Source organism: Hemicordylus capensis, chromosome 3 (assembly GCF_027244095.1).
Source record: "Hemicordylus capensis ecotype Gifberg chromosome 3, rHemCap1.1.pri, whole genome shotgun sequence".
Lineage (NCBI taxonomy): Eukaryota > Metazoa > Chordata > Lepidosauria > Squamata > Cordylidae > Hemicordylus > Hemicordylus capensis.
This window is the reverse complement of record NC_069659.1, coordinates 323,504,130-323,648,308: the sequence shown is the minus strand read 5'-3', so window position 1 is coordinate 323,648,308 and position 144,179 is coordinate 323,504,130. Positions and strand designations below refer to the sequence as shown.

Genomic DNA, 144,179 nt, shown 5'->3' with positions numbered 1-144,179 from the left:
GTAGTTGGCACTGGCGCATGAGCAGTTAGTCTGAGTTAAGGGTGCACTCCACACGCGATTTGGGTTTTTCATTGTGCATTGGAGCCTAGCCTGATTTATGTCCGGGGTTTAAAAAATCCACTTTCTGCATCTTTTTTTTTTTTTTTTTTTTGCAAATTAGAAATATCCGATATGCCTCATAACCCACAGTACCTCACCCCACTTAATCCCATGGCAAAGCCTGCTCTCTGGAAAAGTTCCTCTCTGTGAAGAGATCCTGGATCTTGGCGTGAAGATAGATTGGGGAACAGAGACCGGTGCTGCCATGGAGTCTCAGAGAGACAATTCTTCAGGCCATATTTTCTCTGGGTTACTGCCGTCAGAGAGACTGTGGTTGTAGTGACTGTTCTCAGTGCCATGTTTTGGGCTTCTGTTCTTATGCCACAAACTGAGGCTGGTTGAACAAAGGAATTTGTAGAAATCCTTTGTGCTGTAAAAATAGATCTATTGAGTTGGCCATGTCTGAAGAATGGGTGACAGAGATATTTTTGCCTCTTTCTTTCTTTCCTAGGATCTTTGATTAGATGGATTCTATTCAGTGGCAAGTTTTGTCTTGTTTTTCCTATAAAGGTCGGTGGGTGCCCACCAACTTGCTTATAGTTCCTACTCCCATAAGAAGATTCCAGAACCTCTTATTAGGCTCTTTGTGCTGCAGTTGTCACACCAGTTTTCTTTGGCCATATTTGGACTTTTGTGGTCTTTAACCTGGGATAAGAGGTTTTGAACCTCTTGATTAATTAATTTAATGGCTGGGGAGAATATCCTAGTCAGGCTTAGTGCCCTTAACTAGAACTTAGAAACACATTAAGGAGGTAGTTTTCCCCTCACATTATTGCATGCTGGAGTAGGTTCCGCAGAGTGTTTGTGTAACAAGCTGTGTGTGTGTGTTTCCACTCATGGATCCTCCAAAAAACCGCATTTTTTCTGGTTTAGGAACATAGGAACATAGGAAGCTGCCATATACTGAGTCAGACCATTGGTCTATCTAGCTCAGTACTGTCTACACAGACTGGCAGCGACTTCTCCAAGGTTGCAGGCAGGAATCTCTCTCAGCCCTATTTTGGAGAAGCCAGGGAGAGAACTTTGCTGCTGTACAGTGGGACCTTGAGTCATTGCTTGGGATAGGGAGTGGGACAGGGAGACACACAAGAGTGAGGTGTGTTAAATGAGGACCGCTTCCAACACCACCATCTTGAAGGATAGCAGGGATGAACCTCCAGGGAGAGGGAGTTCCAGAGTTTCAACAGAGCAGTGGAGGTGACTCTGTCCTAGATAGCTACCAGATCTACTCAGACGATGATATGATGTGTATCTGCACTTTTCCTGGAGGCCTCAAGGGTCAAGCAGGATCATGTGGGAGCAGAAGATTCTTTATTTCTTCTAATGCCAGAAGACAACTTTTAGAACTTGACCATTCAAGTTCTAAGATGAGCTACTTTCCTTGGAGTCCTTGGGAATGTTCCCATTTGTGTTCTGAATATTCCCATTTGCCTTCAGCATTTAGCCAATAAAGCCCTCTTCTGAGACTGGGGTAGAGCCCAGCTGTAAATATTGTCTGTTTGCATTGTATTTTGTTTTATTGTGTTTTAGCATTGATTATTGATCATTGTATTGGACATATTTGCTACCTCTATTCTTGCTGGCCAATGGCTGTAATAAAATTGATGATGATATTGTCTGCTTGCCCTGTCAAAACTCTTTCAGCATGAAGAAGGAGCTTTTCCGTGGTAGCTTTGTCTTTAAAGAGCTCTTTTTTAAAATAGAGTTTTCAATAGAGTTTTTCATCGAAGTTTTTCCACTATTATTTGTGTTCAGAAAGAAGGCACAACAATTATGGATCTGCTTAAACTGGTTGCTTTATGACATTAGTTTTAATGGTGGGCTTTGATATGGGAAATATTAATCCTTTTCTAAGTACTTTGGTTATCAGTTAGGGAGAAAGGCAGAATCTAATTTCTGGAATAAATAAACAAATAAGCTGATCTCGTATAAAGTTCCATGGGTGTGGCTTCTTGGGATATGTATTCTAGCAAGCAGCACTCATGTCTACCCTTCTGGTGTGCCAGCTGATGATCTGCATGCTTTTAATGATTCCCCTGAAACAATATCTCTCTCAGCCAGCTGCTCGTTGCCTGATGACATATGGTGGGCATAGCAGTCTCTCTGACCCTTCTGTTTTCATTAACATAATTCAACTAAACTGGAGCTCCGTTGAGTAGCATCTTTTACAAGCCTACCCTTCTATGTGTGTATTTATGTATGTATGTATGTATGTATGTATTGATTTTTGAAATTTGTAGACAGCCCCAAATTTCCATCTCTGGGTGATTTACAATAACATAAAACAGATTAAAAATGAAAACCTTAAAAACAATTTAAAACCACAGTACAGTTAAAAAGCTTGGGTGAAAAATTAAGTCTTTAGAGACTTGTAAAATGTTGTTAGAGATGGAGAGGCTCTTATTTCATCAGAGAGTGCATTCCAGAGTCTCGGGGTAGCAACAGAGAAGGTGCAGCCACAAGAGGAAGCCGGTGGCAATTGTAGATGAACCTCTCCAGATGATCTCAATGGGCCATGGGGCTCATGGTGAAGTAAATGTTCTCTTAAATATCCAGGGCCTAAGCTATTTAGGGTTTAATAGCATATAGCCAGCACCTTATATTTTGCCCAGAAACTCAATGGGAGCCAGTGTAACTCTTTTAGTATAGGACTAATATGGTCTCTCCGTGATGACCCAGAGACCAACCTGGCTGCCACATTCTATACCAACAGCAGTTTCTGGACTATGTACAATGGCAGCCTCATATAGAGTGCATTGCAGTAGTCAAGTCAGGAGATTGCCAGCATACGTACCACTGTTCTGAGGTTGTTTATCTCAAGAAATGGACACAGTTGGCATATCAGCCGTAGGTGATAGAAAGCACCTCTGGCCAATGCCTTAACCTGCCTGGGACACCAGGGAGAGGTTTGGATCCAGAAGAACCCCGAGAGTGCATGCCTGTTCTATCTGGGGAAGTGTGACCACATCCAGAACCAGCCACCACCCTCTCACTTACTTTGCCCAACCATGGAAGTTTAGAGACAGGCTATAGTTGCTTAACTCCAATGCAGGCTTCTTCAGAAGAGGTCTAATGATTGCCTTCTTAAGACAAGAAGGCATCCTGCCCTCCCTCAGAGAAGCATGTATAATATCTACCAAGCCTTCTACAACAACCCCCCCCCGCCTGGGAATATAAGCCATGTCGGCCAAGGGTCAAGAGTACAAGTGGTAGGCTGTACCATTCCAGCTTGTCCACATCCTCAGGAGTCTCAGACTGAAACTGATCCAGCCTAACTGCAGTAATGGTGGGGTCTGCCTGAAGTCCACCTGAATATGAGATATTTTATTCACAAAGATAACATATTTTAAAGTTCTTGTTCATAGCTTTCAAGGGCTCTGCTAAGTTGTCTTCATATAATTTGCCAAAATATATATTGCTAGTTCTAATGGATGTCATGATGGATGGATGGATGGATTGTGTGTGTGTGTGTGTGTGTGTGTGTGTGAGAGAGAGAGAGAGAGAGAGAGAGAGAGAGAGAATGAGAATAAGGTTTGTACTTCGCAAAACCCTGTGCTTGGAGACATATTGCATCCTCTCTACAAGAGGGGTTCCCAAGCTGTGGTACTCCAGATGTTGTGGAACTACAATTCTCATCATCTTTAGCCACAATAAATTGTGGCTGAGGATGATGGGAGTTGTAGTTCAGCGACATCAGGAGTCACAGCTTGGGAACCCCTGCTCTATGAGATACCCACATCACCAAGAGAAGCCCAGGATTTGCTCTTATTGTTCCAGTGTCTGCAATAGTAGCACCTTGCTTCTTCTCATAGGAGTGAATGACAACCATTTGTTTATACAGAAGACAGTAAAGAGTTGTACTCTGAAGTACCATTGATGTTGGGTCTATCCCTGCACCATCCTCTGCTGATTCCAGCCACTGGGTGGCTTCCTAAGACCTTCCAAACGTTGTTAAGCTGGGAACCTGAGGTTCCTGGTGAGTGTATGCTCCCAGCAGGTGTGTCATTTGAACACGTCCAAGTCCAGATCCTGGGCCATGTTGTCGAGATTCTTTCCACTTCTGCCTGTGTTCTATAACCATGATTTTAAGTTGGGTGGAAGAACTTGGGAGAATCTTGGTAATGTGGCACAGGAACTGGACTTAGGCGGGTTTGGTTGACAGGCCTGCTGGTAGGTAGCATGTGTTCATTTCAAAATGAGCGCAGGTAGTAAAGTCATTCACCCCAAAACAAATGCATGCATGTGCAACATAATTTTTGAGAAATTACTTATGCTCTATAAACCAACCTTAACTGAGAAACTGAGAAATATTTATCAATAACTAAAGCATAGGCTAAGAAAACAGTAAACAGAATAACAGTATCTTATGCCGCGAGAGGGAGAACCTCTCAATTTGAATTCAGGACAGCAAGTGAGGAGCAGACAAACAAACTGCCACTCCACCCCAAAGCCAGTACATAGACACATTCAAACATAGACAAGCATGTCCCACACAAACAGCTGAGACAATGTCTATGGCAAAATCCAAACAAGACGGTGTTAGGCATTTATGTCTGTGTGTGCAAGGAGGGCCTGTATATGGCAAGGACCCATGTGTGAATGCAATCATGGGTCCTCTTTTCTCTCTGCACACAGTCATACATCGTAATTTGCATCTCTCTGTGAGATACATCCACTGAGAGCTTAAGATTCAGAAAGCTGTATTCACACCACGCATAATTAATCTATGGAATTCTTTGCCATGGGATGTGGTGATGGCCATCAGCTTGGATGGCTTTAAAAGGGGCTTAGACAGATTAATGGTGGACACGTCTATCAAGGACTACTAGCCTGATGACTGTGGGCCATCTCCAGCCTCAGAGGCACGATGCCTATCTATACCAGTTGCAGGGGAGCAACAGCAAGAGAGAGGGATTGGACATATGTCTTGCCTGTGGGCTCCCCAGAGGCATCTAGTGAGCCACTGTGTGAAACAAGGTGCTGGACTAGATGGGCCTTGTGCCTGATCCAGCAGGGCTTGTTTGTATGTTCTTATGTTAAAGGGCAGAAGCTCACTACTTCATAGGAACCTTGCTGGATACTTACAAGATCTGAGAGTGGGCCCATAACCCCCCCTTGATAATTAAACTCACATGTACCCTCCAAGAATAATTGCCCCTAATATTTTAATGTGGAACCTATGAAGGTTGAAGCAGCAAAGAGCTAGGTGAGACTAGGAGCTCTTTTACCTGCTCTGTACAGGTGCCTCCACTGTTGCACTTTCCTTCTGGAAAAGGTCATGGAGGAGGGAGGTGCTGATGATATTTGGGGATCTGAGCAATTAATTGGGGACCTGTGCCCCATGGGCCACTCCCTGCTCCTTCAGCCATGAGTGTTGTAGTCTACCTTTCATAGATAAATGTTAGGTTCATCTTATGTCGGGGCTTTTAAGAGTGGTCAGTGGTCCATCTGGTGGACCACTATGGAAAACAGGATGCTGGACTAAATGGGCCTTGAGCCTAATCAAGCATGCCTGTTCTTATGTTCTTAAAATGCAAATCTGAATGAATTTGAACTCAGAAATGTAAAAAAAATATCATTTCATTACTGTGAAATGCTGTTTGCACTCATAACTCATTGGGATGACAGACTGGAACAGAGGATTACATCTGTTCCATCTTCCTGCATTCATTTATGTTTATTAGTATGTCAGTAACGTACACATTCCTCTTTAAAATATGTTAGACTTCAGAAATTATGTCTCATTACTCATGTAAATGAAGCCTTTATTATCTTTCTTCAGAGCCAATCCCATATTCCCGTTTGGTTGTACCTGCCCTTCTCTTGATTGGCTGGCTTGTGGGTTGTGCCTTAATGGTTTACTTTGTCTTCTCTTAACAGAGGGTAAGTGGTTGTTATCTTTCATGCTGTGGGAGTGCATGAGGGATTGTAGGCTTCAAAATTAGAGTTTATTAATTATTATTTCTGTTATGCAGGGAAGAAGCCTTCGTGAAAGAGCCTCGCAATTGAACGAAGATGTCTATTTTATTAAAAGCACAGAATGCAGATTAGATGTTAATAATAATGATAATGATAATGATACATATACTTTTTGTCTGTAATTTGTCTAATAATAACCAAAGCAGTTTTTAGAATTTATGTAACTTTGAATTAAAATTGCACTGGATGGTTGGTGACAGAACCAACCTTAGTCAAGTATCTCTGTGTTCCATGTATTCAACCACAACATGAAAATACACACACACATACACATACACACACACAAGAATGAATATTTAAGTTCTATAACTCTGAACAACTGAGTTGTCTTAGTGATATTTCATTAAACATATTTCATGAACAATTCTCTCTTCAAAGCTCCATAATAATTTGCCTATTACATAATGTTAACTACATATTCATTTTGTTTAAATGCAATCACAGAAATTGGACACTTATTTAGAGGACAGAAGCCTGACAAAACTCTATTCTTGTTGGTGAAAGAGTAACCACATTGGAGCACTGTAAGATATTCCCCTTAGGGGCTGGGGCCGCTTTGGGAAGAGCACCTGCATGCTTGTATGAAGAAGGTTCCAAGTTTCCTCCCTGTCATCTCCAAGTTAGGGCTGAGAGAGGTTCCTGCCTGCATCTTGGAGAAGCCACTGCCAGTCTGTGTAGACAATACTGAGCTAGATGGACCAGTGGTTTGATTGTTATAAGGCAGCTGCCTATGTTCCTAGGTACCTCATTAAAACACACTCACAGTCATGTCATCATGAAGATAAAATACCCTGTTCAACATCATCATCATCATCATCATCATCATCATCATCATCATCATCATCATCATCTACACCACACCAGCGTGGTGTAGTGCTTGGAGTGCTGGACTAGGACCGGGGAAGACCCGAGTTCAAATCCCCATTCAGCCATGATACTAGCTAGGTGACTTTGGGCCAGTCACTTCTCTCTCAGCCTAACCTACTTCACAGGGTTGTTGTGAGGAGAAACTGAAGTATGTAGTATACTGCTCTGGGCTCCTTGGAGGAAGAATGGGATATAAAATGTAAATAACAACAACAACAATCAAAGACCTCAAATTAGATCCTACTAGAGCAAAATATTGAGACTATACTTGGCAAGAGCTAAGATTAGTTTAAATTTATTGAAAATCCCATTTTCAGGTACAATTTTCAGAGGTGTGTTCAATCGTCTTAACTAGGGACCTGATAATATTTTCTTAAGATGGGTTGTTTGGTTTGAATTTCGGAGTTATGAAGCAAAATATCTGGTAGATCTCTTCCCAGCTGTCCAAAATACTCTTCAAAATTGGTTTTGTGTCATTTTGTTCTTCTGATACTTTAAAACTTACTGCAAAAAATGTGGTTTTTGCATAGTATCTTTTCATTATTTGACTGGCAGGACCTTCCATGAGTTACTTCCATTCACAGGGTGAAAACTTTGGATATAACCCTATGCCATTTAGGATTGCCAACTTATCATGAGAGGAACTGCACTTCCTCAAGGGGAACTGGCAATCACACAAACCTCCTCATGTTTCCAGGATGTCACCACAGATTGCTGTCATATTTTTGCTCTTATTATAGTAGCCTTAAGGGGTAGAAACTTGCTTTTTAAAACCAAAGTCTAAATATTATCATGGGGCTGAATTACATATAGGAACATATCAGACCATTGGTCCATTTAGCCCAGTGCTGTCAGAAAAATATGTAGGAATTATGTTCTCTTATAGTCTAAAGTCTAGGGGAAATCTAGGCCTCTGTTCTCTCTTCATGAAAGACCACACTGACAAACAGAGGCATTAAATATTGTCTTTATTTAGATTACTTTGTTTGGAAAATAGAAATGAGCTAAAGATTAGCCATTTCGTTCAGAAAATCTCACGCTATCACACACTCGCAAATCAGCTTTCCAAGTTGCATGATGGTTTGCTTAATTAAGGATAATACAATTTGCAGCAGCTTTTATATATTTATTTATTTATATCATATTTCTATACCGCCTGATATGTACATTTCTAGACAGTGTGCAAAATTTAAAATATTTAAAAGTTACAAATTAAACTACATAACAATAAAAATAATAAAAGAAAATAGATATTAAAACAAGTTTTAAAATTATTAAAGTTAATTCTAATTAAAAGCCTGCGACATCCAAAGGTCATAGACTACATAACACAACCATAACACACCGCTCTGAGCTCCTTGGAGGAAGAGCAGGATATAAATGTAACAACAACAACAACAACAACCTTTTAACCTGGGGCCACTTTGCAGCAGACTGAGAGACTCCAACTTCAGATTCTCATATTTAAGATTTTTAAGGCCACACGATGTGATTGGAAGATCTGTGATCAGGATTTCCCACATTAAAATGATGATGATGATGACGACGACGACAGCAATGATGATTGCAGCAACTGGGGGAGTATGAGAAATTGGATCAGAACCATGGCAGTGACGAGGATTTAAACATTTCTCCCTGTACCTTTTTAATTAATACCATGTCCTGAAACCACTATTTTACCATGGCAGAAACAATATAGGACTATATAGATACCGATATGCTTTCCCCAATGGAGCAAGTAGCAGGCTTGCCCCACTGTAGCAGCTTGACATATGTGTGTGAGATTTTAACTGGGAGAACAATGTGGGGGGAAAGGGGGAGTGGGCGACCAAGTTGCAAATGCGGTTCAGTGTTGGCAAGTGTAAGGTGATGCACACTGGGACGAAAAACCCCAACTTCATGTATACGCTGATGGGATCTGAGCTGTCGGTGACTGACCAAGAGAGGGATCTTGGGGTTGTGGTGGACAGCTCATTGAAAGTGTTGACTCAATGTGCGGCAGCTGTGAAAAAGGCCAATTCCATGCTAGGGATCGTTAGGAAGGGGATTGAAAATAAAACTGTTCATATTATAATGCCCTTATACTATGGTGCGACCACACTTGGAGTGCTGTGTACAATTCTGGCCACCACATCTAAAAAATGACATTGTAGAACTGGAAAAGGTGCAGAAGAGGGCAACCAAGATGATCAGGGGCCTAGAGCACCTTTCTTATGAGGCAAGGCTACAACACCTGGGGCTTTTTAGTTTAGAAAAAAGACAACTGCGGGGAGACATGATAGAGGTCTATAAAATCATGCATGGTGTGGAGAAAGTGGATAGAGAGAAATTCTTCTCCCTCTCACATAACACTAGAACCAGGGGTCATCCCATGAAATTGATTGCCAGGAAATCTAGGACCAACAAAAGGAAGTACTTTTTCACACAACGCATAATCCACTTGTGGAATTCTTTGCCACAAGATGTGGTGACAGCCAACAACCTGGATGGCTTGAAGAAGGGTTTGGATAACTTCATGGAGGAGAGGTCTATCAACGGCTACTAGTCGGAGGGCTATAGGCCATCTCCAGCCTCAAAGGCAGGATGCCTCTGAGTCCCCATTGCAGGGGAGTAACAGCAGGAGAGAGGGCATGCCCTCAACTCCTGCCTGTGGCTTCCAGCGGCATCTGGTGGGCCACTGTGTGAAACAGGATGCTGGACTTGATGGGCCTTGGGCCTGATCCAGCAGGGCTTTTCTTATGTTCTTATTACTTACCTCCAGCGGTGCAGTCCCAAGTTGATGACCAGCAATGTGTCACTTCTTCCAGGCCAAGCACATGTTCAGCACCTGAATTATGATCCCTCTCCATAAAAGCATCCTTCTGTTGAGACCATTGGCCCTTCCTGTTCAGTGCTGTCCACTGCAACCAGCTGCATTTCTTCCAAGCAAAGCTTCTTCCATTGTTATGACTCTTCCCTACATTTTCTGTAACTATCAGTTTCTGCAGTTGAGCAGTGTGATTGCAAACTTACAGAATATTTGTAGTTTTTAAATAGCTAAATATTCTTGAGGTAATGACACATTGTTAGGTAAGTTTGTTCTGCATTTAATGAAAGCTGGGAGCAAATGAAGCTACATTACTGTGGCTGGTACTGCATTTACTGTGGCAGATTTCTGCACTGTGTGGGAGCTTTTGGACCAGACCACCTCCAAGGTCATTGTTTTATAGCTGCTTCCCTCACAAGTACAAAGCAATCTTATATAGATTTCACTAAGAGTTTATTCAGAAACAACTCTATTTTCTCCTTCTCCTTTCCCTCCCTTTTCCTTTCTGACTCCATCCCCCAAACTCTCTATAGGATCTCCACTGGGACAAACCTCTAAACAACAAAACATAAAAGATACTGGAGAGAATACAACAGTCCCTTCAGTCTCTAATCTTCTGTGATCTGCCTGACTTTGAGAGTCCTCATATTAGCAACAGGCTGCCACATGGTGGGGCTACAAGGTTTTGGTATTACTTGCTGAAAAGGCACATCTTGTGCTTAACCAGTAGATGGCATTACCTTTGCGCTGAAGGCTGTTACTTCGCAGCAACAGTTACAAAAGGCTGTGCTTTGACGTTTCCTTCTCAGTATCTATAGAATCTGGAGGATGTAATTAAAACCACAGAAGCCAAAACAGAAGAAAAGAGGCAAAATATTTTGCAGACATGAATGTTTTTTGTGTTCTATATGACTTTATGTACAGAAAAGTGCTGATAAATTCTGAAGACCTGAAATCCAAAACTAGATCATAGCAGCAAATAATTGACATCTCAGAGATTAGCAAATCTAACCTCTAAGGCAGGATGTTCCATGCATTAAATAACATCATGTATTCAATTCCTCCTTCCACTATATGTCACACTTAAATGATATACTGGACACATAAAAGAAATTCTTAACCTTCCCTCCTTTTGTTACAAGTATTCCATTTTAACCAACAAACAGCCCAATCTCCCCCTTGTTACAACTTTCCTACCCCTTCATCATGTGCCCCATGCTTTACTAATGGTCTCCCCCAACTCCCTCCCACCACACACTGTATACATTAACCTATGTCCACATTCATTAGTTTCATCTATGCCAAGCAGAGATGGGGAGCAATTACGGTGCCCTATGAAGATTTGGCTCATTTTTTTGGCTCAGTTTGTAAAGGCATCCAGTCTAGTGCTATCTATACTGTGATGCAATTACATCAGCTGTTTGGAGAGCAAGGGTGTGTGGATGGCCCTGGGCAATGAAAAAATCCCACCCCCAGAAAATTGTATGTACTGGGAGAGCTGATCCTTTTGCCTGACACAGCCCCAATCCAGATTGGGGCCCCTGGTTGCTGTGATTTGACCTGGGAAAACAGCAGCTCCCAGAATCCCCAATAGATAAAGATTCCTTTATTACAGTCATTGACCAGATAACAATCATCATACAGTTTAGCAAACAAGGAGGAACTACATCAAGGTAAGCCTCTCTTGATGTATTTTGCAGGCTATAAAACAAGATTTAGCCACAGTTAAGGAAATAAAGTCATTATGATCAGACAATAAATGTTGCAGATAAAAGAAATCTGTACGGCCGGAATAATTTACTAAAAAGGGAGAGATAAAAACTGTTCCGGACATCCTTATAAAATAAACAATAAAGCAAAATGTGTCCAATTGTTCAAGGGCACCTGTGCTGCAAGGGCAGGCCCCCAATATGGATCGCGACTGGGGCAGTGGCAAAGTGAACCGCTCTCCTCTGACATGCTATTTTACATATGTAGCTACACAGCATGTGTTGCCAATGGGAGCTTTCCTCCTCAGGTTAAATAGCAGCCCAGAGGTGGGGTATGAATCTGATTTGGGACCATGCTGGGCAGGGCCAGTCCAAGGTGAAGGACAATATGACATCCTTCCATCTGCAGGTGAGTGTGCACCATTCTCAGGCCATGTATGAGATACTGTTTCTTCAAGCCCAGGCAGCAGTGGCAGGGACATTCCCAGCTTGTGTTGCAGGGGAAGAGAAGAAAGAAGAGGGAAAGGAGAGGCTACTAGTCTGAAGGCTATAGGCCACCTCCAGTCTCAGAGGCAGGATGCCTCTGAATACCAGTTACAGGGGAGTAACAGCAGGAGAGAGGGCATGCCCATAGGAACAATAGGAACATAGGAAACTGCCATATACTGAGTCAGACCATTGGTCTGTCTAGCTCAGTATTGTTTTCACAGACTAGCAGCAGCTTCTCCAAGGTTGCAGGCAGGAGTCTCTCTCAGCCCTATCTTGGAGAAGCCAGGGAGGGAACTTGGAACCTTCTGCTCTTCCCAGAGTGGCTTCATCCCCTGAGGGGAATCTCTTGCAGTGCTCACACATCAAGTCTCCCATTCATATGCAACCAGAGCAGACCGCAAGACCAGCTCTCCTCTCCATCTCTTGCCTGTAGGCTTCCAGCGGCATCTGGTGGGCCACTGTGTGAAACAGGATGCTGGACTAAATGGGCCTTGGGCCTGATCCAGCAGGGCTGTTCTTATGTTCTTATGAGAGGAAAATGGAGCGCATGCCCCAATCCGGTGAGGAATGGCAGTGGGCAGCAGGGAGGCCCATGGGCTGATGCCTGTGGTGGTAGAGGACTGCCACTTGCTGCCCCCACCCCCCTCCTTATGATCATGCCTCAGCCAACCATGTGGAACTATAGCTCAGTGGTAGAACATCTGCTTTGCATGCAGAAGGTCCCAGGTTAAATCCCTGGCATCTCCAGGTAAGGCTGGGAAAGATGACTGCCTGAAACATTGGAGAGCTGCTGCCAGTCAGTGTAGACAATGCTGAACAAATCAATGGTCTGATCTGGTAGAAGGCAGTTTCCCCACCCTGCCTCACGGAAGGGCCACCTCTGAACATAGGGGCAAAAGGTTTAGACTCTCTGCTCTTACCATGGTTCTAACCTGGATCAGACCCCATGTACATGCTATTTGGCACAGAATAAACGCATGCACATGTTTGAAGTCATCTAGTTTTACCCTAAGTGAATTTCTGCACAGGGATTTGTTCAGGCCTTCTGTTTTTTCTGGATGTTTGTAAGCCACATGAGAGTAGTAGTGATTCACTGTGCTAAGCCATACTAATCTACACGGTAGCCTGGAAGAGTTATGAGTTCGCACAGTGCATGCTGGGAATTTGTATGGTGGTTTCCACCACCTGCTATGGGTTTCCACCACCTGATATCATCTTCCTGTGCTTGTTCAAACGTTAAGTGCTAAATTTGTAATATGGGGAGTTCTTCTATAAGCAGCTTTATATAGATGAATGAGAATGATTTCAGCCTTGAACTATGAGATATATTTAATTTGTACATTGTGTGGCACCATGTAGCATCACTGGGATACTTCTGCTCCACTGCCATCTTTCCCTGTCAAGATTAAAGAAAGCCCGTGGGCTTCTTCCAGTTATGCTGGGATGAGGCACTTACTACAAGTTCTAACACATGCTACATTGGGCTGCTCCTGAAAACTGTTTAGCAATGGCAACTCTGCCGAAAATGGCAGCAAGGCAGTGGACAGGGTTTGGGTTTCTGACCATATTACTCTCATTTGTGCAGGTTGCCAGTTATTTTCTGGACCCAATCCAAGGGGGTGGTCATTATGAGGGAAGAGAGCTGGTCTTGTGGTAGCAAGCATGACCTGTCCCATTAGCTAAGCAGGGTCCACCCTGGTTGCATATGAATGGGAGACTTGATGTGTGAGCACTGTAAGATATTCCCCTCAGGGGATGGAGCCGCTCTGGGAAGAGCAGAAGGTTCCAAGTTCCCTCCCTGGCTTCTCCAAGATGGGGCTGAGAGAGACTCCTGCCTATGACCCTGGAGAAGCTGCTGCCAGTTCATGTAGACAATACTGAGCTAGATGGACCTATGGTCTGACTCAGTATATGGCAGCTTCCTATGTTCCTATCTTTAAAGCTCTATGTAGTGTATGACTTGGATACCTAAAGGACCAGCTCTTCACACTTGTAACCTGTGCACTCGCTACAGCTGACTGGAGAGGTTCCCGTTGACTTTCCTCCCAGAAAGGTGACTGAGCTTTGATAGCAGCACCCAGGCTCTGGAATGGAATTCATTCTTGAAGGAGACCCAACTGGCTGCTCAGTAGCATGCATTCAGACAGCAGGAGAACTGAAAATGGTACTATCTGATCACATGTGTGAGTATCAGTTTCCTCTTGTGACTGAGGAACTCAGGACAAGAGTCAAACACAGCCCTTATTCTAATTTCCAACAGGCTTCCTCAGCTCATATTAACAATTACTCAGAAGCGAGAGCAGAAGTTGAAGGATTTTCAGGACATACTCCTAGAAGTTCCCTTGGGGAATAGTGGCTGATGTCCTGACTGAATTGCTCAGCAGAAGTCCCATTGAGATCAAGTAGTCGTTTAGAGTGACTCCTTAGGAGTACTATTGAGTACCTTGAGTCTGGATGTCAGCCACTGAGTCTTGGAACTGTCCCTGCTTGAAGGCAGACTGACTTCCCACATTCACCCAGATGTAGATCTTCTAGTTAAGTTTTGAAACAGACAGTCTCCTCCTCTCCCTGCCCTCTTTGGAGCTCCTAGTGTCTGCCTCATTCTCCTGCTTGTTTCCTCCCTTAACCCCTGACAACTTAGCCCTTTTATATGTGAGCTAGCATGGTGTAGTGGTTAGAGTGCTGGACTAGGACTGGGGAGACCCGAGTTCAAATCCCCATTCAGCCATGATACTAGCTGGGTGACTCTGGGCCAGTCACTTCTCTTTCAGCCCAACCTACTTCACAGGGTTATTGTGAAAGAGAAACTGAAGTATGTAGTACACCGCTCTGGGCTCCTTGGAGGAAGAGCGGGACATAAATGTAAATAATAATAATAATATCCACCACAGCATTTTTTCACACTGGGCTTTTAGCTCACGTCTCCTCTGGAATGGTGGGTGTGTATTCACTTATCAGATTTACCCCGAAGTCCCTGAGAGCTAGAGGAAGCACTTCACACACGATTCGGGGTTTTCATTGCATGTTAAAAGTACAGCTCAATTTATATCCAGGATTTTTTTAAAAGATCAACTTTTTGTGTCAGGTTTTTTTGAGGCAACTTTGAACTCCCAATAAAGCCTCATAGTAAACTTGCAGTAAAGCCTACTGTGAGAAAACTGCCCTGGGGGACACCCCCATAGGTGAACTCGGTCACCCCATCACAGCAGGTTGTATGTTATTGTTCACAGGTGACTTTATGTTGGTGGCTGTCTTGGTTGCTGTCTTGGCTGTTATCTAAGGCTTTATGCCATTTGTTATAAGCTGCTTCTTGGTAACCTATGTGGACATAGAAGATGGAGGATAGAAATGGTTTCAGAAATAAATACATAAAGAAATAAAAGCTTAATACTCTACAGTGTCCTGCTGAAGGAAGAGTGGGGAGAGGCTGGCTCCATGCTACTCCAGAATGTGTCAACGCTGCTAGTTAGTGCCAAGGGACTTCATGGCTCCTAAAGATGGCATCAGAGCTAGTGCCAATTTACATAGGAACAAAGGAAGCTGCCATATACTGAGTTGGACCATTGGTCTATCTAGCTCAGTATTGTCTTCACAGACTGGCAACAGCTTCTCCAAGGCTGCAGGCAGGAGTCTCTCTCAGCCCTATCTTGGAGAAGCCAGGGAGGGAACTTGAAACTTTCCACTCTTCCCAGAGCATCACCGTCCCCTCAGAGGAATATCTTCCAATGCTCACACTTCTAGTCTCTCATTCATATGCAACCAGGGGAGACCCTGCTTAGCTAAGGGGGCAAGTCAAGCTTTCTACCACAAGGCCAGCTCTCCTCATCATTCCCCATCATCCCCAATCATTCCCCATCATTCTCAATGGAAAATTGGTGCTGTAGGTCTGATGCAATGCTTAAGAGCCATGGGGCTCTCTGGACGTGTTGGCAGCGTGGGCACTGCTTGGACTAGCACAGAACCAGTATGCACACCCCACTCTTTCTCTGGTAGGACGCTGCATGATACGCAAGTCAAAATCCCTGTGATACAACATTGGAAGGACATGCTTACTCTGGATAACCAGTAGTGGATGATGGATATGTGTCCTCCAGCACAGTCTGAACAAGGGTTTTTTTGGTTTGCTCTTTTTTTTTTTTTTTGCAAAATGAAAAAGAAGAGGAATTTGTTGCCATTTGGCTTAATTTTACTGAATTATATGGAGATCAGGAGGGAGGGATGATATATATCTTTGTGGTTTTTTTTCCTTTTCCTTTTCCATTCATTATATATGAATTTTAGTTGTATTACATATTATTTGAAATAAAGATTTTTTTTAATTGAAGTCAAAATCCCTGTGAACTTCTCTCCATTGCAGAACGGCTGCTCGGACATGTTAGTGATAGGGGAGAAATCCAGTTCTGCCTTTATTTTTCATTGCTACCCTACCTGTGCCTTTATTAAGTGCCAATGAGATGGGAGACCAGTGGTTTTCCTGTGAGAAGCTGCTTGGAAGTCATGGCAGAAGGAGACAGAGGAGGGAGAAGCATCATTGTTGCTTTTTTTTGGTGTTTTTTTGGCATCAGGTGGGTTCCAAAATGTATAAGCCCAGCACTGATATTTCAATAAAGCTTGTCTCCCCTCATTCCGCCACCCACTAACCTGACTACAGAGTTACTTTTTCACAGTCACTCCTTGTTCTTCTAGCTCTATTCTCAGAATAGCCCACGCAAGGTCCTCCTTTCAGAGCAAAGTTATGTGCATGTTTGGCTGGTGCCTCCAGTCCTACACTCAGCAGCAGCCTGGACTTGGTCCAATAGTTCTTTATCATCTCTGCCTGTTTTGGCATTCGCTCCCAGCCTCTGTCTGCTTGTAACATTTTTTGTTCAAGGCCACTTTGGCTGCCGAACTCCCACCAAAGTAGACGAACTATGTTTCCATTCAAATGAGCAGCATCCTGATTCTCCACCAGCATTAAATCCTCTTGCACGCTCTCCACTTCCCTGAGCAGTGAGAAGTTGCAGGAGTGCCACTGCCTGGGTTCTGATTTCCTTTTTAGGAGAGAGCATTAGAAAGGTGTCTTGTGTATTATCTGCTTTATTTACAAATGCACACACAGAACATAGGTACATCATGTACAACCCTACAGGCCAGTAGACTGGCTACCTCATATTAGATCCTCAGAGGGGTATCCTTGCATCTGAAGGTGCCTTCAGTTCTTTAATTAGGGCTATTCACACATTACATTACATGTGCCTATCCTCTATTTACACTATTCATACTCATTCTGCTTGGCCTGCCACAGTCCTGGGAATCCCTGCTGGCTTCTCCATAAAATTTGCATGCTCCAGAGACCTTGAGGTAGAGGGCGTGCTTGTGCCCCCTTTAACCCAGGTTAAAGCCTGCATATAAAGCCCTGGCTACCAGGGCTTTTTACCCACCTTAAGTGGTGCACATTAAGTGGTGCAGCAGGGAAATGATTGACTAACAAGCAGAAGGTTGCTGGTTCGAATCCCTCTGCTACTATATCAGACAGCAGCAATATAGGAAGATGCTGAAAGGCATCATCTCATACTGTGCAGGAGGAGGAAATGGTAACCCCCTCCTGTATTCTACCAAAGACAACCACAGGGCTCTGTGGACGCCAGGAGTCGAAATTGACTTCACAGCACACTTTACCGTTACCTTTACCAAGGGAGGCAGTGCTGGGCTCAGCCTTGATCCAGGTAGGGCTGCCCTAACCTGGGTAGGGCTGCTGGTGTGCACAGCCTTACTGTCTCATATCTCACCCTGGTAAAATACTGTTTCTATGTTGCCTGTTGGGGAAAGTAAATCAACTGAATTCTATAGCATGTATTCCTTCCAGGGTAAGTGTTTATCGCATCATCAGCTGTGATGATACAAGATTAAGGAAAGGCGAAACAACATCTTCCCACTTTACCATAGGTTGCAGTCCTAGGGGCATTTATTTCTCAGTAAAGATGCTAGGATCAGGCTGCAAGCATTCATTTTGTCAAATATTCTTCTTTAAGAACGATGTTATGACCAGTGGACTAACATGCCCTGAATCTGAAATGAGTGTAGGACAGTCTATTTCAGAATAAATTAATAGGGCAGATAGTGAGGGTAAAAAAGGGCCTTCAGAAATATGTAATAATCTCTTCCTCCCTCCCTCCCCCCTCCATCTCCCTCCCCTCACCTCTCTCTCTCTCGCTCCATGTCCATGTGTACATACATACACTAAAGAAGTGCTCCTTGGTGTAAAGTGAGAGAGTTACAGGAACACAAGAGTGCCCTCATTTCCATCTGTGGAAAGTTGGAGGATATGATAATTATGAACTGGGGTATGGTTGAAAAATATCTTTGGGAAGCGGGGAGCGAAATCAGCCACAAGAACTGATCTTCAATCTTGTAACAAAGCTATTTCAGACATCAGCACCAAATCTGTGATCAAAGTAAATGTCATTCTTAGGTTATCACAGCCTCCATTACCAGTTTTCCTATAATCCGATACCTTGAATCTTGAAGGTTGTACCATGAAGCCTTCTGTCATTGGCATGGAGGTTGGCTAGTGGAATCAACACACACCTTACAAAATATGATAGTCCATTCCTAGGATTTCTGAACCTTTTAATATCAAGGAGTGTAGCAATCTTGAAACTTTAAATCCAAGATGGGAAACAGCTTGGCATCGGCAAATAAAGCAAGCAAGCCACATTTCTGTATCTACCACAACCTTTTTCTGTATTTTTGCCACATCTTCTAATCATGACATGCTTTCATGCACTAGTTTTTACCCATCCTTTGGTCCATGTTTCATGGCAATCACAGAGTATTCAGCAATGCCAGGCAAATCTTAAGGCTATTCACATGAGCTTGCGCAGCGCTACCTGGATAGAGCTGCCTGTGAAACGCTGGGATCAGGCCCGATCCTGGCACTGCCTCCCCTGATAGCCCAGGTTTTTTTACCAGGGAGTTTACCTGCATTAAAGGGTGTGAGTGTGCCCTTTTACCCAGGTATGGGATTGTGTGTATGCTTGGGCTTCATGACACAGAGCTGGGCATCTAGAGTGCCCAGCTTGAGGGGAAATCCCTCAATGTACTGCGGTCCTCCTGCATCTTGAGATTCCTGGAGGTTGGGACTCACTCATTTTCCTGGCCTCTGGCTAGCTGCACTGCTCAGAGCACGTGCAGGTGTGGGGTTGCTTGATCTGCATGCTGAAGAGCAGCAGGATGATCGTCTGGGGAGAAGGTAGCTTCAACAATCCTGCCTCCCCACTGCTTGCCCTCCCAGCCCAACCAACAGTTGTGAGAACAACGTTAATATCAACCTATATTACAGATCTACTGTGTGCTTGTAAGATGAAAACCTTGAATCGCTTAGTCTTCCAATTGCTTTAGGGTTATATAAAACACCATTCTACAACAAGTAAACCTTAGTTCTGAACATTAGGTCTTCATATATTAGCTCACATAATCCTGCCCACAGTGTGCCATAAGTTTACGCATCTGAACAAAAATCATTCTCCCCTCTCATTTCTTTCCCCATTTTCATTACAAGTTTCTATTTTCTGTCATAATGAAAGTAGTTTCAAATTGAGCTTAACACGATCATGAACACTACATCATGACTATTCCTGGACTGTACTACTTCAGTTGTGGGGCGGGGGGGGGGAGGGGATTCACATGAATGAATGTTCTCCCATAAATATTTTTTAAAAGAAAAAAGAAAAATAGATGTCAAGCTTTCTATACTAGCCGACCCCCGACCCCTATACCCATTTTATGTGGTTTAGGGCTTTTTAACATGAGGAATCATGGTTGGATGATCTTTGTCTGTCGTTGCTCAAGGATTGTTGAACAAAGACAGACCACCCCTGATTGTTTGTGCTTGTTGAGAGCAGTGTGCTGTTTTTTATTTCTGTTTAGCTTGAACATGGTTAGCCATCGGTATGCTGTGGTTTAATGGCCTAATAAAAATACTATTTAATTAAAAAATCCTGCCATCCCATATCTGTAGTCTAAAGAGGTACAATCCAGGAACAATTTCAGTGCTTATTCTATTAGAGTCAATTGGACCTCTGTCTATATGAAAGGGAATGAACAATGATGATAATGGTGGTACTGGAGTGAGTCACGCACAATCTTGCTGTGCATGACACATTGATGCACAGAGAAGTTTGCAGATATTTAGAGCCTCTTCTCAATAGAAAGAGCCATAAATTCTACCTTTCAAAGGCTCATCTGAGTGAAGTAAATGTTCTCAGATCAGGTTGCTTCATCCAGAATGTGTCACCTAGCTTCCACAGAGAAACACAATCTCTTTCCCATCAGTGACATTAATACTTAAAAGTGTGAGAATGTGCACTGGGTTCTACTAAGCTGTTTTTCTGCCCATGAGCAGTGATTTTAGTGCTGAGACTTTTAATGCCTTTAACAGGAACTCTCAAACGTTGCTACAGTCAAACTTCCTAAACCAAGATTCAAGTTGTTCAAAACTCTCTACATTTAACTAATGCAAGAAAAAACCCTGATGATTTATCTACAGGTGTTGCTTGTGGCTTCAGAGATGGAGGATTCACAAGTTATCCCCCCCCCCAAAAAAAAGAAAAAAAGAAAAAAGAACATAATAGGTCTGTTGTGTCATATTTTCTAGGGCTTATATCCTTTTAAGAATGAAGAGATCCATATGGTAGTGAGAAAGTCAAATGAGTAGAGAATAGAACAGCCTTCTGGAACAGAATAGGCATATACTTGAATAGAAATTTCAAAGTATAGATTTCCTGACAACCCACGAGGCCTACTTTCCCATTCAAGTGTCAAAAATCTCATTGTCACGGCGACAGCTCATTCCTGAGCTAATAAAGAAATGCAGCATTTTAAATGCAGCCCACTAGCAGTACTGGCTAGTCATTTCTTAGGTTAAGTGGGTACTGGGTAAGCATATAAGTAGAGTTGCCACCTCTTACTCATACACACAATATTGCTGTCAATCTCCAGCAAGAAGGTGGGTCCTCTATGGCTCCTCCCAAGGGTTACCAGGTCTCACTGTTTGACCTGAAGTGTCAGTGTGTTAGTTGAGCTTGAGCCAATGGTTCTCAGCTGAGGACTTTGGGCTCTAATTTGGGGTGGTGGGGTGATGGTTGGAGGCCAAAGAGGCAAAAACACCCCCTGCTTTACTTCTTTGCTACCTCCACCAGTTTCACAAGTGATCAAAGAACCTGCCATGTACTGAGTCAAGACCATTGGTCCATTTAGTGCAGTATTATCTACACTAACTGGCAGCAGTTTCCCAAGGTTTCCAGGGTTTGAGGCAGGTGTTTCCCCCAGCCCTACCTAGAAATATCAGAGATTGAACCTGGGATCTTTTGCATGCAAAACAGATGTTCTACCTTCGAGCTATGGCCCTGTGGATCCTCTGAGTGGCTGCTATTTTTGTTTCCCATAAGTCTCATATTAGGAACCATGCTACCTGATGACTGGAAAGAGGCAAGACTGCCCCAGATAAGACCCCCATTTCCCCCTTGCTCCTAAAAATTGCCCAAATGCGGCATGCCTCCCATCTTCACTGCCTGTAAATGCAAAGCATTTCAGTTCAGTTGTAGTTTAGCCTCTAGTTAGGGCCAATGTCAAGTAAATTCTCCAGAAGAGAGCCATAAACAAGAGAGAAGGCTGTTTTCCTCAGGGCCTAGCTTGTCCTTCTAAGGTCAATATGAAATAAATTACTCTAGTGTTGGTAAAAGATGTTAATCAACTGGGCATCAGCTTTCAGAATTATTTGTTGCTTTGTATATGCAGTATTTCAAATAATGTCATTGTTAGCAAAGAAACTTGACAGTGCTGGGGTGGAGAGGTGGGAAGCATTGCTGGAGGAAGATTTGTAGAGATTAATGAAATGAGTGACTTCACCACAGTATAAAGTTCAGTATCAAGGAAGAGTCATGTGTAAACAACACTGAAGAGGCTAATTGGAATCTTTGGCTCAGAAGATGATACTCTCGCTCCCCCTCCCCCTATTTTTAGATTCTGTTGAAGTGCATGGCTGGATTCCAAAGAGTATTAAAAGCATAGATGTTTCCCTTGCTGATCCTGTTGGATCTTCTGTCTCCTGCTCTCTAGGCTAGGGGTATGTTTATACATATGGCCATCATGGGAAAGCTGCTGGAAATAGCTCTGTGCAGAGGCGTAACTATAGGGGGGGCAGGGGGGGCATGTGCCCTGGGCGCCATCTTTTCGGGTCACATGGGGGGCGCTGCCATGACCAAAATTGCTTTTATTTTTTTAAAAAAAATTTTAATACAAATTTCTCCTGCTCAGTGCAGCAGCGCTGCAGCAGTCAAGGGAGCGCGTCGGCGCCCCCTCCCCCATGAGTGGTCCCTTCCGTGCCGCCCACGCCCCCCCCCCATTGCTTTGCTGGCGGCCAGTCAGTGGCCTGGCTTGGCGGCGCCGGGCGCCGCAGTGGGCGCCTTTCATGCTGCTCACTGCGCCTGCCCTTGGCTGAGGCTCGCTCGCTCCGTCGCTCGCTTAGTCTGGAACAGCCAGAAAGAGGCCCTCTAGTGGTTTGCCAGCCAGAGGGTCTCTAGTCAGTGACACACGCGCGACTCGGCCAGCGTGCCGAGTCGTGCTGCGCATGCGTGCGGTGTGTCCGTCCTCCTCTGTTCGCCTGCACGTGGTGGCGCGGTCGCCGTCGCGGAGGAAAGCGTGGTTGCTGGGGCTGGGGCTGCACTGCAGCAGGCGCAGGCAGGATGACGAGGACACACACGGACACCCGGCATGGAAGAAAGGATTCGGCGGCGGGCGGGTGGAAGCAGCAGACCAAATGTCAGGGTGAGAATGAGTTGCAAAAACTACAGAAGCCACATGTGGGGGGGGGGGGACATATTAAAGAATCAGGCTTTTATTTAGCTGCCCAACTATGGTCTCAGGTGCCTAACAGGTGTTAATGTTTGCATTATACGCTCCTCTCTCCACCCCAAAGGAAAGAAAAACAATCATAAAGATTCTTTGGCACACAATCTTAAATGCATGCATGTATATGGAACTGAGAGTCAATTCCCAAAGCCTGGGTAGTACAGCAGTGTGAGTTGACTCAAGCAGTGTAACATAGCTGCCTGTGCATTGTTACAAGGTGTTTCAAGAGAGTTTTACCATGAGTTCTGCTTGCCGGCATGCTCGTTTTTGCACTGTGAAAGCTTGCCTTGTGACCTCAGTTTACGCTGAAGTGCTCCTATAACAGCTCCATCTCAGAAAAACCTGCAGTGGTATCTGTGCCTGTGGTATCCTGCTAAAGACACAAAGTTTGGCAAGAAAAATGGGGGAGGGGGTTATATGCCAGGACCTTTGGAGATTGTCTCTTGCTTGTGAGGAAAAAACTAAGTATAATGTGGTATGTATCATCATTGCATCATAATTCTGTTGTTTGAGATACAAGCCAACTCCACAGGGTTATTGCTTGTGAGGAAAAACCTAAGTATAATGTGGTGTGTATCATCATTGCATCATAATTCTGTTGTTTGAGATTCAAGCCAACTCCACAGGGTTGTTGCTTGTGAGGAAATACCTAAGTATGTAGTGCACCACTCTGGGCTACTTGGAGGGAGAGTTCGCATTTTTGGTTATTTATCGCATTTTTGGTTATTTATCGCATTTTGAATTTTTTTGTAATTTTTTTAATTTTTAAAATAAAAGTTTTCTGAAACATGTGTGTCAGTCAGATGAATGCTGGGGGGGCGGCGGGGAGGGAGGCGCGGCGGGGCGGGGGCGCAATTTCAGTGCTTGCCCCGGGCGCCATTTTCCCTAGTTACGCCTCTGGCTCTGTGTGGTGAGTGCTCTTGGAGGTGAGCCATGCTGTGGTGGGTTTTTCTTTGGGGTTGCTTGTGGCATCATCATGTATAACAGCCACTGGGATGGTTCAAATGATACTGAGCCCGATTGGTCCAGTGCTTGTGATTACGAGGTATATATGACATTAGTGAACACATGTCCCCTCCCCAACAGTGCACCATTTGTTAATAGAGGGGAGGGGTGGTTGTCCAACCTTCCCCTTATATATGCACTTCAAGTGCTAACTTAAAGTAATATTTGGAGTGTATGCAGAGGGATGATTTGGATGAACCACACACAATTGGATGAAGGTATGCTGGGGGTGGGGGCGGACATGCATGTATATGGAATGCTCATATCTTAAACATGTTGTGTGGGCTGGCCAGACAAGTATTGTTTGAGCCAATCCACTGTGTGCCCAACCATGGGGGCACCATTTTCATTTTCTGCCTCAGACATCAGAAGGACTTGAGTCATCTCTGTCTTGTCTCAGTGGAATTAAAAAAATATATCTACATGTGTCTGCAGCTTTAGGCTGCTTCCTAATTTCATTCATTCATTCATTCATTTATTCAACATATTTGTATATAACCCCTGCTAACTAAGCAAAGAGGCATCTTTCAAAGTGGTGATTCTCTTTATATTTCTCAGGGGGAGAGGAACTGGCCCTATCCAATCCCAGCACAACATCCCTCCAGTGGCTGTTGTTGGTATCTGCCTTATGTTTCTTTTTAGATTGTGAGCCCTTTGGGGACAGGGGACCAGCTTCTTGATGTATTATTTATTTTTCTATGTAAACCACTTTGAGAACTTTGGTTGACAAGCAGTATATAAATATTGAAGTAGTAGTAGTAGTAGTAGTAGTAGTAGTAGTAGTAGTATACCACCCTAAACCTGTGTCTCTGGGTGGTTTACGGTAAAACAATACAAATTACAACAGAAAACAGTTAAAACATTTCAACAATTTAAATTTTTTAAAACAATGTTAAAGACTATTAGAACAGTATTTAATTAAATGCCGGGGTGAACAGATGTATCTTTAAGGACTTTTAAAAAATTGTCAGAGATGGGGAGGCTCTTATTTCAGCAGGGAGCACATTCCAAAGCTTTGAGGCAGCAGCGGAGAAGGCCCATCCCCGAGTAGCCACCAGACGAATTGGTGGCATCTGTATATGGATAGATCCTGCAGTAACTGTGGAGTCTGGTTCAGCATGACTACAAGATATTTGGCAGTTATTCCCACAATCAGCCAAAATTGGGCTAGCCCGATTTTGGCTGATCGTGGGAGCGACTGGGCTCGCAAGCGAGCCCGGTGGCTCCCAGGCAGTTAACCCACCTAAATACCCCTCCCCTATTTTTAGGTAGCTCCCAGGCAGTTAACCCGCCTAAATACCCCTCACCTATTTTTAGGTGGATCCCAGGTGGTTAACCCGCCTAAACACCCCTCCCCTATTTTAGGGGAGGGGTATTTAGGTGGGTTAACCACCTGGGAGCCACTGGGCTTGCTTGCGAGTCCAGTGGCTCCCATGATCAGCCAAAATCGGGCTAGGGGAGCCTAGCCTGATTTTGGCTGATTGTGAGAATAGCCCCCAAATATCTTGTAGTCATGCTGAACCAGACTGCACAGTTACTGCAGGATCTATTGTAGAGGTGCCCAGCAACCTCTCTTGTGGGATTGAATTGGATCACTTTCAGTTTGTTACTTCTGAGGATGTGGACAAACTGGTTCAGACTATATGCTCCACCACCTGCTCTCTTGACCCTTGCCCAGCTTGGCTTATTTCATTTGATAGTCATATTATCAGAGAGGGTCTGGTAAATATCATAAATGCTTCTCTGAGGGAGGGCAGGATGCCTCCTTGTCTTAAGGAGGCTGTTATTAGACCTTATTTTAAGAAGCTTGCATTGGATCCCTCAGAGTTAGCTAATTACAGACCTGTCTTTAATCTTTCTTGGTTGGGTAAGGTGATTGAGCGAGTGGTTGCTTCTCAGCTCCAGGCACTTTTGGATTACTTGGATGATTGCTTGAAGGAGGTGGGATGGCATGGTACTGTTTTACAGTGGTTTCACTCCTATCTCTCTGGCAGATTCCAGATGGTGTCACTTGGAGACTGTTGTTCTGAAAAGTGAGAGCTAAAGTGTGGGGTTCCACTAGGCTCCATACTGTCTCCAATGCTTTTTAGCATCTACATGAAACCACTGGGAGCTCATCAGAACCATCATCAGATGATACCCAGAACTATTTATCCATACCAACTTCATCAGGAAATGGCATGACCCACTTAAGTGCCTGCCTGGAGGTGATATGGGGCTGGATGAGGGATAACAGACTGAAGTTGAATCCAAACTAGACGGAGGTACTGTCTGTAGGGGGTTGGGCTCCAAGAGATGGTTTAGATCTGCCTGTTCTGAATTGGGTTGCACTCCCCACAAAAGATCAGGTTCATAGTCTGGGAGTGCTCCTGGATCCCAAACTCTCCCTGGTTTCTCAGGATGAAGCTGTGGCCAAGAGTGCTTTTTATCCGCTTCGGCTGATATGCTAGATACGTCCATTTCTGGAGACAAGTTACCTTAAAGCGGTGGTACATATGCTGGTAACCTCTAGGCTTGACTACTGTAAGGAACTCTACATGGGATTGCCTTTGCATATTGTCCAGAAACTACAATTGGTACAGAATGCAGGAGCCAGATTGATCTCTCGGTTTACCCGAAGGGACCACATAACACTGATTCTAAAACAACTGCACTGGCTGCTGATCTGTTTCTGAATGAAATACAAAGTGCTGGTTCTTACCTATAAAACCCTTAACAGCTTAGGTCCAGGGTTCTTAAGAGAGCACCTTCTCTGTTGTGAACCCTGTCAACTATTAAGATCATCTGGAGAGGTCCAATTAGGTTTGCTGCCAACTCTTTTGGTGGCAACTCAGGACCGGACCTTCTCTGTGGCTGCCCCAGGGCTTTGGAAGGCACTCCCTGCTGAAATAAGAGCATCCCCTTCTCTGTTTGCTTTTAGGAGGACCCTGAAGACGCACCTGTTTTCCCACACTTTTAACTGAAATTTAAATTTTATATTTGAATGTGTGTTTTTGTCTATTGTGATTTTTATCCACTTTTATGAATTTTAAATGTTTTATATTTTATATTATGTTTTAATCTGTACACCGCCTAGAGTTTTCTATAATAGACAGTATATACATTCAATAAAACAACAAATAAATGAATAAAAAATAAAGCATGGAAGCCAGACAGCAGTCTGACCCACTTGCTCATCTGATCCAGCATGGGGTAGGTGGGTAAATCACGGCTGATTGCAGAGCTACTCCATACCATCGCATTGCCTTGCTATGATAGCATGCCCTACCCTTTCTCCTGCTTCATGTTGTATTAGCAGTTAGAGACAAATATGTTTCTAGCAATTAATCCTCTAACTAATATCTATCTGTCTACAAATACCTCAGTTAGTACTAATGTTGCTTTCTCTGTGGGACATTCATCAAATACTAATTACAGGCTTTGGATTTCAAATTAAATTACAAATTAATTGGAGAAATCAAACCCATTCAAAGTCCGGTAATGATCACATTAATTCTTGACATTTTTCCACATGCAGTTAAATTCCAGATATGAAAAATGGCAGACATTCATTGTGTTATTTCTTCTCCTTCCTGTGAGTACATAATTGGTGCAGTAAATGTACCTATACATTTAAATTGTCTGCTGAACTGAGGAACAGGGGAGCGAGGGTATCTCCTGCCTGTTGTCCTCTTGATCCTGGTGTCTGCCCTTTAGCCCTTGCTGTAGCAAGCAAGGCTTCAGGTGTATAGCACAGCATTTTATTTATTTATTTATTTATTTATTTATTTATTTATTTATTTATTTACCCCTGCTAACCTGGCAAAGAGGCACCTTTTAACGTGGTGATTCTCTTTATTTAGCAGGGGGAGAGTAACTGGCCCTATCCACCCCCAGCACAGTACCTCCAGTGACTGTTGCTGGTGTGTGTCTGATGTTTCTTTTTAGATTGTGAGCCCTTTGGGGACAGGGATCCATCTTATTTATTTATTATTTCTCTGTGTAAACCGCCCTGAGCCATTTTTGGAAGCGTGGTATAGAAATTGAATAATAATAATAATAATAATAATAATAATAATAATAATAATAATTATTATTATTATTAAATTTATATACCACCCGACTCCAAAGGCTCTAGGCAGTTCACAAAAATAAACACAATAGAAACAGAATAAAAACCAACCATTAAACAACAACCGAACAATTTAAAACATTCAAAGGTTACAACAATTAAACAAATATTTAAACAGAAAATAAAAGTTTTAAACATTCAGAGATTACTAAAAGCCTGGCCAAAAAAGTGTGTCTTAAGGGCTCTTTTAAAGGCTGGTAAAGATGTTTCATCATCTCATACTGCACTGGAGGAGGCAATGTTAAACCCTCCTGTATTCTGCCAAAGGAAACCCCAGGGCTCTGTGGGCTCCAGGAATCGAAATTGATTTGACAGCACACTTTACCTTTAAAGACGTTAAGCCATGAATGTCTATAGGGAGAGCATTCCACAGCCCAGGAGCAACTATAGAGAAGGCCCGTTCCTGAGTCACTGCCAGACGAGCCAGTGGTATATGGAGATGGACCTTTCTTGATTATCTTAATGTGTGGTGAGAATCATGCAGAAGAAGGCGCTCTACCAGAAAACCTGGCCCTAAGCTGTTTAGGGCTTTAAAGATAATTTCCACTTTTTATTTTAATTAGCACTTTGTATTTTGCCTGGGAACCTATTGGCAGCCAATGCAGTTGCTTTAAAACAGAGAAACATGGGTTTCTTTGAGAAACTCCGGAGACCAATCTAGCTGCTGCATTTTGAACCAACTGAAGTTTCTGAACTACATACAAAGGCAGGCCCACATAGAGTGCATTACAGTAGTCAAGTGTAGAGGTTTCCAGAGAGTGTACCACAGGTCTGAGATCATTATCTTCAAGGAACAGAGGTAGCTGCCATATCAACCGAAGTCGGGTTAGGGAGGAGTGTACAGAGGACAGGAGGAAAGGGGGAAATGGGTTAGATAAGCCATGGCTGAATCTGCCTAGGAATGACATGGGTACTCTACAAATCATGGAATATGCCCACCTTTATGCTGATAGGCTAGCACAGTCCAGAAACAGCCTCTTACAAAATCAGAATTCTACTGTGTTTACTCTTTGTAAACTGGTTGTTTTTAACCAGCACTGGGTCAGCTCCTTACATTGTACTTCTACAGGTTGCACAGGAAGCTGCTTTTTACTGTGTCTGACCATTGGTACAATCTAGCTCAGTATAAGAACATGACAGCCCTGCTGGATCAGGCCCAAGGCCTATCTAGTCTAGCATCCTGTTTCACTCTGTGGCTTATCAGATGCCTCTAGGGAGCCCACAGGCAAGAGGTACGTGCATGCCCTCTCTCCTACTGTTGCTCCCCTGCAACTGGTATTGAGAGGCATCATGCCTCTGAGGCTGGAGGCGTCCCGCAGCCACCAGGGTAGTAGCCACTGATGGACCTGTCCTCCATGAATTTGTCTAAGCCCCTTTTAAAGCCACCAAACTGGTGGCCATCACCACATCCCATGGCAAGGAATTCCATAAATTAATAAGTATTGTCTATGCTGACTGGCAGCAGCTTTTCAGAGTTTTAGTTAGATAATTTCCAGACCTACCTGGAAATCTCCGGGACGTAACCTTCTGTATTCAAAGCAGACTCTCTCCTTCTGAGATATATTCCCTCCCCAAAATGCTGGAGATGTCAGGGACTGAACTCAGGGCCTTATTCTACCACTGACCTATATCCACTATACTGATGTGAATGCTGAAATTCAACCCCTCTCCAGTGCATTCTGGGCTTGGAGATTCAACATAATCCATCTGAGTTCCTTGATTACAAGGTTTTGACATTCCTGTTCTAGATTTGACTGCTGTCTCCTATAATTTGAGTCACCTCCATTTTCCTTTGTAAAAATTTCATCAAAGATGACAATATAAAGATCCAATAAACCTATCATCAGCATTTCAGAGTTGAATTGTGATTGCTTGGGTTTTAACCTTTTGATATTTTTGCCCCATTCACACATGCACCTCTTTATTTTCTCCATACTGTCATGTTGGCAAGTTCCACAGCTATGTGGAGAGAAAAGTTAAATGACAGTAACTGGAGATAGTCACACAGGAATTCTTGTGCTAATCTTGTGGCTTGTGGGGAGAAAGATCAGATTTTTAAATTTATTTTTTGGCTGAAAGTTGTTCTTTACCGATATACACAATCATGTGGAAGATAAGAAGCAAATTTCCACGTATGAACTGGCTCTTTGTTCCAGTCCTGAACCTTGTAAGTGAAAATGTGGGTCAGTGTAGACACAGCAACTAAAATGCATGTCTCATGAGGTAAATATCACATGTTCTTCTGTGCTTTCCCTCAGAAATCTGCTTGCCCTTAGAGGACCTTTTTATGCTTCTATTTTAAAAGGTGTGAACAAAGTATTCAAAGACACTTTGAGGACTTGGTTGGAGTCATTCGTCCTTGATATGTTAAAATACTTTCTGGTTTGGTATTCATTTGTAATGTATAAGATTCCTCTCCCGCCAATTACTGGAAACAATCAGAGGCTGATCTCACACGAAGCCTAACCCAGGCTAGGGAAGCCCAGACTGGGTTAGGCTGTGCGTGAGAACTGCTAGGATTGGAACCAATCCTGGCTGGTCTGTACAGCCTAGCCTGACTTTGTAGCCCTGCTGTTAGCCAAGGTTAAGGGAATGAGCGCCCCCTTAACCCAGGCTACCTGCTCATGTGTGAGCTCAGGTTGCTTCCAGCCCAAAGCACCTCTAGGTGTACTCTAGAAACGGGTGCCTAGAGTGCCTGTTTCCTAGGGGAAATACACATGTTGTGTGGTGCATTATGGGATCCCTTGGGGGCCTAGTCCTGGCCTTTGGAACTGCACACAGAGCCATGCAGTGCTGCTTGTCTCATGCTCTCAACCCAACACTCTCAGCAACATGGCAGCAGTCGTCTCAGGGGGGAAGGTGAGTTTAAGCCCCAGTCACACAGATGTCCAGTGCACATGCGTGGTGGCCTCCAAAATGGTCGCCACCAGTGTAGAGAGGCCCAGAATGGGCCCCAAACAGCCTGAACTGGGCCATTTGAGACCAGGGGCAGGTCAGTAGAGGTGGGGGATCTGCCAGAGACCCTCCCCATGGCTGCTGCAGCACCCTTTCAGAGGCAGTGAGTGGTTTGCATTAAAAAAAAACAAAAACTTTAGAACCCCCAAACCAGCTTGAATTCAAGCCAAGCTGGGGGTGGGGTCTGTTTGGGGGGGGCAAAACCGAACATGCCCAGTTTAGTTTGAGTCTGGTTCGGACTCGAAACAAACCGGGCAAGCCGGATTTGTGCACGCCCCTATTCCTCCCTGGCATCTCCGGATAGGGCTGAGGGAGCCTCCTCCCTGTAACCTTGGAGAAGCTGCTGCCAGTCTATGTAGACAATGCTGAAGTAGATGGACCAACGGTCTGACACGGTAGCAGGCAGCTTCCTCTATTCCTATGTCGTTCTATGTTGTTGGACTGCTGTCTTAGGAAAATTCAGAATTGCACAATGGTATGTAAGTTTGATTCATGCACATAGCATGCGCTGCTACAATACATATTTGTGCATTTATGTTGTGCACACATCCTCTGTTGTCCAGAGTCACATCCCATGGCATTTAGAAGCCTACATAGGGTGAGAGAAAATCCTCTGAACTGGAAATTTGACAGCACTATTGCAGCAGTGTGTTCTATTTTTTTTTTTTTTTAATTGGAGACTCTGGGGAATAGCAGTGGGGTCTGAAGGAAGTGTATTTGGCAGGGGGAGAAGAAATGGCTATGCTTGATTTACATCTGGGTTCTAGAAGAGCCTGGATTACCCACTTTACTTTTCTCATGAGTCACTTCTTGCATCATTTAACATGATACAACTTTTGCATGTCTTCAATTTTTGAACTGCACAAATCTTCTTTTAGAACTGGACATTTTGTGGGGAGAGGGGGAACTGCATTTTTTTTGCTGTCTAATTGCATATTTTAAAAAGTCCTGAAGAATTGTATCTCTTAACACAGAATTTTCTGTGGCCTCTGCCCCTTTACTGGTACGCGCCCCCCCCCGCACCGGGTAGATAGGCTCTACTCTTTTACCCCTGGGCTCTGCACAGACTAGAGGTGTGCATGGGCCATTTCCTGTAGTTCAGTTGAAATTCGAACCAAATTCAGACCAAACCACAGGTCCATGAACCAGTTCAGTTGAACGAACCAGCTGAGCCAGTTGGTTTGACCAAACCAGTTCAAACAAGTTTGACTGTTTGTGCAGCTTTAAGGGTTGCTTTTAAGGGGAATCCAGGGAAGATTCCCTTTTGCTTGTAAAGGATCCCCTTTTTGTTTTACAAAGGGCTTTACAAAGGCCTTCAAAGGGAATGCAGTGAGATACACCTTTGAAAAAAAAGTGATAAGGCGCTTACCCATCCTGCCTGGAACAGCTAGGTGCTCCCGCGCTTGCCTCCAGTCATGCGGATTCCCCTTTACAAACAACTTTTAAAGCTGCATGAACCAGCAAAACAGTCCACAACAATCTAGGCCAGATTCGGTTTGATCTTGGACTGGTCCACCTTTCTTGAAGGCTGGTCCGGTTCGCGATCGGTCCTACAAACTGGCCTGGTTCGTGCACCCACCAGTTTGCTTCAAACTGTGCACACCCCTAGCACAGACCTTTGTATAACCTGACCCTCCAATGTAGGCTGGGGTTCAAGGGAAGTTCCAGCTCTTGACAAGTTCCAGACCATTGTTGTAGGAAATGACTGGATGAGGAGACTGGGGGGGAAACATCCCTTTGCTTCCGAGAGATAAAAACACAGCAAGCAAATGAATAAGGGGTTTTTCATGTAGCAATAACATTTACATATTTATGGAACAGGTTTTCAGTTGAAGTGCTTAGAAAATGGGGATGACAGATGTAACCAAATGTTCTGATTACTTTAATTGCTCGCATGCTAAATGATTTCAGCAGGGTCACTAATCTCTTAATTAAATATAGTACTCCATCAGACGCTTTCAGCCTTCAACCAAAATCCCGAGTGTAACTAAGCAAAATTGGGATTGACAGATACTTACAATTCCAAAACATCCTCCAGCAAACTCCAGACAATACTTTAGCTAATTACTGATTAATAGCTGGTGTAGTGTATTCTCTGAGCGTATGAGCAAAAAGCTGGCCACAAGGAAGTCATTTAAAATTTAAGTAGGGGGTGACCAAACTTCTCAGTAAGAGACAAATCCTCCTTGTAGATATATTGAAAATTATTATTTTTTTTAAAAAAAGAATAAAGAATAATGAAAATTAGATTGAATAAAGTATATTCTAAGAATATGCATTGTGGTTACTTTTATCTCTCTCTCACTTGAGCAATATTATTGACACAAGTGAAATATTTATTTAGTTGTTTAGTACAGAAGTCACTTGGTGTGTAGAACCAGAGCATTGGTTAGAAAATGAGATGCTGCTGATTGCATTTAATCCATGCTTGGAGACTCTTAAATGGTACCCAATTTCAGTGGAACCCTGAACTCCCTAGGTAGCTTTATGCAAGACACACATGCATGTTTTAAGTCCTTCCTCCCCACCTGATTAAATGCCGTCAAGTCGATGTCGAGTATAGATTGTATCCAGACAAAGTCAGTCATGGCTAAACATCACTGAAATTAATGAGATGTTAGTTGTGACTTTTCTGTTTAGCAGGGGAAGAGCAATTGTCCCTATCCAGCCTCAGCACATCATCCCTTCAATGGTTGGTCTTGTTGTAGCAAGCATGACTTGTCCCCTTTGTAAAGCAGGGTCTGCCCTGATTTGCATTTGAATGGGAGACCATGTGTGAGAGTGCTGCAATATATTACCCAAATGCCTATCACTCTAGGGATAGCACCTGCATGCTTGCATGCAGAAAGTCCCATGCTCCCTCCCTGGCATCTCCAAGACAGGCTGAGAGAGACCCCTGTCTGCACTCCTGGAGAAGCTGCTGCCAGTTGTTTGTAGACAATGCTGAGCTAGATGGACCCATGGTCTGACTCGGTAGAAGGCACCTTCCTTTGTTCCTGTGGTGCCTCTTTTTAGATTGTGAGTCCTTTGGGGATAGGGAAGCACCTAATTTTATTCATTAATTTTTCCTGTGCAAACCACGTGGGGAACTTTGTTGAAAAGTGGTATGCAAGTATTTGGAGTAGTAAAAAGTCCCAATATCTTAACATAATGTTCAGTGTTACATCTCCATAACGCTCTGCTCCAGGACAGCTGTGGACTCATAAGCAGCCTTGACACTGTTCAGAACCAGCAGCTGCACAAGTTGTGCTATTGCAGTTTCCCCCTTGGTGGCAAATGGGGGAAACTGTGGTAGCATGGCTTGTACAACTACTGGAAGTTTTTCACACCCGGCTTTTAGTTCGCATCTCCTCCAGAATGGTGTGTGTGTGTTCGCATATATCGGCACGTCACACACAATTCAGGCTTTTCATTGTGCATTAAGCGTGTAACCCAATTTATATCCGGGATATATTTTTTGGCAACTTTGAACATGCAGTAAAGTCTTACAGAAAGCCCATGGTGAAGCCTGCTGTCTGGGAAAGCTCTTGGTTCTGCACAGCATCAGGGCTGCTTAGGAGCCTGCAGCAGCCGCCTCAGGGCAGAGCATTACAGAGACTAATGCGGTGCATCATGTCACTCATTAATTCCAATGGGACTTAGTCACAACCAACTTTCTCTGGATACAACCCAAAACATATTACTGAATACTATTATGCCAGCAAAAATGGCCAGGAAGACCCAAAAGAGAGGTACTGATTCCAAATTAAGGCAACTTCTTTTGATTTCATCAGCATTACATTTTTTGCCTCCCATTTCTGTTGTTTTCTGCTCAGAGTAAGCAATTCAATCTCAAGGTTGCCAACATATGTGCGAAGTGACCCTCCAGGGATGTCTCACACCTATTTCCATTTAATACAACCTCCCCACTCTTCTCCATCTGCCCATCTGTCTCAGTCTACTCAGCCTCTTAACACTTGGTTAACCCTCTCTGCCATCTCTTGACACTCCAACATGGCAAGGTATAGAAATAAATGTGACTCATATTATATCTTGGAAGCAAGTGATGGGGGAATGAATAATTGAATAGCAGCACTACTTCTGAGAGCATGCAAGTGACTAGAAACCACTAATTCCAGCCAGTACCCTGCTATGCAGCATGGAAAAAATTTTCTGGGAGCTACAGGATTGTTGTGCATTGTGTGAGGATCAAATTATACTAAGGCGGAAGTGCGGACATGACCCTGGAAATCAGGCAAGTCCAAATCTAAAGATGCACTTTCTGAAGCGTGCTCATTGGCAAAGCATGGGTCAGCCTTCTCAATGGTGGCCCCAGGTCTCTGGGACTCCCTGTCTCTCACTTAGGTTTGCACCCTCCCTGTGTGTGTGTTTTTTTTTTAATTCAGTGGGCCTTCCCCTATGCATTTCTCTGTGATTGCCCTGTTTTAATGAATGCCTTGTCCAGGATTTCTAAGATTTTAGAGGTTGTATTTTTAGATGGATTATGTTATAAGCCACCATGACTTCATTTGCGAGGAATGAAGGCATATACATCTTTTAAAGAAACAAATAAGTGGTACTAAAGTATATAGTAGTACTATGGTTTGCCAAATCAAGATGAAATTTGCATATAGGACTGAAGAAAAATGGCAACCTTGTAAATAGGTGACCAGGCACATTCATCTCACACAGAAGCATTTCCCCATCTCTATTCAGTCCACATTGAGATTTATGATGGTGTCATAAATGCAGAACATCAGCTTCAACGAATCAGATTATCCATTCATCACAAGGAAGCTGCTACTGCAGACACAGAAAAAAATGGCTGCCATAAGCAAAGAGTTCCATGCACTAGCAACCCTTACTGTATGTATGTAAAAGTAATGAATATTCAACTCAGTACTGTAGAATGTGTGAATTTGTTACTGCAATATGTGTCCTCCCCATACAAGTAAAGATGGACTGCAACCATTATAGGCAATAAGGAGCATGTAGTTTATATTTAATTATCAAACTGTTTCATCAGATGACAAATTTGAAAAGTAAAATGCACCCAAAGTGTTCAAATGCTCAGAAACAGTCCCATCCAAGTCATCGGAGGTATCTGGTATTTATTTATTTTGGAAACCCCAATAAGCTTCAGCACCAGAAGCAATATGTTCATTGGCCATCTGCTGGAAGGCAATTGAAAACTATTGTAGCAGATTTTGTACTATTAGGAGTCCAGATATGTAAATGGTTACATCTGTAACATTTACTGGAGGAAAAGGTCCTGTTAGTTCAAAAGAACATCACACACATTAGGTATATAGTTGCCAGTATTTGTAGAACTGGTCTCTAAGAGTTCATCTCAAAATTAGTCATCAGTTTGTATACCCTACTAGTAGAGATCTCTGGTTTGAAAGTTAACCATTTGTTGAGTGCTTTGTACCCTGACACCCCAATGACATCTACTTGTAATAATATATAACAATTTGTGTCCCATGTCGTTCAGAATTAAATATAAAAAGCATGATCTTATATATTATTACAAATACTATTTTTTCTTCCCACCCCCTCAAAAAGAGACCAAGTTTTGAGATAAGGCAGGAATATCTTAGAAAAAAGATGGATTTTCTGAGTATACCTGTAGAGATTACAAGATATGCTTAAAAAAATAACAGATTATCTACAGTATCATTTTGACTGGAAAGCAGCAAACAAAAAATTTGGTCAATATTTCATCACTTCAGTAATGTACTGTTAATCTTTGGGTTATTCTCATGTGAATGGTTTCAAATAAAAATGGAACAAAACAAAAGAGGCCTTAGAGTGGAGTCTACGGGTTACATGCACCCTGCATGGACAGAGGCCCTACAAGTGTTATGTAATAAAGGCAGAAGGGAGAAAAACTTTCCTTCACTACTCATTTCATCAAGACAAAAGCAGCAGAAGCAGTGAGGAAGAAGGCCTATTTGGTGGCTTTTCCTCCATCAAAAGTGGAGCGGCTAAACAGGGCGTGGGAGACAGTACCAAACACATATGCCCTGATCCTGCGAACAAAATGAGTACATGTCAGCATTATTTTGAAGGCCATTGCAAATCTGGGTGCAGATCCCCACCTGCGTTGCTGGTTTGGCTGGGTGCATCTTTTTTATTAATGAGGTTTTATGTGGGGCCATCAGTTGTTACATGTGACTAGATGGGGTCATAGCTGTTATTGCATGAGGTTGTCTAGGTGTGAATGAAGTTTTCGAATGCACTCAGTTGGAGTGTTTGCACACACTGAATATGAGGGCGTCAGCAGATCTCTCTTTGATCTGGCCCTGCAATTTCTAAGGCCTTCTCTGAAAAACAAGGATGTTAACTGAATTCAACGCTCTTGATGCAAACTCTTGACTCATGGTTCTGATCTCTGTCCACGCTAACATGTCACTTGGTATAGCTTTCTTTTGTCTGATCAGATGTATTAGTACACATTCACAGGACAGTAGGTAGTTAAGGCTGCGATGTTAAGCACACTTCCAGGGAAGTAAGTTCCACTGAAGTCAGTGGGACTTGCTTTCAAGCAAGTATTGATGAACAAGCTAAGACATAAAACCTGCCGGCCAAATGACAATCAGAATTAAACCGTAACATTGTTGAAAAGTGAAGAAGCCTTAGGTATGCAGTGGTTTTTAAGTTTCCCGAGTTTAGTTGGAGTAGTAGTTGGCATTTGCTGCTTTTAGCATCTTTTTTTCCTTTCCTTTTCCCTTTTCTGGAGAATGCATTGCTTTGGTGCACTTGATTTGAAGTCTCTGTTATTGTTCCTTTTGGAGCCAGTTCACACCTGCCACCCTCAGAATGTTCCAGACTTCTGGGAAGCTTGTCCTTCTCAGGTTGTACTCTTTGTACCTTTGTCACCAAACACGGCATTTTTTCACAGGATCCATGTATTCTGTGTTGGTGCATTTAAAGGCCTCCGAAAACTCGGGCGTGTTCTGCAATGTCCCTAGGACCCTTTAAAAGAAAATGACAATGCTTTGGTACTGCTGGTTCTGCTTCAAATATAAGCATTTAAAACGTCAATCTTGCTTTCATCCAGTTCTAAAATGCTAGTTCTAAAGTGTTCCCAAATAGATCAACTACTTTATTATTATTCGCTCACATGCTGCGCAATGCAACATGGGTGGTAGGAGCCGCGCCTGCACTGCTGTGTCAGTGGAAACCCTGTTGATGGAGTTGCTCACCTGGCACAGAGCTGCGCAAATGCAGCTCCACAGTGGGAAGCCTGTTATTTCCAATAGGTGTCTCATTGCGCAACTGCATTTATGCAACATAAGCAGGGTCTGCCCTGGTATGCATTTGGATGGGTGACGTAAGATATTCCCCTCAGGGGATGAGGCCCTTGTTCAGTGGTAGAGCATCTGCTATGCATGCAGAAGGTCCCAGGTTCCATTTCTGGCTTCTCCGGGTAGGGCTGGGAGAGACTCCAGCCTGCAACTTTGGAGAGCCACTGCCAGTCAGCATAGGCAGTGCTGAGCTGGATGGACCAATGGTCTGACTCCATATACGGCAGCTTTCTAGGTTCCTATTATACGCTTTTCAACAGAAGAGTTGTTGAACGTGTCATTTCTTTGGTACTAACAACATACTCGGCCTTGACTACAAGGCAGAAACAATATTTCTTGGGCTTCCATAAAGTTTATAACTTGCCACACAGAAACAATTTCTGCTACAGGCAAAATGTCCTATACTTGGGTAGCACAGGCAAAAGGGGTTGTGTCACACATGGGCCAGGGGTGTGCAGGATTGCACCTTTAGCTATTCCATTTTTTGTTGTTGTTATGAAGAACTTCATTTGTCTAGCTATTCATTCAGGAAAATCACTTCAATTTTTTACTCAATTATTATTTCAGTCATTTTTGCAACTTTCCATTCTCCATAGACTCTAATGAAGTGAAGCTGTTCCATTAGAATTTATGGGGAAAGAGAGCACACAGACAGACAGGACAAGTTTTCACTTTTCTTGGTTTCCCCAACATGTTTCAAGAAAAAGCACTCTCAAAATAAATATAGAAAGATCTCAAAGATGAATAAATCACACATTAAGCCAGTGTCTTAGCAACTGCAAGAGACTAAAGCAAACATGATGACAGAAATTATTCTTCTGCAGAGTTCAAGAGTTTGGAATAGGACTCCCGAGGGAGAAAGTCACAGATTTCCTGATATAAATTCAAGAACACACCCACATGGAAATACCATTTTTATGCCAGCTCTGGGAACAGTTGCTGCTTTCACTAAATATTTCATTATGTGGGATCTAAGCAATAGTTGTTTGATAGTGAGAATTTGATAGGCACAAAAAGAATTTGATAGGCATCATCTCTTTCAGATATTATGTGAAGAATATCAAAGCATAAATGGCCAGAATGGAACAGAGCATGCATACACCATTTTGAAGGTAGTACAGGACTGAGGAATCTTATAATATTTTTGTATTTTCCATCCATTATTAATCCATTTTGATTTAATGAAACAGAAAACACTGATAAACATCCAGAATAGTCATGACTAAGCCCCACTGAAATCAATGAAAGAAAGTTAGTCATGCTTAACTTAAATCCCATTCATTTCAATGGGACTTAGTCGTGACTAACTTAGTCATTCTGGTAACATCTCCAAGATTGATTTCTGGTGCACAGCTGAAATCTATAAACAGCTAATTACTATAGAATTAAAAAAAGAAGAGCCCTGTGGCTCCTTAAAGATTAACCAACTTGTGGTGTGAAACCTTGTAGGCTTCACTGTCCAGGAAACTGAGAGCCAGCATGGTGTAGTGGTTAGAGTGCTGGACTAGGACTGGGGAGACCCGAGTTCAAATCCCCATTCAGCCATAAAACTAGCTGGGTGACTCTGGGCCAGTCACTTCTCTCTCAGCCTAACCTACTTCACAGGGTTGTTGTGAAAGAGAAAGTCAAGTATGTAGTACACCGCTCTGGGCTCCTTGGAGGAAGAGTGGGATATAAATGTAATAATAATAATAATAATCTTGAAAACACTGACCTGAATTTGCCTGGGCTGTGTGCGTCTGTTTTGATGGCATTGACAGCATATTCTGGCCTGTATGTTCCACACCATATCTTCAAAAACAAAACAAAAAGGATGGTTACAAAAAGGATCATTTAAGAGCAGTGCCACTTTTATTTTACTGAGGCCTAGGGCCAAACTACTGTTAAATGAGTCAATGAGGCTGTTCACACAACCGAAAATGAAGTAGGACAAGTGTCCTACCCAGGTTTAGGAACTGTGTGTGCTCTCAAGTTTTGGCTATGTGGGAGCAAACAACTAGGTCGGAAGAGGGGGAAGTGACTGTGTGGGAGGCAGGAGCTGGGCAGGACTGATTTTCCTCCTACCTTGGTCAAATGCTGGGTAGGATGGTTCTGTCCTACCCAGCTCCTGTCTCCCACACAATTACTTCTCCTTCCTCCTACATACTTGTTTGCTCCCACACAACTGAAAACTGGGAGTGCTCAAGCTCCTAAACCTAGGTAGGACACTTGTCCTACCCACTTTTCGGTTGTGTGAATAGCCTCAGTATGTAACTTGACTCATGAACAGCAGCCACAAAAGGCCAAAGCTCAGATCAGGACAATGATTTGCAGATAGGGGGCATTTAACTCTTTACTTTTGCATTGTTTGCCTGCTAAAAATCACACCACCAGAGCAGTTATTTAACCTCAAAAGTAAAGAACAACCCCCACTCCTGCAATGCAGTCAAGATCCACTTTGCGTTCCACATGGCTGCAACTCATGAGTTAAGTTAAGCACCTATAAAGCTGATGCTTTCAACACCACCTGTAGTTTGGCCCTTGTTCAAGCTTATGACATGAAAGTTAAAACCAGGACAGTGGAAGAACACATTCAACCAGCAGCATGTTACAAGGTATCTTTTTAAAAATGTACAGGCCCACATGCAACTGTGCTTCACAGAGTCCCCTCCTGGATGCACTCATGTGCTTCGCTGCAATTAATTTCATCTGACAGGCCACTCTCCTCTCGGCCCTGCCATGAAGGCTGCTCGACTTGGCAATTCTGCCAGTTTATATTAAAGAGAGCCTGCTGTCTCCAACCTAACTGTGAAATTGTAACTCAAACTAATTCTCAAAGCTTTCAGTCAAGCAGAGTATAATACCTGTGCAAAGTTCAGAAAGAACAGCTGCTTATGGGTGAAGTCAAGACCAGGAAGCAGTTTCTCTTCTCCGTTCTCTTTTACGTAGTTCAGATAGGCCTGCCAAATGAAGAGGTAATGGGGAAAGGTTATTATTTCCTAAGAGTCATAACAAGCTTGACCGGTGGTGAGAAGGAAGGGTATGGCTTTACCCTACTAAGTTTACCCCCGCCCCCGGTCATATTATTAAAATGAAATGAAATGAAATGAAATGAATAATAATGATAATGATAATGATAATGATAATGATAATAATAATAATAATAATAATAATTCGATTTCTATACCACACTTCCAAAACTGGCTCAGGGTGGCTTACACAGAGAAATAATAAATAAATAAGATGGCTCCCTGTCCCCAAAGGGCTCACATTCTAAAAAGAAACACAAGATAGACACCAGCAACAGTCACTGGAGGGGTACTGTGCTGGGGGTGGATAGGGCCAGTTACTCTCTCCCTGCTAGAGAGAGAGATTCCTGCCTGCAACCTTGGAGAAGCCGCTGCCAGTCTGTGTAGACAATACTGAGCTAGATGGACCAATGGTCTGACTTGGTATATGGCTCACAACACACACACACACACACACACACACACACAGAAAGCAATAGCCAGTTTTCACCTTTACCTACCAAAACAGTCATGCCTCATTCTTTGCATTGTGGTTCAGTGGGACAACTCCAAAAGTAGGCAGTCCCTACTTCCAATAGGCGGTGATGTCATCAGCTCTCATATTCTTTGATAGTGCTGGGAAGGCAGGCAGGAGAGTGTGCAAATCTTCTCCCGGCCATGGCCCCCTGGAGGCCAGCTCCTTGTTGGCGCTGGAGAGCGAGGGGGAACAGTGGCATGTGTGCTGGTGGCTAGCGGGGCACCAGTATTTGGTTTTGGGTCAAGGCAGGCAGGTGAGAGGACTGGCCAAGGCAGCTTGTGTTCTTTGAACACATCCACCTAATTACAGATATGCTTCTGGGTTGCAAAACACTTCAACTCCAATCAGCTGATTTTTGCTGATTTATTAATATTGCTTGTTGAACTAACCTTTAGAGCAGATATGCTGGACAGCAGGGAGAACTTTTGGATCTATAGGTTGAGGATTTTAACACCTTATGGCCTCAATTTGGAGGACAATTAATGAAAATTAGCTCAATGTCCATCTGTTAGTCATTCCCACCTATCTACCTGCCACAGAACTCTTCTGCCACAACATTCAACAGTCATCAACCTCGCACAGTAGAGACATGCACAAAACTGCGTTTCTTGGCTCAGTTCAAATCCAGACTGGATTAGAACTGGACTGGGCAGGCTCGGTTTTGTTCCCTCCAGACTGGCCCCTGGTTTGGTTTGAGCTCAGACCAGTTCGGAACTGGTTTGAAGCCCTACTGGCAAAGGGGAATCTTTTTACTGCAGTAAGAAGGGAAGCCTCATTAGGGAAGTCTCCCCACCCCTTTATTGGTAAAGAGGAATCCTCGCCGGATTCCCCTTTGCCGGTAGGGCTTTGAGCCAGTTCTGCACTGGCCGGCCTGGATTGGTTTGACCCCGAAATGAACTGGGATGAGTCCGGTTCAAGGTCGAACCTTCAAACTTAACCAGTTCAAAGACGAGCTGGCTTGATTTCCAGCCAGCTTGCACATCTCTATCACACAATACTACTTTTTAAGCCAGCAATTGCTGATGAGGGCAGGAGCTGAAACATCCAACCCACATTCTCCATTTATCTCTGTGGTCAATCTGCTCTGCAATTTTAAATATATACATCCCTTGTGGATCCAGAGTCACCCATTTGATCTGTTGTTTAGTCATTTTTTTTCATATATCTCTCTCCCTCTCCACCTTTCCACTATGAAAACAACATCCAAGTCAGCTCACAAAAGCAAAGTGGATAACATGATGTGTACAACTTTGTGATGATGCACTTCAAGGCTGCTGCGAACTTCAAAGCAAACCCTGATGCTGCTATGATTGAGCAGTTCTGGAAGCAGCTCTTCTGGAGTTTCCTCCATTGTCATGAACCCAAAAGGAGCTACCAGCAAAAATGGCCAGAAGGCAATGTGACATAAATGTGAAAAAGGAAAGTAACGCCACTCCTAACAAATGAGATGGAATTGTGCACCACGCAGAGCCTTTGGATAGGGTGGTATAGAAGTGTAACTAACAGACAGACAAATAAATTTGTCTGTAGTTGAACTTTTTTTTTTGCCTATCAGTGCTTGAGGCAGGTCACATTCCAATAAAACAAACAAACAAACAAACAAACAAACAAACAAACAAACAAACAAACACATACAATTGATTTATACAGATAAATAGTACTTAAAATAAAGACCAAATGTTAAAATCTCCCACCAGTGTAACTTCCACAACTAAATTCTGGCTCAGTTATATTAAGAGCCTTTTTATACTTCATGTCCATTGTGAAAGTACACTGGCATTTGAGCATTGATTACAGTGTGAAGAAGAGACAAACATCTCCAGGCAAACAACAGGAGATGAACCAAAGAGCCACAGCTCAGTACTCTTCCAATGAATTATTTCTAAGGGTCTGAGATGTCCCCCACACCCTGCTTCATGCTTCAGGAGTTTACCCAGAGGCATACAATAGTGCCGCATAAAGTGTGAAATGGCTCTAAGTCTGGTATTGCTTTTGACATGTTGGAGAGTTCTGAGTACTGTTATGACTAATTTTCAGCCTTGAACATTTTCAGGTAAAAACTGGGCTTCTGCGGGATGTGGAAACCCTTCACAAATGGCACCTCCCTTTGCACCTTTCAGGTTTCCTTAAGCCAGTTCACAGCCACAATATTATCCTTCTATCCATCTGTCCATCCCTCTATCTATCTAATTTACATACTGCCCCATCCAACCATCCAAATGGCTCTGGCACAGCAGCAAAAACAAAGCCCGTGAATCGCTCATTTTAAAAACCATCAAAACAAAACAATTTTAAGACAGTTTTAAATCATTAACCATTAAAAAATTTAAAACTAAAAACCCTGGAAGGCCAGGCCAATAAGCCACTGCACTGGAGTTAGTTTTAAGACTTCTTCACTACACGATCTCAGCCAGACAGGGATCACATAGTGATCCTAATATGATACTATTACTGTGCTACTGGCCTGTCTCACTGCAAGATATGGATGACATACAACTCCTCCAAGACAGTGTAAAGGGAAATTTAAAAGCAAATTAGTGCTCCTTTGAGGAAGACTACACATAGCCTGAAATACGTTGGGACCCATTAGTCCATTAGTAAGCATTGCTTCCTGCGTTTGAAAGAATAACTAAGGGCAGATATAAAGTATTAAAACAAGTTAAATAAATTTTAAAAATAAGCATTAAAATAAGTATTAAAACAAAAATAAATTATTTAAAAAGATAACATCTCTTAGGTATCCTATGCTGGTATCATTCATCTTGGCTTACAATTTGTCTGAAGAATGTACAGTGAAAGATAAAAGACTTGTAATCTCTGTATGGACAGCAAAAACAGTATGATCCTTACTGGAATGTACTTTGTTCTGGACATTCAGCTAACTTGACTGAGTGTTCTGTACTCTTTAAATTAAATTGAATTAAAATATAGGACAGGAATCCTCTCCCCCCCGCCGCTCATGACCACACTTAAGAAAGGCTAAAAGCCATTAACATGTTATTAAAATTATGTTTAAGTGACACAACTCCCTTATTTTTCATTGGAATTAATTTTTCTTGTTTCACATTGCAGTGATAGACAGGGAGTAAACCTTCAATTTTCCATAACTATCCCACCATCACGAAAAACTCTTCTTCCAAAGCTACAAATCCAGAGACTATTTCTTGTTAGCATCAACTGTGAAGTGTGTGTGTGCGCACACACACACACACACACCTTTCTATAAATGTCCAAGCAGCTTTCTTCAAGAGAAAGATACACACCGTGAGGTGCTGGGAACAGACTTTCTTTAAGTGGTGGGGTGAAGTTGTGTGGCAGAGTGAGGGTCAACATTAAATATGAAAAACTGGTCGGTCACAGCAAATTTACATAGATGTTGCACTAAGTGAGCATAACCAGTTGCTGGGAGCTTCTTCCATAGTGCTGTGAGTTTGTTGTTTGGTCACTGTTAAAGGCACTATAGCAACAGTTTTCCCTTGAAGTGACACAAAAACTCAATGTTTCCTATGGCCATAGATGTTCCCTTGAATAGCCAATTCACCTGCAAGCAGTGAATGGATAAACCCATAGGCTTTAGGGTTGCTTGTGGGGGGGGGGGTGCTCCTCATTTCAGCACTTATTTCTATTAGCCTTAGACCCCTCATAACCTTAATCTGGTCCTGCCTGCAAGGTCAGGATCTGAGATGAGGTCTTGGCAGACTGTGTGTCAGAAATAGGAGTTGGAGTTTTGGAAGAGAGAGAAAGAGTGTGAATGAGCAAGCAGAGATACTCTAGCTGGAGTCAGTTGTAAGTGGGGGTGGGAATGGTCTGGATGCAGCCTTGTGGGGGTTATGCTCACTGGAGCATCTCCTGCTTGTAGCAAGAGTGCCTGTCTGCCTCCATTCATGCACTGCTTTTTTAGTTGTATACATGCTACAAATAATACCTGGATCACCTAAAGCTCTCTCATCCAAAGCAACTATAACCAGAAGTGCTAGCCCTGGAACTAATCCCACCGGCCTAGAACAGCCACTACAATATGAATGCTTTTAATGTCCAGCTTTATTTCATGGTTTCAGACACCTTTAAAAGGCTCCTTTGCTGACCTTCCTTACAGGGTGTGACATGCAGTCAATTGCAAAGAACAGCATTCCACACACACAGGGGCGGAGCCACCATTGGGCGAAAGGGTTCAAAGAATCCAGGCCGCCAATGGGGAAAGGCTGTGGCTCAGGCTCCATAGGAGCCCAGAGCTAAGTCCCGCCCTCCCACGCCCGGGCTGCCGAGAGCCCGGGCAAACCCTTTGCCGGTTATTTCAGGCAGCTCTAACTGCCCAATAGAATGTATTTCCCTTCCACTCTCTCTCTGGAGGGAGAGAAAAGGGAAGACGTCCTGTTAGGCAGATGACCATGCTTGAAATGAAGAGCTGAAAGCCTGTTCCGGCTCTCGGCAGCCCAGGCCACGCCCTCTTGTCATGTGCCTTGTCATGTGTGAGGGGGCATGGCCTGGGCTGCCGAGAGCCGGAAAGGGCTCTCAGCTCTTCATTTCAGGCAGGGTCGGCTGCCTAAAAGGACGTCTTCCCCTTTCTCTCCCTCCAGAGAGGGAGACGAAAGGAAATACGTTCTATTGGGCAGTCGGAGCTGCCTGAAATAATCTGCAAAGAGTTCACCTGGGCTCTCGGCGGCCCGGGCATGGGAGGGGGGCATGGGAGGGGGGAGTTGGCTCTCTGGGCTCCTACAGAGCCCGAGCCACGCCCCATGCGCGTGACGTAACGCGCACAGGCATATTCAATTGGCACTGCTGAGACGCAGGCCGCCGCTCGGCTGGCTCCGCTCCTGCCCCACCCCCACACCCCGCTCACTGAAAAGGCAATAGTGAAGAAAGACTTCTGCTAACTGAGCAAAGAGACCTTTTTGAGTGGTGATTCTCTTATATTTAGCAGGAAGAGAACAACTGCCCCATCCAGCCCCAGCACAGCATCACTGCGGTGGCTGTCGCTGCTGCCTGTCTTATGTTTCTTTTTTGATTGCGAGCCCTTTTGGGAGAGGGAATCGTTCTATATATTTATTCTTGATTTTCTTTGTAAACTGCTTTGCGAAGTTCTGCCTTGAGAACCTTTGCTGAAAAGTGGTATACAGGTTGAGTATCCCTTATCTAGACATCCGAAATCCAGAATGCTCCAAAATCCGGACACCACGCCGTAACAAAAACAAAAAACAGAATGCCTCACTTACAGATTCCCAATTTTGCTGCTTTAAAACATGCAGTCAAAACTTACTTATTTCAGAAGGCTGTTGTTAGTGACATGGGGTTTGTCTGTAATTCTCTCTAGTTGCGGCTCTGTTTTTATTGTGAAGCTTTTTAATATTTTTGATGTTTTCGCTTTGATGCTAGAAGGAAAAGGGAAAGCCTCCCTCCTCCACTCCCTGCTCAGTTTGGCGCCTGCTCTATTGGCATCTGTTTTGGCGCTTTGTTGGTGCCTGCTCTGTTTGGTAAAGGTACAGTACAGGGTAATGTCAAAAATGTCAAAAAGGCCTGTAGTTATCGTAAATGCAATGCTTATTTGTTTTTATACTTTAAATAAAACCTAAAAAGATAAAATACAGTAACCTTTCGTGTTTAGACTTGGATCCCATGCCCAAGAAATCTCATTATGCAAATATTCCAAAATCCGGAAAAATCCAAAATCCATAACACTTCTGGTCCCAAGCAGTCCGGATAAGGGATACTCAACCTGTATACATATTCACAATGTGGTGTATGTTGCTTTAAATGGTATTGCTCTCCCAGCACACCTAAATATATATGAAAGAGATTTATGCAGTTTGTCCTGGTGAAGAAGCATTCCTTCTACCCAGAATGCTCTACTTGGCCAGACCATTTTGGGTCCTGGTTATCTCTCCTCTTTTAGTTAATAAACTGCCTTGTCACTACAACGGACTTCTGTGTGTTGGACTCCCTGCTGTTACATTACACACTGTAGTAGCAGTAGCAGCAAGAATGAATGAAGAATAGGGGAAAGGAAAAGAGAATGGGAATGGAGCAGGAGAAGGAGAGGCAGAGAGGGAGTACAGGCTGGCAGATGCATGGGTAGAACTACTCTGGTAAATAAAAATTTTCATTTTACAGAGCCATGTGAAAAAGAACCTGACAAGGGACTAAAGGCCATCTGACACAATTTGGAGGCTTTAATAAACCAAAAGCAACGCCAATTTGCGGTTCTACTGTGGTGGCATATAAATAATTATTTTTTAACACCAGTATTTGAGTGAATCTGTCCCAACCACAATAATCTGAACTCTGAAGATGGAGAGCAAATGGACATTTCTCACCTTGTATGATTGTCTAATGCCACCATTATCTGCAATGTTTTCGCCAAGCGTGTTGATTCCACTGAGCTACAAAGAGAAAGAAGAAATGAAAATGCCGCTGGCGTACTTGTAGAAAAAAATAATCAGTTCCAGGAAGCACAATGATTCAGTTTCAGGTCACATGGACCACCGAGAAAATTTAGATGTGGAAAATGAAGTTTGAAGAAAAACTTTTAGAAGGTATTGACTTCATGAGGGGATTTGGTAGAGGGCTAAGTAACAGTTATCACAAACACTTGGGGACAGTAAACTCTGAAATAAGAATGTAACTTACATGATTATTTTTGGAGCCAGTGTGGCATAGGTGGTTAGGTGTCAGACTAGGACTGTGGAGACCTGAGTCTGTCACATACTCATTAAGTTCACAGGGTGACTTTAGCTAGTCACTCTCTCTACTTCACAAGGTTTTTGTGAGAATAAACTGGAATGGGTAACAACCCATATGTGCCACTCTGAATTCCTTGGAGGAAGGGCAGGTTAAAAATGTAATAACTATAAATATTCTTTCTGGCCTCAGTATTTTGTGATGATGTTGATGTCTATTGAAAAATAACATCAAGGCATAATAACAAGATAGAGTTGTGAAATGTGAAGATGTGTGCACTCAGATACACTGCACATCACAGTATACCAAACAATGAAAATTTCGCTAAACTACTGATAAACAGGACACACTAGCTGACATGTTCTGCATTGTAATGCAGGTGTTTCTGAGTCACCTATACTGCTACTGGTTCCTAAGAAACTGCCGATCATCTTGTGAAATAGCACAAATATGTAAAGTGCACCTTGGGAGTGCTACTTACATAAGAACATAAGAACAGCCCTCTGGATCAGGCCCAGGGCCCATCTAGTCCAGCATCCTGTTTCGCACAGTGGCCCACCAGATGCCGCTGGAAGCCTACAGGCAGGAGTTGAGGGCATGCCCGCTCTCCTGCTGTTACTCCCCTGCAACTGGTATTCAGAGGCATCCTGCCTCTGAGGCTGGTGGCGGCCTGTAGCCCTCCGACTAGTAGCCATTGATAGACCTCTCCTCCATGAAGTTATCCAAACCCCTCTTAAAGCCATCCAGGTTGTTGACTGTCACCACATCTTGTGGCAGAGAATTCCACAAGTTGATTATGCATTGTGTGAAAAAGTACTTCCATTTGTTGGTCCTAAATTTCCTGGCAATCAATTTCTTGGGATGTGAGAGGGAGAAGAATTTCTCCCTATCCACTTTCTCCACACCATGCATGATTTTATAGACCTCTATCATGTCTCCCCCCAGTTGTCTTTTTTCTAAAGTAAAAATCTCCAGGTGTTGTAGCCTTGCCTCTTAATGAAGGTGTTCTAGGCCCCTGATCATCTTGGTTGCCCTCTTCTGCACCTTTTCCAGTTCTACAGTGTCCTTCTTTAGATGTGGTGACCAGAATTGTACACAGTACTCCAAGTGTGGCCTCACACTTCTTTCCAATAAATACATTATTTCCAATATACATTCTTTCCAGTATAAGTATTGCTCTTTAGGTGTGGTGCACAAGACCACTAGCAGTTCCTTAGGAGCCCATAGTAGTGAGAGTGGCTCAGAACCATCCCTGTTGATGCAGAACACATGTCCTCTGTAAGGAACTAGTCTTTGGTACTACACAGAAGCTGTGAAAGAGGCATTTCCATATTGGGATCATTAAGAAGGGATTTAAAAATAAAACTGCTAATTTTATCATGCTATTATACAAATATATGATGCAGCCACATTTGGAATACTGTGAAGAGTTCTGGTCATCATATCTCAAAAAGGACGTCATAGATACAGAAGAAGGAAACCTAAATGACTATGGGGTTAGAGGACCTTCCTTATGGAGCAAGGCCTTGTAGTTAAGAAAAAAGGCGACTGAGGGGAGACATGATAGAGATTTATAAAATGATCCATGGTGTGGAGAAAGTGTACAGAGACAAGTTTTTCTACCCCTCTCACAACACTAGACCCAGGGATAATCCCATCAAACTGATTGCCAGGAAATTCAGGACTGACAAAAGGAAGTACTTTTTCACACAGTGCATAATTAATCTGTGGCATTATCTGCCATGGTATGTGGCAATAGCCACCAGCTTGGGTGGCTTTAAAACAAGCTTAGACAAATTCATGGAAAACAGACCTTCAATGGCTACTCGTCTCGATGGCTATATACTACCTCCAGGCTCAGAGGCAGGATGTCTCTCTGAATATCAACTGCAGGGGAGCAACTACAGGAAAAGGAGTATGCCTTCATCTTCTGCTTTTGGAAATCCCAGAGGCCACTGAGAGGCCACTGTGGGAACAGGGGAATGGACCACATAGATTTTGGGCTTGCTCCAGCAAGTCTCTTCTTTATGTTCTTATGAGTCACAATGTGGCTTAGATACTGAGGGTTAATATTGTTTTAGGCTATGCTAGTAGGAAGAGATTGCCAAGGTCTAGGAAGTTATAGTTCAATTCTATTTCCAGTTATTAAAAACTGGAAAGTTTTTATTCCTTCTGACCACAAACCAACATGCCTAAATCAATGGGTCAAATCCTACAGAGATGTAAGTATGCTTAGATTAATTGAATTTAGTGGGATTAAGTGAATCTAGCTCTGCTCCGGATTTAGGAGCCCTTACCTAATGGCGCAGTGGGGAAGTAACTTGCCTAGGGAGCAAGAGGTTGCTGGTTTGAATCCCACCTATATTGAGCAGCAGTGATATAGGAAGATGCTGAAAGGGATCATCTCAGACTGCGCGGGAGATGACAATGGTAAACACCTCCTATATCCTACCAAAGAAAGCCACAGGGCTCTGTGGTCGCCAGGAGTCAACACCAATTCGAGAGCACAACTTTACCAACTTTACCTGCATGTTATTTTCTGTTTTAAGTGCCAAGAACAGTATTTATTCTACTCTGGTTGCAAACTGGCATCTTTAGAGATGACAACAATTTAAGTATGACCTTTGTGGGTTTGTGTCTTGGGCTTTGTATAAGGAAGCAAACTTATTCTCCAGCAAGTATATGCATATATGTCTAGATTTTCGAGAAGGTGGTGTTCAGTCTCCCAACTTCTTCCCCAAACACAAGCATTTCAGTGAACAATGAAACAGATAATATACATATCAATGTAAACATAAACATTCATTTCAATAAGCAAGAAGGGACATACATGTTGTCCATCAGCCAGATCCCATGTGAAGTTTCCATATTGGTATACGATGCACTGAGTTTGGTCCTTAAAATTTTTAGCAGATTCTTGACTCCACCACTCTACAAGGTCCCCATTCTCATTATAATTTCTACCTGAAATAACACATGCACATAAGGAAGACGAACTGATTTTCATGAATATATTGGCTGGCATCAGGAAAATGATTCAAAGTAGTCCCATTGAAATTAAAAGGACAAGTAAGGCATTTAATTTCAAGGGGGCTATTTTGAGTAATTTCCTCTTCATGTCAGCCATTGGAAATATGAAGTTGTGTTATACTGTGTCAGACCATTGGTCCATTTAGCTTAATATTGCCTAATCTTACTATCATCAGCTCCCCAAGACATGAGACAAAAAAGGTCTTTCCCAACATTGCTAATTGAGAATCCCTCCTAGACACTGAATCTGGGACTTTATATGCCCCAGCATGGCCACTACTACTGAGCTTTGGCCCTTTGGGGCATTAAAAAAGAAATAGGCAACTCCTTTGCTTGCTCAGGGGAGTCTGCATCAAATGTGCTCATTTCCAAGCCAACAGTATAGTATAGTGTAGTATTGTATTTATTACATTTCTATATACTGTCCAAAACCTGCATCTCTGGGCGGTTTACAATTAAAATTTAAAACATCAAATCACTTAACAATTAAAATCATTAATATGTCAATGGGATGTTGAGTTTCAGTGAAGCTATTTATATTCATCTTCAGAACTATGACCCACCTATTTGCATAATGCCTATTTGCATAATGACTCTAGAATAACTAGTTTGGGGTGGGTGAGGAAGGAATAGCAAAGAACATTATTAGGGGAGCAAAGATTTTGTTATACTTTAAATACTTACAGAGGTAAATTATGTTGTTAGTTTATTTACCTTATTCATTCATTCAATCATTTATTACATTTCTATATCATCATATATCAATTGCTCATGGTGGTTTACAAAACAAAAATAAAACCAGAATTACATCTGAATTAAAGTGGTTATTAAAAAATGTCAACAATTTAAAACAGCTGAACAACAATAAAAACCAACACAATTAGTCAAAAGCTTAGTCAAAATGTGTCTTGAGCACTCTTTTTTAATTAATGAAACTTGCTTGACATAATGAAGCTTGCTTGCCAGTTCTGGATGGGGTCACACTTCCCCAGAAGGAACAGGTATGTAGTCTGGGGGTGCTTCTGGACACAAAACTCTCCCTGGTGTCCCAGGTTCAGGCAGTGGCCAGAGTTGCCTTTTATCAGCTTAGGCTGATATGCCAGCTGCACCCATTTCTTGAGATAAATTACCTCAGAACAGTAGTACATCTGCTGGTCACCTCCAGAATTGATTACTGCAATGTGCTCTATTTGGGGCTGCCTTTGTAGTTCGGAAACTGCAGTTGGTCCAGAATGTGGCAGCCAGGTTGTTTTCTGGCTCATCTCGCAGAGACCATATCACTCTTATCTTAAAAGATCTACACTGACTGCTGATAAGTTTCTAGGCAAAGTACAAGGTTTGGGTTATAACCTATAAAGCCCTAAACAGCTTGGGCCCTGCGTATTTAAGAGAACATCTTCTTTGCTATGAACCGCACTGCCCATTGAGATCATCTGGAGAGTTTTGACTGCAGTTGCCACCGGCTCATCTGGTGGCTACTCAGGGATGGGCCTTCTCTGTTGCTGCCCTGAGGCTTTGGAACACACTTCCTGCTGAAATAAGAGCCTCCCCATCTCTTACAACTTTTAAAAAGGCAGTCAAGACACATTTGTTCACCCAGGCTTTTAATTAGATATTGCTTTAATTGTGTTTTTAATAGTTTTAACATTTTAAATTTTAATTGTAATGTTTTAATCTTTTTATCTGTTGTTTTTATAGTTTTGTTGTAAAGCACCCAGAGACTTGCGTTTTGGGCAGTATACAAATGTGTTAAAGAAATAAAGAAATAAATTTCAAACATATTCGGGAAATGGGCCAGATTCCTCTTAGAAAATACTAGGCCTGTTCACACGACCATTTGGGGGTGGGTAGGATGAGCACACCCTATCTAGATTCTGTTCCCAGCTTTGGAACGAGGTAAGAAGAAGAACCATCCTTCTTAGCTAGGGCTAAGCAAATGATCAAGCTCCCTGCCTCCTACCTTGTTTCTAACTCACACACAATCAGAAAATGGGAGTGCGCGCAGCTCCCAGTCTTGGATAGGAGGCTTCTCCTACCCAAGTTCTGAAAATGAGCCTATGGTTTCATCCAGCCCAATTGCTGGCTAGGATGGAAGCTAAGAGGTTGGCCTGGCTCCTGGGAGGTCGGAGGAGTCTCCTATCTACCGAGCTACACTGGCTGCTTCTGCTTGTTATGGGGTAGAGAGATGAGTGAATGAGGTTTCTTTATACAACAGAGGCTTTTAAAAAGAGTTAATTGAAGTTATAGGGAAATTACGGTTTTAATTTCTGTTTTCATTTCTTTTATGTTGTTGTAAACCACCCAGAGGCGGACATTTGGGCTGGTGCACAAATATAATTAATAAACCAACCAACCATGACTGTATTGTCTAATACTTTGCTGTTAGGTTCATCCATGCAAAATACACTGGGGCTATTCTCACGAGCAGCAAAAATTGGGCTAGGATAGCTTAGCCCGATTTTTGCTGCTCGGGTAAACCACCGGGCTCGCAGGCGAGCCCGGTGGCTTACAAGCAACTAGCCCGCTTTTGTAGCCCTCCCCTAAGCCTGGGTTTGTGGAGCAAGCGCTCTGCAAACCTGGGCTTCCCGATTGTGAGTAGTCGTGGCGCGGCTCCACGACTACTCATGAGTAGATCCCCGGAGGGGAGGCAGAAAGCCTCCTCCCGGCTCCAGGGGTCTCCCCAGTATGCCCTGCACACTCACGCAGGGCATACTGGAGCTTCCGGGGCCATGCGGCCCCAGAGCTCCTCAGCCCCCGCCGGCTCCGTCATGGAGCTGGCAATCATGTGGTCGGCCAGTCTGGCTGCCCAGGGCCCCCGCTGTGCTGCAGAAACCAGGTCTCACTGATCGTGAGACCCGGCTCACTGTGTGATGAAATAATATTTACTCTTCTTTTGGATTAATCTCTCTTTCTAGTCCTCTTCAGATGTGAGCGCTGTGGGAGCAAACACTTGTGAGGGCAAAAGCCAGGAGGAAGTCCCACCACCCCATTGTCAATCACCCCCTTGTGTCTGACAAACATACTTACAGCACTGTTGGTCTGAAGGGGGAGGCACTGTAAGTGTGTTCAATGGTGATTCCATGAGCTGCGGCACCTCCCCCTTCAGACAAACAGTGTGGTGTGAGGGGGTGCTTGATAACGGGGCGGCGGGACTTCCTCCTCACGTTGGCCCTCATAAGTGTAAGCACCTGCAGCAGTCCTAACATCTGAAGAGGGCTCCAGTCAGCTGCTTTGCTGGCTTCAGGGTGAAGAGTAACTAAGGTACTTGATATCTACAAACATTCTGCAACTCAAAAGTAGCCAGCATGCACATCTCATGCCATTTTGCCTTTTCCATTCCATTGGAATCAGCAGAGTAGCTGGACAGGACTAAAGTGTGCCTAGATTAACCCTCCCAGAAGGATGCAAGGAAAAAGGCAGAGAGTAACACATTTGGCACTATTGCATGATTGAGATTCTACTCATCTGCTTTGGACATCAGGATGCGGGTGCTGCTTCTGAGGTTATTTTATGTTGTTCATGTGATGCTTTGGTTATTACTTTGTGAGTGGTTTCTTCCATTACAAGAATTGACAAGATGCAGCAGGTTTGTGCACTGATTTGTACACCTGCTTAAAAGAAGTAACTCATTGGCTGACACAATGAGGGAAATTATTTAGAGTAATCCCATTGAAAATCATTTCAATGGGACTTCTTTGAGTAATTTTCCTCATGTCATTTTGGTGCATCCTGTAACATGTGACACCAATCTCAGTCTGTGGGGAATTTTTCAAAGAACTTTTTTCCACAGTGATTGCAAATATTTGGCGAGGTAGTAGTGCTTGTCACCTAATTGGTGTAGCAACATTTCCGGTACTGGGTGGATTTTATGTTAATGTTAAGCTTTTATAATGGTGGAATGTTTGTGGTTATTAATCTCCTTCTTATGCCTTATAATTAAATACAAGCTTGTCTTTCTCCATGTGACACACAGCATAGATACAATAATACGGATTGTAAAATATTAGCTGCTTGTCTTACCATTATCATCAAAGCCATGAGTGATTTCATGGCCAATGACCATGCCAATGCCGCCATAATTCAAGGATTTAGGCTGAGAGGCACCAAAGAAAGGTGGTTGCAAAATGCCTGCTGGAAAGACTGCAAAGAGAGGTGACACCAGAGATACAGCTTTAGCATTGTGTACTTTTGCAAAATTAAGCATAAAGTAAAACAAAACAGATCGAAGATCCTCAGACCAGATTTGGATTAGTAACTCATGACAGCATGTAGGATTGATCCCCCTAATCTGTCCCCCACACCCATCTTGCTCCTCAATCTACCGGGTGCCCTTTGCATGCATGCCCAGCAGCCTCTTCAGCCTCCTGCAGTCCAAGATTGCAGGGACATGTGTGTGAATGATGTGGTCATTTGGGCAGGGCCAAGCCTATAGGTCTTTCCCATGGAACTGAAAACACCAGTGCTCATCCAGTGAGCCACATGATCAGCCCTGCCTATCATTCACACATGCAACCCTGCAACCTGAGACTGCATCATGCTAAAGGAGTTCCCACATTGCTCAGAGTAAAGGACCTACTCTACTTTACCTTGCACCTTCCAAGCTCACTTGCCTGTCCTCTCCATTCCTGACCTGTGCAGAACAGGAGGAGACCTAGTCTCGCAAGCATGAATTGTCCCCATTTGCTAAGTAGGGTTTGCCCTGGTTTGCATTTGAATGAGAGACTACATGTATGAGCAGTTTAAGATACTCCCTAAGAATATCTGCTGAAGCTTCTGCATGCTGGCATGCAGAAAGTTCCAAGTTCCCTCCCTGGCATCTCCATGATGCCTGAGAGAGACTCCTGCCAGCAACTGTGGAGAAGCTGCTGCTGGTCTGTGTAGACGATACTGAGCTAGATGGACCAATGGTCTGACTCAGTATGAGGCAGCTTCCTATGATTTCCCTCATATCCCTATTCCCTGTGTCAGGTTTTTCCTCTTTGTGCTTGGCCCTAGTTTTCTTCATTTCCACACCTCTTCCATGCTTCTCTTCTTCACTGTATTCTCCCCCACTCTTCTTTCCCCCAGGCTCTGGTTCTTTGCCCATTACCTACTCTTTCCAGTTCCCTACAGCCTGCTTTCAGAAACTTATCTGGTCTCTGAAGCTTCAGCAGACATTTCAGGATCTGCTAAATTGGACCGATGACGTTTTTCCATAATCACCCAGCTCCCAGAGGAACTGATCCAGATGTTGCAACAAACAACAGTTAACTTGTTCAACTCTTTCCTCACACTAACCATCAAAAGTATGGTTTTGATGGCTTTCCCAAAGTTTGGGCACTGCTCTTGTTGGTTGCCTACATAAGAAAGGCTGAAGCAGCTACTTAAAGGCAATGAAGACTCTTGGAGTGCTGCCATTTTGCATTATCATAATCTGCTACAATTGGCAAATACAGTGCAGCCTAGCCAGGAAAAACAGGAGACTGCCATTCCCCTTAGGGAATAAAATGATCAGAACTTGAGGTTAAATCCGATACAGCCTCTACCATGTTTTGGGTTGGAGAATAATGTTATACACAAATACACACACACACACACACACACACACAACACAAACACACACACACACGTTAATGGTGCCTGCTCTGTAATTTGATGAATTGCTTTGTATTTCAGCACTTGAAAATGTCAAAACAATTTGATGTTAACTGTGTTACAGAAACCTGACTCTAACGGATGAGACATTTATCCTAGGCTAGTTGATAAAAAGCCAATGCTTATTGTAACACTGACAAAAATTGAGCAACCTCAAGCAATGTGAGAAATAAAAAATATCCCTACGAGGCCCTTGTTGACTAGCAAGATATTTGTCCATATCAACAATAAATATAGCTGGCTAGGGAATTGAAATTCTTTTCCTGGCTGCCAATTTAAAGACTGTCAGGGGAAACAAAATCAAGATTTTCTAAATACTTGTAACTCAAGCTTGACCACAAAGACCTTTGCTATAATAAGTTTATGTACGTAATGTGGGCACAGCAAAATTAGCTTTTTTGAATGGAAGAATAAACATTCTTCCTAATCTGTTCCTTCATTTTCTCTTAGTTTTGCATAGCAAAATATTTCACTTTGTTACTATCAACATCTTTTACCACTGCCCTCAAGGACTGCAGCCTCATTCTAACCTAAATTATATCACTCACGGTATCTGTTCATTTCCACCCATTTTCCTCCACGCCAACTGTGTGCAGGATTTGTATACCTGTATACCATACTTGAGTTTGAGCTTGTCCTCATTAAGCTATAATTGCAAGCAATATAATTTGCAGGGCTTTCCTAGGATGCATTATATTTCCATGTAGAACAGAGAGCTCTATGACTTAGGAGGACTAAAAGTGGTGCAGATGAATCCAGATTCTAAAGCACACTGGACTGCCATCCAAATGCCCCAACTTTGGTTGCAGTTCAGAGATACAGTGAACTGTGGATCTCCTATGTGAGAAGCATAATCATTTGATGTATATTCAGGGATAACCTAAAAGTTATTTTCTTCTTTCACAAATTTAAATAAGGAGTTGCTCCTCAAACTTTTCCTCTGTCTTTACCCATGTTAGTTACAAAAGCAGTCATGCCTCATTCTTTGCATTGTGTTCAGTGGACCTACCCTAGAAGTTAACAGCTCTAAAACACGCACACGCATGCACATGCGAAAAATCCATCTCAGTGAGCAGAGCTGTGTCTGTTCAGGTTGAACTACACTTTCTGCTGCGTTAATCAAGTGTGAAATATAATCCCAGAATAGTTTTAAACTGCCACTTTCATTTCTGGAGTTATTGCTGAGGGCAGTCAAGCATGCACAAAAACTGACATTTTTTGCACTAACTGAATAAAAATCCACCACACATGGGATGGCCAACCGGACCGGTTGGCACCCTGATGATCTGAATGCTCGGCTAAACAGCAATGCAAGACGGAAGTCATTCAATATTTAAAATATTGAATAACACATTTAATTTTGCCACTCTCTTTCTTGCGTAAGCATTAAATAATTCCTCTTTTGCTAGGTATGACAAGGATTGCAGCATCTCACCCAGTGTTTTATTTATTGATAAATTACAGTTGAAAATTACTCATACTGAGGTTAAATCCAGACAAAAAGACGGACATGTTGCTAGTCAGCAGAGAAGTCAATCGAGATAGGGTGATTCAACCAGCTGTGGATGGGCTGTACTCCCCTTGAAAGAGCAAGTGTGCAGCTTGGCGGTGTTGCTGGGCCTGGCTCTGCTTTTGGATGCTCAGGTGGAAGTGGTGGCCCAGGGTGCCTTTGCACAGCTTCAGCTAGTGCACCAGCTGCTGCACTTTCTCAAGAAGGCAGATCTGTTCATGGTTACCCTTGACTTAGTCACATTGTGGCTGGATTACTGCAATGCACTTTACATGGGGCTGCCCTTGAAGAATATTCGGAAACTTCAGTTGGTGCAGAATGCAGCTGCCGGGGTTCTCTCTGGAACTGCTCGCTTGGAGCATATTACACCTATTCTGAAAGAGCTGCACTGGCTGCCAATTTGTTTCTGGATACAATTTAAGGTGCTGGTAATGATCTTTAAAGCCCTTAACTGTTTGGGACCTGGATACCCGAAGGATTGCCTGCTCCCAAGGGTTTCTGCCTGTTCAACAAGGTCATCACGGGAGCCTTTGCTCCATGCGCCAATATTGAGAGAGGCTAAACTGTTGTGCACGTGGGACAGGGCCTTCTCTGTTGTTGCCCCCAGGCCCTGGAATGTTCTCCCAGTGAATGTCCGCTCTTTGATGTCTGTGACTGCTTTTAAAAAACAACGAAATACCTTTATATTTTTTCAGGCTTTATTGTATTTTAACTTTTGTAAACCGCCTTGGGATGCCTTATGCCCCTGCTAACTGAGCAAAGGGGCACCTTTTTAAAGTGGCAATTCTCTTTATTTAGCAGGTGGAGAGCAACTGGCCCTATCCATCCCCAGCACAGCACCCCTCCAGTGGCTGCCGCTGGTGTCTATCTTATGTTTCTTGTTTAGATTGTGAGCCCTTTGGGGACAGGGAGCCATTCTATCTATCTATCTATCTATCTATCTATCTATCTATCTGTAAACTGCTTTGGGAACTTTGGTTGAAAAGCAGTATATAAATAGTAGTAGTAGTAGTAGTAGTAGTAGTAGTAATGAAAGGCAGAATAAAAACTGAATAAATAAATAAATAAGTACTTTTAAAAAATCCACATGGCTTGCTTCTTGCTTAGCTGGCAATGTAAGTGCAAATGGCTATACCAAATTATGATTATTAATGCTACAAAACAAAGTTAAAGACTCAGTGGATCTGTTAAAAAGAAGTGCTTGGGAACAGGGGTGTAGAGAGCATTTATATTGTCTCTTCTGAGGGAACAAAACATTTACAATCCCACTTGCAACCTACTGTTTACTAGTAGGGCTGTGCAAGAACCAGTTGGATCTGAACTGGTTCGAAATAAGCAAGAGGCTCTTTGAAATCTGAGCCTAAGTATGGTGTCCCCCAAGGCTCTGTATGCTCTCCAATGCTTTTTAACATCTACATGAAGCTGCTGGGAGAGATCATCAGAGAATTTGGAGCTGGGTGTTACCAGTATGCTAATGACACACAGATCTACTTCTGCATGTCAACTTCTTCAGGAGTTGGCATATCCTCCCTAAATGCCTGCCTGGAAGCAGTAATGGACTGGATGAGGGAGAATAAACTGAAGCTGAATCCAGATAAGACGGAGGTACTTATTGTGCGGGGTCAGAACTCTAGAGATGATTTTTATCTACCTGTTCTAGATGGGGTCACACTTCCCCAAAAGGAACAGGTTCACAGTCTGGGAGTACTTCTGGATTCACACCTCTCCCTTGTTTCTCAGGTTGAGATGGTGGCCAGGGGTGCTTTCTATCAGCTTCGGCCAATACGCCAGCTGCGCCCGTTTCTCGAGATCAATGACCTCAAAACAGTGGTACATCTGTTGGTAACCTTCAGACTCGACTTCTGTAATGTGCTCTATGTGGGGTTGCCTTTGTACGTAGTCTGGAAAATCCAGCTGATTCAGAATGTGGCAGCCAGGTTGGTCTCTGGGTCATCTCAGAGAGACCACATTACTCTTTTACTGATGGAGCTACACTGGCTGCTAATAGATTACCAGACAAAATACAAAGTGCTAGTTATAACTTACAAAGCCCTAAACGGCTTAGGCCCTGGGTATCTAAGAGAGCGTCTTCTTCACTACGAGCCCCACCGCCCATTGAGGTCATTGAGGTCATCTGAGGAGGTCCGTTTCCAGTTACCGCCAACTCGTTAGCTGGCTACACAGAGATGGGCCTTCTCGGTCGCTGCCCCGAGATTGTGGAATGCGCTCCCTGCTGAGATATGATCCTCTCCATCTCTGGTAATTTTCAAAAAACACTTGAAAACCCATCTTTTCGCCCAAGCTTTCTCAGCTTCTTAAATGTTTAGGTTTTAATTTCTGGTTTATTTTTAAATTTTTAAATTGTGTTTAGTTTTTGTACATGTTTTTAATTTGTTTTATGCTATTGTTAACCGCCCAGAGATGAAAGTTTGGGGCGGTGTACAAATTTGATAAATAAATAAATAAAACTGGTCTGCTGTGAACTGGGGCGGTTCAAGTGGTTCAACTGTGAACCAGAATGCCCTTCACAAAAGGGGGCTGCCGCTCCAGGCAGCTTCCAGGTGCAGCAGCATCCGCCCCCCATGCACTCCCTCCACGCATTCACGGGAGGCAGGTGAGTGCCAGTTCCCTGCTGCCACACCTGGAAGATGTCTGGAGCAGTGGTATCACTGGTAAGGACCTACTAAATTACTTTTAAAGGTGCTTCTCACCCCCCCTCCCTGGCACCACCCTCACTGGCCTTTAAACCCTCAAGCCAGTTCACAGACCCATGGTTTAGTCTGAATTCAGTTTTAATTCAGACTGGACCACCTAAATCAGTCCATGGGCACCCTTATCTATATATTTAATTATCTTAAAGATACCCGCCACTAATCCCATGTGTGGCAGCTCTTGCGAGAGTTTGCGAGCAGCTGCCTGGATAGCAATGGGGATGGGACGGGGGAGTAAACAGCGGGGAGCAGGAGGTGGCTGCGGGCCAGCCTGGCCACCAGGAGGAAGAGGAGGCAGTGGCAGTGAGCCAGCCCGGCCACTGGATGAGGAGGAAGAGTAGGAGGAGGCAGCAGTGGGTTGGCCTGGGCGCGAGGAGAAAGAGGAGGGAGTGGTGGAGGTGGGCCAGCCCGGCCGACGGGAGGAGGCTGCCACTGCCTGGAGTAGGTGGGTGGGTGGGAGGAGGTAGAAGGCCGGCTTTCCAGCTGGCCCGCCATCCAGAAAGTGGGGGGGGGACAGAAGTGGGCTGGGGGGGGAGAAGAAGTGGGCCAGCCGGCCAGAAAGCTGGGCATGTCGAGGGGGGGGGACAGGCAGCGGTGGTGGGTGGGCCAGCCGGAGGTACAGATGCTCTGTGCCCAGCCCAGCTAGTTTACTAGTATTCCTCCTCATCCAAAGTATTTTTCAATCAATATGCTTATTAGGGGGTTGTTAAGGAGGCTACTTTAAAATTAGGGTTTTTCTACTCTTCCAAAGTGTTCAGTAGCAATTCTGATCTATATCCAGTGTCAAAACTGGAGAACAAAAAAACATTCTGGGATCCACTCTGGATTAGTTCGTCTTGGATAAAAGACCACGCTTTTGTGAACTGCATCACCCTTTCTGTCTCCCACTTATTTTTTGATGTGTGGAGTCTGTCAGGTCGATATTTTCACATTTTTCAAAGGCAATCAGAATGGAAGAGATGCTTTCTTTTCAAAAGGAGAATCATACTAAAAACATTTGGCTTATATCACAGGAGCAGAAATCAAGGAAACCGCAAATAAGAAAAAGATTTTAAGACACCACACAAGGATATAGCAAGACTTCCTGCTGCAGATCAAGAATGTGAAGTATCAAAATGGGAAGGTACAATAAATGGGATAATTCAGTATTAAGATGCTGAGCAGGAAAAGGGCGGACTCACACATAACATGGAACCTACTAGTCGATAGGGATGTGCCCGGACCGGTCCGGAGGCCATTCTAAAGTCATCCGGACCGGTCCGGACCTGGCCGGTTCGGTTCAGGTGGGAGGGTTGCTTTAAGAGCAGGGAGAGGGTTTACTTACCCCTCCCGCTACTTTCCTGCTCTGGCGCCCATAATTTTAGTAGTAATTGGGGCGGCAGGATACCTCCCTGACGCCCCTTCCCCCTTTCGCTATGAAAAGCTCGTAGGAGTCCTCTGCGCGCACGTGCACGCCACAGAGACGTGAAGACGTAGAGGACTCCTGGGAGCTTTTCATAGCGAAAGGGGGGAAGGGGCAGCAGGGAGGTATCCTGCCGCCCCAATTACTACTAAAATTATGGGCACCAGAGCTGGAAAGCGGTGGGAGGGGTAAGTAAACCCTCCCCCTGCTCTTAAAGCAACCCCCACCCCAGTGCTGGACCACAGTTTGGCGGTTCCGTGCACACCCCTACTAGTTGAGTCAGTAACTGACTTGTCCTTGATTGTCTCAACCCACACTAAAACAGGAACCTGAGGTTCAGTGTAACCAAGATTTGAAGTTGTCTTACTAAACCAAATGCTGCTTGACCTGAGGTGTGCGATATGCTTGAACCCATGCTCTTCATGAGCCTCTGGTTTATTCCAGGTAAGCCAGCCCCTTTTGAAATAAAGGCCAATCGCTGCAAGGTAGCTGATGCAGGAAAGGCTTACCAGCTGAAGCACAGTACAAGGCAGCCTGGGATAGCATCCAGGGCCTCCCTGGGAGGCAGGGACAGGGGGCATACCTCTGATTCAACTTGGCTACTTCCAACACACAAAGGTATGTGACAGTCTGCATTGCCAACTTCAAGTTCCCTCCATATCTTGGGCTGGGGGAATATCTCAGGTTCCTCACTATGTGTGAACCTGGCCAGAGTGGTGGGTGAGGAAACACAATAGAATCAAAAGTCCACTTCCTCACCCAGTTGACAGAGCTGGTTCAGATGTAATGCTAAACCATGATTTATTACTACGTGGATGAGCCTAAGGAACCATGGGCTCATGAGCTCCCTCCTCCCTCACTTCTCATAAACAAAAGAAGAGTGAAATATTTTGCTTTCATTTTAGAACAAACCATAGTTCTGTGTGACATGCAAATTATGGGAACTGCAGTTTGTTAACTAATCAGCATTAGAAGAAGCCAGGATATTAAAGTACAGTTTGATTCTGATTTGGTAACCTGGCTTGTCCTAAGTTAACATATGTAAAAGAAAGCTGTGGTTTGTTCTTCAATGAGCACATAAGCTTTTCATTCTTCAGCCCTCTTGTGCAAGACAGGAGGGGAGGGGAGGGGAACACAGAAGCCTGCAACTCCCCTAAGCTTATTCATGTAGTGCTAAACCATGGTTTAGTGTTACACCTCGCTTCTAAGAGAGGCCCAACTTACCAATTTGATTCCTGCTTGCTGAATAAAAGGCATTGACTACAGCTGCTCCACTTATCCACCTATGGAGAATGTGAGAGACAGATGGAAGGGTTAATGACAAAATCAGTGGGAGGAGAAATTTAGAATGGCTTTGAATTCTTCTAATCTGGATGGGGAAAGTCACCAGTTTCCCATGTCAGGGATCTACTTCATGGAAAGGTCTTGAGCACAAGCCTCCTTGAAATGAATGTGTGCTATGCAAGAGCACACAAGGGTAGTATCCCATTCTATTACAAGACTACTCATTTGAACCAGCATTCTGTTCACCAGCATACTTGTCTATCAGTTCAGTAGTGAAGATGGGCTGGCAGTATAAGTGAAGGCTGTACAATGAGCACTGTTTTTATATTACATCAGTCTTCCTCTCTGAGATTTGTTTTGAGAACAAGCACATGGCTACATCATCCTGGCATCTCATTTTAGAAAAACCCTGGGAATATAAGAACTATTTAGGATGGATAAGACCAATGGGTGATCTAGTCCAGCAAAACTGTTTTCTCTTTTCCAGGAGTGTAGAAGAGCAGCAAGATTAGGTTAACCATCCCCCATTGCTTGCTCCCAGAATAAGTAACCAGCGGTATACTGCCTCCGTCCAAATATGAAGGGTGTTCTTTAGCTGCCATAGCTGGTAGTGACTCAAAGACCTAGTTTTCATACATTTGTCTAAACCAAAAGTTCTCAAACCTGGTTCCCCAGATGTTGCTGGACTGCAGTTCCATCATCCCCAGCCACAATGCCCTTTGGACTTTGTGTCTGGGGAAGATGGGAGATGTAGTCCAACATCATCTGGGGAACCAGTTTAGAACCATGGTCTAATCTGTTCTAAAAAGATTTCTTTTTAGAACTCACTGCTGGGTCTGGGAATGCTGCCAGGGCCACAGGGATGTGTGTCTCTGCCATCTCCCCCTACCCCTTCCGGCCTTCCCTCGCTCTTCAAAGAGTCACTTTGGCCCATTTTCGGGCCATTCTACCCTTCTTCCAGTGGGGGCAGCCACTGTGGAGGTCACCACACATGTGCCCTGGCCATTTGCATGGCCTGGAGGCCAGGGTGCATGTGAGGCAGCCTCTAAAATGGCCACCAGCAGCAGTTAGGGATGGAAAGGTTCCAAAATGGCCCGAAACTGAAGAATGGAGGAAGGCTGGCAGGGGAGAGGGTAATGGCAGATACTGTTCTGCGGCAGCACCCCTGGACCGAGCAGTGAGTATATATATATAACCTTGGAACCTGCAAACCAGCTCTGAGCTGTCCTGGGGGGTTCAGCTCGGACTGGCTCAACCTTGAGCTGGTCCACACATCCCTACTACAATATCTTTTTAAAAGAATACTGGGGCAATCAGAATTCTACAAAGCACTCTAGATGTGGTGCACCATAGATTTATATAACCGCATCATGATAGGATATTACCCCTGTTAACTTGGCAAAGAGGCACCTTTTAACGTGGTGATTCCCTTTACTGGCAGGGGGAGAGTAACAGTACCTCCAGTGACTGTTGCTGGTGTCTGTCTTATGTTTCTTTTTAGATTGTGAGCCCTTTGGGGACAGGGATCCATCTCATTTATTTATTATTTCTCTGTGTAAACTGCCCTGAGCCATTTTTGCTCACGATCCATGAGACCCGCTTTTTCCCACACTGTGGGGAGAGCCCTGGGTGGCTGGATTGGCCGCCCACACTATTGCCTGCTCTGCTCTGGGGGTCTACTTGTGAGTAGGTGCGGTGCGAAGCCACGCTGCGGCTACTCACGATCCAGAAAACCAGGTTTGCAGAGCACTCGCTCCGCAAACCTGGTTTGGGGGCAGGGGTTCTTGAGCGGGTTACCCGCTCTAGAACCACTGGGTTTGCAGCCGAGCCTGATGGTTCTGATGATCTACAAAAATCCTAGCCCGATTTTTGCAGATCGTCAGAATAGCCCCATTGTCTACACACAGACTGGCAGCAGCTAACCATGTTAAAAACTCTAGCTGCTGAATTTTTTACCATATGAAGTTACTGAACATTTTTGGAAGGAGGTCTCATATATATGTTGGATGGCAACACATTAAAGGTCCATTAAATAAAACATTTAGGAAACCTGTTTAAATGGAAGAAATGTGTGCCGATACTATGGGAATTCTAAACCCAGATTATGATCTGCCTAAAATTTTATTATTATTATTTTTAATTTATTTAACACATTTATGTACCGCCCCATATAAAATATCTGGGACCAGGGAGACCTGAGTGCAAATCCCAATTCAGCTATGAAACTCACTGGGTGACTCTGGGCCAGTCACATATCTCTCAGCCTAACCTACCTCACAGGGTTGTTGGGAGGAAAAACATAACCATGTACACTGCTCTGCGCTCCTTGAAGGAAGAGCAGGATATAAACATCATAAACTAAAAACCCGATGAAACAGGTGTGTTTTAAAAAGTCATTTAAAAACAAGCAGAGATGGGGCAATTCCGATTTCATTTGGGAGTGTGTTCCAGAGCCTCAGGACAACTCTAGAGAAGGCTCGATTTTTGGTCGCCACCAAGGGAGCTGGTGGCAACCGCAACCAGACCTCCCCCAATGATCTTAATAGGTGGCTGGGTTCATGAAGAAGAAGGTGCTCTCTTAAATACCCTGGGCCCAAGCTGTTCAGGTCTTTTTGGTAATAACCTGCACTTTGTATTTTGCCTGGAAACTAATTGGCAGCTAGTGTTGTTCTTTTAAAATAGGAGTAATGTGATCTCTACAGGGCATTCACATGTTAATTGCCCAGAGCCTAAAGGTGGGAAATGCGGAAAGAATCATATACTTCTTATGTCACTCTATTTTTTGAATGGTTTTTAAAGTGATCATGTGCTAGTCATCATCTGTGTAAGACGGTGGTGGCCAATCAACATCATTTACCTAGCATTTTAAAAGGATATCCCTAACTGTCCTACCCAGATGGCAACAAGCACACAATCACTTTTTGCCGACACATAGCCAGTTCTCAGGAGCACACGTTGGTCTGGAATCCTTGCTGGAAGCTCCTCCTAACCAGCTTTTGATCATGTAAATGGGGTTAGTGTTAATCAGGGTCAAGAGCCTGGGAGTGGGCCCAAATCCTGGTTAACCATAGTTAACCATAACTATGGTTAACCATAGTTAACCAAAATCCTGGTTAACCATAGTTAAGCCTTAACCATAGTTAAGGTCGCTGCTGCTTGGCTTCAGTTAAGGCCTGAGGGAGAAAGCAGAGTAAATTTGATCCCAAAAGGAGATGGGTTGGATGATCCTGTGACTCACTCATAATTTCTTAAGCACAGTTAGGAGTATGTCTGCCTGGCCTCAAAGAAGTTTCCATTCTAGTTATTTAATAAGAACAGTACCACAGCATAAGGAAAAAATAAGACCTTTCCTTTCATGCTTGCTGTATTACCAGAAATGGAATGCAAGACACAGAAACACCCAACTTTGCTTTAACACCACCAGGAAGTTTTTCACAAGGGTCTTTTGAAGCAGAGCATTATATTGACAGATTGAACAAGTACGTACTCTTCCTTGTCCACCTTTTCTCGAAGCTTCTTCAGTCTTTCTTTCTGGTTAAACTTTAAGTTCTGAATAAGGTTCTCAAAATATTCATCTTCTTTGTAATTCAGCTTTAAAGAGAAAGAGAGATGGCTGTGTCATTTGCGAGAGTGAGCTGAAGGCCATTGTGGCTGGGGATGATGGGAGTAGTTGTCCAACATAATCTGCAGACCCAAGAAGGGATGTGCAAACAGGTTTGATATCAAACATGTTCGATGTTGAACCAATTTGGTGTGACTGTTTGGTCTGAACCCAGACGGAACCCTGCCCCCCCCCCGGGGTTTGCAAGTTTTTTGTTTTTTGTTTTAAATTGTTTACACTTACCCCCTCTGGGGGAGTTGTCCGAGGTGGCGGGGAGTTCATGGAGGTCCCCCCTCCCCCTGCTGGCCTCCCTTATTTAAGAAGTCAACAGTTACCCCCTCTGGCAGAGTTGTCCGCAGAGGCCCATTGCGCAGGTATGGCAGCCTCCAAAATGGCCACCATGCCGAGGGGGAAAGGCCAAAGAGTGGACAAACTGCCAATTTCTTAAATAAGGGAGGCCAGCGGGGGGAAGTGGGTACTTCTGTTGATGCCCCTGCCACCTCAGACAACTCCCCCAGAGGGGGTACGTGTAAAACAAAAATTTAAAAAACCCTCACAAACCCCCATGGACTGGATTGGGCAGAGTTCAAGTGGGTTCTGGACTGACCTGGCCCAGTCCAATTTGAGTCCAGTTCGGACTGAAACTGAACCAGACCAGCCGGTTCAGTGCACACCCCTAGACCCAAGTTTGAGAACTCCTGGGCTAGAGCACTGGACTTGACTTGGGAAGGCCTCAGTTCATATCCCAACTCATAGTTCCTGAAGATTACAGAGTAGCCTTAGGCATATCCTCCCCCCGCCAGTCTAGCCTACCATATCAGGGGCAGGGGGCTATTAGGATAAAAGTGGATGGCCTGATAGGTACTGTTTTGCACTCCTTGGAGGAAAGGAAGGATTGACATTTTTTTTAAAAAAATTCTGGCTTGAGCATGGAATTCCATAAACTGAGCTCCTTATTAAAGTAGAAAGTTAGAGGTCTTTGAGGAATTATGTGGGGAAGAAACAAAAATACTGCAAAATCTTCCCCCTCTCTCAGCCCAGTAGAATGAGAGTGCTGAGCCCTGAGACTGGATGAGTAGCTTTCAGCTCACCTAGCCATGAATGTCAGCAGTCTAGCACTTGCGTGCAAATGTACCGATAATGCTCGGAACACTTGGCACTTCGACAGCATTTTCTACCTAAGGTCAAGGTGGTTTATGTAATCTTCAAAGTAATCCTCATAATATTCTAAGGAGAGAAGTACCCTGTTGACCTGCTGATCGACCACATTTGTTATTAAGCTATCTGACAAATCTGTAAATATCAGGTAATTACTTCAGTTTACTGGAAAATTCCTTAACATGTGCATTTATCTCTCATTCTATTTATATTCCTTGATTTATACCGGGAACCAATTATTAAGGCCTTTTTTCCACAGCAGTAGCTTACAACTAAGCCACCTAAGGGCACAGCGGGGAAATGACTTGATTATCGAGCCAGTGGTTGCTGATTCGAATCCCCGCTGGTATGTTTCCCATACTATAGGAAAGGCCTATATCGGGCAGCAGCAATATAGGAAGATGCTGAAAGGCATCATCTCATACTGCGTGGGAGGAGGCAATGGTAACCCCCCTCCTGTATTCTACCAAAGACAACCACAGGGTTCTGTGGGCGCCAGGAATCGAAACTGACTCGACGGCACACTTTACCTTTAGCTGACAACTAAAGCTACTACTGGAATGTCCAACTATACCAGTCATAGTTTGATGTTACTTAATGAGGCTGTTCACATGCGCAGTCCTACCCAGGCTTGGGTAGCCCTACCTAGTTAGAGCTGCTCGTGTGAAGCACCGGGATTGAGGTGCTGCCTTCTTGAGTAGCCTAGGATTTTAACCTGCCCTTTCACCTGGGTAAAAGGGTGTGAGTGCATCCTTTTACTCAGGTACGGGGTTGTGTCTATGCTCGGGCTGCACACAGCCTGAGCAGACACAGAGTCAGGTGTCTAGAGTGCCTGGCTTGAGGGGAAATCCCTCAATGCACCACACTCCTTGTGTGGTCCATTTAGGGATACCTGGAGGCTGGGTTTCATTTTCCTGGCCTCCAGAGTTCCATGCTGCTCAGAGCAGTGCAGATCATGTGAGCACATGAGCCGCACACCTCACAGAGGACAACCAATCGCTGCCTGAGCCGCATTCCAACCGAGCCACATGCCACACAAAGGACAACCAATCATCTGGGGGTGGGGGAGGTAGGTTCAACCCTGCCTTCCCCCCTGCCCGCCCTCCCTGCCCCTGTAGCAGTTGTGAGAACAACCTTATTTTATATGGATTTACAACCAGAAATCCAACTTCTGAGTGCCCATGTGAAGGGAACAGTAAAAATTATTTAGAGATAGGCTGATAAAAACAGTGAGCTCCATATTTTTATGAAATGCGGTGCCCTATGTGCAAATGCTTTGAGTGAAGGGAAATGGTATAGCTAAACAGTTTTTTATCAGCATAAACGCGAGTTTTCCTATTAGAATCAGTTCATTGTTATTTGCTTTTGCAATAGACCATAATAATATAGTGACAGAACATCAATTAAAATGCTCTGTTACAAAAATGGCAGAATTCTAAAATTCCAGATAATTGTTAACATCAGGTACACAGCGCTCTTTGATGGAATCAGTTCCCACATTCACCTGTGAGTCCTTGAATGATGAGATACTGGAGACATCTGCAGACATGCCAAAGACGTGTTCGCAAGTCCTGTCCCAGCTGTGACGTACTGAGAAGCTTCACACTGCTATACACTTTCCAAGCTTACATCATTTGGCTAAAGAGCAAATATTGTAAGTATGGTGGCTATTTCCGTGATTGGAAGGCTGGGAAGTCCAAGTCTTCCAATCATAGAAATGGCCACCATCACACTTATAGCATTTGGCATTCAGACAAACACCATAAGGGTGGAGAATGTGGGGACAGTGATGCTTCTTAGTGTGTCAGTGCCCGGATGGGGCTTGCCATCGTGGTCACAGGATGCAGTGTGAGAGTACAGAGTCCCCCCCCCACCTTTTTTTGCATGTCTGAAGAGGGCTGAGGTGATGTGCATGTATGAGCTAGCCTTTAGGGCTATGGACAAGGATGTACAAAGAGCCCCAGGAATGCTTGATCAGTTGTACAAAGGGACAATGAGCAGCTGAGCTAATACTCCATATTTGATCTTTCATTATATGTTTTTGACTTAGTGATGGGTGGGAAACATTGCTGATGCACTTTGGATTAAATGGCTGCAATCCGATGAGGCAGCCCCATCTGTGCCCTTTGGGAGGGGAAAGTGCCTTAAGAACATAAGAACAGCCCTGCTGGACCAGACCCAAGGCTCATTCAGTCCAGCATCCTGTTTTGCACTGTCGCCCAACAGATGCCCCTGAGAAGCCCACACACAAGAGGCAAGGGCATGCCCTCTCCCCTGCTGTTGCTCTCCTGCAATTAGAATTTAGAGGCATTTTTCTTCTGAGGCTGAAGTGTGCCCAAAATCAGCTTTTTCACTTGTAACAACAACAACAACAACTGTAATAATTTACTACATTTTTTATACCTCCTTTCTGCCTTGACAAAGGCACCCAAAGCAGTTTACAATATTAATAGTAATAGTACATGCTACTATTTGGGGCTAAACTCTTTTCAAAATCTTTGTTAAAAATATGTTTTCATATGTACTTACTTCTTTGTATTCTTCATTGAGCATGGTATCATTCGTCATGATCTCATCAGGGTAACCGATTCTTTCCCTAATAGCTACAGCCTAAAAATTGTGGAATAAATGAAATAACGTGAATATAAACATCATAGAGTTGGACTGAATTTGCCCTCAAACACAGGGGTTTTCTGTTTCCTCCTCCAGATGTTACAAACCAAGCCCATTCAATGGACAGATTTCTCTGCAACTGATACTTTGTATCTGATGCCAGTTTTAAAAGTTTTACTATGAGCAATGGGAGAATCAAGACATCTTTGACACATCCTTGATATGAAGGCCGCAGTAGAAGCCACTGGAGTCCACTGAGACAGTTCATAAGAGGGAGGAATGGTGGATTTGAGCCTTGTTGCTCCACAGTGTGCACACAAATACCCCAACAGTGGCAGGAATGGATACTGCAGCCCATCTGCCCAGAAAGAATCAGGTGACTTGGGGAACCACTAAGATACCTGCTGGACCTATAAAAAAACTCTCCTGGGATTGGCTGCAGTCTGAGCTTCTTATCTCTGCAAGAAGGTGCTAAGCAGTCTCACTCCTGTATCTTCACTCAGGGAAGATGTGACAGTCCTCACCCTGAACTTTAATACTGAGCATTTATATCAAAAGTACAACTTCCTGTATTTGCTCATATAATTGATGCTAAAGCCACACAAAGTCCTTCCTTTCTTCACTCTGAAGCGATTCTCACGATTGCCAAAAAGCGGGCTAAGGGAGCCTAGCCCACTTCTTGGCAAGTGTGAGAACCACTGGGCTCCCAGATGAGCCTGGTGTCTTCAAAGCAGTTAACCTGCTTAACTAGCCCTCCCCTTAGACGAGGTTAGCGTAGTGAGCGCTCCAGTAACCCCGTCTTTTTGATCGTGTGTTGCCGCAGTGTGGCTCCACACCATGGCAACACATGAGGAGACCCCCGCCGGGAGGCTAAAACAAGCCTCCCGGCCCAGGGCATCCTGGTCTGACTCAGTATATGGCAGCTTCCTATGAACCACCGGGGGCCGCACAGCCCCCGATCCCCACAGCCCCGCTGACTATGTGACCAAGCCTGCTCTCCCTGCAGAACGCCCTCCAGAGAGTCTCACCGATCGTGAGACTCGCCTCTCTGTCTGCTCCAGCTGTGTCTGTGGCTTCCAAAGTAAGCGCTAATCTATCAAAGGAGATCTGATGCCAGTCAGGGTAGTCAATGCTGGGGCTGGATGAACCAATAGTATGATCTCCTATTTTTATCATGTTTACTTATAAAGCTGCTTTAAATTAACAAAGGTCCACCTAACCCAGCACAGTCTGTGGTTACCAGCTCTGAATGAAGCTAATCCTAGATATCCCCCCTGCCAACTTTCCCCTAGTATTTTTCACAATATTAAGCCATTAAACTATCCAGCATTGTTTTCAATAGTCACTTGGAGATGGATGCTGATTTTTGGGGACTCCAGGCCAATCCTAGAAGGTTGGCAATTCTAGGGACATAGGAAGCTGCCTTATACCGAGTCAGACATTCACAGACTGGCAGCGGCTTCTCCAAGGTTGCAGGCTGAAATCTCTCTCAGCCCTAACTTGGAGAAGCTAGGGAGGGAACTTGAAACCATCAGCTCTTCCCAGAGAGGCTCCATCCCCTAAGGGGAATATCTTAGTGCTCACACTTTTAGTCTCCCATTCATATGCAACCAGGGTGGGCCCTGCTTAGCTAAGGGGTAAGTCATGCTTGCTACTACAAGATTAGTTCAATATTTTCTACACTGACTGGCTAAGACTCCCTGAGGTTTCAAACAGGAGTCCCTCCCAGTCCTACCTGGAGATGCCAGGAAGTGAACCTGGGACCTTCTGCAAGCAAGCATGCAGCTGATGTTCCACTGAGCTATGCCTCAATCCCCTAAGGGGAGCGTCTTACAGTGCTCACATGTAGTCACTCCTCCAAATGCAAATGAAGGAAGACCCTGCTTAACAAAGGAGACTAGGAGGCTCTTCTCATGATTAAGGAGAAGAGCCATGAGGGGTTTTGCGAGGAGAGCAGGCTAAGTCCACTCTCCTGTGTTTTTATTTAATGTTTCAAATTTTCTGAAAGTGTGTTTTATTTTCTCTTTTTTGTAAATGTAAATGTGTTGTATCATTTGTTCAAAGACTGTAAATAAATACTAAACTAAATCGGGCTAGGCTCTCCTAGCCCAATTTCGCTTGATCGTCAGAATAATTTCAATATATGCTTGCTATGACAAGACCAGTTTTCCAGTCCTCGTCCTAACTGTCAGCAGCATTCAGTGATTTTAGGTAATTCATAACTCTTTTGCCTAAGAACTTTTAACTGAAAATGGAGTTGGCCCTCCACCTTCATCCACTTAGTCAGAAATATGCTTCTTCACTGAGTATGATGCTTTATATCTCTTCCAGGGGAAAATAGTTGGGCACATGCAAAGGTGAGCACAATGCTGCAAGCTGTCCTTCATTATTCACACTTTTACTGCAAATAGCGACTAGTTTTTGTCAGGTATAAAAAGCTGACCATCATGAATAAGCCCATATGGTATGTGAAGAATGCTGCAATTGTTTCCCTCACAAATGATTCTTTTTCGTGGATAGTTTCTGCTGCTCTGTTCTGGTTTGGGAGAAAGAAAGAAAAAGACTTTTATTGACTTCCAAATTATAAAATCTCTGTTTAAAGGAACAACTTGCCTTTTCTTCTGCTTTCTTTTTGGTTTCTGCATCCATCCAAGGGAGATCATCTAGTGTTCCTATAAAAACTTCACGGATCTGTGTAATCATATCTTGCACCTGAGACATACAGTACAATAAGATTAAATAATTTTGATTATTCATAGGTCACATTCTAGCATGCTATGTTCCATTTGCTGCTGATGAAATATTGGTTGTTGGTTTTTTAAGGTTAAAGATAATGGCCAAAGGTTAAGCTTTTGCCAAAAAATGTTACCAAGCACTCCAAGTGATCCAAGTGGAGAACAAATTGAATTTGAATCTAAACAAGATGGAGGTACTCATTGTGGGAGACCGGAACTTAGGAAGTGGTTTAGATCTGACTGTTCTGGGTGAGGTTACACTTCCCGTGAAAGATCAGGTACGTAACTTGAGAGCTGCATCAATTTCTTGTGACAAATGACCTTAAAACAATGGTGAATATGCTGGTAACTTTCAGGCTTGACTACTGCAATGAGCTCTTTATTGGGCTGCCTTTGTACATAAACTGTACAAAGTTTATGCACAATAAACTTTGTACAGAAACTGCAACTGGTGCAGAATGCAGCAGCCAGGTTGGTCTCTGGGGACACCCGTAGAGACCACATTATTCTTATTTTAAAAGAATGACACTGGCTGCCAATTAGTTCCCGGGCAAAATACCAAAGTACCAAATGCTTTGTTATTACCAACAAAGCCCTGAATGGCTTGGGCCCAAGGTATTTAAGAGAGTGCCTTCTACTTCATGAACCCTGCTGCCTATTAAGATCACTGGGGGAGATCTAGCTGCAGTTGCCACCAACTTGCTTAGTGGCGACCTAAAACCCGGGCCTTCTCTCAAGTTGCCCCAAGGCTCTAGAACACACTCCCGCATGAAATCAGAATCTCCCCATTTCTGGTTGTTTTAAGACAACTTTTGAAAACACACCGGTTTCATCAGGCTTCTTGTTTCTGATGTTTTAAAATTTTATTTATGGTAATTTTAATCTGTTTTATATGATTCTTAGGTTTTAGTTGTTGTTTGTTAAATTGTAAACCAACCTGAGATTTTATGTGGGGCGGTATATAAATGTGTTAAATAAAGCAAGCAAACAAGCAACAAACAAACATTTCTATGCATTCTGTGAAGGACATTCACTGAAGGCATAGACATTTATCTATTTTATGTTTAGCTGTGTTTGTATTTATTTTGGAAAATTGTTGCATTGTTTTTTAAAAAGCATGTTTAAAACTTGGTCAATTTCAGCCAAAGGTTACAAAGTCAGCCAAGGAAAGAGAAACCTAACATTTGGGTACAACTGAAACCTAAAATTAGACCAAAAATAGAAATCAAGGGGACAAGAAGAAAAGAAACCAGTACTTTCCTCTTGATGGGCTAAAGGTTACAGGGGTGATCAAGTTTTAGGACATAAAAGTCAGGCCAGAAAACATGCCAAGCAGTCAAAGATCCAGAAAGAGACTGAAAAAGAAAAAGCTGAGGGGGAAAGGATCAGAAGAACTGTAAGACCTTGGTTAGTTATGGAATGAATCAGTTATGGTTGGATGCATTTATCACTTGTTATTTTATACTCTATTCCTCATATGGTTTTTTAAAATATGCAGTTAGTAAAACCTTAACTTGTTATAGATGATACACTTTGGTATCTGAGTGGTTTGTTTGTTTCCCTCCCCACGTTCAAGAGCCATCCCACTCTACTTAAGGTTACAGTGAGACCTATCAAGGTTTTGGGGTTGTTTCGCCGAGACAGTCATAGAAAAAAATGGTTTCTACCAGTAAAAGTCATAGGAAGAAAGATGTATAAAGATGGTTTTGCTCATCTCCTCTCCTGCTTACAATGTAGGCCAGTGCCAGATGTGACATCTTCACAAGAAAATGACGATGCCAGTGTAACAGTAAATCAGTGCTACAACTTGGTTTTAATGTCAGGTATGGCTTCCACCATAGAATCGTGAGGATGGCTGTTTGGTGGGATTGCTGGGAATTAGAGGTCCTAATCTCAACTGCACAGATTACAAATCCGTGGAGAGACAGAAAAACCTTTTAAATCAGTTTAAGTCTGCAGCAGAGAGGCATCCTAAGACTTCTCTGGGAAAATGTAATGGTTGCTAATCCTTCCTGAGCTGCTGCCTTCTTATTCATTCGGTGGACCATGGGATGCTACAGCCTGACAGGATGAAACACTTCAATATGGACATGACCTCAGTCTGCTGCTTAATGCATACATCATCACCATCATTATCATCGAGATGGGTCTCACAATCAAGGCAGAAACAATGCTAGTTTGGGATTTCCCTGTGTCATGTCATTCCTGCTCCTAATGGAGACACTTCCTGTACTCCTACTTCTAGCATTCCAGGATGAAGCAGGAACCCCCCTACCCCCCAGTACATGACGACATGTCTCTGTTTTGGTATCCAGCAGCCATCCGATTTCCCCATTCCAACCTGAAACTAGCTTCTGTTGAACTGTCTAGAGTGCATGATCTGAGTGAATGAACTGATGAAAACGGTTAATGGTCTGAGAACATTACCGTGTGTTTACTGTTTCCAGAAAATGCTTCCATCACATACAGCTTTCCCACAGCATTCTCCATATTGCCATTAACGTAGTTTGCACAACGGCGCCAAACAGCAGTGTCGGAGGTTGTGCCATAGAGCACCTGTTGAGTATAAATGTTAGATAAATTAAGGACACCAGCAGCAAGACAAACATATGAGCTTTAGAGAGGCATCATATCTTCATGGAGTGCTTTGAATTACTACTACTGTTTATGGACGTTAAGTGGTAATTGGTGAGGAGCATGGGTTAAGTGAGTACATGTGACCCTCTCCCAGGTTCCTCTTTGCGGGAAGTGCTTATTGATCCAACAACCTAGAATAGCATAAAAAATCTGTCCTCAGTAGAACAGGAATATGCATTGGTAGCAATCTGTTCCAGCCATCATCTCTGGGAGAAGAGGGACCCAGTGTGAAACCATCATCCATTCAAAGCTTTATCCTATCCATCTTAGGTAGAAAAGGACCTTATAATGATCAAAATGATGAAAGTCTTGCCAGATCTGATGGAACTACCCATGATACTTTATACATTCCACAATTCAGTGTTGCTTTATGAGCTCTTCCTTTTCTCCTCAGTGTACTTTACAGATGCTTTCAGGAAATAAAGAGGGCAGGATTTAGTCTTAAATGCAAAACTCCAAAAGAGATCAAGGATGGCCTGTGAAATTTATGAAAGAACTGTCTTGAAGGGAAGAGGTGTCATACAGATTCATAGCATGTATCTCCCCTGCAGAAAGAGCTCCAAATCAGTTTCACAGCTTGGCATGCAGACCTTTACAGCTAGAGAAATCCTCTGTGAGGACTAAGCATGGTTTCCTTCCCAGGGATTGTGAGGCAAGTAAGCGTGTGTCCTTGGGCTGCTTAGGCTCTGCTTCAGTGACCTTGCTACTCTAGGTGAGACACTTAGACTGAAGAACTAGGCTGTAGCAGAGAAATGTGATACAGTCTGCTTAGCAAATATCAGATCACTCCTTCCCAAAGCAACGTTTGTTTCAGAATCCATTACAGAGGTGTGTGCGTGCATGCGTACACACACACACACACACACACACACACACACACACCCCTGTATATTTTAGATTTTGAAAAATATATTACAGATGGGGCAATCCAGAGATATTCTGCAAACAGAAAGATGTTGCCCCTGTGGAGATGGCAGCATACAGGGGCTGATCCATCAGAAAATGACAAGGGGTGCTACAGGAAATATGCAACATGGCTCCTCATCACTTTGTGGCATTCACCTCAGGACATGAAGACAGTCACTAGCTTAGGTGGTGAAATATTTTTAATTTTTATTTTCAGAAGAAATTCTCAGTAACATATGTACTCCTCACTGACCTGCAGATACCAAGTTTTGCATGGACAATTCTGCCACTTATATTAGCTGACACTTTTCTTACTGTTTCCTTTTCTTTGCACGGAGGAAAACAAGTCCAGGTCTCCATGGTGGTTCCCTCACTCTGTAACTTCATTCAAGTTCTGAGCAGGGGGAATCACATGGCTGGGACTAGAGGAGGAGAGCCAATTGAGTTGCTCAAGCCTTTGACCCTTTTTGTTCCCCTTTGGTCTCTACTTGGTCCGGGAGACAGAGGGAGGTGAGCCTTGAAGAAGGGGGAGTGTTGGCAGCCCACAGCAGTGCAGCTCTCCAGCTGGGGAACAAGGATGGTGGGAGGCAGTGAGTGAGCCAGCAGTGACTGAGCTGACCACAATGCCTGTGCTGCTGACTGGAATGGGGGAACAATATGGGCGGGCGAGCTTCAGTGGTGGTGAGGTGGGCAGGGCTACCAGGGAAGTTGGGAAGGGAGGCACCACCTCCTGCTGTTGTCCCTCCTCCTCCTTACCACTGCTGCCACTCACTCACTTACCTGGGACAGAGCCAGTAAGTAAGAAGGTGGCAGATGCTGTTGATGCTCCTCTTATAACCACCATCATTATTTTGCTCACCTGTCTGGGCCCAGAGGAAGGCAGGTGAGGTGCAGAGGAGCAGGCTGATGAGTTTGCTGGGGTGTGGGTCTTAGCAAGTGCCCAACCACGATGACCCTGAAAACTAGCCCTATATATAGTGACTCTGGTCTGAAGCAATTCAAGACCAAAACACACACCAATGCAATGCATTGCCTCCACTGTGAAAAAGCTTTTGATGCACAATAGCCTTTAATTAATTATGTAATTTTGTTTGTTTGTTCCTCCCTTCCTAGTATGTTACCGGCACACAGTCTGAGAATTACTGCCTTAGTATTTAGATCAACTCTTATAATGGATTGAATATGGTACCACAATTTCATAATGATGCTTCAGTTAGGCACACAATTTGCATCCATGCTTCCTGCAATCCCAACCTTCAGCACAATGGATTGGATCCTAACCTGGAGCTTAAACAAAACCTTCATCCATTCACCCCTTCTGTGAGTGTAGATCTCATTAAAATGAACAGAAGGAGCATCTGTTTATGGAGCACATGATTAGGATCCAACCCATTGTGTGGAAGGCTATTTAGAATGCCACAGATGCAGATATGACAAAGTTCTTCCCTGAAACCTCCTTCATCACTGATGCAGTTTCTGTTGTAGTTGCTAGTTCACTTAACCTTATGTCTAAAGTTCTAAACAATCATTTATGAATTCTACCCTTTGGACAGTATTAACAGTATTGAAAAAACAGGTTGTTTTCGGTCCTAATAAGTGTATAAAGAATAAGGCAGAGGGGAAAGGTCTTTGGGGAAGTGTTATCAGCTAAGCTTGTAAAGAACAGCCTGAAGACTGTATTGCTATTTTTGTTGTTGTTGCTACATTTCTGTGATTTAGTGCTGACAAGGAATATCTGAACAGAACAGGATCATCTTTTGCCTTCTAATGTGTTTCCTCCTACACACACACACACATACAGGCATGTCATGTCCTGAATCAAAGACAATACAGGCTGCAATCCAGCCAAAGCTAAGCTCTTTTCATCCTACTTCTTTCAATGGGAGAATTAAGCACATGTACCACGCTTTCCCACTGACATCAATGGGACTTAGCAATGTTTATCTTTGGCTGGATTGCACCCTAGATTTGAATACAATGCAGCAGACAGTGGTGTTGGATAAGTTAGATTTGATTATGTGGGTGCCTTCTTTTAATGGTGAAATTGTAAGTGTTTAAAATAATGATAGAAGCAGCACCAGTATGTGGCTGGCAATTCATTTGTGGCTACAAAAACACTGACCACAGCAAATGCACATGCTAAAAGGGGCACAGCATGTTTGGAATGGGCCCTGGGACAAAAAAAAAAAGTGTCGCTTCCCCCCTCCCCCTCCCTGTCTTCTTTTTCAGAGAGAACATAAGAATACAAGAAGAGCCTTGCTGGATCAGGCCTAAGGCCTATCCAGTCCAGCATCCTGTTTCACACAGTGGCCCACCAGATGCCTCTGAGAAACCCACAGGTAAGAAGTGAGGGCATGCCTTCTCTCTTGCTGTTGCTTCCCTGCAACCGGTATTTAGAGGCACCATGCCTCTGAGGCTAGAGGTGGCCTATAACCATCAAGGTTAGTAGACAATGATACTCTTGTCCTCCATGAATTTGTCTAAGCCCCACTGGTGGGACAGGAAGAACAGAGCAGGATGTTGCTTAGATGTTGGGCCCCCTCTCCATCAGTGGCCTGGGACATGTGCCTGCCTCCCCCCATTCAATTCTAGTTATGCCCCTGCATGATGACAGCCCTATGAATTGAGTTCTCTGCTCAAAATGCTGGGCCAGAAAACTGATGGGCCAATAGGACATCAGGATGCTATATGATTACTCTAAACACGTATGGCCCCAATGAGATGACAATGCATTTTTTTAAGATGGTGTGCATAGGATAGGGGTAGGCAACCTTGGCTCTCCAGCTGTTGGTGAACTACAATGCCCATCCACAATAAACGGTTTATCACCCTATCGTTTGTGGCTCAAGAGAGAGAAAACCCCAACAGCAAGTAAATAAGAAATTGAAGATAGTATTTAAAAAGAATGTGGTAATAGATACAGCCTTGGACTTGATCTAGGGATACCTGAATATAAAAGCTCTGCTCAGCCATAAACCTCACTGAGTAACCTTGGGCCAATTTCCACTTCTCAGCCTAACTTGCTTCACAGTGCAGTGGTGAGAATAAAAGTGGATAAAACCTATGCATGTCTCCCATCTAGGGCTGCCATATGGAAAAGAGGACTGGTCTCCTGTAGCTTTAATAGATGCACAGAAAAGGGAATTTCAGCAGGTGCAACTTTTCTTTCCCCTGCTTAAGAAGCTGCACCTGCTGACTTAGCATCTTCTGTGCATCTCTTAAAGGAGCCCTGTCCTCTTTTCCATATGGCACCCGATTGAGCTCCTTGGAGAAGAGTCTGATAAATAATCATAGGTGGCATTTGGACCATGAGGAGTTGAAAGACCACTTTGGGAGGGCATCAATATAGGTCTCGAAGCTGCAGAGGCGTAACTATAGCGGGGGCAGGGGGGGCACGTGCCCCGGGCGCCATCTTTTCTGGTCACGTGGGGGGGCGCCGCCATGACCAAATTAAAAAAAAAATTCTTAAATTTTTTGTTAATACAAATGTTTCCTGCTCAGTGCAGCAGTGCTGCAGCAGTCAAGGGAGCGTGTCGGCGCCCCCTTCCCCACGAGCGGTCCCTTCTGCGCCGCCTGCGCCCCCCCATTGCTTTGCTGGCACCTGGCGGCCAGTCAATGGCCTGGCTTGGCAGCGGGCGCTTGTGAGGAAAAACCTAAGTATAATGTAGTATGTTGGGGGGGCGCGTTGGGGGGGCGCCATTTCAGTGCTTGCCCCGGGCACCGTTTTCCCTAGTTACGCCTCTGCGAAGCTGTCTATGCCCTTTGGGATCCCAGCCAATAGTTTCAAAACTATCAAGAATACCTAGTGGATATTATACACACCTGTAGCTGCAGTTATAAAAGATATTTATGAGTAACAGATTGTTCCAGAGCACGGATGAGGATGCACATCTCATCAACAATTCAGGGTGGATAGATAGCATCCACAGTCAGATGTCATTCCGATGTTCATTTGGATGTGCATCTGATTTACACCCATAGTGCCCGACTCAGCAACTGATACAAATCAACACTTGCTTTATCTCTTTAACTGTATCGTGGTGTCAAACTCCATCAAGAGCTTTTCCAAATACCTATTGTTTCTTGCACTGCTGAGTTTTAAATAAAAAAGGTTTATATTCAGCAGAGTTGGTTCTCAGAAAAACATTAACATCATAGATAGATACTATGAATCTGAAATGTTTAAGGTTTCTTAAAGATACAAATTTCTGTACCTTACGAAAAGCGTTCTTTGTGTCCTTGTAGTTACGTCCTAGACTGTTTACCAGATCCATTATGTATCGCCAGCCCATGTAGTTTTGAATATCTCTGCATAAAAACACAGCAGTAAGTTGGTAATGTTTAACTGTGGGGCGTATTGACAATTTAAAAACAAAACATTTAAAAAGAATTTAAAAACCTACCTGACAGTATATTTCTTAAGAACAGATTTTAGCTTGGTCAGATATTCTGGAGCATAAACGATCACATCTTCTGTATTTGCAATACGAATTTGCACAGTTGACATTATATCATCTATGAATGTTAGCCAGTTGAATTGCTGGTGGGAGGAAACATATGCACTTTAGGTATACTTTCAATTCATAATATGTGACCAAAAAGCTAGGAAAGGGGGATATTTTATTCTTAATCATTAATCCTTTATTATTTGTTGTGCAGAGTATATATCTTGTTCAACTAAGTCTGCTGCTTTATGGCCCTGATATATTACTCATTTATTCATCTGGTGGATTTATGTCCCATCAATACTTCCCAGAGGACCTCCAGGAAGGGTCACAAGAAAACAAGCATACAACAGTGTTAAAAGCATTCCAATTAAAAGCACAAGTTGTTTTGGTAAGAACTAATCTGTATACTTTCCTTTCACTATAATCTTAATTGATGATTACTATCCTCACAAGTTAGCCCACTTCAGCCTAAATGTTCATACATCCACCATCTTGAACTGGGGTGGATGACATCGTCATAAACTATGCCATTGAGGTGTCCCTATGTGTCACTCACTACAACTGTACCAAATGTGGTTCAAATCGGTTAGACGGTCCACAAGTTAGCCCACTTGCATCTCAAAAGTTTACACATCAGCCGTCTTGAATCAGGGTGGATAACATAATCACAAACTATGCTGTTGAGGTATCCCTATGTGTCCCTACAACTGTACTCAATTTGGGTCATATTGATACACACAGAATGCTGTATGGAAGTGCACAAAACCGGTTTCCCAGTTCAGCTTGAATCCAAACCAGACTACAGAACACGTGGGCCATTAACGTTTAAAATCCAAATATTATTTTTTAAAGCAACATTTTAAAAATAATGCACTTTATGTATGTCATGAAACCAAGTCTTAATTGTGCAAAGGATCTCCAGCTCTAAATCCTAGAAGTGGTTTTCAATGTAAGGGTCCAGCAACAGAGCATGCCATGAAATGCCATCTGCTAACTTGGCAAAGAGGCACCTTTTATAGCTCTCTTATATTTCTCAGGGGGAGAGCAGTGTCCCTATTTGGTCCATCATAGCATCTTTCCAGTGGCAGTTACTGATGTTTCCCTCGTGTTTCCCTCTATTTGGGACAGGGAAATATTTCTTCATTCTCTTCCCTCTCCTTCTTATCTCCTTCTCTTGAAGTTTTCAAACAGAGTCTGGGTGGCCATCTGTCACAGATGCTGTAACATTTCCTACACTGAGTAGGGGGTCGCACTAGCAGCCCCGTAAGGTCTCTACTCTAGGAAGACTAGTTTTGCTCTGTTAATTTTTTCACTGCTGTCTAAAAACATTCTTATTCCAGCACCATCTAATTTGCCTGAGGGCTGATGGCAGCACCACCTATCATTCGCTGGTGTTACTTATACAATCGTTACAACTTCCCTCCCCTAAAGTAAGCACCTCACAAATTAAGAACGTTGCAGAGCAGCAAAGTTCTACTTTTTGAACATATAGGTTGGGGCCAGTCCGTTCCCCGGGTGAGGAGATTTGGTCCCTAAGTCTTGCTCATGAGAAGGGCTGCCTGTGATGTCCCATCTCTGACATCATCATGCTTGAGAACTAGCCCATCACCCCACGGTTCATTCTCACAAGAATGAACAGGCTAAGGGGAGACTGGGAGGATGCTATGTGTAGGAAAGCTGTGCGGATGGGCACTTGGTCTGTCCCGGTCCTGGTGCTTTCCAGGTCCTGGTGACTGCCGCCAACCTGCTGTCAAACCCTGCACCCTGCCAGTTTGCAAGCCCATGTGAGAATGCACACCACTGCCTACGGCCCCAAAGGGCAAGTCTGCTGTCCCCGGCCAGCTGGAAAACGGGGCTCTCCTCTCCTGGGAATCCCTGCACTGGGAAATCTGTGTATGGCGCCATGTCAGACCCAGCCCAAGAGCTTTGAATGGGTTTAAAGGTCCATGTCAGAACCCTGTGCCCACACCGTCCACACAGGCAGGTATGACCTGGCAAATGGTCCCCCTCATGTCAGGAATAGCCAGCATGAGCAGGGCATCCCCTCTCCGGCTGGGGTGCCCCTGTCTGCCTTTGAGGGGCTGCCACAAAAAGGGATTCAGGAGCAGCAAAGTTCTACTTTTTTCACATATAGGTTGGGGAAGGCCCAGCCCCTTCCTGTTTTTTTTGGAGGGGTGTGTGTGTTGTGGCACCCTTACTTATGAGCAGGGCCAGGTGGCTGGACTGGCAATGCTCCACCATCGGCGCCTGCATCAAAAACCATGACTCAAGAGAGTGCCAGGCTGCGGAGACACCCCCAGACAACACATGAGAAGGACCATTAGAAGAGAGGGGAGAGAACTGCCGAGAGAAAATTCTAGTGACGCACGATGTCAAAACATCCCCTCCTTCCATGGACAGCCCTCTTACGTTAGGCCATTGGGTTTTAGATGGAGCAAGTTTGGGGTTTTTTGGTTGGTGGCAGTCAGGAGTGGTGCCCTGGAGATAGCTTTCCATGTCTTGGGTACTGCAGCCAAAAGCATGCTCCCTGCCAGCACGTCCTCCCATGTGCACCCCTGCCAGCTGCCCGCATGGGTGATGCAACCGTTCTGGCGAAGCTGGAAACCAGAGCTCTCTGTTCTCTACTAACATGCCTGGAGATCTGCATATGGCACCATGTGGGCTGGACCTGGGAATTTTGAATGGGTTTAAGGGCCCATGCCGCAGCCTCCTGTTCGCACCATCTATGCAAATACTTTGGGTGGGGGTGCTATTGGCAGGCTTTGAAATGCAGTGCCCTGGCAGAGATTCCCTAGCAGCCAAGTTCTACCTTTTTCCACAGAGAGATTGGGGAAGGGACAGCCAGCCCCTTCCCCTTTGTGGGGCTCAGGCCCCCCCAGACTTACTAATGATCAAGGCTGGTCAACAGGATCAGTCTTGGGTAAACGGAGATCCTTTTTCAACGATCCAGCCAGCCGAGCTGGGACTCATGGCCAGGCATGAGCGGGAAAGGCAATGGAGTCGCCCCCAAACTACTCATGAGAAGGACCATTGTGTGTGTGTGTGTGGGGGGGGGATTTGGTGCAAAATGCCCAGACAAATTACAGCTTATTCAAGAGTTATACATCCCCTATCCCCATCAACCTCCCTCATGAATGTGTCAGGCCATGGAGGCTCTGAATAGAGTCAGGTTGATGTGTGCAGGCAAGTCGTGGGGAGGGCTACCCCCCGGACTGCTTTCCTTCTCTTGGGGATCACGGGCAAGCTGCTATGAAGCCAGGCCCCTTGCCAGCCTGTCTACCCTTGTGTACATGTGCACCCCTGCCAGCTCCCCGGAATGGCCACCCCGCTGTCCCATGGGGGCTGAGGAACGGGGGCTCTCCTTTCCTGGGAATCTCCATGGTGGGATATCTGCATACGGCACAATGATGGTCCGGGACCTGGGAATTTTGAATGGGTTTAAAGGTCCATCCTGATGTCAACCCCTCCTTACCCTCCACACATGCACCTGGGCAAGGACAAAGGTAGTGTCTAGATGGCCTTTGGGTTTGAAAAAGTCTATAAAGGGAAAGAGGGTGGGGAGTTTTAAGGGGGATCTCTTCTTTTTTTCCCCAAAGTAATGGTGGGGAAGTGGGACCCAGCCACTTCACCTGGGGGAAGGGATTTACAACCCTGGCTTGCTCATGAGCAGGGCCAGTGAGATAAGAATAGTTCCAGTGTTTGGAGCGATTCTTCCTTTGTGATAGCCCACACAGACTACACCTGCTCATAAGAGTGTCAGGCCATGGGTACACTAAGTAGAGTTTTGCTGTGCTGTAGTGTGTTGGAAAGCAGTGGGCAGGGGTATTCAATAGACTACTTTCCTGATCCCGGGGTGGCAGCCAAGGTGCTGTCGAAACAAGCCCCCTGCCTGGCCATATGCACCTGTGAACCCGCCCTTACCTGCAGCCCCTGCAGTAGATTCCGCTGCCCTGGGGCTGGGGGAAGAATAGGAAAGTGCCCTCTCCTGTGATTCCATGCCCACTTATCTGCATATGGTGCACAGATGGAGCGGACCCAGGATTTTTCAATTTGTGAAAATGCATAGTCCAGTTGGCAAACTCCACGGCCGTGCACATAGCAAGGCTATGGCACATAGGGTGTCAGGATCTCCTGACAATTAAAATGAGTTTAAAATCATTTCAGCAATCACTAAAGGCCAAGCTGAAAATATATTGTTTTTAGGGCTCTTTTAAAGGCTGCTAAAGCTCTTAAGCCTCTAGTATCCATAGGGAGTGCATTCCAGAGCCCAGGAGCAGCTACAGAGAAGGCCTGGTCCTGAGTTGCCGCCAGTTGAGCTGGTGGCAGCTGGAGACGGACCTCTCCTGATGACCTTAATGTGCAGTGGGGATCATACTGAAGATCCCCACTGCAGTTACCTGCTCTCCCAGGTAACTTTAAATAATTAATTTAATAACAACAACAACAACTTCATATATGTTGTTCCTTAGTATCCTTTTGAATAATATATCCTTTATTTTGGCATCTTGATATCCATCAACCATGTTTCTGCCAAACCCCTGCTAACTTGGACAAAGAGGACCTTTTAAAAATGGTGGCTGCCTTACATTTAGCAGTGGAGCCATTGCTGTTCCTATTCAATCCAGCATAGCATCCCTCCAGTGGCTTTTGCTGGTACCTCCTCTGTGTGTGTGTGTGTGTTAGTGTTAGATTCTGAGCCTTTTGGCAAAGGGAATCATTTTCTCATTCTTTTTGCTATGAAAGCCACTTTTGAGAACTTTTTGTTGCATTATATAAATATTCTAAATAATGCTAGTAACAATTGAAACAAAGTGCCATTGTGTTCCCCTTTGCCTTTCTTCAGCCAGATTGCCACTGTAGACAATTACCTCATAAATAACAAAGAAAAAAGTGTTCATTTGATAGATAACAACCACAATAAACCTATTTAGTAGTTTACCATGTGTAGGAAACTCTTGGCCAAGAGGCAATACAGTGAGCTGAATTAGCTTTAATGTAAGGTTAATGAGCTGTAAAACAAAGTCCATTTATGTAGTGATAACCCTCCTTGTGATCAGAACCTTATTTCCAAACATTGGACATGATCCAGCCAAAGTTTCAATGGAACTTAAATGTATTCAGTTTGGTTGGATTGCGCATTATGTGGTTAGGTTCAGAGCAAACAAAAACAAAAACACATTGATCAGAGTTAAAACAAAATTTTAGTATGTGTGTGGGGTGGGGGTTGGAAGTGGCGCATTTTTATTTTGTGCTATTTTGATTTGTAATTTGACATAAAAATGTGGCATTTATTTATTTATATATTTCGTACATTTATATTCCGCTCTTCCTCCGAGAAGCTCAGAGAGGTGTACATGGTTATTTTTATCCTCACAACTACCCTGTGAGGTAGGTTAGGCTGAAAGATAAATGACTGGCCCAGAGTCACCCAGTGAGTTTCATGGTTGAATGGGGATTTGAACCTGGATCTTCCCGGTTCTAGTCCAACACTCTAACCACTGAAATAACTGGATGTTTCATCTGTCTCCTGATTGATTAAAAGAATGAATGACTTCAGTCCAGGGTTTCTCAACGTGTGGGTCCCCAGATGTTATTGGACTTCAACTCCCATAATCCCCAGCCCCAGTGGCCTTTGGTCAGGAATTATGGGAGTTGAAGTCCAATTATATCTGGGGACCCAAACATTGAGAATCCCTGCTTTAGTCCACAATTTAGTACAGGTGAAACTCAAAAAATTAGAATATCGTGCAAAAGTTCATTAATTTCAGTAATGCAAATTAAAAGGTGAAACTGATATATGAGATAGACGCATTTCATGCAAAGCGAGATAAGTCAAGCCTTAATTTGTTATAATTGTGATGATCATGGCGTACAGCTCATGAGAACCCCAAATCCACAATCCCAGAAAATTAGAATATTACATGAAACCAATAAAACAAGGATTGTAAATAGAACAATATCGGACCTCTGAAAAGTATAAGCATGCATATGTATTCAGTACTTGGTTTGGGCCCCTTTTGCAGCAATTACTGCCTCAATGCGGCGTGGCATGGATGCTATCAGCCTGTGGCACTGCTGAGGTGTTATGGAAGACCAGGATGCTTCAATAGCGGCCTTCAGCAATTCTGCATTGTTTGGTCTCATGTCTCTCATACTTCTCTTGGCAATGCCCCATAGATTCTCTAAGGGGTTCAGGTCAGGCGAGTTTGCTGGCCAATCAAGCACAGTAATCCCATGGTCATTGAACCAGGTTTTGGTACTTTTGGCAGTGTGGGCAGGTGCCAAGTCCTGCTGGAAAATGAAGTCAGCATCCCCATACAGCTCGTCTGCGGAAGGAAGCATGAAGTGCTCCAAAATCTCCTGATAGACGGCTGCGTTGACCCTGGACTTAATGAAGCACAGTGGACCAACACCAGCAGATGACATGGCTCCCCAAATCAACACAGACTGTGGAAACTTCACACTGGACTTCAAGCATCTTGCATTGTGTGCCTCTCCATTCTTCCTCCAGACTCTGGGTCCTTGGTTTCCAAATGAGATGCAAAAGTTGCTCTCATCAGAAAAGAGGACTTTGGATCACTGAGCAACAGACCAGTTCTTTTTTTCTTGAGCCCAGGTAAGACGCTTCTGGCGTTGTTTGTTGTTCAGGAGCGGCTTGACAAGAGGAATACGACATTTGAAGCCCATGTCCAGGATCTGTCTGTGTGTGGTGGCTCTTGATGCACTAACTCCAGCCTCAGTCCACTCCTTGTGAAAGTCCCCAACACTTTTGAATGGCCTTTTCCTGACAATCCTCTCCAGGCTGTGGTCATCCCTGCTGCTTGTGCACCTTTTTCTTCCACATTTTTCCATTCCATATAACTTTCTATTAATGTGCTTTGATACAGCATTTTCGGAACATCCAACTTCTTTTGCAATTACCTTTTGAGGCTTTCCCTCCTTATGGAGGGTGTCAATGATGGTTTTCTGCACAACTGTCAAGTCAGCAGTCTTTCCCATGATTGTGATTCCTAATGAACCAGACTGAGAGACCATTTAAAGGCTCAGGAACCCTTTGCAGGTGTTATGGATTGATTAGCTGATTGGAGTGGGACACCTGGAGCCTAGACTGTTGAACCTTTTCACAATATTCTAATTTTCTGGGATTGTGGATTTGGGGTTCTCATGAGCTGTACGCCATGATCATCACAATTATAACAAATTAAGGCTTGACTTATCTCGCTTTGCATGTACTGCGTCTATCTCATATATCAGTTTCACCTTTTAATTTGCATTACTGAAATTAATGAACTTTTGCACGATATTCTAATTTTTCGAGTTTCACCTGTAAATGCTACTGGCAGTCTGCCAAATTCTGACTGCTGTTAATTGTTACCTACCAGATACTTTCAGTTACTAACTGCTGCTGCATGTCAGCCATCCGATATTGGCAAATGCTGATGGCTGTTGAAAAATATTTCAACATCAAGTTGAACATCAAATATTTGTCTAAGATTTTAATATACGGTTATTAGAAGAATATTTGCTACCAAAATACCACCAGAAGAACAAAGAAGGGGCATTCATTTTCGCTCTAAATCTATCATGTGGGGCAAATCAGGCAAAGTATCATCAAAACCAGCTCAGAGAGGGCAACATGTGTGCACAGTGGGGAAGAGCTGCCTCCTCCGCCACCTTACTTCAGTATGTAACTGTCTGACAAGCTTCTGACAAAAGACCTAACATTAAAAAAACCAACACCAGTTCAGAAAGTTCATTAAAAAAAATAAATCAGTTCATCTTCTGAAATAAGCGTTTTCAAAATGTCACCCTAATGTATCAGCCAAACAGTGGCAGAAGCAGAAAACAACATATTATTGATCGTTCACCTTGGTATTGATTTCCAAAGAGAAGTTATTTTGCACATCGGTGACTGTCAATTTATTGTATAGCAGAAGTGGATCATTTCTGTCATCAGCTTTGGTTGTAGCCTAGAAAACACAAATTGACAATGTGAAGGAGGTGTTTTGAGGAAAGAGTGAGAAAACAGAGATGCTGAAACGTTTGTTTAAAAATGGAATGGAGACCTCTAAGAAAAGATGAAGATGTTTAGATGTTGGTTAAAATATAAAGAGAGCAGAAATAAACTATAAATATAAAGAGAGCAGAAATAAACACCCGCTAAACTACCCCGGTGCTTAAACCAGGTTTGTGGAGCAAGTGCCTCTAAGAAAAGATGAAGATGTTTAGATGTTGGTTAAAATATAAAGAGAGCAGAAATAATGAAGTTAATTAAGTCTACCAAATTCAGAAAATGTCACCAAATGATGGATAACCCTAGAACTGGGCAGATTTGTTTTGTAATGATAACTGCTGTTTTGGACTTATTAACTTATATTGGATGTGGTATTTATGTAATAAATTATGCTTTAAGTTAAAATGATGCACAGGTCAAAATGATGCACAGCAGTAGGTCAGCATAAAAAGGGCACAGTGGCGGCTTATTGCACAGCTGAAGGAACATTGAGAGGGAGGAGGCAGCAATTCTCTTCCCTCCCTCTCAAGGCCATTTCCTTGCAGAAGTATGTTCCCAAGAGCTGCGTGGCTCCCTCCTTTTGGAGGGAGGGAAGAGAATAAAAAATTGCTTCCCCCTCCTGCTTCATGCCTGCTTGGCTGCGCAATGAGCTCTTACCACATGGATACTGGAGGCTCCCCAAGGACCCACAGCCCTTCTTTCGCTGACCTATTGCTGTGCATCATGTCGACCACTGAGTTTAATGAAGATAGTCACAAACAGGTGTGCATAGGATTCCAGCCTTAACTGGCACAAGCCAATATCGGAATGGAAATTAGTGAGGCTATTCACACAATGGGAGGCTAGCCCGATTTTCTCCCATCATGGGAGGCTAGCCCAATTTTCTCCCATCATGAGAACCACCGGGCTCGGCTGTGAGCCCAGTGGTTCTTCAGCAGGTAACCCGCTAAACTACACCGGTGCTTAAACCAGGTTTGTGGAGTGAGTGCTCTGCCAACCTGGTTTTTTCAATCATGTGTTGCCGCAGCACGGCTCTGCGCCACGGCAACTCACGAGTAGACCCCCAACTGGGAGGCTCAAAATCAGCCTCCCAGCTCGAGGGTCTCTCCAGCATGCCCTGACTCATGCAGGGCATGCTGAAGCTTCCGGGGGCTGCGTGGCCCCCGATCCCCTCAGCCCCCGTCGGCTCCGTAACGGAGCCAGCAGTCGTGTGGGCGGCCAATTCGGCCACCCAATGCCATGTGGGTGAGTAATTCAGCAGACTGACTGCTTGTCTGCAGAGAGAGCGGGCTTAGCCCCCTCTCCCCACAAACCCCATCCAGGCTCTTCTCACGGATCATGAGAAGAGCCTCCATGTATGGCAGCAGAGGTGCCAATTGGATTTTTTGGGCCAGTTCACTGCATGCAGCTTGGGCCAGCCTAATTTATTGGGAACCATGTGGTACTGGCTTCCTTGCAGCAGCAATGGCAAGGAGGAGGCGTGGTAGCTAATGGGCCGGCACAGGTAAATGGGAGGCACCACCTCCCTTGCTGGGCTGCCTGCTGTCTCCAAGCCAGGTGCAGAAGTTTCTGTCCTCCCCGCAGTCAGCAGTCCTGTGCGGTAGCCCACCTAATCAGATATGTCATCAGATGTATCACTTTATATCTTTCTTTGCCTTGGATAATCTTTGCTTCAGGAAGAGAGTCAAATCACTTCAATACAAAATTCATCCATTAAAAAAGAAAAAGCTGGCTTACATTTGCAATCTCTTTTTCCAGATCCATTACTCTTCTCATTTCTGTAGCAATTGCTTCCTCATTGACAGTGAGCTTTTTTTCTTGGCGGATCAGCTTTGCTACAGAAATCATGAATTCAACATAGGCTGAACATGCCTGCAAGAAATTTTAATCAATGAAAAACCTTTGCAAATGCATCTTGGACATTGTGCAGAATAGCCAAGCAGTGCACTGCTTTTTTCCTTGATGCACAGGGTAGAATTTTGAGATGGGTCTGCCACCCCAAACCCCATGTCACTTACACCATGGCTGGGATCAGATGTAATGGGGAATGGAAGGCAGAGAAGCCAGAATCCCCAAACCTGAACATTCCAGTGCAGAAAACCGCAGTTCGGACCCTAACTTAACCTGAGGGTTCATTCACGAAACTCCAATTTGAACCCTCGGTTTGTAGTGAGGTTTGCTGCTCAGGCCTCTGGACAACACAATCCCTGCCTGCATGAATAGGAAGGTGATGCATCAATAGTGCACCCAATGAGACATCCTCCACAGATATCCCAATGATAACGCTAAAGCCAACTATTCATTTTCTTAATCAACAGTAATTTAAGACAATTTAAAATCATTAAAATAATACCTGAGGGCCACCAGAAGAGCCAAATCCATAAGAAAGACACTGCTGTTAGAGCTACAGGAAACTAAAAGTAAAATGCCATGTCATACTTCATGTAGTGTTGGAGCTGAAATCTCCAAGACAGTTTCTCTCCCTCACCCCTATCACATAGAAATGTTGTTCACACAAAATGGTCTGCTTGGGTCAAATCCATCCTACCCAAGCAGTGTGTATCATCTGGGGCACTGGAAGGTCTCTGGACCCAGCAGCTATCTATCTATTATTTTTACACCGTCCCAAATGTCTGTCCAGGCGCTATCCAGGCAAAAAGTTGAGAAGTTGAGGGAGGATGGATGAGTCCGTTCTACCTTATTTTTGGTCATGTGTACCATGGGGGCTCTGAAAACTGGCCGACTGCACCGCGGCCAGGGAGAGGAGCCCTGCTGCTCTGCAGCAGGCTGCCTCTCCATTGCCCACATGGCATGGTGCATTATGGGATGCAGGAGATCTTCCTGCTCCCAATCCCGCACATGGAGACTGCTGCCGCGCTGGTTGTGTGGATGTGTGAGCAGCAGTGCCCCGAAGAGGAGCAGATTGTGTGTGGGAAGGTAGGTACAATCCTGCCTTTTCTCCAGCCCCAGCGGTCATGTGAATGACCTTAGTGTGTAATTTACCCTGTACTGTTACATTACTATGTTACTATGAAGTAAACTATTATTAAACAAATTTGCATACAACTTTTAAACCAAAATGCTATCAAAGCCATTTACCTGGCAAAAGATATAAGGAAATGGAACTATGTCCCCAAAAGGTTCACAGTCTAAAAAGAAATACTAGGGAAATGCCAGCAACAGACTCTGGAAAGGACATTGTAGTGCACTGAATAGGAACAGTTGCTCCCCCCTGCTAAATATAAGAGGGAAGCCATTTTAAAAAGTGGACCGGGTCTCACAATCAGTGAGACCCGGTTCCTAGTGGTGAGTGGGAAGAGCAGGCTAAGCCCGCTCTCCCCGCTCATGAGTGGGCAGGGAGCCCTGGGCGGCTGGATCAGCCGCCCACATGATGGTCGGCTCCGAGACGGACCTGGCAGGGGCTGGGGAGCTCGGGGGCTGCGCGGTCCCCGGAAGCCCCAGTATGCCCTGCGCAAGTGCGCAGAGCATACTGGGGAGACCCCTGAGCGGGGAGGCTGCTTTTAAGCCTCCCGGCCGGGGGTCTACTCACAAGTAGCTGCGGTGCAGAGCTGCGGCGCGGCTACTCATGAGCAGATAGCCTGGGTTTGCGGAGTGCTCTCTCCGCAAACCCGGGCTAAGGGGCGGGCTACAGGAGCGTGTTAGCTGCTCCAGAACCACCGGGCTCTGCTGTGAGCCCGGTGGTTCTGACGATCACAAAAATCGGGCTAGGATTTTCCTAGCCCGATTTTTGTGATCGTAAGAATAGCCCCAGTGCCTTTTTGCTCATCATTTATTTATTTATTTATTTATTCGATTTCTATACCGCCCTTCCAAAAATGGCTCAGGGCAGTTTACCCAGAGAAATAACAAATAAATAAGATGGATCCCTGTCCCCAAAGGGCTCACAATCTAAAAAGAAACATAGGATAGACACCAGCAACAGCCACTGGAGGTTAGCCTTGGGGTTACACATTTCACCATTCTGCTCAACACCACTGGCTGGCTGCCATACTGTGAGTAGTAAATCATGGCATTCAGATGTCACAATGTGACCCTACATATGACAGAAGCGAGGAAGAGAACCTGTCGTGGGGATCCTGCTTTCACTTCTAACCCTGCGTCAAGCATTGCACATCATTTTGCATTTAGTTTCCTGTAGCTCTGAACAACAGTTTCTTTCACATGTACTTGGCTCTTCTGGTGGCCCTTATCTATCCTTTTTAACAATTTAAACTTTGTTAAATTACTGTTGTAAATGAGGAAAATGACTAGTTGGCTGAAGGAAAAATACATAACAATTCATGTTGAAATAACGTTAACAGTAATAACAAACTAAAAAGCACTTTTAAGTATTCTCTTACCAGCAAATTGCTATATGTGTCTAATCAAGACCAACCACTATACTCTTCCAGGGATTTATTATGTGCAATTAGGTGGTTATTAGTGTGTATTTAAAAGCGACCACTTAAATTGCAGATTTCCTAACCAGCTTACTTAATTAGGGGTTTGAACATGCTGCTTCCAGACTGCGGTATGAAACAGATGAGCCGGGATCTGATCCTCATTACAGCAACAATGATTCAGTGCAGTCAAATAAACACAGTTTGTAGGAAATCTTGTGATGGGTGTTTTGCTTCTCGGCCAAGGTTCTACCTTCCCACTGATTTGGTGTCCGTTGTCTAGTGACCACCCATATTTAGGGCTACTCTACACACGGCAATTTCTTAACTTCCACACAGGGAGTCTGAATTATCTATTTAAGGAAATTGGAGCCAGTCACAGTTTCCCACTATGTGTATCAGCAACTAAACAGAGCTGCACATGTGTTGCATGTGACCAGAGGTACCCTTACCAATAGGCAGTGAGACATCTGCCTTGGCCACTAGATTTCTGGATGCCCAGGGAAGGATTAAGCCTTTTGCTGCCCTTTGGTGGCCAAGGATTTTCCACCCCCACCGCCGCAGCGAGGAGGGTAGGGGTGGTGAGGAGGAAGTCCCCCCTTTTTTCTTCTAAACGCCGCCACAGTGGCAGGATGGGGGACAGTTCCAGCGAAGGCTACACAGCGGCTGCTGCGGGGAGCAGGTGACAAGGGGAAGTCCCTCCTTTTCACTGCCGGCATGGTGGAATGGGGCAGCCACGAGAGTTGTGTTGGGAGAGGACTGCCTGCTGGGGGGCATGGAGGAACAGCGAGGGAGAGCTCCTTCCAGCTCCCCTCCCCCTCCCAAATGAATGCATCCCCCGACGCAGCCCATTTGGACTGCCCCCCCATCCTGCCGCTGTGGCAGCATTTAGAAGAAAAAAGGGGGGAGGGAAATTCCTCCTCGCCACCACTGGCCTTCTCGCTGCGGCGGTGGGGTGGCAAAAGGCTTAATCTCTCATCATTGCCGCTGCCATGCAGCAGCAGTTTTAAAAGTTTTAAAAAACTTTTCCCCACCCCAAGTTTTGCCACTCCCCTGGATTTGCCACCATAGACAATTGCCTCTTTTGCCTCTGTGGTAATCCACCTATGTGGATGCCATTATGGTTAATCCGCCATACGGTTAATCCATTATGGTAATCCGCCTATGTGGATGCCATTATGCCATTATGGTTGCACAGTGGGAGACAAAATAACCCATGCTGGTAGACTGCTCTTGTGCGCTTCCTGTTCATTTTAGTGGATCTTGTGCAATAGAACTTCCTGTAAAATAAGGCCACAATATATACGAGTGTGTGGCTCTGTGTGTGTGTATGTGTGTGTGTGGTGTCACTTGAATCTTCTGCCTCCGGCATAAAAATATTATGGTTAATTTGACAGCATGTGGAATACAAACACATGTTTTTTCTACTTGGAAATAATATCCAGGTAGGAAATCACTGCATGTGAAAAGCATCACGGCTAAGGATCCTGAACAATTGCATATAGAATACAAAAGTACTTCATGCTCATGGGAACTGACATATAAATAATCAACGGATATTTTCAAGTCATATATGATTTGTTCGCATGTAATATTTTGAGGATGCAGTTCCTCCACCATCTTCCCAATATCCACTACACTACAGGGGTATTCTCCTCACTGAGGCACTGAAATTTAAATGCAGAGAATGTGGGAAAAGAAGCCTCTTTCTCTTATAGAGGGCTATAGGAAGTCTTTGCTGATTTGTGAGCTCAGGCATACCTCCTTGTATACTCCAGTGCATTCATAGTAGTCACGGGAAGGGAGTCCAAGTCCAGGTTGATCAATCTATAAAACCAATTTAAAATGATTTTTGGGCTACAGAGAAGTCTGAGCACAATGAAATCACTGCTTCTTTTAAACAACTCTATTTCCTTCAAAATACCTCTGAAGAAGAATGTATAAAAACCCATACTAAATGTTCCTAAACTAAACTTTCTAGAGTCTACTGACTGAAAGGAAAGATGTGAAAGATGGCCTTATTATTCCAGTAAAAATTAAAATAAAATAGAATGTGGGAGGGATCGTACATATAGGGAGAGAGGAAGGGAATGAAGGCAAATCATTTTGAGAACCTCCTAAAACCCAGACAGCATACACTTAATACAGCCCTGGTAATCAAAGACAAACCCCCCAGTGTCACAGTATAAGAGTAATTATTAAGCTTTTATCTAACTGTAGCATTATCCCTGATGGAAGCTCTATCACAGAGGATTATACAATAATGGTTTTAAATAAGCAAACGTCTTCTATAAGCTGACCAAATGTATTCCGTTAAGGAAATGTTGCATTTCTATTCTTACCTGGTACATTCAGGAGATTTATAGCACTCTTGAGTACCAGAGGGGATAGAAAGTTGGGCAGATTATGAAACTCAAAATACAAAAAACAGAAATGTGGTTTCCCCTAAGGATATATGATATGCATCAATGAGAAAACAAACTGGGCACAGTTTCTGTAGTGTAGCAGTTATCATGTTCACCTCACATGAGAAAGGTCCCTGGTTGAAACCAAGTAGAAACCTCCCTTTTCCTATTGGGTTGAAATTACAATGAAACAGGTTTAGGCTAGACATTAGAAAGGATTTCCTAACTGTAAGAGCTGATGGATGTGGAACAGTCAGTCCCATGCAGCAACGGGCTCTCCTTCACTTGTGGTTTTCAAACAGAGGCTGGATGGTCATCTCCTCTCCACGGGAGAGGAGAGCTGGTCTATGGGAGAGGAGAGCTGGTCTTGTGGTAGCAAGCATGACTTGTCCCCTAAGCTAAGCAGGGTCCATCCTGGTTACATATGAATGGGAGACTAGATGTGTGAGCACTGTAAGATATTCCCTTTAGGGGATGCAGCTGCTCTGGGAAGAGCATCTAGGTTCCAAGTTCCCTTCCTGGTATCACCAAGATAGGGATGAGTGAGATTCCTGCCTGCAACCTTGGAGAAGCCACTGGCAGTCTGTGAAGACAGACTGAGCTAGATAGACCAATGGTCTGACTCAGTATATGGCGGCTTCCTATGTTCGTATGTGAGGGATGTTGTAGTACCTGGCCCTGAGCAGGGGGCTGGACCAGAAGACCCCCAAGAAGCCCTCCAACTCTAAAATTCTGTGATTCTGTGATAGGCACATGCCCATAAACTATCAGTCAGTTCACACAGGTGCTGCATTCCTGCCATGTCGTCCACCACAGAGATGCCTGTGGGCAGCCTGTGGAGGGCCACTGTCAGATTGGCAAGCCGTGCGGGACTGTATCGAAGCACTGTGTGTGAATGGGCACCTCTACATGGATATCCATGATAGTCCCCATTTCCATGCTTGTGGCTAGGGATTTGCAAAACTGGTCTGCGGTCCGGCGGTTCAGTCCGGAGGTTCGGGGGTTCGGGATCAAACTGAACCCCCCGCGGTTCTGTTTGGACTGGAACCAAACTGCCGGACAGGTCTGCAATTTTTTTTTTATTAAAAAAAATTAAAATTAATGCTAAATACCTGTAGCCCCTTCAGGGGGCTTGCTGTAGGCCACGGGGGTGGGGGGTGGGGGGTGGGGGTCCGCATGGGTTCCCCCTCCCCCCATCAGCCTCCCTCAACACTGCTGCAGCTGGGTAAATATAGTATTTTTGGCCCTTTCGGGCCTCCATAAAGGCAAGCAGTGGCCATTTTGGCTGCTGCCGTGCATGCACAAATGCCCTCTGCAAGGCCTAGCATGGCCTACGGCCTTGCAGAGGGCATTTGCGCATGCATGGCGGTGGCCAAAATAGCCGCCGCTCGCCTTTACAGAGGCCCGAATGGGCCCAAAATACTACATTTATCCGACCGTGGCGGTGATGAGGGAGGTCGGCGGGGGGAGGGGGAACCCTCGTGGACAACCCCCTCCCACGGCCTACAGCAAGCCCCCCGAAGGGGCTACAGGTATTTAGCATTAATTTTATTTTTATTTTTTTAAATCGCAGACTCCCACCAGACTGGACTGGCCTGGGGGTGGGTTCGATGGGGGCCAGACCAAACTGGCCAGGTTCTGTTCAAGGCCGGTCCAGCCTTGAACCGAACTGGGCCGGATGGTTCCGTGCACACTCCTACTTGTGGCAGCTTGAAGAAGCATATTCACACCTTTCCAAGAGTGACGAACTTACATGAATTATGTGTCGTGAGGAGTTTTTGTCATCTGTACCAACATACACATTAATGATGACCCTTTTCCCATACTGAGAGTTTAGCTGCGCAATTGTTTTTTCAGCTGTCCAAGAGACACCTAAGGCAATGAAAAACACATTTACACTCAGAATTGGACAGAAGCAGCCCCTTCCCTCAACATTATTTTAAAAATGGTAATGGAAACATAACCAGAGCTGCCTTACCATAAGTGTGGTCCCAGTTGTCTGATGCTACAGGCCATTCCGATATAGACGGCAATATGTCTATCAGTGGTTTTCCTTCTCTGCTGTCAATGGCAGCTTGTGAAAACAAACATTAATCTCATAAGTTACGGGTTGCGGGCATACATACCTTATGACACCCAATTATAAAACTGGCATTTATACACCGGACGAACCAGATCTTTAATTACATTTTTAGTTTTTTAGCTGTTTTTCATGATTTTAATTATTATAATTTGTAATTGTTCATTATAATTGTTGATTTTTGTGAGATCCCATGATTTAGTGGTACAGAAATGTGATAAATAAAATAAAATAAGATTTAGGCATAGTCCTGTGTGGGATCATGCCATTGCTTTGTGGCAGAAGGTCCTCCTAGGTTCAATCCCTGGCATTTCCATGCAGGGCTGGGAAAGATTCCTGCTTGAAACCTGAGAAGTTGCATTCAGAAACTGCAGACAATACTGAGCTAGATGGACTAGTAGTCTGATTCAGTATAAGGCAGCTTCCTATGTTTCTATATCCTAGGATTTCTTCCACAGAATTTCCCTTTTCCCTGATAAACTTTATTCCAAGACCAAAGTTCTTTGAGAAAAGATTTTCTTTGGCCACAAATCCCCACTAAAACATAGCAATAGATGGAAGTAAGGCTCATCCTGAGCCAGCAGACAACAAAGGCCAGTTGGTGTGATCATAGCTGATGATCTGGATGTATAATCAGAACCTCAGTTGATGTAACCAGACCCATTTTATAAATAAAAGACTATGAGGCTATTCACATGTATGTGCAAAACCGGGCTAAGCAAGCTCAGCCTGGTTTTGCACACATGTGTGAATTGCTGGGACCGTGTCTGATCCCAGTGGCACCACGGCGGCAAACCCGCTTTTGGAGCCCCCCTTGAAAACAAAGTCAAGGGAGCAAGTGTTCCCTTAATCTAGTTTTTTTGCTCTTGTCAGTCGTGGCGGCTTGCAGCCGCAGCTGGCAGACTGCAAAGAGCTCGGGGTGGGGTGGGGATCAGCCAGTGGGGAGCCAGTGAGCCAGTGGGGAGCCCAGGAGGGAGGGAGCACACCCAACAATTCCAGATCCATTGTCTGCAGGGAAGGCAGGTTTATCCTGCCTTCCCCGCAGCCCAACCTCAAGCCCTTCTAACTTCATGTGAGAACAGGCCCTATATTTGCCTGCCACTATCTTTTCAGCCTGGATAGCAACAGTGGCTGATGTTGTCACTCTGTCTTCTCTGATCTCTCCCCTCTCTCTGACATGCTAATTATGAACTCTAGTTGGGCGATGCGAGGGAAGGTTTGGCTCATGGGAAATGTATTTTCCCCAAGGACTATGGCCTTTAAAAAACTATGTTTCCTAAGGGCCACCAAGGATTTTCCTCCTCATCTTCATAATGAATGTTCCAGAGAGGGGAAGGATAACATTAACAACTCCTTTCTTCTCTCTTATAGCAACTGGAGAACTGCCACCATTATCCTGGTGACTATGTTTTGCTGAAAGGTGATGGAGAGGGGTTTGGGGGATGGGAGGGCTGTATGGGTGGGAAGAAAGGGTTTAGAGGGGATCTGAGGTTGGGAGACTTCCAAAAGTGAGATTTGTCAGAAAATAAGTGGAACGATTTCTCTTTATCTCTTTTCCTCTCCCTTCCTTCTTCTCTCCCTCCCTCCCTCCCTCTCATTCTCTCTCTCTTTCTGCAAGCAGCTTGGCTTATTTCTAAACCAATCCAACATGAGAGTGGAGGGTGGAGAAAATTCACCTATGTGTAATATTTAGTTGATCTTACCAGAATGTCAGGGAGGGTGCTGTAAGAATTTTGCTAAAGTGTGACCTGTGAGCTGTAACACTATACAACAGCATTATATTCACTACTCTTACATTTGGCAATTTATGCAGTAACTTACTTTCATTTATACAAGATCTGTAGAGAGTTTTTGCTTTCTTAATAGCTTGTATGTCCTCATTATTTTCCTTGCTTAGGACATCTGAAAACAAGTGAGATAGACATAATGCAACTGAAATAGTTATGTTCTGCAGGTATCACACTACATCTTGGCTCACTATGCCCATTTTACTTATCATGACCCCAAGCATGCAAAAGGTTATGATTTTGAGAGTGCCTTTTAAAGTCTCTCACTAAGTAAGGGTCTTGAGGTCAACATAATATTCTCATCAACCCCACCTTTTCCATCCTTTTTCATATCTCTATGGGAAATCTGAAGGAGTTTCCTGAACTATTTAATTCTCCTCTTGGGAATTCAGGCTGCTCATCTGAATTCGGCAGCATTGCTTTCTGATGTTTTGGAAAGAAATATATCTTGATATGCCTATGTTTAGAAAGTGCTTAGTTCACTCTATTTAAATACAAGATATAAAGTTGGCAAAGGTGAACTGCCATGTTTTTAGCAGTGTTTTCATCTGAGTGAAGGGAAACATACTTTTCTCACACCTAGGACAGCTGCCTGCTTCACATGGCTCATAAGGGCAGTGATTTCAGATGTTATGGAAGTCCATATGTAATACAGAGCATATTCCGGAGCCAATCAAGCCTGCAACAATCTCTGTTTGCTTTTTGCCAGGCAGAAGAGACTAATCCCTAAACTTACCAAGCAAACAGCCTGGGTTGATATTAAGCAGAAGAACTACATGTAAAACAGGTGGCATGAAACATTTCTGACTCTTCTAACACAAAATCAGAAGGGTGGAAAAGAAAATTAAAATGGTCCACATTTAGTCCATAAATATATATTCCATTCCACTGACCTTTCAAAACAACTTCTAGTTCATCTCTTAAAATGTCAAAGTTACTGTAACGGAAACTTGTTTCTGGAATAATGTTCTTCTTCAACCATCCTCCACAGGCATACTGATAAAAATTGTCACAAGGTTTTGCAGTAGTATCCATGTTTTCAATGATTCGGGCAGCTGCCATAAGAGACAAAGCAAGAAATGTAAAAAAAAAGAAAAAAGAAAAAAGAAAAAAAAAGTGGGTAACATAAGGAAAAAATATCAATCTGAACTGCTGAGACCAAAGGAAAGGGAATGTAGTTCATTCCATGAGATCACTGCAAAGTAGTCATTTGTAATTATAGATTTTACTAGATTTTGATTAATGCTGCACACAGCAGTAAGTTCCACGGAAGCCGGAGAGACATAATTGCAAGTAGAAGTGAGCAGGAATGGGCTTCACAAGTAGTAGCCCTTTTACTTAACAGAATAATTCCATCCAGTGGACAGAGTGACAGTATCCATCCCAAAAAATGGGGAAAAGACTGTAACCACAGAGGTGGATTTCAGGGCTGGTTCACATGAAAGAGATACTAGGCAAAGGCTGAATGCCAAGCTGAATGCCATGTCTGCTATATCTAGACAGAAAGTTAGAAAGCATCTTCTTCTGCATGATCCCCACCACACATAAAGGTCATCTGGAGAGGTCTGTCTCCAGTTGCCACTGGTCTGGCTGGTGGACAAGGAAATCTGAGGCTCAAGGGCCCTTAACGCCCCTTTTCTTACCCTGGCCCTCCAGAGTTTTTAAATTGTTTTAAACTCTTTAGATTTTTTTTTAATTATTTCATTTTTAAAAAATTTGTTGTTGTGAACCACCCAGGACTACTAGATGGGGTGGTAAAAACACAATACATAAGTATGTAAGTAAGTAAGTAAGTTGCATTTGCAGTGGCTTGCCATGCAGCTGAGGCACCTTCTGTAAGTTACCATGAATACTACAACTCTAAAACTATAAGGATGTGTAGTTTGCGAAACCAGAGGTGAAGCGACCTCTGGTTTCATGCTAAGTGCCAATGCGGCCATTGTGTTAGAACAAGGCTCCTCAACCTCGAGTTCCCCAAATGCTGTCCATCTACAACTCCCATCATGATGGGGACCCAAGGTTGAGAACCCCTGCATTAGAGGTGTAGTACCACACATGTTACATAGGACTACGCACAAACCCACATTAGTTTGGACTCCTCTTAGAGGGCTGTTATGGTGGAGCGGTTAGAATGTTGGATCAGGAGACCTGGATTCCAACCCCTAGTCAACCATAAAACGTTTGGGACGACACTGCTTTTTCTGTCTAAACTACCACAAATGTTGGGAAGATAAAAGGAGAGGGGGCAGAGAAACATGACTTCCAGACTCTGAATTCTATGGAGTTTAGTGGGGATCAAAATGCAATTCTAAACAAAAATGGTGGGCTTGATGACACTCAGCTCACGGTCAGAGGTAACATGCTAGTAGCCTACTGGTAATCTAACAGAAAAGGCTCTGTTGTACCTCTCCGATGCGGCACAGCTTTCCTAATGGAAAGCTGATTTATCTAAACCTACTCCCCACACTCAGATTATCAAAATGAGAATCTTTTGACAATTCTCTTTGAAATTATAGTTAAGGACTCTACTATTTCATTGAGGTAATGGATAGAATAGGATTTAAATTATATTGCCATTTTCTCTCAGAAGATGGAAAGATATTTCAAAATGTGTCTCGAGAGAACATAATGAGGCGCAGTACCTATGAATGCCCATCTGTAATGTTGGAATGCTACAGAATTAAAATATAGGATTGGAATCTCTACCGGGCCTTCTCACTTCAAAGGTCTTTGATCTTGTCTCCTCTGGGTTCATGTTGGAGAGGGCTGAGGAGGGCATTAGCTTTGAAGAAGCGTTTTCTAGTGGCTAACTTATTGGCCTTGAAGCTGGGATAATCCCAACTTTGCTGGGAAGCTGGGAAATCTCAACTTTGCCACCTGGCACTAGCTGACATGACCCCATCCCTGAGCAGAAAGCAGAGTCTAATCTTGAAAAAGCGGGGAGCATTCAGGCTGGTGAAGCCATCCCCATCCCCAAATCCTGATACGAGGCTGGAGCCTGAATCTACCAGAAACACAGGATTGGAGACCCCCCCCTCCCCCTGCAAACAGCACACATGGAGCCTGAGCCCGGGACCCTCAATGAACATTTCCAGAAGCCTGCACAAGCATGCTGGCAATGGGCCAAGAAAGACTTAATGTAGTGGAGGAGAAGTGTTAAACTCTAGGCTCAAGGACTGTCCCTTTAAATCTCTCTGCTATCCTGGCAGGAGGCAGAGCCTGGAAGGGGTAGTCTGAACCTGGAGGTATTTAAGATCTCATTCCACCTCTGGTCCTTGCTGGATCAAGTTACTCAATGGGAGCTATCCAGGGTGCTGCAACACCAACTGCCTCGCCTTGTAGGTACCTGATTTTGGGACAGGACAGCAGCAGAGCGAGAGGTATAGAGGCCTCCTCCATTGGTCTGGCTGGGACCAACTGACACTCAGCTCCTTCATCTCCAAAACTGTTTCTTGCAGTTACCATTGTACCTGGCAGTGTTCTCTCTAATTTTTTTCAGCTCTGTGCAGAATGAGTTTTGTTCTGGGCGGCAGCATCAAGGTAGTGTGCATGCACATGCATTCAGAGCAGTGTTCTCTCTAACAGGGATTCCCAGATGTTGTGGACTGCAACTCCCAGAATCCCCAAGCAAAGGCCATTGCAGTTGTCGTTCACAACATCTGGGAATCCCTGTTAGAGGGAACACTGATAAGAGTGAGGCCTTCCTGATTCAAATTAACTGAGTGGACATTTTTAAAAAAAGTGAGTGCATGCACATGCACATGCCTTAGAGGGAACACTGGTACCTGGTCGTAATCTCAATTCATTATGCAGCAGAGTGAAAATGTGGATGTCTGAAATTGTTTAATTTCCTCTCCATCCCCTTTTGTTGTTGTGTTAATATATCTTTGACTGTATGACACTAGGCAGCATCCAAACAAGGTCTGTTGAAATTAATGAGAATTAAGGTAAACATGACTAACTCATCTCATTGATTTCAATGGTGCTTGCTTAGTCAAGCTAACTAGTCTGGATGCTGCCCATGTTTTCAGTGGCAACCTGCTTTGGGTGAAAGATGGTATAAGATGTAGTAATTAAGGAAGGGCAGACTGAATAGCCAAAAGTGGTCCCACTACTTCCCATATGCCCCAACAGGAGGTGGACTTACAGCTAGGGCACTAGGAAAGAGACTGGACCTTGCACAAGCCAACTGACTAAAGGGGGCAGAGACACTCCAGCCTGCCTGCCTGCTGACACCTCTTTCTTCCCTAAATGTCTTTGCAGAGCTGGTTAGTGAGAGCAGTTAGTGGTTACTGCACATGCACAGCTAGGCTGAAGTGGGCCTTGGGTCATGAAGTGAAGATTGGCCCCTGGCTCCCCTGCCTTCATAGTGTTTTACTACATGGATTTCTGCCACAGTGTGGGAGTCTTCCCACCCCAGTTAGCCATGGCCAGGAACTTCAAGCAGAAGCATGACTCTCCATCTAATGGTAGTAATTCATGTAGTATGCTGTGGTTATCCCTAGCAATTTTGAATGCACACAGATATACACAGCCTCCTCAATGAGTTCTTCAGAGATCTGGACATCAGAACTCCATTTCTGATCAAACACGTGGTACTGGAAAGCTTGCATTTTTGGCTTATTATATTTCTCTGTCAAAAACCATGCCAAACAGATGTGCATTTGAAGTGAAAGTGTCAGGAATCCTGGGAAAGTGACCACATCATCTTGGAACTCGTGATATCAAGGAGAGGGAAAACTGAAGGAAGTTGAATGTATAAGCTTTTAGGAACGCTGATTTTAATGAGCGCAGAGAAAAATAAGGTAGGATACCTGAGCTAGAGATCCTACAGGAGAAAGGAGTCCAAGGGGAATGAGAGATGCTGAAAAATGTGGCACTGAAAACACAATTGCCAACAGTTCCCATGAGCATGAAACATAGGAGCATCTAAAGAAACCAGTGTGGATGCAGAGATAATAGTCTAAACAGCTGAAAAGCTATATATATATCTCATATCATGCAGCAGAGCCCGCTGGTCTAAGCAACCCCCATTGGAAATAATGGGGGTAGCAGCAGACATGCGAAGATGTAGTCCTTAGTAGGAATGGGGCCTCCCTGCCTTAGCAAGCCATGCTGGTAGCATTAAAAGTGCTGCGGAAGCAGTGAGCATGTCTGTTGCTTATATGGGCATGTCTGTTGCTTGCATAGGCAGCTACATTGTATACAAGCCAGCTAAAGGAAGGACGGACACATAACCAAGGAAGACTACAAAAAGAATGACCCAGACCTGAACAGATGGCTTCCGGAAAGCCAAGGCTCAGAATGGCCTGATGCCAAAAACTGAAAAAAGGTGATGGTTCTTTTTCCAGATTTGTTCAGAAAGAGAGGAAGGTCAAGGAAGCAATAGGTCTATTGCTTGGGGAAGATGGTGAAATGGGAATGGGTAACAGAGAGAAGGCAGTGCTCTTTTGCACAGGGGTGTGCACGAAATGCATTTTGTGTTCCATTCTGAGGTAGGAACGGAATGCAAAATGCGTGAAACATTTTGCAAACACATGACTGAAAAATGAGACACATAATGTCCAGAGTATTCCCATGCTCTAGTAAACCAGTGACAATTTTTAAAAAAGAGGTTAAATTAGACTGGAATGACTTGTTCTTGACAAACCCATTCCGATTCCCGATAATCACCACATTCTTTTCTACGTCCTCACGGAATGGCTGTTTAATAATCTGTTCTAGGATCTTGCCAGGTATTGACATCTAACTGACTCCTCTGTAGTTTTCTGGCTCCTCTTTCCCCCCATTTTTAAAGATGGGGATGCATTTTTAATAAGTAAGCAAGCAGGGGCAGATTAAGCTCTTTGCCACCAGTAAGCAGCCAAAGATTTGCCATCCCAGAGGCAAGAGTTCCCCTTCCCTTTGCAAGTTGGGGGGGGGTTTAATTAAATCTATTTTTTTAACCTTTAAAACTACCTCCGAACACAATCCAAATTGGTGGTGGAGAGGGCGTGGATACCTCCTAACACAAGCCTGCCTATCTCCCAAATGCCAGCGATCACCTGATTTCGGGCCTTTCTGTGTACAGGCCTGAAATCAGGCGATCGCTGGCACTTGGGATGTAGGCAGGCTTGTGTTAGGAGGTATCGCTGCCTGTCTGCCTGCTCTCTCCTCTGCGAATCTGCCTATTGCCAGCCAGCATGCATGTGCTGCTGCACCATCATAATTTGAAATCTGGGTGGGCGGGTGCACAAAGAGGATGCCTTAAAGGTTAATTTCCCCCCCATTTAACTCAACTCCAAAATTTGCCACTAGGGGAATTTTGCCACCATAGGCAGCTGCTTCTACTGCCTCTCCTTTAATCCGCCAGTGTAAGCAAGTGCCAGAAGACTGGATCTCCGGGTTTCTGGCATTTACTGCTACCACTACTACTATTTACATATCACTTTATTTTGAGAGTTCTCAGAGCGGTTCTCCAGGTCTTTTCAAAGATTACAGTGGCTCTGAGATTGCTTCTGCAAATTCCATCAGTACTCTGGGATGTAATTCACCTGGCTCTGGAGAGAGTTAAATTGATTTATAGTAGCTAGGTGTTCCCTTGCCATCTCTTTCCCTGTGTCTGAGCTTGGAATGAACACCCCATAGAAAGCGGGAGGGGGTGCATTACAAGCTTGGAACGGAATGACTTGTTCTGAGGTGGAACATTCTGACCCTGTTCCAAGCACCATTACAGAGATACTGTCTGTAATGTTTGAAAACTCCTGGAGAACAGCTTTGAGAACTTTCAATAAAAAATGGTATATAAATAGTAGTGGTAGCAGTAAATGTCAGAAAATTGGAGATAATAATCAAAGATTCACCGGAATCACCTACTGACTCAGAAAAAATTCAAAAATTCCTTTAAAATCTCCCGATTGCCCAATTGTTTTGCAGGTTGGGTGGTAGGTAGCAACCATCATGCCCTACTGCCCAACCCGCTTTGGTGTCCCTAGACACTACTCCTGGGGAATAAATGGGGTGGCTTGATTTTCCATTATTCTCTATGGGCGAGGCAGTTTGAATTGGTTCGATACATGAACTGGACCAGCTGGGCAGTTCTGGCAAACCGGTTTGTGAACCGGCAGTCTGGTTAGAATTCAGTTCAAATTAAAACCGAACCGTGGAAACTGGTTGCACACACACCCCTAGTACAGTTACATAATATATGGAAAGGGCTACTATTGTGTAAGATCTGGAAGATTTGATTTTACAAATGTGGCTTTTTGTTAGTTTTCTTTTTAGTGCCTTGGACCACAACTCATTTAATGAGGTTCTTTCTTTTCTTATAACTTTCAGTGAAATAAAGATATTGAAACATGAAAATACTGTTTAAAATGTCTGCATATGATTACAAGAAAAGAACCAGCTATACCTAAGTGATTTACTCTCTCTTAATAGTTCTTATGAAATAAAACATCCCAGCAGAGAATATTACAGGAGACAAATCACAGCTGAACAACCAGAAGTTTGTCTTTTGCAGAGCATCTCTTTAAATGTTTAACTAATGGATCAAGTCCTTTTTTCTTAAGGCTTTCCATAATGTTCTAAATGTAATGAACGAGATTCTTTTTCATCCGGTTCACAAGGACATCCCATGTTGAGGAAATTCTGTGATGATGAAGTTATAGCTCAGGCAGCTGCAGACAGATGGCTGATGAGTCTAATTGTTGATGTTGCCAAGACTTTGTTCTGGGAAGCCACAAGGGATATACTGAGGATGGCATTTTAAGGCAAGCGTGGGATGTTTTTTTGGCTTGCATGGCAAACCAGGAAACTTCCTAAATAAGCTCTTTTCCAACTAACTCAGAAAAAGAGGCAAAGATACCTTCAGCAATGTCAAGTGTGACAGACAGTTCAAGAAGAAAAGATTGCAAAAAGGCCTTTAGAGCTGATAAGAAGGTTGGGTTTTTAGTAGACCAGGGTTTCCCAAATTTGGGTCCTCAGATGTTATTGGACTGCAACTGCCATCATTCTCAGTCACAATGGCCTTTTGCTGGGGATGATGGGAGTTGTAGTCCAACAACATCTGGCAACCCAAATTTGGGAACCACTGCAGTAGTCAAAAATGGGTAAAACCCCAATCAGACAGCCAAGACCACAGCTGGTAGTGGTGACCCTAGATACTGACTCCCACCTCCATCCCTCTAAACTTCTAAAAGGGGTTGGCCCACACGTTCTGCAGTATTATGCCAGCATTTCTGATTGGCCTGCGCTTCTGTGGGCATCTAGTGCTGGTGGTTTTGCATACTGGAAACCATGCAAACTGTGCTCTCAAAATGCAGCTTTAAGTATTTGCAAACTAGCACTTTTGCAAAAGAGCCTAGGCACTTCCTTAGACACCCACAGCAGCACAGGCCCCTTGGAAATGCAGGTGTAATACTGCAGAACATCTGGGGTGTCTATACCTGCAGCTTCATAAGAATAGATTATTTGCTTTAGGAGTTTGAAGAGAAGGTGATGGAAGGGAGTCTTTAAGGCCTAGTTTTCATTGAAGCAAAAACCTATGCCTGTACCACCTCAGACTACAGAATTGTTTTGCTACATACAAAATAATTTCCTCCACATAGGCTGGTTTAAACTATTCTGGCTCCCCCACTCCCCCACAGTTTTATCTTCAATACTTTTTAATAGTATCTATTGCCCTTGATAGTGGAGAAATACTTTAGGCATGGGATGTTACTCCAATAGAAAAAGACCACATATTTTAGAGGATTAATTGTTACTGAGAGAAGCTGGATTGGAAGAGGATGAGCATGGTTTTAAAGTTGGAGGAAGAAACATCAATAACCTATACTACACTGATGACTCCACTCTGATAGCTGAGAATGTGGATGATCTGCAAGCTCTAGTAATGAAAGTCAAGGAGCACAGTGAGAAAATGGGACTACAGTTAAATGTAAAGAAGACTAAATTCATGACAATGGGTACAGCAACCAGTCTCAGAACTGACAATGAAGACATTGAACTGGTGGATAGCTTCTGCCTTTTAGGATTGACCATCAACAGTAAAGGATCCAGCAGTCAAGAAATATGCTGCAGACCAGCACTTGGTAGGGTTGCAATGAAAGTCTTGGAAAGGATATTTAGATGCCGTGATGTGTCTACACCTACAAAGATTAGAAGTTCAGACAACGGGTTTCTCCGTGACACTCTATGGATGCGAAAGCTGGACTTTGAAGAAGCAAGATAGAAAAAGCATTGACGCTTTTGAACTTTGGTGGTGAAGAAGAATTTTGAGGATACCATGGACAGCCAGGAAAACAAACAAATGGATCATAGAACAAATCAATCCAGAATTTTGACTCGAGGCACAAATGACCAGGCTTAAACTAGCATACTTTGGACACATTATGCGATGACCCAGCTCCCTTGAGAAGTCCATAATGCTGGGGAAAGTTGAAGAAAAAAGAACTCGAAGACGAGCAGCAGCACAGTGGATGGACTCGATTACGACAGCAATGAATGCACCACTGAGAGACCTTAAAGGCCAAGTTGAAGTCAGATCATCCTGGAGAGAATCTATCTATGTGGTCGTTAAGAGTCGACACCAACTTGACGGCACTTAATCAATCAATTAATTTTTAGATTGTGAGCCCTTTGGAGACAGGAATCCATCTTATTTATTTATTTATTATTCCTCTGTGTAAACCACCCTGAGCCATTTTTGGAAGGGCGGTATAGAAATCAACCAACCAACCAATCAATCAATCATTACAAAGAAAAACAGTTTTCCATCCTTCAGTCTGAGTCCCTTTCTTCCAGCCTCCTCAACAGTTAATTTCCAACTGACTCTAATTCTTAGATTCTGAGATCCATGGAGTTCTTTCTGTCAGCCTCAGTACCTAGTAACAGTTGCCATGCTCACCTCACTCACCCCCAGATCAAGATGTCACACCCTCAAGCCCACACACAACCATGCAGCAGCTTTCCAAACAAAGGACTTATCTGGGCAGGGTCAGGGGTAAATTGGTGGCTGGAATGGGTTGGAAAAGGGTTTGCTGTGTAAAGAAGGGCTGCTGCATGTGAAAGACGGGAACAAAAAGGGGCAGCTGAACGAAAGCAGGTTCATATTGAGAAAAGGAGAGAGTAAAGAATAGAGCGAGGAAGCCAGGGTGTGGTATGTAAGGATAGGAGAGTCAAATGATGAGGCTGCTATAGCCAGACTTTGAAGTAAGACTGGAAGGTCAACAGAGGCTGAAGGAAGGTGAGCAACTTTGGAAGGTGAAGTCACCCCTGCTAACTTGGCAAAGAGGCACCTTTTAATGTGGTGATTCTCTTTATTTAGTAGGGGGAGAGTAACTGGCCCTATCCACCCCCAGCACAGTACCTCCAGTGACTGTTGCTGGTATCTATCTTATGCTTCTTTTTAGATTGTGAGCCTTTTGGGGACACGGTTCCATCTTATTTGTTTGTTATTTCTCTGTGTAAACCACCCTGAGTCATTGTTGGAATTGTGGTATAGAAATTGAATTAACAACAAAACAACAACAACAACAACAACAGCTCAATGGAAACAACATCAAGAACTTGGAAGAGAAAGAACACTACAAATACTTGGGCATTCTTCAGGCTGCTAACAAACACATTGAAGTGAAAAGAAAAATTGGAAGTAAATACATCAGGAAAGTTAGGAAAATTCTAAAGTCCAAACTTAATGGTGGGAACACCATACTAGCCATAAACACCTGGGCTATACCCATCATTAGATACACTGCAGGAATAATAGACTGGACCCAGGCAGAGCTAGAGATGCTAGATCGTAAGACCAGGAAATCAATGACCATCAATCATGCTCTGCACCCCCGCAGTGATGTAGATAGGCTATACCTCCCTCACAGCTCAGGTGGAAGAGGAATGCTGCAAGTCCATCAAACAGTAGAGGAGGAGAAAAGAGGCCTTGAAGAATATACAGGTGAAACTCGGAAAATTAGAATATCGTGCAAAAGTCCATTAATTTCAGTAATGCAAATTAAAAGGTGAAACAGATATATGAGACAGACGCATTACATGCAAAGCGAGATAAGTCAAGCCTTAATTTGTTATAATTGTGATGATCATGGCGTACAGTTCATGAAAACCCCAAATCCACAATCCCAGAAAATTAGAATATTACATGGAACCAAGAAGACAAGGATTGTAGAATAGAACAATATCGGACCTCTGAAAAGTATAAGCATGCATATGTATTCAGTACTTGGTTTGGGCCCCTTTTGCAGCAATTACTGCCTCAATGCGGCGTGGCATGGATGCTATCAGCCTGTAGCACTGATGAGGTATTATGGAAGACCAGGATGCTTCATTAGAGGCCTTCAGCAATTCTGCATTGTTTGGTCTCATGTCTCTCATCCTTCTCTCGGCAATGCCCCATAGATTCTCTATGGGGTCAGGTCAGGCGAGTTTGCTGGCCAATCAAGCACAGTACACTGTATACTTTTCAGAGGTCCGATATTGTTCTACTCTACAATCCTTGTCTTCTTGGTTCCATGCAATATTCTAATTTTCTGGGATTGTGGATTTAGGGTTTTCATGAGCTGTACGCCATGATCATCACAATTATAACAAATTAAGGCTTGACTTATCTCGCTTTGCATGTAATGCGTCAGTTTCACCTTTTAATTTGCATTACTGAAATTAATGGACTTTTGCACGATATTCTAATTTTCCGAGTTTCACCTGTATAAAGGACAGTGAAGAAGATGCACTTCAAATGGTCAAGAACAAGAAACTATTAAACACGAATAAAACAAAGCAGGCCTACAAGAAAGAACAAGTCAAGAAACGAGCAGAAAAATGGAAAAATAAGCCACTGCATGGTCAATATTTGCACGATATAACCGGAAAATCAAATATCACCAAGACCTGGCAGTGGCTCAAGACAGGCAACTTGAACAAAGGAACAGAGGGTTTAATACTGGCTGCACAAGAACAGGCACTAAGAACAAATGCAATAAGAGCAAAAGTTGAAGAATCAACAACAAACAACAAGTGCCGCCTTTGTAAAGAAGCAGATGAAACAGTGGACCACCTAATCAGCTGTTGTAAAAAGATCGCACAGACTGACTACAAAGAAAGGCATTACAAGGTAGCAGGGATGATACACTGGAACATCTGCAAAAAAAATACAAGCTATCTGCAGCCAAAAATTGGTGCGACCACAAAATTGAAAAAGTTGTAGAAAATGAAGATGTAATAATATTATGGGACTTTAAACTACAAACAGACAAACATCTGCCATACAATACACCAGATATGACTGTAGTCAAGAAGAAAGAAAAATAATTCAAAATAATTGACATAGTAATACTAAGTAAAAGCAGAATAGAAGAAAAAGAAACAGAAAAAAACCACAAAATACAAAGATCTACAAATTGAAATTGAAAGACTGTGGCAGAAGAAGACCAAAATAATCCCAGTAGTAATTGGCACCCTAGCTGCAATTCCAAAACATCTTGAAGAGCACCTCAACACCATAGGGGCCACATAAATCACCATCAGCCAACTACAAAAAGCAACTTTATTGGGAATAGCCTACATTTTGCAGCGATACCTATAGCAACAACAATATTGATAACAAAATTCTAGCATGCCAGGTCCTTGGGAAGGACTCGATGTCTGGATAAAACAGATCAGTTAATATCACCTGTTTGACTGTGCAAACAAGAAATAATGATGATGATAACAACAACAACAACAACAACAACAACAATAAATAAATAAAAATTAATAATAATTAATAATTAAATTATTATTATTATTATTATTATTATTATTATTATTATTATTATTATTTCCTTGTTGGCATTTTATATATATATATATATTTTTCCGGTTAAGCGACATTTCTTCCAGTAACCCTGCAGTCTCCAGCCCTGGTTGCTCAACTGAAGATCTTGAGTCCTGTAGCCCACTTGCCACCAGATGTCCAGGGACTCCAGCACCTGGCGCGGTCCTTGTTGACCCGGGCAACAACTGATCCAGTATAGATTTATTAAAGTTAAACTTCACCATATTGTTAATGGGAGAGGCACTCTTCGTCTGGTTCCTCTGATGAGACCTCTCCAGTATGGTTGGACCTCTGGCATAGCTCTCACCTTCCTCAGAGCACACAAGCCCCACAACCACGCCAAGGTAGTGCTTCACTGGGGGAGGCAGTGCCTCACTGCTTAAGCTACTACATGCATAAGCCCCTGCATGGTCAATATTTGCACTACATAAGTAGAAAATCAGACATCACCAAGACCTGGCAATGGCTTAAGAATGGCAACTTGAAGAAAGAAACAGAGGGTTTAATACTGGCTGCACAAGAACAGGCACTAAGAACAAATACAATAAGAGCAAAAGTCGAAAAATCCACAACAAACAGCAAGTGCCGCCTTTGTAAAGAAGCAGATGAAACTGTGGACCACCTCATCAGCTGTTGTAAAAAGATCGCACAGACTGACTACAAAGAAAGGCATTACAAGGTAGCAGGGGTGATACACTGGAACATCTGCAAAAAATACAAGCTACCTGTAGCCAAAAATTGGTGGGACCATAAAATTGAAAAAGTGGTAGAAAATGAAGATGTAAAAATATTATGGGGCTTCTGACTACAAACAAACATCTACCACACAATACCCTGGATATAACTGTAGTCGAGAAGAAAGAAAAACAAGTCCCAGGTCCTTGGGAAGGACTCAATGTCTGGATAAAACAAACCAGTCAATAACACCTGTCTGACTGTGTAAACAACAACAACAACAACAACAATAATGGTGCTCGAACCCCTTCACTCCAGTTCTAAGACTCAGCTAGGCCTGAAACCAAAACAGTAAAGGCCTATGGAGAGGCCTCGCGTTACAATAGATAGACACTTTATTTACAGCCAATGGCCAAAACAAAACAACAACACATAATACATAGAAATACATAAACAATTGTTAACCAGTGAGTTCTTCACAGTCTTCATGAGGGGAGGGTCCGGAGCTAAAGAAATGCCTCTACAAGTGTTTGCACTCCACCCCCACCCCAACATTTATAATTCTAGGTAGAGCTGCTGATGGCTTAAGATAGCTCCCTCATTTTCTTATTGCGCAGCACAGAATAACTTTCCACCACATCTGGTTTAAACATTAAAAAAAAAAGTAAACAGTCCCCCAAACAAAACAAAATTTCTTCGTGTTAGCTTCCACACAGTTGCTGATTCCAAGAATGACAACCACAAATACAGTAATCATTCTGGGCGGATCCCATTGTTTAGTAACTTCATCTTGGTTCAGTCTTGTGGGAAATCTAACCCCAGATTTGAGTGTCAACCATTGGCAGTTTCATCCAGTGAGGTTAAAAGGACACTCAGAACCTTTTTCTACCCTAAATCTGTCTATAATGAAACTTGATACTGCTCTGTTGACGCCATCATGCTTGCCAGAGCAGTGAATAAAATGATACTGTGATACTAAAATGATACTGTGAATGTTCCTTTAAAAGATGTCCTTTTCTCATACAGAATGAGAATTGCACCTTTGAGGTGTTCAAAACCCAGATAATCAACCCTCATTGGGAGGGGGATCTCTCAGTGGTAGACTCCACCCTCCAACCTTTGCTTATTCATTATATACATTTTGAATGCCTGGAAAAACGTTAATAATATAATATCCTATTTGCAAGTAATCCTTGTTGGCTATTACTGCAGTGAAGAATACATTTTCACTCTGTAGACTGATTTCATTTCCTGATCCTATGCATGTTTATTTAGACATATATCCTGTCTAAATAAGAATGCACAGGATTGCAACTTCAGTGTCAAATTACTACTGTAATGCTTTTTGCATCCTTTGGGTCAGGAAACCAGAAGCCTTGACTGGCTAAACTAGATGACTGTCAAGATAGAAACAGTGGCACAAATTATTTTATAGTGCCAGAGCAGGGATCAGTTTCAAGTCCCCATTAATAACTACAGGGATGCTCCCTTTTCAAAAAGCAAGTGGTTTCCATAATAATGATTCAATTTTTGCTAGTTTTACTCTCAGAATTTGTCCCTGTCATTCAGCCTGCATGATTTGCTCCTTATTTGTTATAGAGATACATTCTTAATCCATCCAAACAATTCTTCTGATGAACCCATTTGTCGATCAAAGAACTATGGTATGGAAGACTGAATGCAGTTGACTCCTCAATAACCCCCAATTTGGCTACTGGAGAAACTGCAAGAACTGTTCATATTCAACTTGTGCTGTGCAATTACTTTTTTAAGTAGGTCCACTGCTTTAAGCAAAATTGATAGGAAAGCTGGTGTGTTATGTTATCATATGATATTTGTTTATGTTGCTTGTCATCACAGTGTCTTAATATGGGTTACCATTGTTCCTATATTACAGGCAGGAAATTCCATCTGATGAAGACTAGCCCATCTACAATCAATCACCAAATTCAGACGTAACAGGAAACTGGAGATCCCTTGACCTTCGGTTGCCTTGGATGCATGTCCGAATTCGGGAACCTGGAGTTGAAGGCAAGAAGGGCCCTGTAGTTTTCCTCCCTGAGCTCCACTCTGAACCTTGGGAACCTCCAGCTCCGGTTCGGGCACCTCCAGCTCCGGTTCTGTGGCACCAGTGTTACACCAGAACGCTGGCACTGCGGTTTCCCTTTCGGCCCTACAAAACTGGAGTTGAGGGAGGATGCTTCTCCCTCACTCCGGCCCAACTGGCTGTGCATGTTGTTCTTCTGTCAAGAAGGAAGCCTGCACAGCCTTGCTGACTGCAGAGGGGCAGCACCTCTACATGCCTGAAAGCATGGGAGAGCGGGGGGGGGGGCGAGGTGGGGTGCGGACCCGCAGTTCCATGTTACAGCTGAAGGGGGCTAACGAGTAGTGACTCCAATCACCCAAGGCCAAGCCAAGCTATTATAGGACTGAGCTGAATGTTTATGGGTAAACATTTTTGGTTAAAAAAAGAGGAGCCCCTAGGAGCCTGATAGGCAGTGCTGGCACCAGAAAAAAAATATTGAAGGGAACACAGAAGGGGCATAGTGCATTTATGGGTGGGCAAGCTGTGTCCAACATATTAGATTTCTGAAACCATAATGGGGGAGGAGGTGGGGTGGCAAATGACTTGTTGGGGGTGCTTGTCCTTTGCCCCCACTCTAGAGCCGCCTTTTCTGATAGGGTCTCTGTAAGACATCATGCCTTTCGGGAATATTTCACATACTGTATATTGCCCCTCTCTGTAGATGCTTTGGTGCATTTTTTTTTTTAAAAGAAGCCAGCCAATCAGGGAATCATGTAGCCTATGAGATGTAATGATATCATGCAGCTAATCAGAGCTGGTTATGCAATGACATTATGCCACCAAATCTGAGTGAGGGCAATGCTTCCTGCCCTCACTTTGAATGAAAACACATTATCACCCCACTTTGCAGGACATCCAAGTTATCACTGATATGAAGCAGAATGTTTCACAGGGAGCAAAAAATATTTCCATGAAAATTGCCCCTGATTTCTACTCAGCCTTACTTACACCTCTAAATGTTGTTAAACAGCAACTCCTTCCTATGATCAAAATCCGTAGTGTTATATCTTAATTACTTTCTGATTCAGGTTTAGAGTCTGTCAACTCAGACAGACAATGTTCATTCACAGCAGTAGTCCAACCTATTTCAGTGGCTCTGTTATAGAGCTATAACACTGCACTCCAGGTCTGTTGCTGACTCCTAAGACAGCCCTGGCACTGGTAAGAATGGGCAATAGCACCAACGGAGAAAACTGTGTAAGTGCTGCTTGCACTACTGACCGTTCATAGCAGCATCGGGACTTCCTTAAGAGACTACAGCCGCACCAGGGCAGAGCTTTACAGCTCCATAACACTGTACATCTGCAGACCAGTGATTACAGGTGGACCTCATTATCTGCGGTGGTTCCATTCCCACCAATTCCCATGGATAACAAAACGGTGGATAACGAGTTAATGAGTGAATTAGGATTGGGGAGGTTAGGTTCCTGGAGGGCAGGAAAAGACAGAAAAAAGGCAAAAAACAGCAGAGATAATTAAAATAAAGTGCTATACCATGCTCCGTGGGTCTCCATCTGTCCAGCAATGCCCCTCAAAACTGCCAATTTGCCCAATTTTCCACGAAAAATTATGGATTATTTTTTTAAAACCAGAAGAGTCACGAAATAGCTCCTTTAAGCAAAATGGTGGCTCAAAATGACCTTGAAGGTAATTTCCAGCCATCTAGGTACCGCAGATATGTGGGTTTTAACCCTTTCATATCACTGAATATTGAGGTTGGTTGTATATTCTCCAACTGCGGAAATGCAGAACGTATATAGCAGTACCACGAATAATGAGGTTTGCCTGTATTTGCATATTTGCAAAGCTAGCTATTTCTGAAAAGCTAATTTAAATCCCCATAATTGCAGAAGATGGATCATGTTCAGAACACCTGACATTACTCTCATAATGAGTGCTTTAATTAATTACTCAGCAAATTCTGATGTTTCTAGCCACATTTAATTTAATCAATTTATTTTAAGTGGCTTCAGTTGCGGAAGAGTAGAATTCATGAACTTGTTAAACTTATTTAGATTATGGCTATGAACTATAACCAGTTTAAATCAGTAGATTAATCAACTAGAGTTGTGGAGGACTGGACCTTGAAGATCATCAGTTTGCACTTCCCATGATTTTGTGGCTTTTTTGGAGGGGTGTTGCTTTAGCAAAGGAGTGGTATGGGACATCTGATCTAGTTCAACTCCCTATCAAAATCTTAAGCCGGCTAGTTCCTCTAAAGTGGAATTCCTATCTGTCACAATAAAGGTGTACTGTTCCTTAAGTGCTCCAGGCACCTCTCTGCTGCTCTAAGCTGAGCCTGGCTTTAGTTCAGCCAAAGGCCATTGTGGCTGGGGGATGATGGGAGTTGTAGTCCAGCAACAGCAGGGGACCCAATTTTGAGAACCCCTGCTTTAGTTCCTTGCAATGGATTACTGCTAATATTCAAAACTGGTAGTGAATGAACCTACCCCTCAGTTTTAAAAGCAGTTTGCCACATGGGTGGAGGGTGGGGAAGAAGTTGCTGCTCAAGAAACACTATCTCAGAGTGAACCTCTGCTAACTTGGCAAAGAGGCACCTTTTAACGTGGTGATTCTCTTTATTTAGCAGGGAGAGAGTAACTGGCCCTATCCACCCCCAGCACAGTACCTCCAGTGACTGTTGCTGGTATCTACCTTGTGTTTCTTTTTAGATTGTGAGCCCTTTGGGGAAAGGGATCCATCTCATTTATTTATTATTTCTCTGTGTCAACCGCCCTGAGCCATTTCTGGAAGGTCGGTATAGAAATTGAATGAATGAATGAATGAATGATACCATACCTCTTATAGTATCCGAGATAAATTACATTCATAAACATAAATTAATATATTACACTAAACAGAAAACCGATATATATCTTACCTGATTTTATACAATCTGAACTTTTACAAACATGATCTGAAAAGAGAGAGAGAGAGAGAGAGAGATCATGGGATACATCCTTAATTATTTTGCTGCTCAGTATTTTGAACCTAGCTGATTAAAAAAAAGCACCAAATGAAATAAAGAAGCGGAGTGCCAATATACATATAAAACGGTTGCTGACTTACAGAAACTGGCTTACATACCACACGGTGCACTGCCCATGGAAGGGGTGTGTGCATGCGCAGCTTCTGCCGAAGCTGTGAGACTGTCCCTGATGCTAGTGGGGTTGATGGCTGCTGCATGTGCATTAAGCTGTACATTATCGTTCCTGTGCCACTCCTGCCATTATTCCCAATGCCAGAAACGGCACAGGAGCAAAGACATAGAAGATTATTGCGCATGCAGCAATCCCCCTGCTAGTGGTGAGGACAAGCTCTTGACAGCTGCAGAAGCTATGCAGGCCCATCCCCCTTCCACAGTCAGTGCGTGATACAGTATGTATGCTGCTGTTATCATAAAGCTATTTTATGAGAGCCTATGTGCTAATTACCTGTGGCACTGATACGATAACTACTTTTAGATTCCCACCCCCCTGCTATGACATATGCAGCTCAGTCCCATGCATTTTATTTGGATATAAGTACCTTGGAGTTTAATGGTGACTTCTCCCTGTAAGTCCTGCTCTAGACATGTGAGGGTAAAATCACATTGTAGATTTGTTTCCAAAGTGGCTGCCACTTGGAAAATAGTGAAGATCACTGATTTAACTCAGTATTCTTGAAACTGACTGACAATGGTTGGTCCAATGGTTGGTGTGAGGAGGTCTTGTGGTAGCAAGCATGACTTGTCCCCTTAGCTAAGCAGGGTCTACCCTGGTTGCATATGAATGGGAGACTAGAAGTGTGAGCACTGTCAGTTATTCCCCTCAGGGGATGGAGCCGCTTTGGGAAGAGCAGAAGGTCCCAAGTTCCCTCTCTGGCTTCTCCAAGATAGGGCTGAGAGAGATTCCTGCCTGCAACCTTAGAGAAGCTGCTGCCAGTCTGTGAAGACAATACTGAGCTAGCTAGACCAATGGTCTGACTCAGTATATGGCAGCTTCCTATGTTCCGAAGAGTTTCAGACAGAGATCTTTCTCAGCCCTACCTGGAGATCAACAGAAGGACCACAGCAAACTCGACCAGTTTGTCATTACCTCAGTGCCATCCTGTCTTACATTTGCTGCTTTTACCCATTTGAAGTTATGCCTGGGGTCTTCCTTGTTTGATCTATAGGGCTTTTTATTTATTTACATTTGTATTCCATCCTTCCCTCTAGAAGCATGGGGCAGTGACTGAGTTTCACAACAATCCCGTGAGGGAGTTTAGGCTGAAAAGGACTGCTTTGCTTCATAGCTGAATCTGAGAGGGCAGGGCCAGCGTGCTCACCAGGTGAAATAGGTGGTGGCCTAGGGTGCCAAGCAGGGAAGGGCACAGATGGCCTGGGTCACATGCTGGCCCGTGAGCCGAAAGTATAGTCCACTGGGGCATGGGTGCTTGCCTGCCGCTCTGTCGCTGATGGCCACAGCAACAAGGAGGATGAGGAGAACATTCAGCAGTGGTAGACGTTGCCACCATCTGCCCCCTTCACCCATACGTGCGCCCTGCAGGTGGGTACTTCCTGTCCGAGCAAGCGAGTAAGTGGGTAAATGAGCAGGCAAGTGGGTGAGTGATTGAGCGGTCACTCCCCATCCCCATCGCACACCCACTTGCTCTCCTTGCTGGCTGCCTCTGCTGCCCCTGCTGTGGAGCCAGCCTGCCACAGGAGATTCTAATTGGTAGCCAGCCTGCTGCAGCATATTATGATGACGTTGCCACAGCAAGCCAGCTGCCCTGGCAGCAGCAGGAGAGGCGGGTGGAGGCAGAGCACTGAAGAGAGCAAGTGAGTAGCCAAGCAAGCGACGGGGACTGCCCGCCTGCTTGAATCTGCTCATGTGGTATAGGTATTTATTTTATGAAAAGACCAAAGTACAGAGGGACTTTCTTAACCATTACATCAGAAGAAGTTTGATAATAGTTTGGGAAAGAAATAAGAAATACTTAGAAAACAAGGTACCTCTGTGGTTATCTCTGCTAGAAGCTGTTATGTGTAAAGAAGTGAATATGAAAACCAGATGGCCGACATATAATGAAGTGTTGAACAAGTGTGATAATAAATGGGAATTGAAAAAGGAGGAAGAACTAAAAGATAGCGTTACTAACTGGTTTCAATATTATCAGTTAAATGAGTTTTGTTTTTGTTTTTTTAAAATTGAAAATAGACTTTGAAGAGCGGAGATCAAAATTTGAAATAGAGTTATGTGAAAGTGATGTAAAACTAATTACCAAAATGTACAATCTGTTATGTGAAGAAACAAGAGATGAAGTGGCAAAATCAACAATGGTAAAGTGGGCACAAGATGTAGGTCATAATATCAACTTAGAGGCCTGGGAGAAGCTATGGAAGAAAGATCTTAAATTTACAGCGTGCTATAATTTAAAAGAAAAGTTTATAAAAATGATGTACAGGGGGTACTTAACACCTAAGAAACTAGCTTTGATGTATAAAAATGTATCTAATAAGTGCTGGAGATGTAAAGATAGCGAGGGGTCCTTTTACCACATGTGGTGGTCCTGCAGAGAGGTAAAGAGGTTTTGGGATATGATTTATGATGAACTTAAAAAGATTTTTAAATGTGTATTTCATAAGAGACCTGAATCCTTTCTGTTGGGCATAACTGATGAAGAAATCTCGAAAGAAAATAGAAATTTATTTCTATATCTTACGGTGGCGGCTAGAATGATTCTTGCTCAGAAATGGAGTTCTGCAGAAATTCCAGCAAAACCTACTGTATTAGTAAGAGATAGTCATATACAGTAGAAAACTTTGTAGAAGATTGGAAACCCTTTTTGCAGTATATGAAAAACAATGTGAATTTGGATTTATTAACGGGGGTTGAAATGTAAAAATAACAGTTGGGGAATTTGTTGTAGTAATGAAACTAATAGATTACTATGGTGATGAAAACAAGGACTAGGACATAATAACTAGATATATAAATATGAAGAAAATATTTACATGAGAACAAATATGGATGTTTTAGTATAACTATGTTGAAAGATGAACTGGAAGTCACTTTGATATGCAGAAAACTAATAAAAATAAAGTTGGGGGGGGGAGAATCTGCCCATGTGGTAAATTTGCATTTGCCCATGTGGGCGAAGGCGATGGGGGGCACTATTTATTTATTTATTTATTTATTTATTTATTTATTTGTTGTTCTTGTTATTATTATTATTAATTACATGTATAAACCACCCCATCCAGAGGCAGTTTATAAATGTAAAGCCAGGCTTTGCCTGGGGCACCAGAAATCCTTGGGCCGCCCCTGTGAGAGGGTTTCTCATGCTCATGCCCCACTACACAGGGGCATAACTATCACAGGGCAAGGGGAGACAGTTGTCTGGGGGCCCACAGCCTTGGGGGAGCCCCCAGAGGCAAGTCACATGACTGACTCCCCCAGCTGTGCACCTGCCCGGGCTTCCTTCAGTTGTATTCATCCTTCGAAAATGATGTGAGTGTTAAGACCTGGAGCTACCAGAACAGCAGGTCTTTCTCTAGTCCCATTAAATGACTGGCATCGTCCACAATTTACAAAACCTTTTTAAAAATAATTTAGGACTATGTTCTATTGTGGCACATATGTATGTGTATGTGTATGTGTGTATTAAAAGCTATGCTTTTTGTTACCACTATTCCGCCTCATTTAAGATTTCTTTACTTCATGAGCTGAGCTTCAGTGAGGGGGGGCATTTTAAAATTTTGTCTCTGGGCCCACTCCAACCTTGCTACGCCCCTGACTACACTGCACTAGCATTGCTACAAAAACGTAAGTTTCGACATGATTCCTGGTCACACATTTTTCTGTGTCAGTCTTCCATGATGCAGAAAGGCTCGAACCTAGTCCTTCTGGAGTCTTACAACCTCAACCATCACCTCTCCTGGGTGTCCAGGTCTTGACGAGCATTCCCTGTAACAAGCATTCCCAGATGTTGCTGACTACAACTCCCATCATCCACAGTTGCAGTTCCCTTTGGCTGGGGATTATGGGAATTGTGCTCAACAACTAGGAATCCCTGTTACAAGGAACGAAGGTCCAGACCCAGAAAGAGTTACTTTTACAAGTTGCACAGAACCAGAAACTCTACTAGATGAGACTTGGATCAGTACAGCACTATGATCAGAAAAGATGCACCTGGAGCTTTTTTAGATGGCACCTTTACTGCAGCTTTACTTTGGGAGGGTGGGTGTGCATTCATGCATTGGCCAGATTTACTCCCCAAGTCTGTGCGATATTTCAGAGAGCACTTCACACATGATTCGGGTTTCCCCATCCGTATTGGAACCTAGCCCGATTTATGTCCAGGGTAAAACAAATCTTGTGGTAGCAAGTCTTGTGGTACCAAGCATGAATTGTCCCCTTTGCTAAGCAGGGTCTGCCCTGGTTGCATATGAATGGGAGACTACATGTGTGAGCACTACAAGATATTCCCCTTAGGGGATGGAGCCGCTCTGGGAAGAGCATCTGCATGCTTGCATACAGAAGGTTCCAAGTTCTCTCCCTGGCATCTCCAGGAGAGGGCTGAGAGAGATTCCTGCCTGCAGCCTTGGAGAAGCCTCTGCCAATCTGCATAGACAATACTGAGCTAGATGGACCAATGGTCTGACTTGCTACATGACAGCTTCCTATAGGTCGGAGTATCCGTTATGCCCCAAATAAAGCCTGTTTTCTGAAAAGCCTCCTGGTGAACTTCTATACAACTCTTGAAGATACAGGAGCCCTCTCGGTGTATGGAACTAGCAATCTTAATTTCATATATAATTCAAGAAAATTAGGTAAAAAGGTAAAATGTACCATCAAGTCGATTCCGACTCCTGGCGCCCACAGAGCCCTATGGTTTTCTTTTGGTAGAATACAGGAGGGGTTTACCATTGCCGCCTTCCACGCAGTATGAGACGATGCCTTTCAGCATCTTCCTATATCGCTGCTGCCCGATATAGGTGTTTCCCATAGTCTGGGAAACATACTAGCAGGGATTTGAACCGGCAACCTTCTGCTTGTTAGTCAAGCATTTCCCCACTGCGCCAATTAGGATTAGAAAATTATTATTTTGATTCCTCCACCCCTCCTGGTTCTTTTATACATTTGTTTATTTTAAAGCCATGTAGCCTGCAGCTTAATCACATTATATGGCCCTGCATATGTGTTTTTAAGCATAAAATTGGAGTCTTAATTAAACTTACTGCTGTTTACATTAAAGCGCGCACACACACAAACACACACACGGGGCGGGGGCGGTTAAACAACATGATTAATGTCATGTTAGATTTGGCCCTTAGTGAGCAATTATTATAGACACAGTTTTATATGTCTAAATAGGCAGGTAGGTTACGTTTGTTTGGGGTTTTTTTGTACTTGTCATCATACTGAGTCTGGCAGGCAACTATTTCAGATTTTTCCAGTAGAGACATTGTTGTTGTTTTTACCAGCATCACAGTCACAATGCAGGCAAGGCTAAGCACTCTGGAAGTCCCACTGATGTGCCAGATGACCCAGTGGGGCTTGCAATTGCTCCTTTTTGTTGGAGCATGCTCTGTTTTAATAGTGTAGCCTATTTAAAGTCTGCAAATTATTTTTACATTCTGTAAAAATCATAGAAACCTCACAAGTTTTCATAGTGCAGCCATTCTCAAAAAAACCCCTCTATGGATCAGCAACTTTTATGCATAACTTATTATAAAAAGTATATCATGTAGTTTTTAAAAAGTATTTAAAACATTGGGGCCATAAGAGAAACATGGACTGCTTTCTAGTTTAGTAGCTGAAGTGGCAAAAATGGCCCAACTTGCAAGCTCAGGTGTATTAAAATCTTTTACCAGGGTATTCTAATCAATCCCTTCTTGGTGTGATTGTAGCACATTCACTATCCCTTGCATTTCATGCTTTTAAAAGACCCCCAAGACTCTCCTGTTCTCACAAGCTTTTAATAACTGTTTTATACTATTGTTTTTATTAGGTCTTTTAGTATTTGAATCTGCGTTGACTTTTAAATATTATTTTAAATTTTGTACACTGCCTAGAGAGGTACATATCAGGAGGTATTAAAAATATGATAAATAAATAAATAAATAAATAAATAATAAACCTTTGCCCCTGAAATGATAGTTTAATGAGTTTTTTCTTACCATCATAGGTCGCATACAGAATGATCATGGTGATGGCTACGATTGCAAGGAGAATGACCACAACAGCGAGTCCGATTTCCAAGGCGCTGCATCGCAGTTTTTTCTTTTGTTTTGGAGAGTTCATTTCAGTTATATCCATCTGACTTTCTGACTTGCCCATAACCCAGAGTCTGGAAAGAAGGAGGAGGAGAAAGCACAGTTATTGAAATCAGAAAAGAATGGAAATTTCAAGTTCCTCCTACCTAACAAGGGCTATTTTTTTCCCCAGTGAAGAGGAAACATGGATTTTTTTTTAAAAAAGCACAAAACTGTTAGTCATGACAATACATTGACACACTGTGTTGTAACTTACAATTTGCAGTGCGATGTGGTTCTTACTCACACAGAGTGGCTAAAAAGGGAATGAAAACAAACCAACAGTTGGTTTTATTGCTAACATATCTAATTTAATTGCATGCCCTGGTACAAGAGTTCACAAACAAGTGAAATGCAGCTGACAGCGTTTGAATAAAAATTAACTTAACCTTTCAATCTTTGATCTCCTGCCAATGGTCAGAAGTATTTTCTTTTGCCTCTCTTGGGTTTTTAAAAGTAATTCCAGCAATTAATAATTGAAGTCTTTAAGGTGATGACTCCAGTAGTATCTAAGGGATGGGGAAATAGTTCTAAACTGTATCCAAAGTATTAATTTTAGTACGAACTGGAACAGAATCATGCTAGCCTGTACACAGACTGGTAGTCTGACTCAGTATAAGGTCCTCCCTCCCCAACTGATACCACAGAGTGACAGGGACCATCTTGCTCTGAGGGGAGGACAGAGACACACAGATTGTGGAGCTGCCACCCTCCAGCTCCCATGTTCCAGCTGAGGTGGCCCCTCCCTCCCCAAATGCTACCACAGAGGGACCAAGGACCATCTTCCTCTGAAGGGAGGAGATGAGAGAGACACATGGGACTGTGGAGCTGCTACCACCCAGCTCCCTTATTCCAGCTGAGGTCACGAAGAAAACTCAGCACCAAGGGCTCACAGGCTTAAAAACTGTAACTGTGAGAGTGCCCAGAGACCATCTTGTTTTGAGGGGAAGAGAGGAGAGTCAGGGTGAGGAGCTGCCTCCATCCATCTACCCTATTTCATTGGAGATGGGCCCTCCCTCCCCCAACTGGGTGACCAGCAACCATATTGATTTGAGGGGAGGAGAGAAGTAGGGATGTGCACGTTCGGCAGTCCTTCTACAGACCACAGAACCGGTTTGGAAGTACAGCACCGAACCAGTTGGAGGTATGTTCGAACCAGTTTGGAGTCGGCGGGGGTTACTTTAAGGAGCAGGGTGGGTGCTCACCATCCCTGCCGCATTTGCCCCACCAGCGCGCTCCCGAAAATCATTGACGCGGGGTGGCAGCGTAGCTCCTTGCCACCCCAGTCAGCATCGTACTGGAAGTAGACAGTGCATGTGCGCATGTCATGCACGCACACATGCAAAGGGGGCAGGGCCCAGAATCCACAGAGCCCAGCCGAGCTCTTAGGAGCTCATTCCTAGGCAAGCAGCACTCACTGCTGGAATTACATTCATTTTGAGGAAGCGAAATGACCGCTATCCTAGCAGCGAGGGCTGCTTGCCTAGAAATGAGCTCCGGAGAGCTCGTGGTGCCCCCCCCCCGCTTGAAATTGTTTTGGGGGATGTCCGGGGCTGGGGGCGAGGGAGGTGACCCCTTTACTAACTGCTGGTCTGGGAAACTGCGTGCAAAGAATGTACTGATCCATGACTCCAAAAACACTGAAAAACACTGCTCTATTGTGTGTATTTTTAAATTAGGTTTTGTTTTTTAGCAAGAGCAGCCACATACGTATTCTCAGGGACAGATTTTCAGAAGGCATAGTGGACGCACAGGGAAGGGGAGATCAGTGAAAATTGCTCCTCCCCCATTGCATGTGCTAAATGTTTTCCAGCTTGCACAGTGTTAGTCTGGATGTCAGCCACTGAACAGAAAAGCAGCTGGAATGGGGGAGGGAAGCCCACTTCCCCCTGATCCTCCCTTCAAGACTCTAGCTTCCACAGCTGCTTTTGGTTAAAGAAAATGTTGGGTGGGGTAGGTGGAAATAAATGTGATTATATGTACTTTGGACGTAAGAAACAGGAGATAATGGCCCTGCTAGCCTGCTCTAGGATGGAAATTCCACATATATGGTGCCACTCCAGAAAAGGCCCTGTCCGGCTTGGTCACTGAACTAGCCTCTAGCTCCAAAGGCACAGAGTGTGAGACCTTTCCTGAAAATCTCATTTGGTGTGTTCAAGGAAATTGTTTGTCCACATGAGTCAGCCCAGATGTTAAGATCATCCTCAGAGGCCCTTTTTTGAGCGCCCTACCTTTGAGATGAGGCAGGTAGTGACCCAGGATAGGGATTTTTCAATTGTGGCACCCCTACTTTGGAATGTTCACCCCAGAGAGACATGTCTCATGCCCAGTCTTTTTGACACCAGGTGAAGGCTTTTTCATGTGCCCAGGGTGTTAAGCATTTTTAGATGGTATTTTCATCCTGGTTAGAACATTTTGAGTGCACTTTTTTATCCTATTGATTTTCTTTGAGAGAGGGATTCAGCAAAAATGGTTATGCATTGACAGCATTCTAACACAAATACAGCATTAGTCTGGACAGTGCTCTATATTTACAAATCAGGTTCACATTTTGATTATATAGTACGTTGATTATGTAAACTGGGTTCACGTGGTCAGGTCACATAGGGAACAATCCAGCCAGAGGTAAGTAAGCAAATGGGAACAAGCTAATCACTTACTTAACTCATTTCCCTTGAAATCAATAGGATGAAAATTCACTGAACTTCAGTGGGATCATGCCCATGGTGCTTATTACATAATAAGTTTATACTAGACATATTTTCTTCTCCGCCAGTCAGAGGCAAATTTAGGCACAAGCTAGAAATCCCACCCCACATAACCCATCTTTGGTGATAGCACAATTGCTAAAAGTTACCCCTGCTAACTGGGCAGAGAGACACCTTTCAAAGAGGTGATTTTCTTTATATTAACAGGCAGAGAGCAAATAGTCCTATTCATCCCCAGCACAGCATTCCTTCAGGGGCTATTGCCAGTGTCTACTTTGTACTTCTTTATTAGACTGTGAACACTTTGGAGAGAGAGAGAGAGAATCATCTTGAGCCCCTGGTGGCGCAGTGGTAAAACTGCCGCCCTGTAACCAGAAGGTTACAAGTTCAATCCTGACCAGGGGCTCAAGGTTGACTCAGCCTTCCATCCTTCCGAGGTAAAATGAGTACCCAGAATGTTGGGGGCAATATGCTAAATCATTGTAAACCGCTTAGAGAGCTCTGGCTATAAAGCGGTATATAAATGTAAGTGCTATTGCTATTGCTATCTTCTCATTATTAATACTTTCCTAAGTAAACCACTTTGAAAACTTTATTTTTTTAAAAAACCACTATAGTAGTAGTAGTAGCAGTAGTAGTAACATAGGAACATAGAAAGCTGCCATAAACTGAATCAGACCATAGGTCTATCTTGCTCAGTATTGTCTACACAGACTGGCAGCGGCTTCTCCAAGGTTGCAGGCAGGAATCTCTCTCAGCCCTGTCTTGGAGATGCCAGGGAGGGAACTTGGAGCTTTCTGCTCTTCCCAGAGTGGCTCCATCCCCTGAGGCGGAGATCTTACAATGCTCACACATCGAGTATCCCATTCATATGCAACCAGGGCAGACCCTGCTTAGCTTGGGGACAAGTCATGCTTGCTACCACAAGACCAGCTCTTCAGTAGTAGTAGTTGTAGTAGTAGTATAGGAGCTGCAACATCCCTGTTCAAAGATCACCTTCCTGGGATTGTAATGTAAGGATAATAATGATGACTTAGCCACTCATACTCCTACATTAGGAAAACAGTGACATAGGAAGCTGCCTTATACCAAGTCAGATCACTGGTCCAACTAGCTCAGTATTGTCTACACTGGCTGGCAGCAGCTCTCCAAGGTTTTAAGCAGGAGTTTCTCCCAGCCCTACCTGGAGATGCCAGGGAGCGAACCTGGGGCCTTCTCCACTGAGCTGTGGCCCCATCTCCTAACAGTGCTTACATTTATTTATTATTTTGTTTTATTTGATTTTGTACATTTATATACTGCTGCATATAAAAAAGGTCCTTGGGCGGTTCACAATATAAAACCATTAAAACATTAACATAATTAAAACAGTATAAAATACAATAAGAACTCTAAAACCAAAGCATTAAAACTATGGACTAAAAGCATGACTAAACAGATATTTACATGTAGTCTCCCATCCAAATGCAGTCTCCCATCCAAGGCAGATCTTGCTTAGCAAAGGGGGCATTTCATGCTTGCTACCACAAGACCAGTTCTCTTCTCCTTCCTACATTAAGGAAAGAGGATTCCAGCTTAACTGTTAAGGAGGTATGAGTAGAATGTCTGCCCAGAATTATTACTATTCATTTCTAATTAATTAAGGATAACTTACAATTCAATATAGAAAAGCTACCACTCATTGTTGGAAGAGAATGCCAGCTTGATTTTTTCTTTCTTTCCCCCTTCAATTACAACAAAAGAGCCAAAATAGTACAAAGCTGCACCCTTCAAACTCAGCCCCACATCTTAGAGATTCCGTTTCTTAAAATCCCTCCCCTTTGATAAATCAACTAAAACTTTGGTTGATTGATTTATCGGTTAAAGTATGCAAACCTGGGGTGGGGAATGGCTGTCCCAACCCATTTTGGGACATCTAAATAAACAGATTGAGAACAATTATTCTCATTCCGTTCATACTCCAAAGGAGAAAGTTACTTTTTCATATTAATTATTATATTATTATTTATTCACACAGCCAGACAGATGTTATTGGCTGGTTTGCTTTATCCAGACATCGTGTCCTTCCCAAGGACCTGGGATGCTAGAATTTTGTTATCAATATTGTTGTTGCTATAGGTATCGCCGCAAAATGTAGGCTGTTCCCAGTAAAGTTGCTTTTTGTAGTTGGCTGATGGTGATTTCTGTGGCCCCTATGGTGTTGAGGTGCTCTTCAAGACGGTTTGGAATTGCACCTAGGGCGCCAATTACTACTGGGATTATTTGTATTTGGGGATCTTTGTATTTTGTTATTTTTTTCTGTTTCTTTTTCTTCTATTCTCTGTCACCTGGTATTACTATGTCAATTATTTTGACTTGTTTTTCTTTCTTCTCGACTACAGTTATATCTGGTGTATTGTGTAGCAGATTATAATTTTTGTTATTGTTATTATTTATTATTATTATTATTATTATTAGTAGTAGTAGTAGTAGTAGTAGTAGTAGTAGTAGTATTTAAAATATTTATACCCCGCCCTTCCAGTGCACTACTGCTTGGGGCGGCTCACAACAATAAGATAGATACAAGATACAATAAAAGAAATAAAATTAACTAAATTTTTAAAAAATCACATTAAAAACCACAATCATTATTAGGTTCAAATTAAAGGTTATTTTAAAAACTAAAAACTGAAAATTACAGAGAGCTAAAGAACCTACCAGATATAACAACAACAAAAAAATGGAGCATTAAAAAGCCTCCTTTAAAAGGTGTGTTTTAAGATGGTTTTTTAAAAAAACAACACTGAGGGAGGGAGCATGGCGACGCTTTTTTGGGAAGGCGTTCCAAAGCCGAGGGGCCACAACTAAAAAGGCCCTGTCTCTAGTCTCCACCACCTGAATCTCTGTTATTGGCGGGGCCATAAGCAGGGCCTGAGATGATGAGCGTATGCGGTCCAACAGGTACCCTGGCCCCAAGTCGTGTAGGGCTTTAAAGGTCAATACCAGCACCTTGAATCTAGCCTGGAAGTGGACCGGTAGCCAGTGAAACTGAGTCAGGATGGGTGTAATACTTGTGAAGCAACTTGCACTCATGAGCATCCTTGCAGCAACATTCTGAACCAGCTGAAGCTTCCGAACAGTCTTCAAGTGCAGCCCCACGTAGAGCGCATTGAAGTAGTACAATCTGGATGTTAACAACACATGAGTGACTGAGGTAAGGTCTGGCTTCTCCAAGTAGGATTTCATATATCTCTAATACAAAACCATCCTCAAATTTAATGCATGCATCAACTCAAAATGCTTCCATTTCTTAGTGAGTGCTTTAATGTTCCTAAATTGTTATTTATCAGCACAACAAGAATTACACTCTTTGGCGTGCAAATGTCTTTTATGCAGACAGCAGAACTCTGCCCACTGCCCAAGGGAGTTAGTCTTTATACTGCTACAGGAATGCTTCCATTATTTAAAAGGCATCCAACCAATTCATTCCTACCTGTAGTTTTTTTTTAGAAAACTAATGAAATCAGCATTAGAAAAGGTCTCTTTATGTGTTAACTGCAGATACCACAAAAGACTGGAAATAATTAAAGCAGATAAAGCTCTGCGGTATCATAATTCTGTTCTATTCCTCCTAGTATTCCTGTGATTCCTTCAGCTGCCCTCCAAAATGCAGACAAAACAGACAACAGTAATTATTTTGACTGACCATGGACCTGTGTTGCAATGGGAATTAACACAGTTTGCTTTTTTATTTCTGGGTCCATATATTTAACTGACTTCTGCTAGTTGAGATGCATTTTCTTCCTTACAATGAGGCAGGCAATCTATCTATCTATATAATTCTCTAAGGCGTACCCGTGGCCAATCCCGTGCATGGCAGCTCTTGCGAGAGTCTGCAGGCAGAAGCACCTGATTGGGCAGTGGAGATTCCATATGCAGATAGAGAGGAGGAGCCTGTGACAAGCAGAAGCACCATGGTGATTGGGCAGTGGGGATTCCATATGCAGATAGCAAGGAAGAGCCTGTGGCACCGTGGTGATTGGGCACAGTGTTCTCTCTAATTTTTTCATCTGTGTGCAGAATGAATTTTGTTCTGGGCAGCAGTAACAAGGCAGTGTGCACGCATGTGCATTCAGAATGGGGCCTTCCTAATTTGACCTGAGCGGGATCTAAAATTAACTGAGCGGACATCAAAAAATGTGTGAGCACGTGCACTGAGGGAACACTGATTGGGCACTGGGGATTCCATATGCAGATAGGGAGGAGGAGCCTGTGATGGTTAAGGTCAGTTGGAATGCAATTGTTAATGGTCAGAAGATGTTCTTGATTGTAGAGGAGAGGAATCTATATATATATAAAAGGATAGTGGGCAGGGGTCTGCGAAGAGAGGGGTCGTGAGGGAGAGAGGAGCCCCTTCAGGAGACAAAGGCTGCCGTTGTGTGAATTAGATGAGGAAACAAGATGAACAAGATCTGTTATCTTATCTCAGGAAGGGAGAGTGGGGGGGAGCGAGAGAGAGCAAGAGAGAATGGAGGGGAAGAAAGATAGAGGGGAAGAGCAAGTGTAGGAGAGAGAAAGAGAGAGAAAAGAGAGGGGGGGGGAAGAAAGAAGGAAGGGTGAGGGACGGGCCCGAGCCTGTCAGCGGCCTGAAGGAAATGAGTAGCTGTGGAGGTGGCAGCAGCAAGGAAGGGCCTGGTCAACCTCTGCTGCTGCTCCTGTGTGGAGGAGAAGGAACAGAGCTCAAGTGAGGGTGGGGAGGTCTCTGGGGATAGGGGGCTGCAGCTTGGCCAATAGGCACCAGCAATGCTGCAGCCACGACCAAGAGGAGTGAGGGGGATGGAGTAAAGGGATGTAGGAGTGGCCAAGAGCGATGAGGGAGGGGTGGAAGCAATGGAATGGAGGAGGAGCAGCAGGAGTGTGGCTCAGGTGGGGGAGGAGAAATCTCTGAGGTGAGCGGGGCTGTGGCAAGGGGTGAGGGGAACAATCAAGTACTAGCACACAGATGCTCTGCTTGGTTTAAGCTAGTATATATTAGTTGGGAAAGTCCTATTCATTTCTTGAACTCATTTAGTGCATATCCTTAGGAACTGGTCACTTCCAACATTACATTTTGACTCCTAGTCCAGGGTTTGTTCCTTATGTGATACCTCACCATGAGGTTTTGGGATGTTTCTAGCTGGATAATCAGCTGCTGCCATCACTTAAGGAAACTTTCAGCCCTTATCCTGAGCCCTCAAGCATCTCAGGGTAGCTGTGTTTTCTTGGCACAACAATACTTCTATCTTCACATGGGAATTTTCAGTAAATAATGTCCCCCAGGATAAACAACATTCAAGGACTTATGCTTGATACAAGTAAGACAATTTTCTCCCTTACACAGAGCTACAATAAGCCAACCAGTAACAGTTTCACTCAAACTGACCTTAGCTTTCACAGACTCCTTCTCCAATCTGCATATGGAATCCACACTGCCCAATCACCATGCTGCTTTTGCTGCCTCTGTGATATTCAGTAAAAAAAACAAAAACCCTCCAGCATAACCTTATACCCTACCACAAATATTTTAAATGGCAATTCTTAAACAAAACAAACCTCCATTTTGTCACATCTTATACAACCCAAATATTCAGATCCAGGCTGAAGAGGGCTTGCACAGCTCTGTTCTCCAAAATACTGCCCCTTAGAAGATTCCTTGTTGGAGGACTGTCCCTTTTGGGATTCCCAAGCATGATAGCTGGCTGAAAGTAGGTACCAACTTCAGCCTCATCTATCTATCTATCTATCTAACTTCTGTACCACCCAAACTTTCATCTCTGGGCGGTTAACATAAAACAATTAAAAACATATAAAAAGTTAAAACAATTCAACAATTTATAATCAACCATAAAATTAAAACAATTTTTACAAGCTGGAAAAGCTTGGGTGAAAAGATGGGTTTTCAGATTTATTTATTTTTTTAATTGCCAGAGATGGAGAGGATCGTATCTCAGCAGGGAATGCATTCCACAATCTCAGGGCAGGAACCAAGAAGCCCCATCTCGGTGTAGCCACCAGAAGAGTTGGTGGTAACTGGAGACGGACCTCCTCAGATGATCTCAGTGGGTGGTGTAGTAAAGAAGACGCTCTCTTAAATACCCAGGGCCTAAGCCATTTAGGGCTTTATAAGTTATAACTAGCAATTTGTATTTTGCCCGGAAACCAATTGGCAGCCAGTGAAGCTCCATCAGCAAAGGAGTAATGTGGTCTCTCCGAGATGACCCAGAGACCAACCTGGCTGCCACATTCTGAACCAACTGAAGTTTCCAGACTACGTACAAAGGCAGCCCCACGTAGAGTGCATTACAGAAGTCAAGTCTGGAAGTTACCAACAAATGTACCACTGTTTTGAGGTCACTGATCTTGAGAAATGGGCGCAGCTGGCGTATCAGCCAAAGCTGATAGAAAGCACCCCTGGCCACTGCCTCAACCTAAGAAACCAAGGAGAGGTGTGGATCCAGAAGTACTCCCAGACTGCGAACCTGTTCCTTTTGGGGAAGTGTGACCCCATCTAGAACAGGTAAATCAAGATTGTCTCTGGAGTTCTGACCCTGCACAATAAATACCTCTGTCTTATCTGGATGCTCAAATAAGAACAAACCTGGGCTTGCAGATTTCATAATTTAAAAATAAGAAACAGAGCAATGGGGCCTGCAATAAGAACAGAATAAGAAGATTCACATCTTTGTAACTTGGATTGTAGCATATAGAGAGATATACATATCAGGCGGTATATAAATATGATAAATAAATATATATTTCTGTTAAACTCTCCATTTGGCTGAGTGGCGCCAGAGAGCTTATTACATAAGCCGGCGTGTATAATGGCTGACATACTGTGCATCGTCTGCCTGCCTCATAAGGAAACATGTACACAGTTGTGCAAACATGGGAAATTGCACAAACACAGTTGTGTGGTCGGTGGCCATTGGAAATAATGGCCACCAATCATGCAATTGCATTTGCACAAGAGCACTCCTGTGCAATTGTGCACATACTTTGTTACAAGGCAGATGGAATGTTGTCTTATGGCAACCAGTGAATTTTTGTCAGCCAGTGATTTTTTTCCAAATTCCAAAGATCCATATCTTCTGGCCACTTCTTCACATATGTCAGGAGGCTTAAGAAGCATGCCATGCTGCCACCTGGAGTGGTTGGATGCATGTGAGTTTCACTTCAGAGCAGGGGCGTAGTGGATGGGGGGATGCGCAGGGACAGAGCCCTGGTACTTCTTGGCTTCTCTGGCCGTTAGGGTGGCTGTTGACAGGCCATGGGGGCTGTCATGGACAGCACCGGCACTTCTGAATTTGCAACTGCGTCACTGCTTCAGAAACAAGGCTTGGGCAAGAAAGCTTACTGAAGTGGTGTCTCCAGAGTGAAACTGCCATAAAATTGACATGCACATGGTCTAACCCAGTGATCTTCACTATTTTTCAAGTGAGTGGTGGTTTGGAAAAACAACACACACACACACACACACACACACACACACACACACACACACACGTTGCCAGCTGTCCCACAGTATGTGGAATGCCCCCACTTTTAGCAGGGAAATGCTCATCTCATTTGGGAAATGCTTGTTCCATGCACAGAAGCTTGAAATTGGCCCATCTGCCTCATAGGCAGGGCCCGGGAAAGGGCACTTTTTGCCCTCCCTCCCTCCCTCCCGGATCCCCCCTCCCTCTTTCTCCAGTTACACAGTCAGACTCAGTGAGTGGCCCGAAGTTGAGGCGGTGAGTGCTCTAGTCCAAGTCCAGGCTTTCTTTAGGTAACAACACGTGCCTGTCATCACTCGCCAGCATGCCGCCCGCCCCAGCCAGCCCTGGCCGCCCCTCCCCCAGAGAGCCATTCCCTGCATAGTCCGGGAGGCGGGAGAACTGTTCTCACCACTGCCCCACTCTGCCGCCGCTCAGCAACAGCTTGAAAAGTTTTTTTTTAAAACCTGCCCCTAGGTGCCCCCTCCCAGTCCCTGTCCCAATTTCTGCCAACGCAGTGTTGGCAACCCTAACATGCACACACACACACACGTTCAATGTGAGACAGTTTCCCACTGTGGTGAACTCTTGCACAGTACTGTGCTTTCCTCAGTGCTAGGAGGGCCCTTTAAGAAAGACAAGGCCCTCTTAAGAGCTCTATACGGAAAGCGCTGGGAAGGGCTACACTTCCCAGCACTCCGCGTATGCTTTCCTTGATGGTGCAGAGGTTCAAGAGGGTTCCGGTTCTGAGCAAAATGTAGCACAGCATGCTGGGAATCGTCATCTCCACATGGGTCCAAGTGGGGGCTGTGCAGAGTATTCTGCTCCAGATGCACCTTCACATGGGCCCAATAAAAAACTAGTCAGGGAGCCAGACTTAGGGTAGACAGGGCCACCACTGGCTCCCAGGCCTTACAAAGAAGAATAGTGGTCCAACCAAAACTGAAATTCTATTTATTTTATTTATTGTTAAATTTATATACCGCCTCTCATTAAAAGCAATCACAAGGCGGTTCACATAGAAAAAATTAAAACAGGATTATAAAAATTACACAATTAGAATATTGTGCTAAAATACAAAAACAGATATTTATTATTATTATTATTATTATTATTATTATTATAAAAAATACATACATAAAAATAACCATACAATATACAAAGAAGCAGTAATGGAGACAATCACATAAAAGCCTGAGTAAAAAGCTAAGTCTTCACATGCTTTCTAAAAGCCATGATGGGGCCTGAGGAGTAAATAGCCACTGGGAGACCATTCCAAAGTCTGGGGGCAGCAACAGAGAAGGCCCTGTCCCACATGCAAGACAACCGAGCTTCCTTCATTGTTGGCACCCGGAATAGAGCCCCCTCAGATGACCTCGTCAAGCGGGCAGCAACCCTTGGGAGCAGGTGGTTCTCCATTCTATGGCCATGGAGAAAGCTAGAACTTTGTCATTTTTGACCGTTAACTGATTTGAAACAGGAATCTATGGCAACCAACTTTTTCTCACTTCACAACTTAAATGTATGGGGCACCTTTTGTGTCTTGAGAGGAAGCGCAGACTAAATGTAGCAATCTCTGAGGCAAGACCTGTGAACTAACAGAACATAATGCAGTGTTTTCTCTAAGGTGCGCTCACATGCTTTTTGATGTCTGCTCAGTTAATTTTAGATCTTGCTCAGGTTGAATCAGGAAAGACCCACTCTGAATGCATGTGCATGCATACTGCCTTGATGCTGCCACCCAGAACAAAACTCATTCCTCATGGAGATGAAAAAAATTAGAGACAACACTGATATAGTGGTATATCTTTCAAGACATTAAGGACCTTGGTGGGGGTGGGACAGTCTCTTGGACTTTCTTATTCATAAATAGGCAAGTCATGATGTATTCATATTGATCAGTGATCTTCTAGAATAAGGAACAACCCCTTTATGTGGCAACATTTCAAAGAAATAAAGGTAATTGCATATACCTACAGTTTCATGGAGTTCCTTAGAGAACAGATTTGAATTTGCTACTGAAAAAAACAGATAAGGCATTCCCTGCAACTTTCCTTGTGTCTGAATGTCAGATCTTGTTTCCTCAGTGGATTCCTACTTCATTGGGTATTTGGATGCCATACTTCCAGGGGCCAGACATGACTGTTCAGCAGGAGGCACCTTTCTTTCACATACATGCCTTCTTGCATGATATCACACAAGAAAGTTGTCAATGGTATGGCAATAAATTAAGGGAACAAGGAGGGGGAAAATGAGCCTTATCCACACATTATGTCCAATCTCTGTGCAGTGTGTGCATGTACAGGTCTGTAGAAACACACAGTTATCTACATGTTATGCTGAATGCACATGCATCAGCACACTTTCTATAGTATCTTGCATTTCAGGGGGCTATACTATACCCAGGTTCGCTTTAAAAATGAATGCATGTATGCTATTCAGATGAAAGCACGTGACATTCAGAGAGAGGAAACAGAGCTGGTCTTGTGGTAGCAAGCATTAATTGTTCCCTTTGCCAAGCAGAGTCTGCCTTGGTTTCCATTTGGATGGGTAACTACATGTGAGCACCATGAGATATTCCCCTTAGGGGATGGGGCCACAGCTCAGTGGAAGAGCATCTGTATACTTGCATGCAGAAGGTCCCAGGTTCCCACCCTGGCATCTCCAGGTAGGGCTGGGAGAGTCTCTTGCCTGAAACCTTGAAGAGCCACTTCCAGACAGTGTAGACAATACTGAGCTAGATGGACCAATAGTCTGTCTTAGTATAAAGACAGTATAAAGTATACTTAGTATAAAGACATAAATTCTTATGTCCCTGTGTACCTGATCACACATACAACAATGTCTGAATGGAACTTTAGTGATTGACACATCTCTGCAATGTTTCTGAGTACTTCGATACTGATTGAGTACTTATTCAAACACTGAATGAGTTTTTGAGCTTTTGAAACTCAGATTTGTGTTCGGCCAAGGCAAATTTAAACATCCAGTGTGATGAAGGTGCAGTGTAACTAAATACACACTAGTGAAAACCGAGTCTGCTTATCAGATATTGCAGGGACCCAAACAATCTACTTCAGTGTTCCCTTTGTGAATGCCATAAGCACTTAAAGCATAAGCATTTGTGAATCCTGACATGTTTTTAATGAGCAAAAACAGTGTTCACTGAAGCAATGCCACAAGCTCTAACATTTAGGCACAATGCAAATTTATTTCTCACATATCCAGGATGTTATGCTAAGCAGCACACGTGACTATGCCATTGCAAAAAAGTAGTAGTGAGTTCATGAAACAATTTTCAAAAGATTATTAGTGCTTGTTTTCAGTAGAGAACATGTTTGCTAAAATTCAATATGTAATGGTTACACATTTAATCTGAAATCTTACTGGGGGGGGGGAAACAACAAGAAAGTCAAGTCTATTAACTGTTTGATTTGTACTGAATAAGAATGACGCCTGTGATAACTTCCAAACTGGGTCATTCAAGCAATACACATAAGGCTATACCTTTCTGAGTCCACATTAACAAAAAAACAACAACCTACCAGCATTTAGTTCACATCACTACTGCATATTAGAAATCCCATTCCACCTATAAATAGATATTGAAATGGGATATGTGTGAGAGATCCAATGCTTAACCAAGTTTTTTTTTTAAACACTGCTGATTTTGAGAATACAGGTTTGACTAAACTGAGTTAAACAATCCTGTGTTTGTGTTTTTACTCCTGCAAGCTACTGCACTGGAAGCAGAGAGCTCATCAACTTATATATCCTCTCTGGGACTAACACAGCAATAGGGTGATCTTCCAAAACTCTTAAACAACTGCAGTAGGTCAACTTCATCAATAAAATAGTGAATAAAGCAAACATCCCTGCAATAAGCTTATATAGTGCATGACGCCCACTTCAGGATCACATGGATCAAGTTTAATATAGACATGCTTATTAATTTGCCAGTCTGTGCTTAAAAGAAGATACCGATAACTTGAAAGTTTTTAGCTTTGTTCAGAACACATTTAGTTTTATTTATATATCGGAACTTAAAGCTCAGGATTTCAAACATAAAAAAGAATCCAAGATTGTTTTAAAAATAAAAGCAAAGTTTAAACATATCCAAAGTATTCTACTCGACTACTGGGGAACATACAATATGCATCCTCTCAACTGAGGAAACTGAGAAATATGAATTAAATAATCTCTCCACAGTCCAGTTGGAGGAAGAGAGAGCGAAAGCAGAAGACTGCGAGATGTAGCAAAAGTTTAAGGAAGCGATGCACGCTCTCTGCTTCCCTTCATATCCCTCCAAGCTCCAAACAGAGATGCTGGGCTCCAGCCTTTTAGACACGATCCCTTTAAAAGCAGCTCTGCTCCCAAAACCCAGAGATGCGGCCGGGGGCCTGGTTGCGATTATCCCGCGGTGGGGTGAGAGAGAAGCGCACCCTGCACGTGCTCAGAGGCACTGTTCTCCACCCCTGGAGAGAGGATAGCGCTCGATTGGAACCCCCTGTCCCTCGCATTATCTGCCCAGATCGCCTCTTTCCCTGCCTCCCAGACGGTGACCCCTGGGGTGGTCTGCATCCTACCGACACCCCCATTCCAAATCTCCCCGGCCCCCGGTCAACTCCGGCTCTCCCGCCGGGCTCCCGCTCCTGTCCGTGCCTCGCGGGTCCCTGGACTCACCCAGCTGATCCTGCGAGAAGTTCGGGGCTGATGTCAATAGACGCATCACCGACCAATGAAAGGAAGGCGGCGGGCAAAGGTAGCCGCGCGGCGGGGAGGGAGCCCCGCCGGGCGCCGAGAGGAGTCGCTCCGAGGAGGGCGCCTCCAGGGAAGCGGCGGCGGTGGCGGCGGCGCTCAGGTCCGGGAGAGTGGGCGGCTGCGGGGCGGGCGGCGCTCCACTCCGGGGGCTCCCCCGGGGCTCAGGCGGGGTCCCTGGCCAGGAGCTGAAGCATCGGCGAAGAACCCTCCGAGCGCAGAAGGGCGCTCGCTTCCTTCCTTCCTCCCGCCGCCGCCGCCGCCGCCGCCGAGCAGGAGGGAAGAGAAGAGGCGGCTTGACCAGCTGCGGCAGAGCCAGCCGGGCGCGCTGCGAGGCAGTCTCCCCGCGCCTTGCTGCTGCTGCTGCTGCTGCGGAGTCTGCTGCTCTCAGGGACTCCCAGGGTTTCCCCTCCGGTGCTGGCGTCTAAAAGGCGCTCAGTTCTGGGGGCAGGCAGGAGGACTCCTCCTCATCTTCTCTGTCTCCGTCTCTCCCCCCTCCCCCACCGCCTACACATACCTGGGGAAACCCGCAAGGGGGGGGGGCTGGCTGGGGCAACCCCTCCCTCGAGAGATTAGTCAGCCATTCCAAGGAAAGGAGATACGCAACTGTACGCCTTTCGCCAAGAGCTTGCCCCTACTACGTCCTGTGGGAGATGCCTTCCTCTTTGGCCTCTGGGCTGGAAAGAGGCATGCCAGAGGGCTCAGAGCCCTGGAAGAGCAACAAAGCCATCTGGGAAGCCACTTGAGGTGCACCTTCCTAGAAGGAGGCCTTCTTTCTTGGCCAGCTGTATCGAGGCAGAAGATTGGGAAAAGAGAAAAAACGACTCGGGTAGGTCGAGTTGGGAAAAGCACAGAGGGTTTCCCGTGCATCAGCTGCACAACTTTGGCCCACTTGGCACAGTTGTTGGCCTACAACAGGGCTGCTTAGCTTCGGCCTTCCTGCAGATGTTGGCCTACAACTTCCATAATCCCTGGCTATTGGCCACTGTGGCTGGGAACTATGGGAGTTATAGTCCAAAAACAGCTGGGGGGGGGGTGAAGTTGTGCAACACATGGTTAGGTCCAGTTGAGAAAGGCCTTTTCCTCCAAATACTCTCCTCCCATTGCACACATTTATTCTTCCTTGAGAAAGTCCAGAACAGCAGCCTGGGTTCCGTAAAATCCATTGTGCATCCACTCAACAGTGTACCCCATGAGTTAAATGGGGCTTATTCCCAAGGAAGTGTGCATAGGGCAGGGCAGGCTCCCAGTCTTAGGTCCCCAGATGTTCTCTGGGAGATGTACTACAACTCCCATGATCCCCAGTCACAATAGCCTTCGGCTACTTTGTATACATGCATATTGGCATATACATCTCTCTCAAAAAGGATACAAAACATGGCACTGTAAGCTGCAATTACTACACCTCATGGCCTTATAGCCACACTGTTTCCATGCTTCCCCACCACCACCACCACATCCATATCAAGTGAAGATAACACATTGTGCATTACCCATGATAGTACTTTCTCCAAGTTGAAACTGAAGCCTCAGTCTTATCAATGAATGCCTGAGGTGGGGTTGCCAACTTTTAATATGACTCAATATCTTATGCCATTAACCATGTACACTGATGGGATCTGAGCTGACGGTGACTGACCAGGAGAGAGATCTTGGGGTCATGGTGGACAGCTCACTGAAAGTGTCATCTCAGCTGTAAAAAAAGGCTAATTCCATCCTAGGAATCATTAGGAAGGAGATTGAAAATAAAAATGCTAATATTATAATGCCCTTATAGAAATCTATGGTGTGGCCATATCTGGAGTACTGCATACAGCTTTGGTCACCATATCTTAAGAAGGATATTGTAGAACTGGAGAAGGTGCAGAAGAGGGCATCCAAAATGATCAGGAGCCTGGAACACCTTCCTTATGAAGCTAGGCTACAGCATCAGGGGCTTTTTATTTTAGGAAAAAGACGACTGTGGGGAGACATGATCGAGGTGTATAAAATTATGCATGGAGTGGAGAGGGTGGACAGAGAGATATTTTTCTCCCTCTCTCAGAACACTAGAACCAGGGTCACCCCATGAAACTGAATGTCAGGATATTTAAACTGACAAGAGGAAGTACTTTTTCACACCGCACATAATTAATCTATGGAATTCTTTGCCATGGGATGTGGTGATGGCCACCAGCTTGGATGGCTTTAAAAGGGGCTTAGCCAAATTCATACCAGTTGCAGGGGAGCAACAGCAGGAGAGAGGGCATGACCTCAACTCCTGCCTGTGGCTTCCAGTGGCATCTGGTGGGCCGCTGTGTGAAACAAGAGGCTGGACTAGATGGGCCTTGTGCCTGATCCAGCAGGGCTGTTCTTAAGTTCTTATGCCTTGATCTACAGAAGTTAGCAGGGGATTAAGGTGGGCAGTTAGCAGGGGGTTCAGGTTTACCTCGATGCCCTGAATAATCTCACTTGCAGTTTGCTGCAAATCAAGACACTAAGGGGCAGTTCAAATGCTCCATTTTAGCATCCTATGCCCCAGGGAATGGGCGGGGGGAGAGAATAGCCCCTCCTGTACCAGGCCCAGAGGCGACAAGGGGCCTGGTAGAGGAGGCCCTGCCTGCTTGTACCTGCCTGCACACCACCACCTTTTGTCCTTGCTGTCCTTGCTGCCAGGAGGCCAATACTGAGTGTCCATGGAGGCACTCAAGGCCAGCTGAATACTAGTCTGAATATGCAAGTGGTCTTCACTATTTTTCAAGTGGCACCTTTTACAAGTGGCATTCACTTTATTTAGCAGGGAGAGAGCAACTGGCCCTGTCCATCCCCAGCACAGCATCCCTCCAGTGGCTGTTGTTGGCATCTACCTAATGTTTCTTTTTAAAGACTTACGAGCCCTTTGAGGATAGGAAGCCATTTTATGTATTTATTTGTTTGATATCTATGTAAATTGCTTTGGGAACTTTGGTTGAAAAGCAGTATATAAATATTTGTCATATTTCTATAAGTGGACCTACTTTGGCCAAAAACCTTCCATGTAAGAACCATTTCCCTCAGTCCTGCACTTTTCTTAGTGCTGAGAGCCTCTCTTAAGAGCTCTAGAGGAAAGCACTGGGAAGGGTTGCACTTCCCAGAACTCCATGCACGCCATCAAATATGATACAAGGATTCAAGAGGGAGAAGTTCCCCTTAAAGAAGAAACCGCCCCCCCAACCATGCTTACTACACAATGAGAAGAATGGTCGTCTCCACATGGTGCAGAGTAGTAAGCTTTGCCCAAAACTTCATATAGTCCCAATAAACAATTGGAAATCACAGGTAAGGTTGATGGGGGCCATCGCTGGTATTGAACACCATTGGTATATGCTTGCACTCCAGCATGTCTTTTCAAAAAAGAGTAGCAGGCTGGAGCACAGGAAGAGAATGCTACTGAGAAAGGTAGGCCCTCACTAGGAAGGATGGCTGGCCGGCGGGCGATCTGGGCTGGAGGTGTGGAAATAGGTGCTTGGAGTACAAAGGATGCTGACAGGAGGAGAGCACCCACCACACAGTTACCAGTATGTGTGCAATTCACATACAGAGGACTGAGCCCCCCAAATCCTGTTGGCACCGTTGCCCTCTGAAGAAGTACAGGGCACTTG

The 144,179-nt window shown here is 43.9% G+C and overlaps 2 protein-coding genes and 1 long non-coding RNA gene across 4 annotated transcripts in view; 2 read left to right on the top strand and 1 right to left on the bottom strand.

Annotated features, from left to right (window-relative positions):
- The window catches only part of STRIT1 (small transmembrane regulator of ion transport 1), a 9,942-nt gene extending 3,653 nt beyond the window's left edge, over nucleotides 1-6,289 (top strand). The window contains exons 2-3 of the mRNA XM_053312928.1: nucleotides 5,882-5,982; nucleotides 6,075-6,289. Coding sequence (XP_053168903.1) covers nucleotides 5,882-5,976 — 95 coding nt within the window. The 3' untranslated portion in view covers nucleotides 5,977-5,982; nucleotides 6,075-6,289. The remainder of the gene's footprint in view (nucleotides 1-5,881; nucleotides 5,983-6,074) is intronic.
- Nucleotides 6,290-35,860: 29,571 nt separating this feature from the next.
- Nucleotides 35,861-125,625, bottom strand: LOC128350829 (neprilysin-like). The gene is made up of 22 exons (XM_053309601.1): nucleotides 125,466-125,625; nucleotides 119,202-119,237; nucleotides 101,648-101,809; nucleotides 100,789-100,869; nucleotides 98,866-98,961; nucleotides 98,641-98,759; nucleotides 96,244-96,309; nucleotides 91,820-91,954; nucleotides 89,937-90,038; nucleotides 82,024-82,160; nucleotides 81,835-81,928; nucleotides 76,505-76,633; nucleotides 73,956-74,054; nucleotides 71,259-71,339; nucleotides 67,458-67,561; nucleotides 63,911-63,969; nucleotides 55,450-55,569; nucleotides 51,230-51,363; nucleotides 48,036-48,101; nucleotides 41,043-41,138; nucleotides 39,914-39,990; nucleotides 35,861-37,867 (listed from the first exon to the last, which is right to left on the bottom strand). Exons 1-22 carry the CDS (start codon nucleotides 125,623-125,625, stop codon nucleotides 37,768-37,770), a joined length of 2,253 nt encoding a protein of 750 aa, XP_053165576.1. The 3' UTR covers nucleotides 35,861-37,767.
- Nucleotides 121,074-125,996, top strand: LOC128350830 (uncharacterized). 2 transcript variants are annotated; one of them, XR_008319464.1, is made up of 2 exons: nucleotides 121,074-121,121; nucleotides 125,474-125,996. It is a non-coding gene; the product is annotated as an uncharacterized LOC128350830 (long non-coding RNA). The 2 variants fall into 2 exon arrangements; XR_008319463.1 differs by lacking the exon at nucleotides 121,074-121,121 and adding an exon at nucleotides 121,166-121,291.
- The last annotated feature ends 18,183 nt before the right edge of the window (nucleotides 125,997-144,179 follow it).

What these genes read in the sequence shown, in the direction of transcription:
- LOC128350829 (XM_053309601.1), bottom strand. Translation starts at nt 125,625, where the DNA reads ATGGGCAAGTCAGAAAGTCAGATGGATATAACTGAAATGAACTCTCCA. An exon ending in CTGGAAACAGTAAACACACG is followed by an intron (nt 74,055 to 76,504) that starts GTAATGTTCTCA and finishes TGTATGTCTCAG; the next exon opens with GTGCAAGATATGATTACACA. An exon ending in TCTTTCTGAACTTTGCACAG is followed by an intron (nt 39,991 to 41,042) that starts GTATTATACTCT and finishes TTGTTTTTGAAG; the next exon opens with ATATGGTGTGGAACATACAG.